The sequence below is a fragment of the Equus caballus genome, chromosome 8, assembly GCF_041296265.1.
Source record: "Equus caballus isolate H_3958 breed thoroughbred chromosome 8, TB-T2T, whole genome shotgun sequence".
In the NCBI taxonomy this organism is placed as follows: domain Eukaryota; kingdom Metazoa; phylum Chordata; class Mammalia; order Perissodactyla; family Equidae; genus Equus; species Equus caballus.
This window is the reverse complement of record NC_091691.1, coordinates 91625405-91769583: the sequence shown is the minus strand read 5'-3', so window position 1 is coordinate 91769583 and position 144179 is coordinate 91625405. Positions and strand designations below refer to the sequence as shown.

At 37.6% G+C, this 144179-nt stretch overlaps 1 protein-coding gene and 1 long non-coding RNA gene across 5 annotated transcripts; one reads left to right on the top strand and one right to left on the bottom strand.

Moving 5' to 3' along the window:
* Window positions 1-46265: 46265 nt before the first annotated feature.
* On the top strand, window positions 46266-69314 carry DSEL (dermatan sulfate epimerase like). Of its 4 annotated transcripts, none has more exons than XM_070275823.1 (3): window positions 46266-46623; window positions 47449-52001; window positions 69093-69314. In XM_070275823.1, the coding sequence occupies exon 2, from the start codon at window positions 48354-48356 to the stop codon at window positions 51990-51992; it is 3639 nt and encodes a 1212-aa protein (XP_070131924.1). In that variant the 5' UTR covers window positions 46266-46623; window positions 47449-48353; the 3' UTR covers window positions 51993-52001; window positions 69093-69314. The 4 variants fall into 4 exon arrangements, with proteins under 4 accessions (XP_070131924.1, XP_023503732.1, XP_070131925.1 ...); XM_023647964.2 differs by lacking the exon at window positions 69093-69314 and adding an exon at window positions 60205-63559; XM_070275824.1 differs by lacking the exon at window positions 69093-69314 and adding an exon at window positions 46780-46913 and having other exon boundaries at window positions 46488-46623; window positions 47449-55796.
* Window positions 69315-94545: 25231 nt separating this feature from the next.
* LOC138925434 (uncharacterized) lies at window positions 94546-104043 on the bottom strand. Its single transcript, XR_011441599.1, has 2 exons — window positions 103941-104043; window positions 94546-96654 (listed from the first exon to the last, which is right to left on the bottom strand). It is a non-coding gene; the product is annotated as an uncharacterized lncRNA (long non-coding RNA).
* Window positions 104044-144179: the final 40136 nt, after the last annotated feature.

Sequence of the window (144179 nt, the reverse complement as noted above, 5' to 3'; positions counted from 1 at the left end):
ATAAAATAAAATAAAAGGACTCCTGGACAAAGATACTATCCAGTTTTATTAGTTTTGTTTTTTCACGTTTGGGTCTGTCAATTCAGTTGCTTAATAGTAGGTGAAGATTCAGTCTGGGTAAAAGTGAGCATTAACCTTTGGCAAATGTGCAGAATGATTGCACTCCCCTTGTTTACTCACATATTGGCTATCTCTTTTCTCCCACTGATAGGGGTCCAACCGCCACAAATACCACGTGCTCTCATGCAGTCTTCTGACTACCAGGGTCCCTTCTCTACAAGGCTCTCCTAGGGACTGTATTCCCTTGGAAGGACGTAAAACTCTGGGCTTTGCCTAAGTACAGGTCTCCCTCTGCATGTGTCTACAGTTCTCCGAGACGCCCAGGGCCTGGCTTCCTGCGCTATGAGAGCTGGTTACAAAGAAAGCCAATCAACTCTGACTACTCACTGATTTTAAAAAAAGAGATTGAAAGAATATATCCCAAAGTGTTGAGTCTAGTTATTGCTGAGGGTGAGGGAGGAGGGTGTGGAATATATGGTGTGTGGGCGTGGGTGTGTGCACGCGTGCTCTCATGTGTGTGCACATGTGTTGTGGGGGCTACAGAAAAATTCAAAGGCATAAAACTTCAAAAATAAAATAAGCCAGTTTAAGAAAATACAGAAGAAGCGGAAGGGGATGCAGACAGTACTGGCATGGCACGAGGGTTAACTTCACTTCAGGGTCAACAGCCTGGGCACCCTGTTCTAATCCTTACTGACTATAGGAAGCATGTGGCAAGTTACGTAAACTCAGTAGTTCTGTTAGTTTATCTACAAAATAGGTAAGATAGTAGTATTAATGCACACTCATTTGGGAGGGGGATTAAATTAGATAATACACCTTCCTCTCAAAGACACTGGCTGGCACATCTTATGCAATTAATAGTCATTCATTCTCATCTTTCTCGTGGTAGATTGCTTTCGTTTTCTTTTTTCTTTCTCTCCTTCCTCCTCTTTCTTCTCTTCTTCATGTTATGTGAAGGATTGCTTTTGAGTTGTTTCCCTTCACAAATCCTCCCCTGTGCCTAATGGCGATGAGATAGTCAAGACTGTCCCAGTCTTGGGGTAGAATTTTCCAGCACAGAACACAGGAAAGTTAATTGGCCCCTAAGGGATGTATTTTCCACAAAGTATTATTATACTTATTTTTTCTTTAGAAAATAATTCACTCATTATACATGTTCATTTGATATAAGCAAGATATAAGAATACATTTTATACAATTTATATTTTAAAATCAAATTAGGTTACACTTATCCTTGTCACCACCCACTACTTTCCTGTGGGCATATTCAATACACAGACATTTATAATATTGTGGATAGAGCTTTCCATTCTATAGTTAACCTAAATACTATGCCACATATACTTTCCCTTTTTTTTTTTTTTTTTGAGGATGATTAGCCCTGAGCTAACTGCTGCTAATCCTCCTCTTTTTCCTGAGGAAGACTGGCCCTCAGCTAAAATCGTGCCCATCTTCCTCTGCTTTATATGTGGGACGGCTACCACAGCATGGCATGCCAAGCAGTGCCATGTCCACACCTGGGATCCGCACCAGCGAACCCCAGGCCGCCAAAGCGGAAGGTGCGAACTTAACCAGTGCGCCACCGGCGGCCCCTCCCTTTTTTTGTACGTTAGATGCTGTGGGAACTACAGGAAAACTCAAAGTCGGAACTTCCTTCTCTTCTTCTGTCCGACCACCACCTGCCTATTTATAGCTGCCCTGTTTCCCACCAAACCTCTAATCAATTTCAAACACCTGTTCTTTAGGGCCTTCCTCATATTCCCCAGCACATGCGCAAATACATAAAAAAATGTGCTGGCTGTGGAGAAGGTTATCTTTTGTGACTGTTTTGTAGCTGTGAGGGTATACTGCATGTGCACTTTGCTGCCTCCCATTTTCTCGCTTTATGGAAGTTCACATTATGGAAGGCCCCCATCCACCAGGTCAGCTGGAATCGTTCTAACGCATTGTTTGTAATGCCTGATTAATCTTCCATTGCCTGAATGGGCCAATTTATTCAACAGATTTATTAATGGACTGTTATCATTTTTAATTTTTTGACTCTATGAATAATGCTGTGATAAACACTCTTATAGGTATTATCCACATGTCCTGGAGTTTGTTTCTATGGAAGTATTTCTCTGAGAGGGAATCTAGATAAAATAATATGACTGCTCCAGGAAAATGTATTTAAATAAAAAAAGAGATTTATGGAAAAATATGTTGGCTGATCTGGTCGATGTACAGGGCAAAGGAGGAGGCATTTGTAAGGTAAGCAGTGCTCAGTTTCAGGAGGAGATGTGAAACAAGGCTGAGAGAGCAGCCTACCCTTCGGCTCTTCTAGCTTGGTTAGAAAGGTGACGAGATACTCAACTTGAAGATAAAGGAAAAGTCCAGGCGGTGGAAGTAGAATGAGGAAAGGCAGGGAGCCCTTGTATATTTGGGGTATGACTAGTAGCTCAAAATAGCTGAAATAGAGTGAAAGACACAAATGAAGAGATTTGTTGGGTCTATAGCATGGATTGTTTTGAACAGAATAATGAGTTTGGACTTTCCACTGCAGCAAGGGGAAGTGAAACATTTGTTATGACTTTTTTTCCCAAAGATTAGTCCATTATATAAAAAGATATTTACTGGGCAGGTCCAGTGGTGTAGTGGTTGGGCCATGGAGACCTGGTGTGGTCTCCACTTCGGCAGCCCAGTGTTCACAGGTTCGGATCCTGGGTGTGTCCTGGGTGTGGACTTACAAACCACTCATCAAACCATGCTGTGGCCATGTCCCACGTTAAAAACAATAGAGGAGGATTGGCACAGATATTAGCTCAGCGACAATCTCCCTCAAGCACAAAGAGGAAGCCTGGCAAGAGATGTTAGTTCAGGGCCAATCTTCCTCACCAAACAAACAATCAAAAAAAGATATTTACCAAACTCAGTGTTCTTATCAGTCGTTGAAAAATGCAGAGTACACTAATAAATAGAGTCTTTTTTTCATAATACTTTGTAAAGGTATAGCAAAATAATGGATTTTACACTGTTGGAAAATAAACCGCTATCTTTCTGGAATGCAAATTAGCAATTTACACTGATTGTGTGAAAATTGAGAAACTTTTTGAGCCAGCAATATCCCTTCTAGGAATGTGCCTTGATTAAATAATTACAGCTATATCTAAAGATTTAGCTCTAAGTTTTCTCATCATAACATTTTTTCACAATAAGAAACAGGAGCAAACAAAACGTTTAAAAATGGTGAAGTAGTAAAGTAAATTATGGTATATTCAAATAATGGAATATTAGACAATCATTTAAATAGTGTTACACAAGATTTAACTGTATGAAATAAATGTTTGTGATACATTATAAAGTGGACCGTGAGTTCACCAAAATTTCAGTATTAACACTTAAAATGTCAACATTTCAAATAAATAAATATATTTAGAGACACAGATATATCTGTATTCTGGGGTTTAAGGCACGGATATCTTTGGGGACCATTATTTAGCCTACCACAGAGCCCAACAGACAGCTCTAAGAATGAGACTGGAAAGAGAGAGAGGATTCCAAGGGAAAGCTATTAGCTGATACAGATAAAAACAACATGTAGCTCCATAAAGTACTGGAAAAAGTTAAGTTTCCAGGCTATAGAAGAAAATACAAAAGAAGCCATGGCCTGCTTGCCATTAAGTATACATATATATTATACACAAATCCCACATAGATCACTTACTAGTTGTGCCATCTTTAGGAAATCACTGTTATGCATACCAGACTCCAAAGCTAGAGTTCTTAACTCTTCTAATCATCTCTCTGACATAGTTGATAAGTATTCTTGAACTGTGAATAACTGCAAAGCATCTTGCAGCACTTAGGAACACTACCCTAATCTTCGTGTTTACAAAAGTAAAATCTTTAATAAAATTAGATTTAAATAATCACCAAATGGATGGGCACTCATTTTCTGAAGAAGCACAGAGGAGTACTAATTTTGTACTAGTTAGCACTAGTCTTCCTCCCCATGCCCTCTTGTAATGAACGGCACTCATTAACGGGGGAACTGGGGAGTACTCTTCACATCCCTCGTTTGGTTGCTTCTGATATCTAATCTAACGCCAAGTACTGTAAAATTTACTTCCTGATTATTCCTAGAATTTATTTGCCTACATCCATGTAAACTGCCACTATTAGAGTCATCATTATTTCCCACCTAGACAGTGGGAAACACTTGCCACCATTCTAGCTCAGTCAAGCTGACCTTCTGCAAGTTCAAGTCTTATCAAGTGCCTCCCTATGCAATCGCTTCCGTTACTCTCAAAGACCAAAATATTGAGCATGTCCTACCAGGCCCTCAGGGATCTGGCCCCGGACTGCATTAGTGGCATCATGATGTGCAAAATTGTCCTTCTTCTCTGTGCTCCAACCATACAAGGCATTTTCAAGCCCCTGATCTTTTGGCTTCCACTCCCTCTTCCTGCAATGACTTTTCCTCTTCTTTCTCTGGTTAAGTCCTCTTCTTCCTTTAGCATTTAGCTCAATTATCACTCCTCAGGGATGTCACTCCCCTAGTCTTTGACCTCCCCAGAATGGTTTACATAGCCTCAAAGTATTGTTCATCTCCTATTCATAGAATTATTGGTAATTACACTTAATTAGGCTGTAAGCTCCATGCCTGCAAAAGCTATCTTTATTTTACTTCAGAATTTTTTCTCCAGTACCTCAGATATATGTGATGATTAGGAAATATTCTTTGAAAGACTGAATAGCTCAAAGAATAATTAAAACTTTTTTTTTTTTTTTTTTTTGCTGTGGAAGTTTGCCCTGAGCTAACATCTCTGCCAATCTTCCTCCATTTTGTATGAAGGTCGCCACCACAGCATGGCTGACAAATGATGTAAGTCCACATCCAGGATCCAAACTCATGAACCACTATGCCATGAGGCTGGCCACCTAACAATTTTCTATGTCATATAAGAGATAGGTAAGTAAAACACTTCTAGTCATAGTAAGAATTATCATTTGAAGCTGAAGTGTAAAGAGTCAAATAAATCTAATTAAAAATAACTAAAGGAGAAATGTTGCTCACAGACAGAGATAGCACATAATGGGAAAAATGTAGTCTGAAGAGTATGGTGGAAGCAAAGGTCACTGAGCGTAGATTTTACTCAGGATTGTTAATGTATAAATGTATGACTTTGAGCAATCCAGCTTAGAAAATTACCTAAAGATTCTCTGTTCCAGAGGTTTCTTTATTTATCCAATAATTTATTAGCACAGCTGATTCTAGTGGAATCCAAAAGGATGCAAAAAATAAAAAAATTAAATTTCTTGCACAATCTTTCATTTAAGGTAAGGGAATTGAGAATCAAAAAGTAAAAAGACACGATTTGATGAGGGAAAGTGGCCATGTAGTGGCAGAGGTGGGATCAGACACGGCTTAAATGCAGTGTTAACACCTCTTTAAAATCTTTGAGCGTCTTGTAAGACTTGATTGCAACATAAAATTAATGGTTTATAAACCTATTATTGAATTAAGTGAAACATGTACTAACACATCTAAAGCAGTTATTTCCTGATCTCTTCCGAGCCCATTCACCAAAGGAATCATTGAATGCATTTCTAATCAACTACAAATTCAAATGTGAAATGATCATTTGGTCTATTTAAAAAATAAAACCTAGTGGGATTTCGAAATGTACTATTATTATTAAAGTCCAGTGAGGAAAATACTAGCAAGACCTGCTGTTAGGTTTCCTTTGCCTCTATTTTTAATGGTTATACTTAAAGGTATAAAATCAAATATGTTTAAATATATCAAAGAGTTCTACCTTTGAAAAAAAATAACAGTTTCTCTAAATCTTAGCAGGCTGGATTGATGGGAAAATTAAAGACAAATTTCATTTTTTCTAAATTACTTTTCTAGCATATTTCCAGAAGCATAATTTGGAGGGTGTATTGAAAAGTAAGTCAGTTGTTATACCCATTCTGAAATGTATGTAGAGAAGTGTTTAAGAACACTTGGAATAAAGACGTTTCTAAGAATGCTACTTGCTTGCTGCATTGAGAACAGTGTTATTTCAGTGAACAAAAGTTACACCTTCTGTGACGCATATAGAGAAGTGTATAAGAACACTTGTAATAAAGATGTTTCTAAGGATGAAAAATAAAAAATCAAATGTCAATGATTATTTTTGAGGCTGCCTACTATTACCTATTTCTTCTCATTGAAAAAGAGAAAAGAAAGAAAGATAATATCTACCAAACTTTAAAGCTATAATTAGCATAAATTATGAAGTATTAAAAGTATCAAAAGGAAGATAAAATAGAATAATAATGTTCCTGTATTAAAATTTATAGCCTTAGGATAAAAGCAGTAATTTTATAATTTGAACTCTAATATCAAATTGTGATTTTATGATGATAATTATAATAATCACTATTCCCTTTCATCATTTTTATACAAAAATATTAACCTAAATGATTTTATAGTGAATAAATTATGGTATTTTTAATATTTATGTTTCTCAGATAATGACTATAGAAATCAAATGTAAAAATTAAAATTAAAAATAATTTAATAAACATTTTAAATTAGTAAAAATGAAGAAAATCATTTTGTATACCTACATTAAGTTTGCATAAAGAGCCAAAAGTTGGCTAGCTAGCATGTGAAGTTGCCATTTCTTGCATAAATTCACATATGTATCATGCATATTATAAATAGAACCTACACATATCATTGCAACTTAGGTTCAAAACCAGCATATTTTGATGTCAGAAAATAAAAATCCATATTGATAATGCTTTGTTAAGAGACAAGTAGCTATCACTAGGTGTTGAAACTTCCTATAGCATAAGATCTTCTATTTATGCCTGGTATAGTGTACAATATTTTTGTAATTTTACTTTGTTTACCTCTCTCACTACTCTGTGGGTCCTTTATGAGCAGTAACTGTCCCCCTCCCAGAGCTCAGTACAAAGCCTGGAGGATGTTAGATTCTTTAAAATGTGTTTTAAATTGAATTGAATTAAATTAAATTAGTTTGAGTTGAATTAGAAGTACTGGTAACTTTAAGATGTTATCCTAACAGAAAAACTTCATAACAGTCTAGGTCTCTGGACAAGCAATGGATATACAAAGCAGTTGGGTATCCGAACTGGCATGCAAGGTGGGACAGTGCGTGGGCTTGTTCTGGGTTAGGGAGGGCTCATATTAGGAACGTGGAAGATGCAAAGATGAAGTGGAAATTGAACTAAGACTTGACACAGAGATGAGTTTTCTCAGTCTTAAAGTGGACTTCATCCAATCCCCAAACCCGGGACAAAATCAACACCAAATTCTGTAGGTCCCTTTGAGCCTGAGATAAAATTTGTATGGCTCTGTCTTGATAAGGGGCACAAAGTGGGATAGGAAATCAGATAAGACATATAAGGAAATATGTCATTTCTAGCTTAGCCCTTTGCTCTCACTTCTGGCAGATGCAACATGTTCAGGATATAAACAAGAAAAGATAACTACTCTAAATTTTCAAGCAGAAGGATTTCAATATTAAGGTATTGCTTACATATGTCATGGAAGAGCTAAAACTCCAAGTTAGGGACAAGGAGGTGATCCAGAGATTAACAAAAGCAAGGAGCTGCTGGTGTCCCTGGGCTGGAAAGACAAAGCTATTACTGGAACTAAGGGAGTGGTTCCAGTGCTCTTAGAAACAAGAAGAAGTTGAAATGAGGGCCCTTCTGTCCATCAAGACCCAGAGCACGGAGAAGATGTAACTGTTGCCAGAGGTGCTGCCCAGGATCGAGTGAGAGCTGGTCCCTTTCTCCCATCTCATGGTCTTCTGTTGTTACCTTTGACTATATGTAGCCATGGGAGCCTGGGAAGCACGTTGCTAAGGCCCAGTTCTGCTGCAATACAAAATGAAACAGGGGAGAGGAAAGGATTGGACCCTGAAACAAAGACTGTGCACAGCCTGCCATCTATTCTACCTAGCTTATATTTTTAGTATTCTCTGCATATAAACTCCAATATAGAGCCTCATACTTCCACTTATCGTGATGCAATTGCCAATTCAATAGGAAATGTGAACAGTCTTTTGATAAATGGTGCTGAGATAATGGGATATCCACAAGCAAAAGAATTACTGTATGTGTACATGCAAATAACTCAAAATGAATCATTGACTTAAACATAAGGGCTAAAATTATACAATTCTTAAAAGAAAACATAGGAGTAAATATTTGTGGCCTTGAGTCAGACAATGGTTTTTTAGAAACCATACCAAAAGGCAGAAGCAATAGGAGAAAAAAGTGGATAGTTTGGTTTCATCAAAATTAAAAATTTTTTGCTTCAAAAAATACCATTAAGTACAAAAACAGCATACAGAACGAGAGAAAATATTTGCAATCATATATTTGATAAGGGACATGTTTCTAGAATATATAAAGAACTCTTACAATCCAGCAATAGAAAGCCAAATAATCCAATTAGAAAATAGCCAAAGCTTTTGAAGAGACGGTTGTCCAAAGAAGTTATACAAATAAGCACAAAATACAACGTACAAGCATGATATACAATAAGCACATGGAAAGATGGTCAACGTCATTAGTCATTAGGAAAATGAGAATTAAAACTACGAGATACCACTTCATCCCTACTAAGATGGTTAAATGGAAAAGACAGTCAATAACAAGTGTTAGCAAGGATAAGGAGAAATTGGAACTCTCATACACTACTAGTGAGAATATAAAATGGTGCAGAAGCTTTTGAAAAAAATTTGGCATTTCCTTAGTTTTTAAATTACAGTTACCATAAGATCCAGAAGTTCTACTCCAAGCTATATACCCAAGAGAATTGAAAGCTTATGTCCACACAAAGGCTTGACACTAATGTTCATAGTAGTACGAGACATAATAGCTCAAATTGTCCATCAACTAAGGAATAGGTAAGCAAAACTTGATTTATCCATACAATGGAGCATTATTAGGACATAAAAATAAATGAAGCATTGAGACATGCTACCACATGGATGAACCTTGAAAATATTATGCTAAGTGCAAGGAGCTAGCCAAAAAAGAACATATATTGGGGGCCAGCCCTGAGGCGGAGTGGTTAAACTTCCACGCGCTCTGCTTTGGCAGCCTGGGGTTTGCAGATCCGGATCCTGGGTGTGGACCTACTCCACTCACCAGCCACGCTACGGAGGCATCCCACGTATAAAGTAGAGGGAGATTGGCAACAGATGTTAGCTCAGCGACAATCTTCCTCAAAACAAAAAGGAACACATATTGTATGATTCCATTTATATGCAGTATATGAAAGAGGTAAATTTAGAGAGACAGAAAGTATATGATTGTTCGCCTAAAGCTGGGAGGAGAGAAGTGTTGAACGGACACGGGGCATGAGGAGGGACCACTAACGGGTAGAAACTTTCTCTGTGGGTGTGGAAATGATTGACAGTAGTGACGGTTGCATGACAATATGAATATAAAACCACTGAATCGGATACTTTAAAGGTTGAATTTTACGATATTTGAATTATATCTCAATAAAGCTGTTAAAAGAGAGCATTTGGCTTTTCCAGATAAATAAAACAAGATCTTTGAGTCTCCTCCATTTGAAAGGCATTGTTCATGCTTCAGTAACCTAAAATAGCTAAGATCATATTTTGAAAACTGTGCCGAAAGCAGATTAAAACAAAATATTTGATTTTCACAAGTACACATTGCATATGAAGATAGACACGTTCAGGACAGGTTTCTTTAAATCCTCACCTATGATGTTGCTATAAAAATCAGCCAAATTTATGGGGGGAGAAAACGAATGTTTGCTTGTGTCTCACTCAACATATTGCTATGCACCATCACTTAATCAGATGCCTATCTCCATTTATTTTTATAACCCCTCTCTTCATTTTCTTCCTGGTTAAATGGCGTGATATGTGTTGTTCTGCTTCAGAAAGAACCATCTGTTGTGTAATTATCACCAGGGACTAACCATTATCTCAAGGTGCAGAAATTCAGCATTATAGGTAATATGAATGCATAATTTATTATGCCTATGAACTTAATTGAAAACTCAAATGTATCCAGTTAGAACTACATTTGATCAAGAATTCTGTGCTTTAAGTAATTGCATTTTCCCCTCAAACTTGTGAACAAAGTAACTTTTAGACTGCAAAATTTACTGAGCAAAATTTTTAAATGGGAGATTTCTTGGCTTTGAAACACTTGCATTCAACTCAAGAGAAATTAAAGGCAGGAAAAGTCTATGAAAAAATAGGAAAAATTATATTCATTGGTGTGTAGTCATATGTGACTTTGAAGCTTTATTACTGTTTAGGAGCATAGAAAGGGCAATTACAATAATAGGCGACAATGCCAATCAGAGCATAGGCAGAGATACTCATAATTTTTTTTTCTTTCTGAACAACTGCATAAGCTAGAGGGGAGAAGAATAATAATAATAAGGATAATAGTTAACTACTGAGGATATTTTCTCTTATATCATATTCTCACTTTAGTCCCTAGACACAGATTTCTGAGTCTATTAGGCAAATTGTGTCTCAATAGAAATGTTTCATTTTCATTAGGGAATCTCAGATAGATATATGAGCTTTTATTTACAAAATGTAAAATGAAAATAGAGCATATTCATTTCCATCTGGTACACTGTCTTTAAATATTTCTGCTCCCCCAATAACATGGTTTCCAAAATTCATAAGATCTATAAAATTAACACTTGCATGCTGGCTCCAATTTCTTTTCTTATGAGTTACTAAAACCTACACTAAATAAAATTATCTCAGTTTTATTCTGTGACATACAATGTACCCAAGAGAAATACATATCTGGTCTGCTCTTGCTATGCTCCTGAATTCTGAGAGCTACTGTCAGGACGCACACATCTGGCACAGATACATACCTTTAGCCTTCCTTGAAGGAGCTCTCTAACCCCGGAATTCACATAGATAATAATAGGTTTAATTGAAAAATAATACACGCTCCACATCGTATGTTGTCAAGGAAATGCAAATTAAAACAACAATGAGATACCTCTAGCACACCAATTAGAATGGCCAAAATCTAGAACTCTGACACCACCAAATGCTGGTGAGGATGTGGAGCAATAGGAACGCTCATTCATTGCTGGTGGGAATGCAAAACGATGCAGCCACTTTGGAAGACAGTTTGGCAGGTTCTTACAAAACTGAACTACTCTTACCACAAAATCCAGCAATCATGTTCCTTGGTATTTACTCAAAGGACTTGAAAACGCATATCCACACAAAAACCTGCGCATGGATATTTACTGCAGCTTTATTCATAATTGCCAGAACTTGGAAGCAACTAAAACGTCCTTCGGTAGGTGAATAGGATAAATAACATGTGGTATGTTCAGATAGTGGAATATTACTCAGCACTAAAAAGAAATGAGCTATCAAACCGTGAAATGATATAGAGGAACCTTAACTGCATATTAGTAAGTGAAAGAAGTCAATCCGAAAAGGCTATCTACTGTATGATTCCTTATGACATTCTGGAAAAGGCAAAACTATGGAGACAGTAAAAACATTAATGGTTGTTTGGATGGGGTTGGGAGGAGTGAAGAACACAGGATTTTTAAGGCAGTGAAACTACTCTCTGTGATTCTATAATGATGGGTACATGTCATTATACATTTGTCCAAACCCATAGAATGTACAAGAGTGTACACCAAGAGTGAACCCTAAGAGAGACTATGGACTTCAGGTGATAATATATCAATGCAGTTCTACCAATTGTAATAAATGTGCCACAATCAAACAAAAAAGGTGAGAGATGTTGATAATGGGGGAGGCTATGCATGTGTGGGGGCAGTAGGTAGACAGGAGATCTCTGTACCTTCTCAATTTTGCTGCGAGCCTAAAACTGCTCTAAAAACTTTGTCTTTAGAAAAATATAGCAGGGAACCCATGAGAACTCTATTTTCTGCTGTTTTTCTATAAACCTAAAACTGCTGTAAAATGAAAGCCTATTAGAAACAAAAAGGCATAATGATCAGAAGGAAAAAAATACACTGTTTTAAGTATATTTATTTAAAATACAGAAAATTACTAATAATTTATATTGTGCTTTTGCTCCTGACTTTCAATTCAACATTAAGACTGAATTTGTGAAAACACTGACCAGCTGTTACTAAAGGAAATATTGATGGTCTAGGAGTCCAGTTGTTCTCAGTGTGGTCCTGGGATTATCACTATCAAGATTGTCTGGGAGCTTGTTAGAAGTGTAGACTCTCCCGTTCCACCCCAGACCGGAATCTGGATCTATGGGCTGGGGTTGAGTAATCCGTGTTTCAACAAGCCGGCCAGGTGATTTCCATGGACACTAAAGTCTCAGGACCAGTAGTCTAGTTTATCTTGACTTCTCCCATCATTCCTATCTAGTCTGCCTTCCGTCCACTTGGTGGCCCTTTATGGACCCCTGTCACAAGAATGGTCATATCCCTGTGTCAGGAATTAGGTGACCACCTGTTATGCCTGATGGTCCAACATTTTTTGAACCTCCCCTCAATATTTTGATAGTTTCGTACATTGTGCATGCACTCTCCCAAAGTCAATATCCAAATACTAAATTTCCACACTTCCTTGTTGGTAGACAGAGAGCATGTTATTTGGGTTTTACCAACTAGGTGCACTCAAATGAGAATTGGATGTGGAAGGGGGCAGCATGAAGTGACGGCCACGAGTAGGCAGACTGCTCCCTGGGCAAGCACAGTGGTGCGATATTTAGTTCTTCAGGAGCTGTGGCAGAGCTTCTGATAATTCAGTCCGTAGCCTTGTCAGCGCCAAGTGGTAGTGATGGTGTTTTTACTAGAAGAGTGTCACTTTGGGGTTGGGCATAGTTCCTGGCTCCAATTTTCCACTAAGTAGCACCAAGCCTGCCTCTTTGCCCCTCCTGAAAATTCTGTGAATTCCTCAATTTCCTTTTAAAAAAAACTCTTTTTTTTCAATCTTGCTAGAGTAGCTTCTGTTGTTTGCAACTATCAAATGAAAACAATATTTGTTATTAATTACTGAAAATTCTCAGTGTTTTTGGCTGTAATTGGCAGATACCCTTTATAGTTGGCATCAGCTGTATTTTTAACTTCTAAGTGCTTCTCTCCTTTAAGATACAGTATGAGCAGAATCCCCGCACGGTCGGTGACTGCTGCCAGTCACTCATGACCCAGGAATAGCTTCTTTGTATTTGTAGCGTGTTTCAAATTTCTACTCTGCATCTTCCTCAGCAGCCTGTCATCTCCCTGAAAACCTCCATTTGTTTCTTCGCATTGTTTATTGTCCTCGCTTCAGTTCCTTCAGTATTGTCCTTGAATGGTATTTTGTTGATGGGATGAGTGTATGCTTCCTGGCTTCTTGTCAAGAACAGCTTCCAAAATGGGCCCGACCTTGACTCTGCACGGAGCAGAAGGCCCTGTGCTCTGGATCACCCCCTGCACATCCAAATGGCTCATTCCCCCTCCATCCTTGCCTGAAGTTACTGGGAATTCATTATTTAATCATTTTGTATCTATTTTGTGGTAGTGTGCAATTCCAAGATTGGACCTTCTTTACTGAAGAATTGAAAAGATACGGCCTTTGGTAGGATACATTGTGAATTAAAGTTTAGAAATGTTGAATTTTTGTTAGAAAATAATTGATTAGTCTCCTCTTTGACTCTGATTTTGAGAACATGAGGAAGAAAATAAACCAACATCAAGGAATCAAAAAGTAATAGGAGGATAGACAGGACAAGATCAGGGAGATGTGGCATCATATTAACAAAGAAAGTCAGGAGAATTTAAATGACTTAATTTAATACAACAGAGCCATTTTACTAAAGTGTTGGAAGATAAAGTTGTATTTCAAAGGCTTAACGCACAGGTGGGGGAAAATAGAGGCAGTGAATATAGAACATTAATTTTAGGAATTTTTTTGAACCAATAAATAGAAATAAAATGATGATTCTGATGACATTTAAAAAAAATGCAAAGCATGAAAAACTAAATATCCATCTGACATTGAAGCAGCCACTAATGTTACAAAAGATACAGAATTTTCTCTTCAAAATAAATTAAATTAGGGGCTGACCCCATGGCTGAATGGTTCAGTTCACGCGATCCCCTTTGGCAGCCCAGGGTTTCGCTGGTTCGGATCCTGGGCTCGGACATGGCACCACTCATCAGGCCATGCTAAGGCAGCAGCACAACCAGAAGGATCTACAACTAGAATACACAACTATGTACTGGGGGCTTACTGGTGAGAAGCAGAAGACGTAAAAAAAGAAGATTGACAACAGATATTAGCTCAGATACCAATCTTTAAAAAAAGAAAATTTCACAAAATTACATTATTTTAAAAAAATTAAAATTATTCTTTACAGCAGAACTAATAGGATCATAATTTATTAATCTGTTCATTAATCTCCTCTGGTGAACGCTAGCCAGTTTTTGGCTTCACCACAATATGCTATGGAGAAAAGTCACAAAAGAAGCATATTTTATTCCTAAATAAATGATCTGTTTATTAAATAAATAAACATTATGAGATGCAGAAAAATTAAAATAAACTAAACATCCCTAATTCTAGGGCAAATTGCATTAAAATGTTTGGAAATGATCTGTCCACCTAGTGAAGAGTGCTATCAGACCATCCATGTTTGCCTCCTGGCTCAGTAAATAAACACGTAAGATGGAATGATCCCCAGCATTTGAATCTCTCGTCATGTTTCCTTTTTCAAAATTATCAAGTAATAGGGGCTGGCCCAGTGGTGGTAGTGTAGTGGTTACATTCACGTGTTCTGCTTGGCGCCCGGGGTTTGCAGGTTCGGATCTCAGGCATGGACCTAGCACCGCTCTTCAATCTATGCTGTGGCAGCATCCCACATACAAAAGAGAGGAAGACTGGCACAGATGTTAGCTCAGGGCCAATCTTCCTCATACACAAAAATAAATTATCAAGTAATAGAAGGTCATCAAACATTGTAATTCATTAAAAAATGTTAACATTGTAGATATATATGGTCATATCTTCATTTTCTTAAGACTTCTGTCTTTTACCAAATTATATATTTCTTTAGGATAACACTGCACTTCTATTCCAAAGCAGGTATGAGAGTCTTGGCACTGAATAGCTGAGGGATAATAAAAGCGTGAATTATGGCAGTGACATAGAGAGGAGGGGGTGAGTTTTAGAAACAGTTTTGGGGTAAAATCAGTAGGACTTTGTGATAGATTGGGTGAAGCCAGCAAATATAAACTCTTAATAAGCTTAGTAAAGAATAAAAGGAGCAATTTACGGCAGTATCCAGATAAAAAACAGAAGGCAAAGGGATATAATTTTTATGGTGGAAGAGACTCTATGCTTACGTGTTAGGTTACAGGTCTGGTAGAGAGGGAGAGGTCAAAGATAAAATGATGGCCAATATGTATTGAAAGCCTTTTACTAAGCACTTTACAATTATCTCATTTAATGCCTCCTCAGAGAGGCTATATTATTATCATATTCTACAGCTGAGGAAACAGAGGCTCAAAGTTCTAAATAAATAATAGTTCACACCACTAATAGTGGTGGAGGCTGAATTTGAATCTGGATTCTTAACAGACTCACTACTCTGCTCCAGTAGAGAGTGAGGAGATGACGAATGAACCCCCAGAGGAGATGTGATTGAGAAAGAGCGTAGATCATGGTTTATCCAAAGATTCTCTGGGCCCAGAGGCAACGACATATGGAAAATGGCAGATGCAGACAGCGCTTTGAGAGAGGTTAAACAAGAAGTCTGCTAGCTTTCTTCTACTTGATGGAGAAAGCAAGGCTGCCCCCAAATCTAAAGCAAGGTGGATACTGGGGAGTTACTCTTCAAACACTTGCTGAAGGAATCACTGCTTGAATGCACGAGGAAAGAAAAGTAACTTTCATCATATTTCTAACGATTTCACTGTGTAAGAAACCTGCAAAAAACCATTACAAAATAGCCATATGGTGATATTACTCCATGTAAGTAGTAGGAAAAATGAAGACTCTTTTATTCTAACTTCAGGCTAGCTCAGAATAACACAGAATAGATGGATTACCTACTTCTGAGCTACACTACGTAAATTTGATTTTTAAAATCTCATAAAACAGAAATCAGGTTTTAAAGAATACAAAACAAATATAAGAATTAAATTATACCTTCATATTCTGAGAAGTAAATCCAAGTAACTATAGAGAAATTTTTTATTATTAATTAATATAATTCCATAAAGCTAAAGGGGACTTTGGGACGAGATGACCCAAATGCTTCACTTCTCAGAAGAGAAAACTCAGGGCCTGTGAAGTATGTGACTAGCCAAAAGTGATACAGTACATTGATAGGAAAACCAGGATTTTAGTATACCGAAGTCTCTTCCCCTTTTTTGTATGGTCAGAAGAAATGTCATAGCTCATGTTCTTTTTAAAAATTTACATACTTTTTTCTTTTTTGAGGAAGATTAGCCCTGAGCTAACATCTGCTGCCAATCCTCCTCTGTTTGCTGAGGAAGACTGGCCCTGAGCTAACATCCGTGCCCATCTTCCTCTACTTTTATGTGTGTGATGCATGTGTCGGTGTGGCTTGACAAGTGGTGTGTAGGTCCACACCCAGGATCCGAACCGGCGAAACCCAGGCGTCTGGAGCAAAATGTGCAAACATAACTGCTGTGCCATGGGGCTAACCCCAATTTACATACTGTTTGTTGTCCAATCATTTATGTCAATTAATCTACTGTAACAGATGTTTAGACTATTAATTGACCCTAAGGGGTAAGAAAAGGGAATTAACATTTACAGAATGTGCAGTCTTTGCCAAGATCATTGCTAAGCACCTCTATTTGGGCTTTACCTTACATAATTACCCTAAGTATTTATTGATGGCTCCATTTATTGTCACAGCTGAGAAAACCGTGGCTGACGGAGGTTAGAGAACACGCACAAGGTCATATATGACCATTTTCTTCCCACTGCACTGTGAGATATCATGATGTTTGTGTCTTTTAAATATCTGTTTTATTTTTTCCCTGAAAGACTTTAGATATTTTTTCACTTTTAAACAATATCACCATGGTTGTGGAAAGCTTACTCTTTGATTTGGATGGGCTGGACTGCACAGAGTAGTTAGAATGTAACTGTGAAAAGAAATTAAGCTCAACTGTTTTTACCCTTGAGCACTTCTGTCTGGAAAGGACAAGGAAAGCAGAATCTACAGGAAGGAAGTACATGATGGAATGTGTGCTGTCACCGTCACCACAGGAGCTTGCTGCCCCTGAAACCACTCACACCAGAAGGATGCCTCACATCCTATTTCCTCATATGTTTGCTAGCAAATCTAAGTTTCCTAAGAGAATGTTAGTTTGCTATAACCTAAGTCACATGTGTAAACTCTACTGGCAGGAGAAATTGGGAAACGTAGTCTCTTAGATTCTCTGCAGGAAATCTATGGAAATCTCAAAATACAAAGAAAGATTTCAACATACTTTAGGCAGCTCAAACTTAAAAATGTTTGCTACAATCCATCCATAAATTTTCCAACAGTCCCCTTCTATGCTCCAACAATGAAAATAATAATAATGCCTTGACAAATGGCTTGGAGCAGTACACACAAATGGCGACATAATGCTTTTCCAAGATTCAGTGTGACCCACCAATCTTCATGCACCATTGTAAGTGGTAAGGATTAGAAGGATTTGCATCTTGTCTTTAACTTTGGAGGGTAGCTACAAACGGGTTCCTGAAACCTCGGGTTTCATGAACTCCATATCAAGATGATATACTGTGTGGATCTGTATCGGATTCTGTAGGATGCTGAGAAAACCAAAGTCCCCGCAGACTCAGTTACGACATAGCCAGAAAGTCACAGACATCTACAGGAGCAAAACTGCTACCAATTTGACACAAGGAACACGTTATTTCCTTACTCAAGGAATCAGTGTAGCAACAAATATGTTGAAATTGATAGTCAATTTTAGCTCCTCAGTTTTTATATTCTCAAAACGATTCTTCGTTTTTTGTCCAGATAAGAGTGTGGCGGGTCAAAAAAGTTGTGAAAAACATATTTTCTATTACATCAATGCCTTCAATCTTATTGGGATATGTAAGATTAATTTCTTTAATCTCTATCTTCTATGTAAATACTATGAAGTATTAATCATGTTTAAGCAGTGTACACTCCTCTTAATTTTGATATTCATAATTAACAATTATGATTTTAAAGTGAATTTTCTGTCACTATAAACTACAGTTAATTGAATACTTTTTATATAAAATAAAAGTATATGTTTTAAATATAAAAGTGATTTTTCAAAATAGTTCTGATATTAAATTCGTTATGTAATTCATAATTGTCCATGTTTTCTTATTCATTTAATTCTTATTTAAAAATTGCCAAATCAATATAAAAGTTAGCCATTTGGCAATATTGAAACATCAGAAAACAATCCATAATGCAATATTCAGATTGGGTAGTAGTTATAATGGGCGATTCAATAACAAATGTTATATATGATCTGATTTACGTTGTTTGGCATGCATGAGTGAATGATTAGGACTACTTAATCTAAAATCTGTTCCATTCAACAGTGAAAAAATATTCACTCAGATTGTTAGTTTAAATTAATGAATCAATTTAGTCAAAGTTAGTGAGGCTCATTTAGAATAAAATGAGAATATTCAGTTTCCATGAAATTCTATGGCTGTTTTTATCACGTGATTCAGCACTTGAAGCTGGACAACTTCAAAATGGGTCATTTTATACTTCAACATTACGCACACCTGGTAGATGTTTAATAGATATTGATCTAAATGATGACTAATATATCTACCGCTTACTTCAATATTCTATAGAGAAAAGAAATTTCACAGAGTATCCAATAACATTTGGCTATATTTTTTATGCGCATAGATAGTAAGTATCTTACAAAACTATTATAAGACTTTTAAACAGACATAAGACTGATTCTTTAGAAAAACATGTACTTCTCTAATATATGCATTATCATTTACTCTTAGACATCATTAACGACAATGAATCTCAAAGGTCTATATGCAAGCAAAAACAACTGACTTATTTTAAAGATATAAATTGAGAATAAAAATTAAGTTTTCTGCGTTTCTTTTCTATTTTAAATTTCTGTGGCAATTACATGCAGAAAAACACTCTGCCGGGAGGACTGAAATTGTAACCTATAACACAGTTTAACATAAAGAGAGACGGAGCAGTAATTTCCTCTAGGGAGAGCAGCCAGCTGCATTGTGGTCCTGAGTCTTGTTCTCAGCCCTGCAGATCAAGGGAACTAATGCACCAGAAGACAGAATTCAGGGAAAATGAATCACAATCTTTTAGGAATCCTTCTGGTAAGACACACACACACACATTTGGAATGGCCTCCACCACATGTACTCCATTTATTCAAGAATACGTATGCAAATTTAATTTTTAAAGGCTAGATGTTTAAGGTTTGAAAAAAAAGACATTTATTAGCATTTTGATAAACAATAACATTAAGTATTTTTTTAAAGCCTTCAGAATCTGTAACTTCTTATCTTTCCCTAGCACAATATGGGGGAGAGGGAGGAAGAGAGTAAATTAAACATTTGTATTTAATCTCATACCTTTATCTGCTATTCCCAAGATATTTTCAGCACACAACCTGACCTCATTGTAAACATGCCCATGGACACTTTAGATTTCAACTTTTTCTAAAAATCCGTACACTCACCAATATCAACGCCTTCTCTTTCATTATTCTCATTGATAAAACTGAGTCTTTGTATATGGCCTTTTGCTAGATTTCCTTTTTTATCACATTTATATTATTTAACTTTCTAGATTCTGTATCAGAGGATAAAAACTGCCAGCCCACTGGTCAAATATTGCCTGTCCAGTCTGGCCAGCAAAGGACTTGAAAAATAATATAATTTTATGGAGTGTGTGCTCTTATCACTTAGAAAATTTAATTATTTGTCTGATCCCTGAAAATATATGAGGTTCTAAAGTGCTTTATCAACATTAAATGAATGAAAAATGAGTGAGTAAATGAGTGAACAAGTCATGCTTATTCAATTTCTTTCGGTCTCCAAATAACAAGTTTTGAACATTTTTTTTCCCCTTAATCTAAACATTTCTTTGGCTGATCCATACTCTATCCTTAAGAATGATTTTCAGTTTGGGGCTGTGTTTTATAAATTTCGCTGGCAGCAATTATAGATTTTCTTGATGAATTTCTCATTTGGTAGACTATATTACTGTGCTTATAAAATGCTGAAAAACTACTATTAATTTCAGTGTTTGTAATTACTGCCTTTGTGTCCTTCTTCCTCATGTTTAACACCTATATTTAATGCCCCAAACACAACAGTCACCTCAGCACTTCGGGTCCAGCTTGGTAACATAACATTATTACCATATATTGTAATTATTTATTTATATTTCTCTTTCTTGAATAAACTGTGTCATTTTCAAGATAGCAACCATGCTTACTCATTTTCAGAATCTCTACTCTAACTCTACCAATAACAAATCTACTACATTCTCCGGAACATCTCAGCCGTGCAATAAGTATTTGTTAAATCAACTCACTCACGTGCTCTTTCGCCACCACATCAGACATCTGCATGGACTATAGTTTTGTTTGAACTGATCTGACTAGAATATGTATTGTCACATAGACAGTTTCTCCAGACTACAAAAACATCCAGTCAATTTAGTGGAAAAAGAAAACCCCACAAGTTGACATTGTTGATGCAAAATTGCCAATTTGTTCCTCACTTCTCATTTCAAATGAATGTTCTGGCACTATTTAAAGAAAAAAAAAAAGGAAAGAAAGAAATATTGCTACATAAATAGGATGGCAATTAATCTTTTTTCCCATTCCTTCTTTAATCTCACTCAGCAAATTGATTTGCCTTGCTCAGAAATGGATCTGCTATAAAAAACATTACCAACTTCACAATGATTCTAGAATCTCATAAGTTGTAATAATTAGCATGACCTCCCTTTAGAATTCGATTAGCTCCAAAAGAACAATTTCCTATAATACATCCACCTCTAATAGCATTAACTGGGTCAGGCTATAGATGGCATCAGAGCGAGTCTGGAGCTGTGTCCAGAAGCACATTTGCCTGGAGCTGAACCTGAGGGTCTCCGAGGGTCTCAGTCCTGTCTTCCTTTGCTGCTGCTCTCACCCCAGTGTCTAATGTGGTGTTTAGGTCATATATGCACGGATTCTCCTTAATCCCTAACAATCGCTTAGTTAAAAGTCTACCACTGCTATTATTCCTGAACTTCTCTATTTTTCATAATCTCTTTTTCATTCTTTATATTGCAAGGGCAGCCTTTGGAATAATAACAGTTTAGAGTTTTTGAATTCTGCAAAGACGTAGGATCAACAAGTGGAACAGTGATCATTTCCCCAAAACAAAATAAAGGGTTGGCTTCTATTATCACCAAGGTTCCTTCCTGCTGTAAAATTTTAGGATCAAGAATCAGCAAAAGGGCTAGGGCTACTGTATACCACAAGTCATGCACGAATTTTGCTTATCCAGGCCCTTTCCAAGGGGGACCTCAAACAAGTCATCATGGTTTTGATCACAGAACTCTGCCCACTTGGTCACATTTGACAGGTCAGCATAGTTAGAATAGGACTCTCATGAGAACATTGGCCACAGGGGTTCCTATATGTAATGGCTCAGTGAAATCCAGTGGTTGGGAGTTTATCTAGTATGAGCCAATAAAGAGGGACTGACTTAGTCGCTAGTGCCAAGAGCCATAGAAGCAGACTCATAGAATAACAATGGCAGAAAAACAGTAAATGGAGGTCAGGATTGTCAATATGTCCAAGTCCAAGTTCCAGATCTTCATGGTATCTTGAACAAAATTCCAGTTCCCTATGGTGTTCATAAAATATTTTCTGTACTCCTGTATTTTTACATATATCATAAAACTAAGGTCTTAGCATTTGGGGTAACATGAGTAAGTCAACTTTTTTTGTAAAGTAAAAGATTCTAAATAATTGTGATATAAAACTGTTTATTGAAAAGTATCCTTGTATTATTTAACAATGGATAGATTACAAAATATTTATAGGAGCTTAATTGAATTAATTAATTAACTTTTTTGGTGAGGAAGATTGACCCAGAGCTAACATCTGTGCCCATCTTCCTCTATTTTTTCGTGTGTGGGATGCCACCACAGCATGGCTTGATGAGCTGTGCGTAGGTCCACTCCTGAGATCCAAACCTGTAAACCCCAGGCCATCAAAGCAGAGTGCTTGAACTTAACCACTACACTACCAGGCCAGCCCTTAATTTTATTTTTTTATTTATTTTTATTTTTATTTATTTACTTTTTTAAAGATTGGCACCTGAGCTAACAACTGTTGCCACACTTTAATTGCTTTTTCTCCCTAAATCCCCCCAGTACATAGTTGTATATTTCAGTTATGGGTCCTTCTAGTTGTGGCATGTGGGATGCCACCTCAACATGGCCTGATGAGTGGTGCCATGTCAGCATCCAGGATCCGAACCGGCAAAACCCTGGGCTGCCAAAGCGGAGCTTGCAAACTTAACCACTCGGCCATGGGGCTGGCCCCATAATTTTATTTTTGATTAAGTAAAATGTAACATTTGCATGAGTCATATTTTGTAAATTTTAATTTTAGACTATTTTCCTTTCAAGCCATTATCTGTTCAAAGTTTGAAAGCAATAGTTATACAATACCAGCTACATAGTAGAATTCTACACAGCACTTTTAAAAAATGAAATATATTTACATAAAGCTCTTTCCTTTAGCTTCCAAATAATCTATACGGTTGCAGAATAACATGATAGTCTTAAAAGGAAAGCGTTTTGTTTAATTTGAAACAGAAAATATGTATGGGTATAGTTTTCTTCAAGGGCCTTTGAAGAATTATTTGATTTCTTTCTAACTCACTTGACTTTTAAAAATCTATTTAATTCCACTAATATCCGAAACTCTTAGATCCTGACAAGGGCAAGTGATTTAATTAAATCAACAATATAAAGGTCATGTAATTCAGTTATATTACAGATTAAAAGTCTTTTTTAAAAAAAGAAAGAATATATGTGTAGAAAAGGAGGAAATTATTTTTTCCCTTTGTCTTTTGATTGTATAATACAAAAGGTTTTAAAATTTAAACAGCAATTACAAAAAACTGGAATGAAATATTTAAAGCTATTGGATTTCATGCTTTAAAAAATAATACATACTTAAGAAGCAAAAATGAGTCCAAATTAAATGCACATTGAATGATAATATTCATAGTACAAGCATGAAAGGCAAAGATAATGGCATCTGGAAAGAGTAATAGAAATTAAGTTAACTAAATGTATGGGAAAAAAGTGACCATTTGGACCCATTTTTAAATCCCCTAAGACCTTCTTTCTAAACTATATATTTAAAAGTTTTTAATTCCTGATTTTAAATTGCTTTATAACACAGAAGACCAGTCAGAAGGAAGAAGGATAAGAACGTATCTTCAGTTCAAGAAGCGCACTGTTTTTCATGTAGCATAGGAACTCTGTAACTAACAGCATAGCTCAAAAGAAATGGTTCCCTGTGAGTGTAAAGTTCTTGCTATGGTAACTGTTCTTTACTCTTCCGTGAAAGATAAGAGAAGTTTTGTAAGTTGCCAAAAGGAGAATATAAACAAGAAATATATGAAAAATAATTTCAAAATTTAGGATTCACACATGACCTTTTGTTCCGTCCTGTCGACCTCACCATGGAGAGACTCTCATTAGCCGGAACTCTAAGTCAGGATCCAGATTGCCTCTCATAACACAGGGGACTAGGTTTTGGCAACTGCTCTACTGATAACTTACTGCAGGGTAAGTCAACTTGCTTTCCATAAAGTTAAGAAAACATTGGTGGTCTTCATCTCTTTCTGTTATATTGGTGTTCCTGTCCCTTTAAATGGTGTACTAGTTGACAACAGGAGAGCAATATTAAATCTACGAGCAAATAACATAAATGCTGACTTTAAATGACATTAAGGATAGTATTAAAACTGATTTCAAGGGAAACAATAAAAGCTAATCTACATGAGGTTGAACTTCACTTTTTAAAAGTAGCATTAATTACAGAGCAAAAGTAGTTATTAAACCTAAATGGTTATCTCTCCTTTAGAGAAAACAGATTTGAGTTAGTTTCTTGATGCTCTGAGTCTAATATTTTTCTCATATTCGCAACATCCTCTAAGGAAGATTCTTTTACATGAGGATTCTTTTTCCCTTTCTAAAGGAAAAAAAAAATACTCGTAATATTTAATTTAATTTAAATGTACTAATTCCTGTAAAAAATTAGTAAATGTACTTCATAAAGTAGTTACATAACAGGAATTATTTTTAACCACTGGTTTAGCACTTAGCATCTCAATGATCCCAACTCTCTTCCTCTTTCTAGCAGGGAGACGTGTTCATCATGTTTCAATGTCATTCATCATTTAAGTGTCTCCTCTTTTTGTTTACTTCTGAAATACTATTACTGAGTATGCGCCTGATCTCTTGATGCAACCTCAGGTAAGATCTATAATTGACTCCAGGCTTATAGCTCATACTCTCGAAAAACGCCTTTCCCTATGAAATCACGCTGTTCAGTTCTTATCAGATTCTGCCCCTCCTCATCCTCATCATCGAGGACCTCACTGTGATTCCTCCTCATCTGTGGAATATCCTATCCCAATTCCTGCCAACAACCATATGGATAAAACTTCCATGACCTCTCAGCTCCTGAGCACCACATGCCAATGAACTTATTCTCTGGTCTCCACTTGTGTTCACGTTTGGGATCTTTTCATCACAGAAAATTACTAATTTCTACACCCTGCTCCAGTTTTCCTGAAATCACTCTTGTTTCACCATAGCCTATTCTCCAAATGGTTGTCAGAGAAATTCTTTTGAAACACAGTTCAGACCTTTCCAGTCCCCTGCTCAAAATATTCTCATAGTTTCCCACCTCACCAAGAATACAATCTGATATCCTTATGAGGGGCCGCAGGCCATGCACTGTTTGGTACTCAGTTACTTCTTCAAATCTCCATGCCCCACATCCCCCAGATGAACTCTAGGTGCACTGGCTTCCATGCTATTCCTCACTGTCACTCAGCACTCCCTGTCCCCACTAGCTGATCCACTGGCCTGAAATTCTCTTGCCTTGTTCTATTACTTCTTTTTTTTTTTTTTTTTTTTTTTTTTATTAATGTTATGATAGATTACAACCTTGTGAGATTTCAGTTGTACATTTTTGTTAGTCATGTTGTGGGTACACCACTTCCCCCTCCGTACCCTCCCCCCACCCCCCCTTTTCCCTGGTAACCACCAATCAGATCTCCTTCTCAATATACTAATTTCCACCTATGAGTGGAGTCATATAGAGTTCGTCTTTCTCTGACTGACTTATTTCGCTTAACATAATACCCTCGAGGTCCATCCACATTGTTGTGAATGGGCCAATTTCGTCTTTTTTTATGGCTGAGTAGTATTCCATTGTGTATATATACCACATCTTCTTTATCCAATCATTAGTTTCTGGGCATGTAGGCTGGTTCCACGTCTTGGCTATTGTAAATAATGCTGCAATGAACATAGGGGTGCAACGGACTCTTGAGATATCTGATATCAGGTTCTTAGGATAGATACCCAGTAATGGGATGGCTGGGTCATAGGGTATTTCTATTTTTAACTTTTTGAGAAATCTCCATACTGTTTTCCATAGTGGCTGTACCAGTTTGCATTCCCACCAACAGTGTATGAGGGTTCCTCTTTCTCCACAACCTCTCCAACATTTGTCGTTCTTGGTTTTGGATGTTTTTGCCAATCTAACGGGGGTAAGGTGATATCTTAGTGTAGTTTTGATTTGCATTTCCCTGATGATTAGCGATGATGAACATCTTTTCATGTGTCTATTGGCCATATTCATATCTTCTTTTGAGAAATGTCTGTTCATGTCCTCTGCCCATTTTTTGATCGGGTTGTTTGTTTTTTTGTTGTTAAGTAGTGTGAGTTCTTTGTATATTATGGAGATTAACCCTTTGTCGGATAAGTGGCTTGTAAATATTTTTTCCCAATTAGTGAGCTGTTTTTTTGTTTCAATCCTGTTTTCCCTTGCCTTGAAGAAGCTCTTTAGTCTGATGAAGTCCCATTTGTTTATTCTTTCTATTGTTTCCCTCAACTGAGGAGTTACAGTGTCCGAAAAGATTCTTTTGAAACTGATGTCAAAGAGTGTACTGCCTATATTCTCTTCCAAAAGACTTATTGTCTCAGGCCTAATCTTTAGGTCTTTGATCCATTTTGAGTTTATTTTGGTGTGTGGTGAAAAAGAATGGTCAATTTTCAATCTTTTGCATGTGGCTGTCCAGTTTTCCCAGCACCATTTGTTGAAGAGACTTTCTTTTCTCCATTGTAGGCCCTCTGCTCCTTTGTCGAAGATTAGCTGTCCATAGATGTGTGGTTTTATCTCTGGGCTTTCAATTCTGTTCCATTGATCTGTGGACCTGTTTTTGTACCAGTACCATGCTGTTTTGATCACTGTAGCTTTGTAGTATGTTTTGAAATCGGGGATTGTGATTCCGCCGGCTTTGTTTTTCTTGCTCAGGATTGCTTTAGCAATTCGCGGTCTTTTGTTGCCCCATATGAATTTTAGGATTGTTTGTTCAATTTCTGTGAAGAATGTACTTGGGATTCTGATTGGGATAGCATTGAATCTGTATATTGCTTTAGGTAGTATGGACATTTTAACTATGTTTATTCTTCCAATCCATGTGCAAGGGATGTCTTTCCATCTCTTTATGTCATCGCCTATTTCTTTCAAGAGAGTCTTGTAGTTTTCATTGTATAGATCCTTCACTTCCTTGGTTAAGTTTATCCCAAGGTATTTTATTCTTTTCGTTGCGATTGTGAATGGGATAGAGTGCTTGAGTTCTTTTTCTGTTAGTTTATTGTTAGTGTATAGAAATGCTACTGATTTATGCACGTTAATTTTATACCCTGCTACTTTGCTGTAGTTGTTGATTATTTCTAATAGTTTTTCTGTGGATTCTTTGGGGTTTTCTATGTATAAGATCATGTCGTCTGCAAACAACGAGAGTTTTACTTCTTCGTTACCTATTTGGATTCCTTTTATTTCTTTTTCCTGCCGAATTGCTCTGGCCAGCACCTCCAGAACTATGTTGAATAGGAGTGGTGAAAGTGGGCACCCTTGTCTTGTTCCTGTCCTCAGAGGGATGGCTTTCAGCGTTTGTCCATTGAGTATGATGTTGGCTGTGGGTCTATCATATATGGCCTTTATTATGTTGAGGTACTTTCCATCTATACCCATTTTACTGAGGGTTTTTATCATAAATGGGTGTTGGATCTTGTCGAATGCTTTCTCTGCATCTATTGAGATGATCATGTGGTTTTTGGTTTTCATTTTGTTAATATAGTGTATCACGTTGATTGACTTGCGGATGTTGAACCATCCCTGTGTCCCTGGTATAAATCCCACTTGATCATGGTGTATAATCTTTTTGATGTATTGCTGTAATCAGTTTGCCAAAATTTTGTTGAGGATTTTTGCATCTATGTTCATCAGTGATATCGGCCTGTAGTTCTCCTTCTTTGTGTTGTCCTTGTCATGTTTGGGGATCAGAGTGATGTTGGCTTCATAGAACGTGTTAGGGAGTTCTCCATCTTTCTCAATTTTCTGGAACAGTTTGAGGAGAATAGGTATTAAGTCTTCTTTGAATGTTTGGTAGAATTCTCCAGAGAAGCCGTCTGGTCCTGGACTCTTGTTTTTGGGGAGGTTTTTGATTACCGTTTCTATTTCCTTACTTGTGATTGGTCTATTCAGATTCTCCATTTCTTCCTGATTCAGTTTGGGGAGATTGTAGGAGTCTAGGAATTTGTCCATTTCTTCCAGGTTGTTCAATTTGTTGGCATATAGTTTTTCATAGTATTCTCTTATGATGTCTTGTATTTCATTGGTATCTGTTGTGATTTCTCCTCTGTCATTCCTGATTTTATTAATTTGCGATTTCTCTCTTCTTTTCTTGGTGAGTCTGGCTAGGGGTTTGTCAATTTTGTTAATTCTTTCGAAGAACCAACTCTTTGTTTCATTGATCCTTTCTATTGTCTTTTTTGTTTCAATATCGTTTATTTCTGCTCTTATTTTTATTATTTCCCTCCTTCTACTGACTCTGGGCCTTGTTTGTTCTTCTTTTTCTAGTTCTGTTAGGTGTCGTTTGAGGTTGCTTACGTGAGCTTTTACTTGTTTAGTGAGGTGAGCCTGTATTGCGATGAATTTCCCTCTTAGGACTGCTTTTGCTGCATCCCAAATGATTTGGTATGTCGTGTTCTCATTTTCATTTGTCTCCAGATAATATTTGATTTCTTCTTTAATTTCTTCAATGATCCATTGTTTGTTGAGAAGCGTGTTGTTTAGTCTCCACATTTTTGCAACTTTCTCTGCTTTTTTCTTGTAGTTGATTTCTAGTTTAATAGCGTTATGATCGGAAAAGATGCTTGATATTATTTCAACTCTCTTGTATTTATTGATGTTTGCTTTGGTTCCCAAAATATGGTCAATCCTTGAGAATGTTCCATGTGCACTTGAGAAGAATGTGTAACCTGCTGTTTTTGGATGAAGTGTTCTATATATATCTATTAAGTCCATCTGGTCTAATTTTTCATTTAATTCTATTATTTCCTTGTTGATTTTCTGTCTGGATGTTCTGTCCATTGGTGTTAATGGTGTGTTGAGGTCCCCTACTATTATTGTATTGTTGTTGATGTCTTCTTTTAGTTCTATTAAGAGTTGCTTTACAAATTTTGGTGCTCCTGTGTTGGGTGCGTATATATTTATAAGTGTTATGTCTTCTTGGTGGAGAGTCCCTTTTATCATTATATACTGTCCCTCTTTGTCTTTCTTTATCTGTTTTGCTTTGAAATCTACCTTGTCTGATATTAGTATAGCGACACCTGCTTTCTTTTGTTCATTATTAGCTTGGAGTATTGTTCTCCATCCCTTCACTCTGAGTCTGTGTTTGTCTTTGGGGCTGAGGTGTCTTTCCTGGAGGCAGCATATTGTTGGATCTTGTTCTTTGATCCATCCTGCCACTCTGTGTCTTTTGATTGGGGAGTTCAATCCGTTTACATTTAGAGTGATTATTGAGACGTGGGGGCCTACCACTACCATTTTGTGTCTTGTTTTCCGGTTTTCTTCAGTTTCCTTTGTTTCTCGTCCCATGGTTTAATCTGTTCTGATGTAGAGCTGCTACTCTCTGTTGTTGTCCTTCTACTTATCTCCTCTGCTCTTGGTTTTGTAGCCCCTTTCCTTTTTTGGATTTTTCAGGAATGAGGGTTTTCCTGAGGATTTCCTGAAGAGGAGGTTTTGTGGCAATGAACTCCCTTAATTTTTGTTTATCTGGGAAAGTTTTTATTTCTCCATCGTATTTGAAGGATATTTTCGCTGGGTAGAGAATTCTCGGCTGTAGGTTTTTGTCCTTCAGATTTTTGAATATATCATTCCACTCTCTTCTAGCCTGTAAAGTTTCTGCTGAGAAATCTGCTGATAGCCTGATGGGGGTTCCTTTGTAGGTTAGTTTCTTTTGCCTGGCTGTCCTTAATATTTTCTCCTTGTCGTTGACTTTTGCTAGCTTCACTACTATATGCCGTGGAGTTGGTCTTCTTGCATTGATAAAGTTTGGAGATCTATTGGCTTCTGTCACCTGAAGATCCATCTCCCTCACCAGATTTGGGAAGTTCTCAGCCATTATTTCTTTGAATAGGTTTTCTGCCCCTTTCTCCTTCTCTTCTCCCTCTGGTATACCTATAATCCTTACGTTGCATCTCCTAATTGTGTCTGATAATTCTCGGAGAGTTTCTTCATTTCTTTTAAGTCTTGCTTCTCTCTCCTCCTCTGCCTGCAACAATTCTATATTGCCATCTTCCAAATTGCTAATTCTTTCCTCCATATTATCGGCCCTACTGTTCAGAGCATCTAGATTTTTCTTAATCTCCTCTATTGTGTTCTTCATTTCCAGTATTTCTGTTTGGTTCTTCTTTATCGTATCAAACTCTTTTGTGACATAGCTCCTGAACTCGTTGAGTTGTCGGTCAGAATTCTCTCTTAACTCAGTGAGTATTTTAATGATGGCTGTTTTGAAGTCATCATCATTTAGGTTATATATCTCATTTTCTTTGGGATTGTTTTCTGTGTATTTGTTACTTTCTTTCTGTTCTGGAGATTTAATGTATTTTTTCATATTGCTTGATGATGTTGATTTGTGCCTCCGCATGGAGATAGAGTTTAGTTGCTCCTTTCACTTGTTTCAGCTGCTGCGGTGGGGGGAGCAGCTGTTTATACTTCACCAACCAGGAACCCTGTCCGTAGTTGCTAACTGGGCCTGGGCCCCTCTTTGTAGCCACAGTGGCCCTTTGGATTCCCTCCTCTGCCGTGGGGGCCGTCACGGGGGGCTTCAGGCTGCAGGTGCCTACTGTTGTTGCCCACCTAGATGCGCTCTCTCCTTGGGGTCTGCAACGGTGTTATGGGCTTTTCCAGCGGCCAGGGGTGGGATCACTTTTATTTGTCGCTCGGTTGCTGTCGGCACCCACCAAATCTCACTTGTCCTCTATGGGTCGCAGGAGAGCTATTGGCATCTTCTACAGTCTGTGGTTACTACACCTAGCTATGCTGCTTTTGCCCTGGGGTCTTCCAGCCTTGTGGCTGGCGGCTGGGTGCCTTCTACTGGTGCTGTGCAGAGGCTTTCCCTAAGGCTTCTGTGAGCCTGTAGGGTTTCCCCCTAGGCTACTAAGCTGGGTCTCTGGAACTCTCTCCAGCCCCAGTCCTCTCCGAGATCTCCGGCAATCCCTAGCCTCACCGGGTGGGCAACGGCAGCTGGGGGTCGCCCCGCCCTCTGGGCTTCTCTCCGGGCCTCTGCCGGGAGCTCTGAATGCTCAGCGTGGCCCCTCTGCTACCGGCAGACAGAGAGTTTTGTCTGCTGCCTGGCGGAGCTCCGGCGCTTCCCCTCCGGGTCGCCGGACCCGCCTTTGAAAGTTCCCCCGCCCCGGTCCTCTCCGAGATCTCCGGCAATCCCTAGTCCCACGGGGCGGGCAACGGCAGCTGGGGGACGCCCCGCCCGCTGGGCTTCTGTCCGAGCCTCTGCCGGGAGCCCTGAATGCTGGGCGTGGCCCCTCTGCTAATGGCAGACAGAGAGTTTTGTCTGCTGCCCGGGCGGAGCTCCGGCGCTTCTCCACCGGGTCGCCGGACCCGCCTTTGAAAGTTCCCCCGCCCCGGTCCTCTCCGAGATCTCCGGCAATCCCTAGTCCCACGGGGCGGGCAACGGCAGCTGGGGGTCGCCCCGCCCTCTGGGCTTCTGTCCGGGCCTCTGCCGGGAGCCCTGAGTGCTCAGCGTGGCCCCTCTGCTACCGGCAGACAGAGAGTTTTGTCTGCTGCCTGGCGGAGCTCCGGCACTTCCCCTCCGGGTCGCCGATCCGGCCTTTGAAAGTTCCCCCGCCCCGGTCCTCTCCGAGATCTCCGGCAATCCCTAGTCCCCCGGGGCGGGCAACGGCAGCTGGGGGTCGCCCCGCCCTCTGGGCTTCTCTCCGGGCCTCTGCCGGGAGCCCTGAGTGCTCAGCGTGGCCCCTCTGCTACCGGCAGACAGAGAGTTTTGTCTGCTGCCTGGCGGAGCTCCGGCGCTTCCCCTCCGGGTCGCCGGACCCGCCTTTGAAAGTTCCCCCGCCCCGGTCCTCTCCGAGATCTCCGGCAATCCCTAGTCCCACGGGGCGGGCAACTGCAGCTGGGAGACCTCCGTGCCCTCCGTGTCTCTCTCTGGGACCCTCCGGGCGCCCCGAGCACCAGGCCGGGTCTCCCCGCCAATGGCGGGGAGAGACTCTCCCCGCGGGCTCAGGTGTGCAACTCCAAAGTTTCCCTCTGCGTTTAGGAGTAATTGCGGGGGGTTTAAGTAGGGTTCTGGTCACCTGTTTCCACCGTCGCTCCTCTGTTGTGTTCTCGCTCCTGCCCTAGATGTGTGTGGATCCTCTGGGGGCGTCCGTTGGAAGAAAGCCGCTTGCGGGTACTAGGCTGCCCGTCGGGGTCGGAGAGTTTTCACCTATTTCCACATCCTCCCGGAGGAAAGTCCGTCCGCCTTCCGATGTATAGTCGCGTGGGTGTCTCAGACGTCCTGAGATGCTGTCTGGATATCCTTTGTCAAGCGATAAGTGTCCAAATAATTGTAGACTCGAAGGGCGAGAGACAAAGAGGACTACTCACGGCGCCATCTTGGAATCCATCCTCTGTTCTATTACTTCTTTTGGTCTCTGCTCAAATACCATGCCTCAGAAAGGTCACTATATTAGCATTCCAATGTATCTGTTGCTTTATCTGCTTTATTTTCTTCTTAGCATTTAGTATTACATAACAATATATGTTTATCTGTATATGTGTTGTATCACTTGAAGGTACAATAAGACTCCATGGGGGCAGGGACTTTATTTGTTTGGTTCACTGGTTTACCTTTAGCTCTGAATCTAGCCAGAATGAATAAGAATGTGAATGCCAAAAAAAAAAAAAAAAAAGGAAAAGCAAAGAGAAGAATCTTGCTTCCTGAAAACATCTCCCTTCTTCCCCTCCACTTGTACAGCTATCTCTCTAAGGCCATTTGTCAGCCACATCAGAAAATCAATACATAAGTTTGCCATATTCAGAGTTCCAGCTGTAGGCAGCTAGATTAATGGTACATCACTTCAGTAGCACTGCTGTAAATACCACAGTCTCCTTGTACTGTCACAAAGCAAAATCTAATGTTGAATTGACTTTATAATCTGCTCTCTCCATGATTGTACCCACACAATTCCTTGCTACTGTAGAGAATAAGAAAATAGAGCAAATGTCATTAGTTTAAGCACTATTCAGAGTAGGATTCACAGAACTTGGGGAAAGACAAAGTATGAGAGATGAAGGCATGAAAATGACTAGCATTCTTACACATGTCACTAGATGTATGTGACAGTCCATAAAACACAGTGATGGAAGATGATCAGTTTTAGGGTAGGAGGAAATCACAAATTTGAGCTTAGCTATATGAATTTTTGGTTCACTTTTCAGACATTCAATTGGCACCATTATGAAAGCATTTGAATATCTTCACCTGGATATATATAGATGTAGAAAATTAACAATCTATAGATGGTAGGTAAAGATATGAACATGTAAAAGATGGTATAGGTGGGAAGACAGAATAAGAAGAGCAGATGGTCCAGGAGCTTCAAAGACCTCAACATGTCACAGCTGCTAAAGAGGTAGAGGGGAAAATGAGGAAAGTTACCAGTGTTAGTAGTGTTTCAAGAAGAGAGAGTGAGCAACATCATGTGCCGCTGAGAGGTGAAGTAAGATGAGACCTGGAAAAGATCTATTGAATCTAGTGACATAGGTTTCATTGGTGTCCTCAGAGAACACTCTTTCAGGAAATGGTGAGGGAAAAAAACCAGAACAGATTGGGTTAAAAAGTGAGAAGTGAGAAAACGGAAACATTAAGTGCTGTGCAGAGGAGAGGAGACAATTTCCGGATCCAAATCAGAAGTGGATTTATTGGCTTTAGGTAAAAGGAGTGATACCTCCTACATTGTAATCTGAGAAGAAGAAAGGTTTGCAGATCTTATAGCTGGACAATGAGGGAGTTCCAATCATTGGTTTTAGTTTCTAAGAAAAGGGAACAATTTCTTCTGCTGAGAGTAAGAATAAAGATGTCTGAAATTGGGAGTGGAGTCCTAGTTTAGAAGGGAATGAAAAAGGCTTCTACTAGTCATGGAAGGAGAAAACATCAGTTGAACAGAGAAACACAGAAGGAGTACAATGCAGAGTTGACAGCCATTTACTGAATCAGGCCACCTTGTCCATTTCACTGCCCCCAATCTAGCCCAAGCTACCATATTTTGCAGAACTATAGCAACAGACGGTCCCTCTGTACACTCTATGACCCCTTGCCAATTTGTTCTACTCAGTTTAGCCAGATAGACACCTGCAAAACACATATCTGATATTCACGTTATCCTATGTTCAAAACCCTTAATGGCTTCCTGTTGTTATTAAGATAAAGACCAAAATCTTTAACACAGATAGTGTGATCATAAAATGTATCATCCAACCCAAGACCAATTTTTCGAGATTGATAGGGCATACTATTAATAATTATGTTGAGAAAGCTAATATAAACCAGGGCTGCCCTGGGCAAGATGGATTGAGTATTAGCCTGTGTATCAGATCTTACTTGGTTTACTTGCTTCACACATCTCCAGTCTTCTTTCACATCCCATTATGCTGAGCTTCCTCCTCTCCAGATAAACAATTCTTTCCGTTTTTCTTGTATGCCCATCTCACTCCCACTACAGGCATTTTCACTTGCTATTCCATCCACAAGAAACCTCTCGCCCTCCCCACTCACTGCTGTAAAAACACACCATAGGTGCAGTGTTTTTTTTAAAAAAAGACATTGTCATGTACAACAGTTGAAGTGCAAGGAAGTTACAGGCGAATGTTCACCAGCCAGGGACCAGACCCCCACACCTAAGTACCCTAACCCATAAATATGATGGGTTTCCATGAACATGTAATTATAACCAAGATTCCGCATATTTTTCTTGTGGCCAGCAGTGAAGGAAGCACCCCATGACACTCAGGAAGCAAAAGTGAGAAATTCTGATAACATATATTGAAAGAGGCCATGATATTTATCCAGTAAAATCCTTAGATTTATAAAAATGTTATAAATGGGACAGGGAAGTAAAATATTGAAGCTCTTTAAAAGAGTAATATCATTTGTCTCAGGTAGTAAACCATCGAGGACCTCTTTGTTAGTTGAGATTATTTAACTTCTGGAATATAGGATGTAAAGTTCAAGTGATTATGGAGAGTCTGATTTCCTCATCCCCTTCACAGCTCATTGTTCAGATTCCAGCTCAAGGCTTAACTGTCACTTTCTCCGGGAAAACTTCTCTAACCACTATTCTACGTTCTTTGTCCACTTTCATAGTACCATGCAAATTTTTCATTGTAATTCAGTTTTTAATTATTGTCATTATTTTTTTTAAAGATTGGCACCTAAGGTAACATCTGTTACCAATCTTTCTTTCTTCTTCTTCTTCTTCTCCTCCCCAAAGCTCCCCCGTACATAGTTCTATATTGTAGTTGTGGTCCTTCTGGTTGTGCTCAGTTTTTAATTATATACACGTTAGTTCAAATATTTCTGTGGAACTTTCTCCCCTGCACTAGATCATAAACTCAATGAGAACTGGGACCACATATCTCTCTTTACTACTGTATAGTCAATGCTTACCACAGAGCTTGGCACATAATAGAAACTCTATTAATAATTTTTGAATAAACGAATGAATAAACATGAAATGTTTTTGAGCATATGTAACTGATTTTACATATTGTTCTTTCAAGTGACTATTTTGATATAATGACAATCCATGGTGTTATTCTAGAGTTTTCTTTATGTCCACACATGAAAATTATGAAAAGAAATGATCTTTGTTTTCTGGAACCATGACTTTTTACACCAAAAATAATGAAATCGTAATACTGACCAAAATACATACAAAATAAATTGAACGTTTATTCTTCCCTCCAGTCAGCATTGCCTTAACAGGAATCTAAGAGAAAATATTCTGTCACTTCTTTCTCAAGAGGATTTTGTCAATCAAGCTGTGTTGGTTTAAAATGTGTATACTGGATTAAATGTCTTGCTTCTAATGATAGAGTAAGTGGGAAACAACAGGATGTAACCTCTTAGTCTAGGTCATAAAAAGAATGTACCCTCCTCCTTGCTCCTCTCATTCTCGAATAGCTGAGTCGAGGATGTCAGCTGCCATGTTGTGAAGATAATCAAGCACCTTGCGGAGATGCCCATGGAATGACTGAGCCCTCCTTGCCAACAGCCCTCAGGAGACTGCAGCCCTAGCCAACTATAACATCGTTTTTTAAAAGCTGTCTTGACTCAGTTTTAGATCCTGGCTAGAGGCCAGTAGTCCCCTTCTTGGGTAGTCACTTAAGTCCACATTCCAACTGTGTCTCTTATAGGGCTCTCATACTTCTGGCCACCATATACCCACCTTAATCAGCCCGGGGTAGGTACTAGACAACCAGGGACAGCCCCTATGCCCAGAACCCACTAAATTTATTTAAGCTAGCCAAACTTAAGCCTGTTAACCCTGCCTCACCTATTTCTTCCCTCAGAAATCACAAAGACGTTGCTTGCCCACAGTTCTTTCTCCCTCTGCCCTGTGACCCATCCTGGTGCTACCCGTGAATATCCTCATGTGGAGTGCTGTGTTCTTCCCAGGGAGCTGGGAATAACAGAAATGTGAGACTCTTTCTGGTTTCTCTCTCTTGATCTGTGTCTGGCCTCACCATGCCTCACCCAAGGTAGTGTGGTTCAAACATAGACATCTTGACTACAGCCTCCTGAGAGATCTTGCCAGAACCACCCTGTTAATGTTTCCCCTTTTGTTAATCCTCATTGTTTGAGAAAATAAATGTTTACTTGTTTCCAGCTGCCAAGTTTAGGGATAATTTGTTATGCAGTAATAGATAACTAACATCCAAGCTAATATTCTTCAAAATTGGCATGATATTTGGTCTTTTTTCCCTCCCCATCAAAGCAGATTCCATTTGTCTGAAGGCTAATTTTCTTCTTCCTCTCTCTCTTTCTCTCTCTCTCTATATTCTCCAGACGGATAAATATATCTGGCAAGAGAATTATGCTTCTAATTCAGATTAAATTTTGTAAATGATATCTTTGGAAATGGTTCATCCATACACGTGCTTCACAGATTTTTACATAATCAAAACATTTTACCATAATTTGATTTCACCACAGTTCAATTCACTAAGAGTTAACTGAGTAAAAAGTGTCTGCCTAAAATTCTGGCCGGAACTGATGGGAATACAAAGAAGGAAAATACACAATCTATGGTCTCAAGGACATAATAGTTTAATTAGCTAGTTCTCAAACTTTAATTGATAGACTTGATAAAAATGTAAATTCTCATGCCCTATCAAGTTTCTGATTAAAAAGGATCTCTGGTGAACATAGAGATCTATGTTTTCAAAAGATTTCTTAAAGAATTTTGGTATAAATGCACACCAGATAAGTCCTTGAAAAATTGCTCTATTTTAAGAAGCACATAGAATAGTTATTTAGGAGGGTTTTTTTTAACATCAGAAGATGCAGTCTAAAGTATACATCATTAGATTTGCTTAGAGATAAATCACATCATTAACAATGCAGTGGCGAGGCTGCAGATCGGCATTAAAAAACCTGAGTTCTGGTGCCAGTTGTTGGTCTGTCTCTCACACACTGAACAAATTAGTTTACTTCACTGGGACTCAGATTCTTCACCAGCAAAATAAAGGAAATGGATTAGACGTTTTCTTAAAATATTCTCAGTCTTTAAAATTAGACAAATTCACAAAGCAAGATGCTAGACATCAGGGTACTATTTTTGTCACACTCTCCTAAGATATACTTTCTATCCTGAATTTCTTTTCCTCAGTTTTTTGGTATACAAAATTGAGTTAATCGCATGATTGTTAAAAGGATTAAATAAGACAAACTATGTAAAATTTCTTTTTAACTGTGAAGAGCACTCATCAAGCAATCCCCAGAGCTCTGTCCTAAGGACTTTATCTGCCTCTTCTCATTTGAACTTCCCAGTTACCCTGTGCAGTTAGTGACATTGCAAGTCTATGCTCCCAGATGAGGACATCTGTTTTCAGAAAAGTTATGTAACTGGCCCAATGTCTCACAGCAACTTAAAATGCCTCAGAGCTTCCATTTAAACTCAACAATATCAGTCCAAAGTCTAGGCATGTAACCATCAGCCTATAAAAGCTGACACACCACAGGTGACTGGGGGTGATACTGTTACAGGGACAGAATCACCCTTTATCCCTCTACTCCGGTAATTTCCTAAACTTCTCTGGTGAAACAATCACTTGACTTGCCCCATAAGACCACCAACTTCCTGATTTCATCCCAGCCCCTGAATCTGCATCTCCAGCATGGAATTATTAAGGGCCCTTGGTGGTTCTTATCATCAAGGACTTTTGGAAAATATTGTTCCGTCCATCTCTTTTCTATTTATTATGTCTAAAATGATTAACAATAAGAGAGATGATTTTCATCTTGCTTTTTGGGTTTGACTGAATCCTATGCTACAAAGCTCTGGCCCATGATGAGGCGTACGCCAGCAGCACAGCCCTGTTTTTTCATACTGAGCCTTCTCAATAGCCTGCTTTGCAGCCAGCTGTGAGGAAAATGGATCAGTCTCATCCCCAACAGTCCCTAGACAAATAGCTGAACTATCACATTTGTTGTTTATGAATTCCCTCATTCTCTATAGGAAGTCTCTGGCTAGCCGTACTGGAAAGGCTGGAAACAGGTCAGCAAGAGAAGTTCCAGGATTCCTTTCTGTGTAGTCAGCCAGCTTGCTCTGTGCCTGGCTGGACTCCAGGTATTATAACAGAAGGGGAGCAGCTCTGAAAAAATGCAAACATCCCTGAGATTTCTTATAACATTTAGGTTTTTATCCATTTCCTAGTTCTTGAGTCATTACTAATCTCCTGTCCTCATCAATTTAAATGTGCTTTTGAAAATAATGGCCAGCAAGATACAGAGGATCCTTCAAAGACATTTAAATCTCCTGAAGTAATGATTAAAATACAGACAACAACTGAAGTAATAATTCATCCCTGTTAAGCCTTTTCTGCCCACAAGATTATAAGCTCCATTTGGCTAGGAATGTTTTTTCCCCCTAGAGATTTCCCAAACAGTGCCTGGCATAGCACTTAGTGAATGTTTACTGAATACATGAAGGAAATAAAGTTTAGTACACTTCTGCAGAGATAAATATGATTATTTGAATACGTCATCAGTCTTTGTTCCAGACTGGGATGGGTTGTAGTAGTAGATCACTTGAAAGAAAGAATGGACCTTTTCTCCCCAGAATTAAAATGGGAAGTTGACTTACTGACGCAGAGTTGGGCTAACATGGGGAAAAATCAGGAAATTAATTTTCGGTGCATCCAGCTTCTAAACCAAAAGTGAAAACCTTGCAGTTTATGATCTGAATCTATCTCACAGACATAGTTTATGTGGTCTTCACACTGTTTGCAAAAAAAAATTAAGCTATTTTTTAAAAATCAGGTAATTTCACATAAAGGTCCAGATTTCTGGCTTTCCTTGCAAAATCACACTATCTGGCTAAATGGGGCTCTAAATTCCACATGACAACAATCAACTGGCTGATTTCATCCATATACTTTACTTACTGAGACAGTATGACCATGGTTAGTGGTTAGGCTGTTTGGAGGATCACGAGAGAAAGTCTTTTGCACATAATAGATGCTTAGTAAGTATCATTATTATCAACATTAGTACATCAACATCATCATCAAAGTTACGACAATTATCTACCACCTCTGCATAGGCCTGTGACCAGGGTCCCCTGAAACAAATATTATAACATCTTTCTCTCTCCTTGGCTCCTTCCTCTATAATATTGTCCAACAGAACTTTCTACAAGAAAGGAAGTACTCTATATCTGTGTTATGCAATACTACAGCTACTAATCTCAAGTGGCTATTGAACATTGGAAATGTGGATAGTGCAATTAAGGAATCGAATTTTTAATTTTATTTACTTTACATCAGTTTTCATTAAACTAGCCACATGACTACCATATTGGACAGCACAGCTCCACAGCTTCACTCAGGCACACCTTTTCTCCTCTCTTCCCTCCCCGTCAAACTCTGCTTTCTGGATCTGAAACTAATTTACATTCTATTTCAAGTAGCTGGCCATATTTTAAAAAGGTTACATTTCTAAGGGTAATGTGCCAATTTTGCATGATCAAAATGACATTTAAAAATATGAATTCCTTCCTACCCTCTTAAGTCTAGGGTAGAGCCTCAGATCTCATATTGTATATTTTTGACAAGTGTTTCTAGATGATTCTTACGATCAGGTAAATTTAATAAATTCTACCAAAGGAACAATTTTCAAAGAGGGATAAGAAAAAGGAGTCAGTGTGCACTGTACAACTTGTGGGTATTTTTGAACAACATATTCCAATCTCTCACCTTACCTCCTACTATGCAACCCCCACCTCAATCTCTACCACCTCAACTACCCAAATCAAATCCAGTGCTTCCCATATGACTCTCAGGGGGAGCCCAGCTCTCTGTTGTGTCATTTGTTTGTCATAATTTTTAGGTATGAGCCAGCTCTGTTCTCTTACGATGATTAACACTCTAAACCCACAAGTGTCATTTCCTGTAGCAATGTTTGAACTGCTTGACCTTGAACTGCTTTCCATCACTGTGTGAGTCATGATGGACCCCAGACCATGATGCATAATCGTGGTTTCTCTCCTGAGACTTTGAATTTTGAGTTCAAAAAGGATAACTTATTTCTGCCTGAAGGTACACTCAAGGTGATATAAACTTGTGCTGAGGGGTAGTCAGGTTTAGTCATATCACCATGAAGGATCCGGTAAAGCTGACCTTCAGAAAAAGAGACAAATGAAGTGAATGCTCAGAAACAGAGAGAGAAGTTTCCTGGCCTCAGATGGATGGAGAGAGGAACCTAACCCTCTAGTGGCTTTCCAGTGAGGATGTCTACTGAGGAATACGGTGTGGGCTGGATCTTACTGAGGGGACAGCACTAAGGGACGGTTACTGGCTGACATTACACAAAGACAGCCTCTCACATTCGCTTCACAGCTAAACTCTTGCTGTTCTGGGGAATCCATAAAGAACAGCAAGTTAACTCCTCAAGGACCCAGGACAAACTTTTCTGCTGCCTTCCACTGAATCAATTTGCCCCAAAAATGTGCAGTACAAGGTTCACTGCTGCCAGATTATTTTAACTTTTCTCTCCTCTTTGTGTTATTTTTCTCTCACTCTCTCATGTGTAAATAAACAATTAGCATGTAAAATAATTAAACTAGCTGCAAAACAGCTTCCCACATATCTCTGGGTTATTCTGCAACATCAACTCCTCTCCTTGGTTAGTCTCTGTGCTCCTGCCAGCCTGAGGATGATTTTGTCACACAGCCAAATGAACCCTAGGAGACATACCCACAGGTGTGTGGTGAAGAAAAGAAGGAGAATCCTTGTCCTAAAACAGTGATTCTCGAAATTTGGTGCTCACCTCAGGAGCATTTTTAAGGTACAGATGAGTGAGTCACACGCCCAGGGATTCTTAATCCATAAGGCTGGGATGGATTTAAGAAAATGGCATTTTTAATAAAACCCTGGTCTTGCTGATACTGGTAGTCCAAGAATTTTAATTTGAAAAACACTGTCCTAAAGTAAACAATTCAGATAATAGTAAAGGTGTGTGTGTGCATATGTGTGTGTGTGTCTATAGGTGTGTGAAGTGGTATGATTTTTTAACATCAGAAGGGCATTTCTGATAACTCTAAAATCACATCTTTCCCTTACTGTTTTGCAGTAACTGATTTACTGCCAGTTGTGCCTGGAAGCCTGGCCCAGGCTTTATATGAGGTGAGATAGCTGGGTTTAGGAGTGTCTGGACAAGGGAAGAGAAACGGACCCAGTACCTGGTAAACAACAGAAAGCTATGCATGAACAAATTAGCTAAGAGCTGGCTCTGGAACCACTGCAAGGAGATGATTGAAAGCCCAGGGGATAATGCAGGACTTGATCTGAACAACTACCAATGATTTGCACATAATCAATTTTTAGAGTCATGGGCAAGGGCAGGGTTTCTCAAGCTCATTAGTATTGACATTGTGGGCTGGATAATTCTTTGTTTGGGGTTAGGGGTGGGGCTGTCCTGGGCATTATAGGATGTTGAGTAGCTTCCCAGACCTCTTCCTACTACATGCCAGCAGTCCTCCATTCCCCAGTTGCGACAATCAAAACATTTCTCCAGGCATTGCCAAATATCCCACGAGGGGCAAAACTGCCCCAGGTTGAGAACCACTGGTGGAAGACGGGGGAAGGGAGTGAAGACTCCATCTTATGCTCCCCTTGTGAGCATCACTTTGTCTAAAATTCTCTTTCACAGTAAAAGCAAAACTGTATGTAAGCAGATGTGCTAGCAATAAAGCTTCCCATTTATGAACACAAGGTTTTAGTGGACTTACGGGGAAACTTCTTTCCTCAGAATCTGGCTTTGGTATTTTTAAATTTTTATAAATCCAGTTACTGTCATACAGACTCTCGTACAGCTGGATAAACAAACTCAAGGAAACTCTCAGCCACATCTTCATTAGCAACTCTGCAGGCAAAATCCTTGTCATTTTGAGATGTTTTGTATTCAAAGCAATTGCAGAAAAAGTATTTCCAGATTCTACTGCCTGCTTTAAATCTGTGGTTTGTCTTTATTATTGGCATGGCCTATCACTGCTGGCCAATTGTGCAATAAAATTTGCAGCTTAAGTTTGGTGTCTGCTTCTGTACGATCACAGCTGCTATATCCCCTAACTCTGGGACAAATACTAGTTCTAACAGTGCATGTGGATCAATATAATATACATCTGGCCTTCGTAAGTGGTTCGAGAAATCTGCTTCTGAGCTCCCACAGTCAAAACCATACCAAGGAAGGGCTATGCTAAGAGGAGAACAACAAAGGCCTCCACAGATTCAAATACCTGCACTGTGCGCAAGCCTAGGCTTTGGAAATCCGTGCCTGCTCAGCGTTGATTGCACAGCAATTAGTTCTTAGATATCTTTGCTGCAATTATTAAGAGTCAACTGGAACAATAGATTGTGGGCAAATAAGATTTCAGTCGAGAGACTTTATGTAGTGTCTAAGCTTGCTTTACTACTGGCACTTTATCTTTTTGTAAGGCCACGTAGTATTTACCTTATGTTCTAAGGCTCAGAGCTTGAATTTACCCATCTTAAGGCATAAAATTCTTGCAGAAATCCTCCTTAAATGTTGGCCGACTTCCCAGCCTTAGGTGTCACTTGAATTAAGTCACCCCAAGACATCACTCCAACTACCCATTGTGCAGTAACAAACTTCTCAGCATGGTTGGGCAAAAAAGAGCTTCTAATTCTGCCCAGAATTCAGCCACTCACTTTAGATGTTTATGACTTTTTCTTTTCTGCTATAGAATGAGGGTGATAATTCACATTCAACATTCAACACACACTCAGCACAAAGTGCCAGGCTCTGGGCTAAGTGTAGAAGAATTTATAACAAGAGAAAGAAAGAGAGAGAGAGAGGGAGAAAGGGAGAGAGAAAGGAAGGGAGGAAGACAGAAAGGACGGAAAGAAAACAAAGAAAGGAAGAAATCTTGAAAGAAAGAGAAGGAGGGAGGAAGGGAGGAAGAGAGGAAGGGAGGAAGGACAGCGGGCTCCTGCCTTAGGACATCTAGCCTAGAAAGCACTACCTCTGTTGTAAGTAGGGTGGCTGGGAGTAGGACTGAAAGATATGCAAATAAAGAAAACAGATTTTCATAAATGCTCTGAAATCACAAGTAAAATCTCATGTAGATTTAAGATCTTTTTATATAGCGAGAAATCCCTAGAGTGATAGACTGCACTGTTCTTCACTTATATTAAAATAAAATATTGCTCCAGGATTCTGTACTTAGCAGCTGTTGGTACATGCGTCTCTTGCCACACTCATAAAGGTTTTTAATTTACAATAACATAACATATAGCTCATCCCTTCTATGGGTTGATGCATTATTTATAATTAACTTTGTACCATCTTCATGTGTGGAAGGAGCAATAATTGGAGCTATCCATTTTTAGTTCACAGGAAACAAGACTCTCTTCATTTTTCATAGTGTCATTTACTTACCACTCTTTCTGCCAAAGGTCTGAATTGTTCAGCTGTAGCTCCTGTGTTATTTCAATGCACTCACAACTGTGAGAAGACGCTTGCTCAAAATGAATTAGCCTGAAAGCTCATCTGAAAGGCTAAGAGGTTAGCTGCATCCCACAGTGTCAGTGCGGACACATGGGGCAAAACCGGAGGGCTCAACGTCTGCACCTGAATTCATTCGCCTGGAAAGTGAAAATGATCACATTGATGTTAACAAATCTGAAAAAAGAGATTAGATGGAAGTTAAAATATTCGTCTGGCAGATGTTGTGCTCATAATAATTCTCCATGATTCTCCTTGCCCTAGTGCCATGAGGCACTTCAGATCCACAGAATGAAATAACCCCATCCACCGTTTTGTTCTGAGAGATGGTCTGCATATTTACTCACTGTGTTTACTAACACTAAGTCCTCAGCAGTTTCCGAAACCCCTCTTGGGAGAAAATTATAGGAATCTCTATAATTGGGCTCCTCTTTCCTCCAACACTACTCTCTCCCATAAACGAGGCAGAAGCCAAGGGTCATCTTCCTCCATGGTGGACCACATAGGGGGACAATCCAGACGTTGGATAATCCTGAAGTTCTGTCTCTGGAGTTCAGAGGAGGACCCTGTTTCAGAACGAACCTCAGTGAAGGAGATGACGCTCTATGCAAGCCCAACTGTGAAAGAGTCAGTTCATTTCAAACACAGATACAGCACTAACAAAGGGGACTGCGTGACTGCTCATGATTCGAAAGAGCTCTGAAGACAGCACAGGAGTCAGCCAGGTGAAACATTAAGCATAATCTAAGTGCTGGATATAGGTACAAATCAGAGTGCCAGGGTAATTTTTTCTAGCTAGGGAAAGCGAGGAGCTATTTACAGACAAATTTAAGCATCTGAGCCGAGACAAGGATGGTAAGAGAACTCCAATAGGCAGAAAAATTTCAACTAGTAAGTGGGGGCAGTTGGGCAGAGGACATTGTGCGAGAAGGAATAAGATAAGCATAGTTATGGAAGTGCCATGGCAAAAGCAAGTTTGGCCATTTGGACTGGGGTAGGGCTCCCAAAGGGACACAATAGAAGAGTGATGAGGAGGTAGAGGTCACATTTCACCTCCAAGGTAAATGGTTTGAAATTTTTTCTGCTAGCCATGGTCTACTGTTTGGCTTTACAGGGAAGCGATCTAAGAAAGACACTCATTATTTAATGGCTACATCTGTCCATTTTACCAAAGTGGGATGGAGTAGGAGGAAACTGAACACTTCACCAATCCCCAAATGGGGATGGGCTTGTTCATTTGCCACACATAACATTTTACTATATTCTTATTATTACTAAGTTATTTGTAATAGTTGAGGTCAGACCCTGGGTTGGCTCACGCCATGCAGAAGTGTAATCGCAGATCTGTGAGTTCAGTATGTCGAATACAACAGGATTCACAGCTGGTCTGCGATTTCCAAATCCTGGAACTGCACACACGTGTCAGAGTAACAGGCACATTCTTCTGCCTGTGGGTCTTTACTGAATTCCAGTTTCCAACTCTTTAATAAGAAAGAGGTTCCTTCCATCTATTTGTCCCATACCTTCTCATATTTAAACTGCTGGAGAAACTATTCCAATCAATAAAGCCGATTAGTCTTCTGTGTTTTCCCCCGATCTTTAGCATCTGCGCTCCTGAAGTCATTCTCATATTAACCTGGTATATTGATTTTGCTTTTCTAAATGACAGCAACTTCAGCCAGGCTGCCTCTCATTCCCTCCCTCCTCAGCCCTTGCTCTTCCTAAAGGGTGATTCCCGACACCCCACAGCGTCATCCCGCCCGCCCCCGCTTCTCCCATCATTTGTAATCATGCCCAGAACCTTCTCTGTCTTCCTCCCACCCCCTGGCCCTGTGACAGCAGAGCTCTCCCCATAACCAAAGGGTGAATATCAGGAGGACTCCGCCCTCCGGGCTAGGTCTTCAGACACTCGCGCTCCCAAATTCCTTCTCCTCGGGCTCCGCTGGTCCCGGAGCGCGCGGCCACCACTGCAGCCGGGAACACCCGCTAGGGCACTCGCGTTAGGATCCGGCGGGTGCTGGATCCCGCTCCCGCCACGACCCCTACCCCGAAGCCCAGGCTGCCACCTCCCTGTCCCCTTCTCTCCCCTCCCGCCCCGCTACCCCGAGGCCCCGCCTCCTACCCGAGGTCCTGCCCCAACCACGCCCCCTGGTTCTCGCCCCTCCCACCGCACGCGTCTCCGTCCTTCGCCCTCCCAGGCCCCGAGGCCCCGCCCCGGCCCCGCCCCCGGCTCGTTCCCGCCCCGCCCCCGGCCCGCGTCGCCGTCTCTCGCCCTCCCCGTGCCGCGCGGCCGGAGCTGGCAGGGAGGAGCGGCGGCCGCGGCGGCATCGCGGCCTGGGGACGCCGGCGCTCCGCTAGACGCGACGCCCCCGAGAGCGCCCGCCGCGCGCGGGTCGGCCTCCGGCGGTCCCGGGCTGCCGGGGAGCGTCCGGCGTTCCCCGAGGGCGGGCGTGTCTGCGCAGCGCGGGGCGGGCGCCGAGCGCGGGGCCGCAGCCTGTTGGAGCGCGGGGACCGCCGGGCTGGGGGCGCGGGCAGCCCTGCGGGGGACCGCGCGGGCCCGGCTTCCAGTGCACAGCAGTTTTCTCGAACTCTCCATCTCCGCTTCATTGGGGCCCAACGCTGCCGGAGACCCCGTCCGGATCTGCCGAAGGTAAGCGGACTTGGCCATTTAGGGGTCTCTTGTCCCCAAACCACAGCCAGAGGTCGGGGGTGGGAAGCGGAGGATGGGGGCCGCATGTTCGTAGGAATAAAAAAATGCAACAGGCGGGGCGGATCAGGAAACTCCTAGCGTTAATGTTTCCTACAGAGAGGAGACTTGTCCAAGACTGAAACTTGGTTAGGTTCTTCAAAACCGGAGACGGGAAAAGGCGAGGCTGCGCCTTAAGTCTGGGTCTGAGCTCCCTCTGGTGGCTTCTGTCAGGATGGAAAAGGAGGCTACAGGTGAGAGATCGGAGCGGGAACTGCTCTCCCTTGCTCCCACACATTGTCTTGATTTCTCCTTTGCGAAGAGCGTCTGGTCTCAGCCGTTCCCTTTACAAAGACACCTTCTGATCCCGTGAAAGCTAAACCCTCAACCGGCGTCAAAAAGAATCCTTTCAACTTTTGCTTTTTAGTCCCGGAGCCCTTTGTGACCGAAACAAGCATGATAGCAGGACTCACCTTTGTGTTAACTGCGTTTGAACAAAACATGTTTAAATAACTAACGCAAGCCCTCGGCAGAATATAAATACTGTCTGTCGAGAAAGTTGTGTCTTGTAGCTGCTTGTCGTCTGCCAACATTCATTGTTATCCTAATATGTGCATTTAAAAGTATGGTAAGAAAAACAGTCGCTTGCGCTGAGAGTGTACTTAACAGATTTTATGATGATTCTAAAATTTTTATCAAGAGATTGTAGAACATTGAAATCATCAGTGTATCTCCACTCTCAGCATACCTGTAGCCTCAGAGAATTTCTTTGTTTTATTTTTCCCCCAGAAAGGAGTGTCATGAAAAAGGAACAGAAAAAGAGACGTCTCTGTTGGTGAAAGGGGAGTTTTCTCACCCAGTCGGTGGTTGCTTCATGATTGGAAGAGAAGTACCTGGGTGGCTGAAGAGATTAAATTTTTATAGTTGGACAGACGAAGCTGATAAATGAAGACATGGAAATGCTTTCTCTGGGTCGTAATAGGCTGATGATTAAGCAAGCCTGAAAAAGACAGATTTGAAATGAGGACAGGAATTTTGAGTTTTTTAAAACCAAGTAGGACTTTGAACACTTTTTGAGGATGTTTTTCTTTCAAAAAATGGAGGAAGAAAAACTTCTCAAAGCAACAAGTGTAAAAAGTTGAGAGGAATAACAACTGAGTTCACACCAAGAGTTTGAGTACTTCATCAACTTCTCTGGGCAGACACGCAAAGGTGTCGTACGCGTATGGTGATTTTGTCATCGGGGATGGCCTCCTATGCTAGGAATGACTTAATTTGGATTTTGGAGTGCTTTTTCTTTTTCTTTTCTTTTTTATTTTTTTAACAAATGTGTGTTTTGACACTTCATGTTAGATAGATTTATGTAAAAGAAGGAAATCCTGAATTCATAGTATGTTTAACTTTATACCACTGTTTACTGCCTGATACAGAAAAATTAGAGGTTTTAACATTCCTTGAAGTTTTATGGGAAGCAAAACTGTGTCAGGGACACAGATACACAGTATAAGTTTTCTCTTTTTGGCAACTGTACTTGGTTTGAATGAGCCGAATGTCAGCTGGATTGCACAGCATATACGATTTACAATCTTGGTTTTATCAAGGCCTTAAATGTATGTTTTCTACTAACAGATGGGAAACACATTGAGCACTGTGTTTGACATGTATGCCTAAGGAAAGGAACTCCCTGATGGATCATGGCGTTAATGTTTACAGGACATTTCTTATTTTTAGTATTAGCGATGTTTGCTTTCTCTACTTTTGAGGAATCTGTGAGCAATTACTCTGATTGGGCAGTTTTCACAGATGATATAGATCAGTTTAAGACACAGAAAGTGCAAGATTTCAGACCCAACCAAAAGCTGAAGAAAAGTCTGCTTCGTCCAAGTTTATATTTTGATGCAGGAGAAATCCAAGCAATGAGACAAAAGTCTCGCACAAGCCATTTGCACCTTTTCAGAGCTATCAGAAACGCAGTGACAGTTATGCTGTCCAACCCAACATACTACCTACCTCCACCCAAGCATGCTGATTTTGCTGCCAAGTGGAATGAAATTTATGGTAACAATCTGCCTCCTTTAGCACTGTACTGTTTGTTATGCCCGGAAGACAAAGTTGCCTTTGAATTTGTCTTGGAATATATGGACAGGATGGTTGGCTACAAAGACTGGCTAGTTGAGAATGCACCCGGGGATGAGGTTCCAGTTGGCCATTCCTTAACAGGTTTTGCCACTGCCTTTGACTTTTTATATAACTTATTAGATGGTCATCGAAGACAGAAATACCTGGAAAAAATATGGATTATTACTGAGGAAATGTATGAGTATTCCAAGGTCCGCTCATGGGGCAAACAACTTCTCCATAACCACCAAGCTACTAATATGATAGCATTACTCACTGGGGCCTTGGTGACTGGGGTCGATAAAGGGTCTAAAGTAAATCTGTGGAAACAGGTTGTAGTAGATGTGATGGAAAAGACGATGTTTCTATTGAATCATATTGTGGATGGTTCTTTGGATGAAGGTGTGGCCTATGGAAGCTACACAGCAAAATCAGTCACACAGTATGTTTTTCTGGCCCAGCGCCATTTTAATATCAACAACTTGGATAATAACTGGTTAAAAATGCACTTTTGGTTCTATTATGCCACCCTGTTACCAGGCTTCCAAAGAACTGTGGGTATAGCAGATTCTAATTATAATTGGTTTTATGGTCCAGAGAGCCAGTTAGTTTTTTTGGATAAGTTCATCTTAAAGAATGGGGCTGGAAACTGGTTAGCCCAGCAAATTAGAAGGCACCGACCTAAAGATGGACCTATGGTCCCCTCCACTGCACAGAGGTGGAGTACTCTTCACACTGAATACATCTGGTATGATCCCCAGCTCACCCCACAGCCTCCTGCTGAATACGGTACTGCAAAAATGCACATATTCCCTAACTGGGGTGTCGTCACTTATGGGGCTGGGTTGCCAAATACACAGACCAATACCTTTGTGTCTTTTAAATCTGGGAAGTTAGGGGGGCGAGCTGTGTATGACATAGTTCACTTTCAGCCGTACTCCTGGATTGATGGGTGGAGGAGCTTTAACCCAGGACATGAACATCCAGATCAGAACTCGTTTACTTTTGCCCCCAATGGGCAGGTATTTGTTTCTGAAGCTCTCTATGGACCCAAGTTGAGCCACCTTAACAATGTGCTGGTGTTTGCTCCGTCACCTACAAGCCAGTGTAATAATCCCTGGGAAGGTCAGCTGGGAGAATGTGCACAGTGGCTTAAGTGGACCGGTGAGGAGGTTGGTGACGCAGCTGGGGAAATCATCACTGCCTCTCAACATGGAGAAATGATATTTGTGAGTGGGGAAGCAGTGTCTGCGTATTCTTCAGCAATGAAGCTGAAAAGTGTATATCGTGCTTTACTTCTCTTAAATTCTCAAACTTTGCTAGTTGTTGATCACATTGAGAAGCAAGAAGATTCCCCGATAGAATCTGTCAGTGCCTTCTTTCATAATTTGGATATTGATTTTAAGTACATCCCGTATAGGTTTATGAGCAGGTATAATGGCGCCATGATGGATGTGTGGGATGCACACTATAAAATGTTTTGGTTTGATCATCATGGCAATAGCCCCATTGCTAGTATCCAGGAAGCAGAGCAAGCAGCTGAATTTAAAAAAAGGTGGACTCAGTTTGTTAATGTTACATTTCAGATGGAATCCAGAATCACAAGAATTGCTTATGTCTTTTATGGGCCATATGTCAATGTTTCCAGCTGCAGATTTATTGATAATTCTGATTCTGGACTTCAGATTTCTCTCAATGTCAATAATACTGAACAGGTGGTTTCCATTGTAACTGACTACCATAACCTGAAGACAAGATTTGATTATCTGGGATTTGGTGGCTTTGCCAATGTGGCTGATCAGGGCCAAATAACCAGATTTGGTTTGGGCACTCAAGCAATAGTAAAGCCCAGAAGACATGATAGAGTTATTTTCCCCTTTGGATTTAAATTTAACATAGCAGTTGGGTTGATTTTGTGCATTAGCTTGGTGATTTTAACTTTTCAGTGGCGGTTTTACCTTTCTTTTAGAAAGCTAATGCGGTGGATCCTAATACTTGTTATTGCCTTGTGGTTTATTGAGCTGCTGGATGTGTGGAGCACTTGCACTCAGCCCATCTGTGCAAAATGGGCAAGGACAGAGGCCGAGGCAAGCGCGAAGTCTTCATCTTCCGAAGGGCACCACATTGATCTTCCCGATGTTGTCATTACCTCACTTCCTGGTTCAGGAGCTGAAATTCTCAAACAGCTTTTTTTCAACAGTAGCGATTTTCTCTACATCAGGGTTCCTACAGCCTACATTGATATCCCTGAAACTGAATTTGAAATCGACTCATTTGTGGATGCCTGTGAATGGAAGGCATCGGATATCCGCACCATGCATTTCCGTTTACTCCGAGGCTGGTTGCAGTCCTTAGTCCAAGACACAAAATTACATTTGCAGAACATCCATCTGCATGAACCTAGTAGGGCTAAACTGGCCCAATATTTTACAATGAATAAGGACAAAAAAAGAAAACTGAAAAGGAGAGAGTCTTTGCCAGAACAAAGAAGTAGAATGAAAGGCGCCTTTGATAGAGATGCTGAATACATTAGGGCTTTGAGGAGACACCTGGTCTATTACCCAAGTGCACGGCCTGTGCTCAGTTTAAGCAGCGGGAGCTGGACCTTAAAGCTTCATTTTTTTCAGGAAGTTTTAGGAGCTTCCATGAGGGCATTGTACATAGTGAGGGACCCTCGGGCATGGATTTATTCAATGCTGTACAGTAGTAAACCAAGTCTTTACTCTTTGAAGAATGTACCAGGGCACTTAGCTAAATTGTTTAAAATAGAGGGAGGTAAAGGCAAATGTAACTTAAATTCGGGCTATGCTTTGGAGTATGAATCATTGAGGAAAGAATTATCAAAATCCACGTCAAGTGCAGTCTCCCTGTTGGCTCATTTGTGGCTTGCAAACACAGCAGCGGCCCTAAGAATAAATACGGATTTGCTGCCTGCCAGCTACCAGCTGATCAAGTTTGAAGATATTGTGCATTTTCCTCAGAAAACCACTGAAAGGATTTTTGCCTTTCTTGGAATTCCTTTGTCTCCTGCTAGTTTAAACCAAATATTGTTTGCCACCTCCACGAACCTTTTCTATCTTCCCTATGAAGGGGAAATATCACCAACTAATATTAATGTTTGGAAACAAAACTTGCCTAGAGATGAAGTTAAACTCATTGAAAGCATCTGCTGGACACTGATGGATCATCTAGGATATCCAAAGTTTGTGGACTAGATGCTGCAGGTCAGCAGAAATTTGCACTAATACTTTCTGACCCAACTTGTGGATATGAATTAGAAGAGTTTGTTTATTCTTGTACTCTGTGTGTGTGTATGTGTGGGTGGGTAGGGGGGTCTGTATGTTTTCTGTCTGCTACTTGCACAGAGAGATTGTTTTAAAAGTGGGTACCATAGTTGTCTAGCAAGATTTATTTTTATGTCACCACTTCTCTTGCCTTCGTTTCTCAAATTTTTTCTGCTAAAATGTGTCTGCTACAGAGTTGTAGATGAAGTTATATCACAGGGAGTCGGGGAGATGGGAAGGTTTTAAAGGTTTTTGTCTAACTCTCCTCCATCTGTAACCGTGCTGATGTATCTTGGAACCTCAACCACTGCTAAAGGCCTTGATTGTTGCTTTACTCAAGCATCTTTTGCTTTCAAGATGGACTACAAAAGTTCCTTATCTTTTTTAAAAGGTCTTCTAACACATTTATCTTCACACCAAAAAAAGAATTTATTTTCCTGTAGGTAATGTTGGTGATATCGCTGGGAAATGGTGAAAGCTCCTATCAGAATATAGGATTTCTTCTGGAAAAACAGCTGGAAATACAGAATGAATATGTTTTTTTGAGTCAGAAACAGTAACCTGAAAAGCCTTCTTAAAGTTTTTGTTTAGAACTAATAAGGAATCAGTCTTTGAACGAGCTGGGTGCCAAGGGCCGGTAGAATACTTTAGACCTGCTTGTCTGTTTAAAACTCTCCCTTCTCTTTTTTGCCTCCTTGAAGCTACAGCTGTTCACAATCACAGCACTCCCACCCTGTCCTTTCTGTCACTGTCATGCAAAACAATCAGTAGCTGCTAATTGCTAAACTCCCAATATTTGTGGGGATTTTTTTTCCTGGATGATTAATTTTGCAGTAAAGCCTGACACAGACTTAGAATCAAATTTCTTTTTGAGGAATTGTCACTGTATGACTCAAAGAAAGCAGTGCCACTGCTGCCAGTGTTTCTGTGGACTGGAAACAGAGTTGGAAAACTGCCTGACTTATCTTGCATCCCTTTGAATGAGTTTACAGACTGCCAGTGTCTGCAAAAGTTGAAGGCAAATGGGAGATGATGTCAGAGGCATCTGTTTCCTTTACCATCTGCATCTTATTATAAATGGAGTCATAAAATGTGGTTCATTTTATTTTGGTAGGCTCTGAAATCCAAATGCTATGCCATTATAAGCCAGTGGAGTAATTACAATGTATTGGATGAAAACTATCAGGCAGTGCTGAGACTTGATGAAAATCCCCGTACAGATTGCAGTCTTCTTTCTGATGCTTCAGAGTGTGGTTCCCCCACACTCTCTGACACTTGGGAGTCTGTCATGCTGACCTAGATAAAAGTGGTTCTTTCTCAGCAGTTTGTTATTATGTCAAAATGTGCCTCCAAAGTGATAAAGCTGTGGATATGTTACATTGCAGCTGCACCTCACTTGGTTGTCATTTTTCTCCCATCAGAGTGTGAATGCAGGCTGCTCCTCTGCCCCCCAATATCTGCTTCCTTCCCAAAGTTCTCACTGCTTCCTCCCTGTGATGTCAGAATTAATGAAAATCATATTCTGTTAATATAGATTGAGAGGGCAACTGAAGACCTGAATCTACACTATTCTTCTCAAGGAAGATTGTTCTTTCTATCTCAGGGTTATCAACAAGCATGTAAGATCGCTTCATGGATGATTATACTATTTCCATTATTGGGCAGAGTCTCAGTGTTGGCTTTCAATTCCCAGGATGTGTGGTCTTGAATTAGATCAAATAAAAAGGCTTAGGGTTGGCAGTAGCATTAGGTCTGATCGAGGTAAGAATTACAGATGTGTGCAGGAAACAAGAAAGAGTAGGAACTACCACTGCCTTTCTTTTAATGTTGTACAGAAACACCCGCAGGCAGAAGGGAGCCAGGTTGAGTATATGGAGGAATCGGGGGAGAGATGGGGAAAATGAGAGAGATAGGAATTCTGTGAATGAATATCGGAACAATATGGGACCATGTTTTGGATAGCTAAATAACGGGACACGCAAACAAAATCATCTTCACGGTATATCCTAACTTTCACCACTACGTAGCAATGCCAAGGTGCGTTTCCATCTCTACTCCCCGACTCTCAACCCCAGGGAAAGGTTCCTGGAGGGGGAAGACTTCTATTTGCAGATTCCCCTGTGAGAATGATATGTATGGGTGAAGGATGACTCATCCATTGGATATGCATGCATATCTTCATGCTCCGGACCTCCTACCTTATAATCTCAATACCTAACCCGACTGACTCCCACAACATCCAGGTCCTGCATTCTTAGGGTGTTAGCTTAGGAAAACTTCAAATAGCCTCTACACTTAGTTTTATTCTTATCATCTTGAAAATGAAAGAACGATTATCACTATGTGACACTTCTAAAAGAAACACTTATAAAACATCCTCTCTGTAAAATCAATCTCTATCTTCATTAACTTACCCAAACTTAGGCTTAATTGGGATAAAAGCTGTTATTAAAGTAATAGCATATAAATCCCGAAATTTTGAAAGAATATGTTAATTTTGCTGACAAAAGTAACATAAATAAATGTAGTGGTAATAGTTAATCTGGTTTTCAAAAGTTTGAAATAAAGCGAATTACTCATTTAGGATGAATTAGTCTATAACCAGAGACTTGAAATTACTGTAATGAAAATTTCAGGATAGGAAATGGGAGAATCTGTTCAGGAAAAAGAAGGTAAATCTATGAATATGCTTCAGTTTAATTTATAGAAACCCAAAGAGGCACAAATTTTAAGGATCTGACACAAGAATTCGCACATGTTAGGCCTAGACCCCAAATATTAGACATTTGGTTGGCTGTCTTTTTAGACAAACAGAAGAATTAGTGAATACCTGGCAAGAATGTCAAATTCCCAGATGTGGCAGAGGACCTGCCATACCATCCTCAGCAACCGCATTCAAAACAACCTCCCCCCCACACACTAGCATGTCTTAAAAATTCCTCTTCTGTAGAAATGCCACCCCTCCTCTCTGTCACTTACTTTGGATTAGCATCATTTATCTGCAGAGTTTTGGGTACATCATCAAGGATCCTAGCCATTCTTGATATATAAAGTATATCACATTCAGTTATCTATAAGTGAATAAACATGAACAATGGTTTTGAAATTGCTATGTTTGATTAGCTTGATTAGCTCGTATCATAATTAGAAAAATATTCACTGATAATTTAGGAAAAAATTGCAATAGAAGGCAATATGTTATAACACCACTTCCAGAGGTAAGGGCACCTGACAGTCTAAGATCTATCAAGGAATTTAACATGTGAGCTATTTTACTGCTCATTCAAATCTTCACCAAAGTATGTCTATAATATATCTAAAAATAGCTGCTACGTTAATTTTTCCAGCACTCAACTGGTTTCATTATTTCCCTTAATGTTGGCAGAAAAATCCAAATAATATTTTAAGAACAAAATGACTGAAATTTTGCGCAAAGGATGATAGAAACTTCAAACAATAGGTTCTTATATTCTCTGATTGATTTGTAGATGCTTGAGCTATAATTTATATGAACTTATGTTTTATTTAGTCCAAGTAACACATACATGTTTAATTGATGGTAATTCCAAAGATTGGTTCAGCTAAGGCTTCCAACCATGGGATTTTTTTGTTTTGTTTTCTTTCACCCCTATCTAGTTATGCAGCAAAGAAAACAGACTGAAAATCATAAGCTAGTTTATTGGAACTCCATGTGTAACAGAAGTCTTTAATAAATAAATAAGAAGCAAAATGCAACTTGTCTATGGTTGGGATAATTTTTAATAGCCCTCTTTAGGTCTTCGAGTAACTGTGGGGATTTTGTGTGGAGCTGGAAAGGCAGAAGTTGGGAAATGCAGGATAAGTTGAATATTGATACACAGTCCCACAATTTCAGCCACTAGTCTTGCACCCTTTGGTGATGGGCAAGCCTTGCCTCTGCTTCCCTAACTTAATTCCAAGTCCTGTCTGTGACTTGGACTCAGTCCATTTTACTCTTCTACATGCATCATCCCAGCCTATTAAATGGTAAGAACGTCCCTGTCCTATGCATCAGTGCTCTACAGCTGCCCCTCCTGCCGCTGGTAAGATCTTCATTCAAGCATGATATCACTAAAAAGAAGGTTCTTGCAGGTTACTTAAGGCATTCTAAGTAGATTATGCACAGGGCTGGGAGTGAAAACTTTTGTTAAAGAAGGTTAAGGATCTATCATGAATTAGTCATTTAATATGTGCTAAACATTGAACCATAAGGTTTTCGTGTATTCATTACAATCCTCACTACAGCACTACATGACACTTATTTTACAGATAAATTTGAAGTCCATATTACCTCTATAGGGAATATGTTTTTGTGAAGGAATTTTGAGTGGACTTACAGTTCATGTGTCAATTCACTTATTCACCATACTTTTTGAGTATCTGCTGTCAAGGTATTGATTAGCATGAAGGAAGGACACAAAAGCTAGTTGACTTGGAGAGACTCTGGAGACCCTACTGGAGACCCTAAAAGCTCTCCAGACTTTAAAACTAGCCAGGAATTCATGAAGAAGAGAAGGAGAGGAGGGGCATTCCAGGTAGCGATAACCGGGAAAGGCACTGAGAACTGTTATCTGTTCTGCGGTAGATGTGGTTTCTTTCTGAAATGGTGGTTATGAGGAAAGGAAGTAGTTTATCAAGTTAGAGGGAGTTATTGGAAAATTTGGATAGAGATCACCACCTGTGTTTTCCTTAATTAGTCTTTGACTCACTAGTTGTCATAGGACATCCGTTAATAAGTAGCCTTTCCAAAAGGCAAGTGCAAATAGAACAGAACAAAACAAAAGTACATGCTTGCTCTCTCCCCATTTCCAGTCACTCAACTACCCCAGCACATTTATAACAAAGAAGTTTGCTCTGTAGTTGAATATCCAGGGATGCCTGAAGAGGAAAGAATGTGTGACTGCGGTCTGGTGTGCATGCTGGTCATTGCTAGGAATAACAGTAAGGAGGATAACTCGATATGTTTCTTGTGGACTCCACCTGGCCAAGGACATCTTCTTTTCCTCTCCCTCCCCCATCTAAGTACCTCCATCCACATTACCAGGCACTGCTATCAATTCTGGGAATGTACTGGTGAATAAAACACACTTGAGCCCTGCCTCCATGGAACTAACGGTCTAGCGGGGACTATAAAGAGACATACTCTGCATTTCACCATGTTCCTAGCACAAAGGAGCCTGCACCAAGTGGGAAGTGAATATTCTTGTCAAATCTGTGACTAGCAGTCAAATATATTCAAATAGAATCATTTTAGGAATAAAACAATCTGTTTTTCTTTTCTCTACCGTGTAAATAATACCGGAAGGAAGGAAGGGAAGGTAGCAAAGAGGGAAGGAAGGAAGGATGGATGGATGGATGGAAGGAAGGAAGGAAGGTACTCTGAACCTAAAGCTGAACACAGAAACTAAGGTGCACAAGGAAAATCATTCCTCTGACAATTGTGTTAATTATTGTATGGGCTATTTAAGAATCTCTTTGAAGTCTGATGTAGTTAAAACTTTAGGGAAAAAAAGGATAAATTATAATCTGAGCAAATCTTTTTCATAGTACATTGCAATTGCTCTTTCCATTTTATTTCTTTAAACTATTTCTGTATTACTCTTACTCTCTTGAGATGAAATGTAATTTTTATTTGAAGCATATTAACACTGGTATTGAATTTCACCTACGTGTCTCAAATTTTCAAATGTCCTAGATATGTGGTGTTTTCCCATATGTTGTCTTTCTCTCTATTTCCAAACTTAGGATATATAGATTTTTAATGACTTAAGAAAGCAAATGTTCTTGCTCATTTGACATCCGTGAAGTTCTCCATTCCTCTTTTTGGAAGTCAGCTCAGCTCCCATCACTGTCACTTTCCTCATTTAGTAAATGAGCAATGTATTCTAATCCCTGCATTAAAATCTGGCACCTTTCAAGCCTGCCCTACTGGCCTAGTGGTTAAAGTTTGGTGCTCTCCCTGCTTCCATGGCCCAGGTTTGCTCCCCAGTTGCAGAACTACACCATCCACCTGTCAGTTGCCATGCTGTGGCAGTGGCTCACATAGAAGAACTAAAAGGACTTACAATTAAGATATACAACCATGTACTGGGGCTCTGGGGAGAAGGAAAAAAAAAGAATAAGATTGGCAATAGATATTAGCTTGGTACATCCTTCCCTACAAAAAAAAACATGGCACCTATCTCTGAAAAATGCATAAGACACTTATCTTATTCCTTGTGTAATGCAAATAATGTTCTAAAACCATGTTGTGCTGCAATGAGAGGTTACATCCCAATTTTATTGGTATTTATTTATTTATTGTTTTAATTATGTATTCATTTATTCCTTTATCTTGTTCCAAAAGATTAATTTTGTTGTAGATTTGTTTAAAGTTGTTGGAATTTTAAAATATGGCTGTTATAACTTATCAAGCCATTTTAATTTGATGCCTTAATGCAATATTTCACAAAACTTTGAAGGAGGATTTATTTATCTGTATGAGAACATATAATACAGCCAAGAAGTGGTGCAATTGCTTTCCTAAGATACCCATGAAAAGATAAATGCATATAAAGAATGCAGTTAATAAAAATTAAGGCCACACAAGCAAAATAGGTGGTTTTTGCTTCTCATTTTCAAACACTAACCTGAGCGCCCTGGCTAATTCAATGCTAACCAAAACATGGCACAGTTAACAGTTGGTTTATGTGTGCTGATGAACAGGTGGTTATTTCTGTAGATTTACCAAAATAAACTGAAATTATACACAGTCAGTTATCTTTTATCCAACATTCATTATAAGACTATCTAAAATACCGCATTTGTGGAACACGAGCAGAAAGGTACATGCTTGTATACACACATAAAAACTTCGCAGAATCCCATTACCATAAGAGCATAAGGTTTTCTCTAACCAACAGACTGCACTGGTGGGTTTTTCACAAGTCTTGTTTGTACCCCCCAGTTCCTGGCTTAATTCAAAAGAGGAGATTTCTATTAAAAATGTTATATTTACAACATTTTTGTATATGATATGAGCTTTGAAATTAGATAGAATAATAAAAATCCCTAGGTCAGTAGATACTGACCTGCTGTGAGGTCTTAAGCAAGTTTCTTCATTTTAAATCTCCATTTTCCCATCTGTGAAATTCAAAGTTGATGCAAGGATTAAATAAAACCACGTGTGAAAATGAATAGAACAGTACTTGTTTCCTCTTTGTGTTCACCTCCAATTCTCTAGTCTTATTGGATATATATACCCAGAGAGAGAGAGGGAGTGCAGAGATATGCTAACTTTGATCCTTTTATTGTATGTGCCCCAAGGAAAGGCAAACCCATGTATAATGTGATGCACCATTTTCTCAATGACAAGATATTAAAAATATTTTCAGATAACTTGAGCATACATAGTTAAGACATATAGACCAGACGTCTATTCTATTATTTAATATGTTGAGTTGCACAAACACGTAAAATCACAATTATACAATTAATATATTGGGAAATGCTTTTGTATGTTCATATTTCAAGAAAAATTTTATTCAAACTTGCACTTACTTCAGTTTCAGTCTTCATCATTTCTAGAGCCATGTTTTGAGTTTTTCCAGAGTATATCATATTGACTTCTGACTTTTATTGCGATATAAAACTTTTTCAATTCAAGTATGATGCTATTACTCGAAATTTCATTCCATGTTACAAATGCCATTTTTATAAGAGTAAGCATAACTTTGTGTTCATACCATCATTCAGTAGATATGTCATTGTGATCTTCTACATTGTAACTATTGTGTTTTACCTATTTTAATGTTTTCCACTTATTTATCATGAAATATGCATAAAAGTTGGGGGTCTCTAAGACTATGTGTGAACACTGCATTTACTTCACTGGCTGGGATGGAATAAGTGGAAATCAATCAGAAGTAGCATGTCTAAATTACACTTATATGTGTATATATAATAATTATTCACCTTGACACCACACATAACAAAGGATTATATTAATATAAAATTACCTAGTCTACATAGAATAACTTTTGCTTTTATTTCACTTGTCATTCACACATATTCTTTGCGTTGGGGTACATTATCCTCTGGTTGGTGCTTTGTAAGTTTGGATGCTTTCTCTCTTTCACAACTATAGATTGGGACCTAGGAGCAAATTCCAGAGCCTCCAGCCAGAAACTCAGCCTTCCAGCAAGGAGTGCAAGAGAACATGCACCTCTGCGTTGGGACCAAGTGCCATAGACCTATGATAGTAGGGTTCATGCTCTTGATAGAGAGGAATTCCTTTTCTGTGATTAGTTTTCCCTTGCATGTTGCTGTCCACTCCTTTGCTATGGTTCACTGTATGTGAATTAGAAAACACTATTGTGTTGATCTTCGAATATGCCAGCTCTACTGCCCCCACTTATCAGACTCTAGGTGCAGTGGATATGCAAAATAAGTTACAGCAATATGTTGACACTGAAGAGATGTGTTGACCCAACTGGGAAATCAGAAGCCCTCCTCTATGATACTGATAAGTTTCTGTGGCTAGAGCTGGGACTTCAAATTCATATACTCACAAAGTCTACAATATGGTACAAAGCATGTATGATATAAAATATATTAATAACATGAACATGAGTATACCTACCATCCACTCTAAGAAATGCACAATTAATACTAGTAGTTAAGCCTCCCATCTGACCTTCCATTGTCACATCCTCCTCTCCCACCAGCCATCCCAGAGGAAACGTCCTTCCTGAATTTTGTGTTTTATTCTCTTACTTTTCTTTATAGCTCCTCCACATATGTCTCTCTCCTTATCAACATATTGTGTATTTTTGCATGTTTTCCAACTTTGTGTAAGCCTTAACATACTGCATATATTCTGTGCAGCTTGCTTTTCTTTTGTCTGTCTACTGCGTGTTGATATTTGTAGGTGAAGATCACTTATTTTCAACTTGTTGTGTTCCGCTATATGAATAGGCCGTTATCTGAACATACCATTATCTATCTGTTATCCTGTCAATGGATTTCGGGAATATTTCTAATTTTTGCAAATTCAAGCGTTGTATATAAAAATTCTTATATATGTTCTGTAATGCACATATACAAGAATTTTGTTACTGTGTTTTGTTTGTACCCAGAACCTTCCCACCCATCCCCAACGACCCTCCTTCCTTGTATGTATATCTAGGGCAGAAAGCACATCCTCAACTATTTTAGACAATGCCAAATTACTATTTTTCTAGATTGCCTCTACAAATTGACATTCTAACCATTATAGAAAAGTTTCTGTTGCTCCAGATTTTCTCCTGCACTTGACATTTTCAGACTTTTTAATATTTTCCTGTCTGGTAGGGTAGAAGAGTGTCACATTTTTGTTTTCATTTGCAGTTCTCTGATTATTAATGACACATAGCATATACACAACTGTGTGCGCACACACACACGTATATAGTAGTCCGTATTTTTTCCATTTGTGTTTCTTTTGTGAAATGAAATCTATGTTCATGTTTTTTTATCCATTTTTCTCGGGTTCATTTTTTAATTGATTCATTGAAGTTTACCATATAGTAATAATACTAACCATTTTTTGGTTATGTGTATTGTGAATAGTTTTTGGCTTATATTTACATGGTCTTTGTACTATGACTTTTGTGGTATATTTTGACACACAGATGTTCTTAATTTGAATGTAAGTGAATATGTCAGTGTTTTCCTTTTATTTATGGGGTTTTTTTTGCAACTTATTAAAGAATCTTTCCCAAAGTCCTGGCACTAAAAATGTTCTCCTCTATTCTCTTCTAAGCATTTTAATTTTTGTATTTGTTATTTATTGCTGCATAACAGTATTACCACAAACTTAATGACTTAACACACATTTGTTATCTCAGAGTTTCTGTGGGTTGGGAATCCAGGCAGGGCTTACCTGGGTCCTCTGGTCAGGGTCTTTCATAAGCATAGCTACAATCAGTTGCTGGCTAGGACTGGGATCTCACCTGAGACTCACCTGGAGAAGCATCCTCTTCCAAGTTCTGTGGTTGTTGGCAAGATTTGGTTCCTTGTGGGTTGTTGAACTAAAAGCCTCAGTTCTTTTCTGGTTGGTGGCTGAGGATCACCCTCAGTCACTTGCCATGTGGGCTTCTTTATGTGGCAGTTTATTTCCAGAAAGCCGGGATGAGAGAGAATCAATCGATAGAGACACTGCTAACAACGTAGCATATCATGGAAGTGACACCCGATCAACTGTGGTTAGAAGCAGGTCACAGGTCCCACCCACCCAAGGGGAAGGGATTACACAAGGGAATGAATACCAGCAGATGTAAGAATTGGGAGTCAGTTTAGAGTCTGTCTGCCACACATTTTGTCTTTTATATTTAAATATTTAATCTGCCTTATATTAATTGTATTTATTCTGAGATAGTTGTTTCTTCTGTGTGGATAACCTGTTGTCCGAGACTGAAAAGATTGAATAACCTTTTCTTTCCCACTAACCTGCAATGCCGTCTCTACCGCCTATCAGGTCCTTATATTTTGTGTGAGTCTCTTTCTGAGCTCTCTATTCTGGCAAATTTGTTTACGCCAATGACAATACCACATTGTCATAAATACTGTAGTCTTTTTGTGATAGTCTTTTTGTGATATAGTCTTTTTTGAAATCTGGCCAGGCAAATCTCTTTTCTTCTGTTTTACCTCATTTTGTCTTAGACCTTCTTAAGCCTTTGTTCTTCCATATGCATTTTAGAATTAGTTTGCACAGTTCCTCAAAGCAAACAAAGAACAGTACATGCTAACTGTAAGTGCATTACATCAATTTTGGGAGAATTGACTTCTTTACATTAATTAGTCTCTATTCATGAGCATGATATGTCTCTCTTTTTATATAATTCTTGTTAATCCTTTGATAGATTTAAGTCTGAGCACTTTGTATATTGTTATTACAGCAGATAATATTTATTTTTAATTATATGTTCTGTTACTAGTCTATAGAAAATATGATTGACTTTTGTATATTTATATTGTATCAGGGACCTTATTAAATCCTCTTAATAATTTAATAATTTGCCTGTAAATTCTTTCAAAATACGTAGGTGGTTTTGTAATCTGTAACTAATGAGAATTATATTTCCTTCCTTCTAATCTTACAACTGTTTAATATTCTTACTGCATTTGTTAGGGCCTCCTTGTAAAGTACTGAATGGATTTGGTAATCGTGAGTGTTGTACTGTTCCTAATGTGAATGGATTGCTTCTTCATTTCACCACTGAGCAGATGGATGCTGTATCATAGATTGACCTTATCAGGATGTGGTATTCCCTCTATTCCTATTTGGAATATTTGATAAGTAACTTTTTATCATCAGTGCATGCTGAGATTTATTCAATGCTGTTCCTGCATTTATTGTAATAGTCCTATATTTCTTTACCTTATCTGTTAATGTGGTGTATTATGTAAAAGTATTTTTTTTTCTTTTGAGATTAAACCAAACTTGATTTGCTATGATAAAACCAGCCTGGCAATGATTCATTATATTTGTATATGTTGCTGGATTGAGTTTGTTAATAATTAACTTAAGATATTTATATCAGCATTTGTAATTGTGATTTTTTCATACTAGTCTAATTTTAAAGTCGGTATACTTGTCACATAAAATAAGTTAAGGATGTTCTATTTTTATACTCTCTAGAAGAGTTTGCGTAAGATTGAATGTTTATTAGAACTCATCTGTAAAATAACTGGCCATTGTGTTTCATTTGTGATAACGTTTTAACTTCATGTACAATTTATTTGATGGTTATATGCTTGTTTTATTTAGCTCATGTATTTATTTTGAAGTCTATTTTGGCAAGTTATATTTTTAAATGATTTGCCTTTTTCTTTTAATTTCTCACATTTATTGACCTAAACTTGCTCATAATGCGTTCTGCTTTACACCTTACGCCTTTTTTTCATCGTTAATATTGAGTTTGTGAGCCTTATTTCTGTTCATTCCTGGTGGTTTTTGGCTGGTAGACATTGACAAAAAATAATGGGCCATAAATTAAATCGCCTTTTATAGAAGTCTTTCAAAGACTAACTTTCAGCTTTTTTTGTCCCTGCCTACTATTTTATGCTTATTTGCTATTGTATAACTTTGGCTCCTGATCTTATATATTTCCTTCATTCTATTTTATTTTCTCTAATTTGCTGTTGTTGTGTTTTGTATCTTTAATTATATACCCCATTATTTTTTTGTCAATGTCCGCCAGCCAAAAACTACCAGGAACAAACTGGATTTATTGGCTATTACAGTAAGAGGAATTTAAATAGTACAACTTTGCTCTGAATTAGCTGCTATCAGGAAGTGGGGGTAATTCTATGATTGGATATCTGAATAAGTCTTATCTAGAAGGAGGGAAGAGTAGAGAGAGGCTGAAGCTGTAATTGGTAAAGAAGTAGCCATCACTTCTCTTAGCTGGGAGAGAGCGATGTGTAGTATTCTATGGTTTGGAAGGTGTTTATGTATTTTTTTGTGAAAGACATGATTACAGAGTGGTCTTGTTTTTGTCTTGATCCATTATAATCACAGGGTTGCTTTGTCTTTTGAAATTACTTATGTTCAACAGGAGGACACCAGGCCTGGCTAATGATGACAGGCCAGCTCCTGGATGTCAAGAGCTACTTTGTTTTGTTTTTCATTCTCATTTAAAAATATTATTATTTTTACCGTGTTAATTTAAGGTAATTGATTTACCTCTGAAACCATATTGCTTGTGTCCAGACATTTTAATAAGTAGTTTTTCCATTATCCCTTATAAGTATTTTCTGACTTCCAGTGTGATCTCATATACAACCATGAGTATTAATTCTTGTCTTCAGAGGATTTCTCTAAGTGATCTCTTGTCACTTTTTATCTTCAGTACATTGCAGTCAGAAACTATGGACTGTGTGGCACCCATTTTGTGAAATGCACGTCTCTCTGCCTGGATATGGACTGGTATCTGGTAAATTTTCGTAAATGCTGCATGTGTCATGTAAAATAATGGATACTCTTCACTGTTTGCGTATGATGTTCTAAAAATGCCTGCAGTATCTAGCTTGACAATTTTCATATTCAAAACGTGTATCCATATGAGTTTTTTCTACTCTTTCAATTACTATAAAAGGTATATGTCATTAGATGCATATGCACATTATTAGGTGCATATAATCTAGTGTTTGTTCTAAATTTTATGAATTGAGCCTTTATGTAGTAAAGGCTCTTTATTTCTGGCATTGCTTTTGGCTTACAGAATTTTTTTATGATACTCGATAACATAAATGTTTCTTTTGTTTAATACTAGCCTGGCATGTAATTTTTCATCTTGATATTTTCAAACATTTTGCAGCCTTATTTTTTCGAATACTTCTTATAAGTAGAATATAGTGAATTTTTATTCATAGCCTAAGAATCATTGTCTTTTATTATCTGAAGTCTTTAATCTATATTCATTGTGATTATTGAAGTGTTCAGATTTGTTTATAATAATTAGTATGTACTTTATATCTCTATTATATTTCTTTTAAATTTTCTCCCTTCTTGATTTATTTTTAATTGATTGTTCCTCCCTCTCTTTTACTGATTTAGAAGCAATGCATCCTGTTTCTCTTATTTTGAGACAGTATGGAAAAATTAAAACTGAAGATTACTGTTTTCTACACCCAATTTTTCTTTATATTTATGCATATGTTTACTTTTTTTTGGTCCTTTCTAGCCCATCAAGCTGTTCAAGCCTTTCTTCTGTGTCTGTCTGTTTTTTTTTTTTTTCCCTATTTTCGGTATATCTTAATGTTTTCTCAATTTTTGTTTGCCTGAAATATGTCTTTTTTGACGTTCATTCTTGCAAAATAAGTTTGCTGTACATGCAGTCCTGGGTTAACAGCACTTTGAATATATTATTCTACTGATTCTTTGGCTGCTTCTGCCTTCTTTGTGAAATAGGTAGCAAGGTTAACAGCTGAGAATAAATATGGGTGAAGAGGGTGTTGGAAGTTAGAGGAGAGAAAAGAGGGTATGAGATTTTCATCTAGGAGAATGAGGGCAGAAAGGGGTAGAAGGAGAAATTGTAGAAAGAGCCTACAGGGTCCCCTTGATCGTCATGACTCTGCATTTAAAGTAAGAGACTCGGTTTCTCCCGGCTTGGTTCAGCTGCACACAACGAAGTATGGAAAAATGGAAAGCTGGATTGACCAGATTGTGGTTGTTGCATTGTGAGATGACAGGGGAAGAGAATATGAGATGAGGTTGTATGCGGGGGACTGATTCCAGAGTAAAGAGGCTTATGAGGAAATGAGACTTAGGAGACGTAGTTACAAAGGATTTTAGATTCTGATGGCGTGAGAGACTGTTGGAGTGGAGCTCTAGCTGGTAAGATCGAACCCAATGCTCTAAGAGTGGGATCCTTGAAACTGAGGTTATCGAGGCATTGACATTATTGCTAATAACAAAATCTAGGGCAGTGGTTCTAAAACTTTTTTTGCTTGAAAACGCTTTGCACTCTTAAAAATTATTGAGTGCTCACAAAACTCTGTTTTATATAAATATTTAACATACTCAAAATTAGAACTGAGGATTTTTTTAATATTCATTTATAGGTTTATTTAAAAATAACAGCAGTAAACCCATGATAGCATGATATATGATATCATAATTCTTTGATAAAAATTACTATATTTTCCAAAAGAAAAAAAATAGTGAGAAGAATGTCATTGTTTTATGTTTTTACAAATCTCTTGAATGTTTGGCTTATTAGAAGACAGCTGGATTTGCGTATCTGCTTCTGGATCACATGATGTGATTAGCTCTGGAAAACTCCACTGTAGACTTGTGAAAAACTGAGAGTTAAAAAGAGAAATAATTTCTTTATATTATTATAAAAATGAGTTTTCCCTCACCCTCTGAAAGTGTCTCAGGGACCCCAGGGATCCACGGAGCACAGACTGAGAGTCACTGGTCTCGAGTACGACAGAAGGAGTGAAGGAATAAAGACATCTGATTATTTGAGATGAGAACATCCAGGAACTAAGAGCCCAGAGATTTGGAAGGAACATCCATGTGTAAGGTGATCAAAAAATATGTCACCAACCTGGTATAATTATGAGATTAAAAGAACATTGAAAATAATTTCTTAAACTATATGTTAATTCTGGAATTGTTGCAAGCAGACTAGGACATTTGATGGATATTGAAATTACAAATAATAATAACAGGAGAAGTGTTGAGAGGGTAACAGTGAGCCGGGAGATGAAAACTTTATGGAATGGGGTGGAGTTGGAGAAGGACTATGCCAGGCAGGATAATGAATGAGTGGCATAGTCTAATGACCAGAGAGTCGGCACTGGGTGCTTTTTGGGAGGAGGAATAATAATTATCTAGAAGGTGAAAAAGAAGCCAAAGGACACCTGCTCCACCTTCAGAACCAGGCGGGAGGAGAGTAGAAGAGAGCACAGCCAGTGCTTGAATGAAGCTCAAAGGAAGAACTGTCCTCTGGTGTGAGCCAACTCACAGCAGGAACAAGCGAGGAAAAGGAATGTGCAGAGAAGAGATTGAGGCCGTAAGGGATTTTGCTGGCTGACGTCCCAGGTGCACAGTGCAAGGGTTTCGGGAGTCAGAGAAGGGTCAGAAATAGCTTGGAACAGTGTCATTTGGTTTTAGAGTGTGGACAACAGAATAATGTCATAGTCTTGGGATTCTTGGGGTGACTAGCAGTAAACAGGTATTAAGGGCATAATGAAATTAGTTATAATGGTCTCAAGGCAGGTAACGGTTAGGAGGCTGTGAGGATTAGAGGTGGAAGGTTGAGGATTTACTTTGGCTACAGGTAACAGGCAACAGTGGCTTACTGCATAACGATTTCTCTACCTCCCATATGAGAGAGGTACAGAGATACATAATACGAGGACTTGTCAATGTAGCTCCCCCGTGATAAGGGACATGGCTCCTTCCGCCCTTAGCATGTTTCTCCATCATTCTCAGCATGTGCTTGCCATTTCTAAGATTGCCTCATGAGCCAAGACAGCTAGGAGGGCTCATCCACCATTACTGCATCCCAGGAAGCAGGAAAAAGGAAAGACAAGCATCCCAGCTGATGTACTCATTTTAAAAGGTCTTTCCAAAAAGAGCCTCCCATCCAACAGCTTCCACGTTTCTGAGCTATAATTTTGGTAGAAAAGAAAAATTTCTGGAATTACCTCAAGAGATTTAAAAACAGCAGTGCAGAGGCATTAGCTTCCCCAGGTTCCTTTCTCCTTGGCCTGGGGTGGACCGAGGTATCTGCATTTTTGAAAATGCTCTCTCTCCAGGGGATTCTGTTGTGTGGCCAGGGTTGAGATCTGCTGCATTAGGCAGATAACATTCCAATCACTTACAGTTGTTTCTTGTTTTTTGTGGTAGTCACGGTCTATGTAATTGCTGCAAACACTGAACTAGTGAGTGCTGCACCATTGCTCCTAGGGAAAGTGTACGGCTGGGTCCCTTCATGCTTCTGTTCCCTGCATTTTTGTCAACTGATCAGTGCCTAACCTTTTTTATGTATATTTCTGTTTAAAGACATCTTATTTAATTTATATTGATGATTCATTTCAACATTGAACTCATGGCCGACAACTCATTTCCTCTGTAAGTACATCACAGCCTTCTTATGCCTAGGAACACGAGGCAGCACTTGATCATTATGCTTCAGGATTTCGAACAGGGAAATCACCAAGAAAAGCCCCCAGAATGTGAAAAGTAAGGCACTCGATCGACCCTGAAAAGCACACTTGCTTACAGTAGGAGAGCTGAGACAAGAAGGCACAGCCTCATCTTGCCCAACCTCAGCTGGGTATGTGAGTGCTGGGGGCCTCTGATTTTGTGCCACTCTGTGCATATCTGCAAATAACCGTGTGCCATGATTGTTGATTTGGGGAGAACAAATAAATTTTAGTGAGTAGGCAAATTCAAAAATAGAGGATCTGCGAATAATGAGGATCAACTGTATCTGGAGTTCTTTTTCCTTCTAATCTCGCTCTTTGATCTTTCAGGTATTTCCGCCGTGAAAAACAGCTTCCGCATCTACTCCCCCATCTGTACCTGAGCACTCTCTGCCTTACTTTAACAACCAGAATTATTTTGTCTGCCTCTGTCTTTCAATTATTGCAGAAGTTTTTGTCCTTATTCTTTCCTTCATTTTCAATACTTTTTAAGAGTGATATTGTATATTCTCAATAAAGTATTGTGAGGGAAAGGGGATTTCTGATTTTAAACTTATGTGTATTATTTGAAGAAAGTTTTGAAAACAGAAAAAATATGAAGAGCACTCAAAAATCCACCCATGAGAAATACCTATTAGCATTTTACTGCGCGTCCTTTCACTTTCAGGTTTATAAAGATGATGAATAGATAAAGTGATCTGAACTGGGATCAAACTGTAACCAAGTCTCAATTAAGAAGGTACATATAGACTCAGGAATATTAGTTCTAACTACAAATACTGACCTAATTGCTAATTTCTTTAGATGTAGTTCAACTGTATCCTTCAGTAGGTAAGCATGACTTTCTGAAGTGGCTATTTTTAGAATCTCAAATTCATTAATTAGAGGGTGAGACATACATGATAAGAACCAAGCTTATTTTTTCCTTAATACCATAAAATAGGTTTCAAATGGATCAATGATATAAATCAGACAGTTCAAATTACAGTGAGGAAATGATTGCTCTTATAATATTGAGGGTAAAGAAGGCGGGACTAAGTAATCATTATAGCAAAGCCAGAAACCGGATAAGAAAAGATTGAGAGATTTGCATGCGTATTTTATACTCTTCTCGATGTCAAAACAAAACAACAAACCCCACAATAACAGCATTTAAAAAGAGCACCAAATTAGAAAACACGATTTCACTATAAACAACTAAAGATTTAATATCTGTAATGTAGAAAACATTTTATGTCTATAAGTAAAAAAATGAATATTACAACTTCAAAAGAGAGAAGTTAAAAGTGATAAACATGCATAAAACATAATGTCTCACCAATTCAAACTACAAATACTGTTGCTTTCCTTTTATTTTACAATTCATATCTTAAACTCCAAGTTATTTCTCTTTAAGGGCTGTCCTCCTACTACTAAATGGGAAAAAAAGAAATACAGCAAAAAAAGTTATAAAATCCTTGGGATTTAATCAAAAGGTTTCAGGACTACTTGCAGACATAAAACGAAGAAAGAGCTATAATCCCATGTGACCAGAACTTTCACTGCTTCTCACCAGGATAAAGTGTCACTATAGATGTCTGGTTCTGCCCAGCTCAACAAATGGCACTTGTCTACAGGGGCTAGAATCTCAGGCTTATACTGTTGCTGCGCAGTTCACATTGGTGACTCATGCACAAAAGGCCAGTTCATTTTAGTTTGTCTTTTTTTTTTTTTTTTTTTGCTTAATTTCATTCTCAAAAGCACAACCTACTGGAACATTGTTACTAGGTCTAGAAAAGCTGTCTACATTAGGTACATATTATGTAGCAATAACCCATCCCCTGCCCAACCCCCCGTCCAAAAACCAAGCACTTGTGTTGTCCTTTCCTGCACACGTAATTGTTTTTGACGTCATGCTGAACCAACTTTCAAAGCCTCTCTACTTTCAAGTTTTGAAAAAGAGGGATTGATTACAGGTCACTTCACTTGCACAAATGTCCTGGGCACCTTCCATAAACAAATCAACAGTTATCACAGTGACCAGCTTGGTGTCCCAAGCCATAGGTGAAGGAGTTAACTTTTCTCAATCCAAAAAAGATTCCTTTTCTCAAGCCATTAGGCACCAACTTGTGTTAACACTGAGGTTATGTTAAAATTATGTTTCTTTTGTATATTTCATGGTTTATGCAGTATGGGAGTACAAAGCAGCTTCTACGTGCATAAAGAGGAATTCAGAAAGTCAAAACATACAGTTGGTCAAGAAATAGAAACACCATCAATCTCATTATTAATTACATACATTCAAATCAAGAAGAAATCAGTATTGGTAAATGCCAAGAAAAAGAAAATCGATTTTGGTGGCTATAGCGAAAAGTAAATTATTGGCTATTGCTTTGGGAATATAAGTGTATATTCTTCATTAAAATAAATTTTCTATTTGCCAGATATTTGAAAGATCCCCTCTTCCCATACTAAAGCTTGCCTTCTGGCCCAGAATTTCCATTTCAAGCATCTTATCTCATAGGAAAACAAAAAAGAAAAAATGTGGAAAGATGTATATATAATGTGTCCTCCAAGACGGGAAACAAACCAAGATGGAAGGAGTGGGTCAGACATGACTGCAGTCACCTTGGGACTTGGGAGCTGAAATGACTGGGTATCCAGGAAGCCTGAATCCCAGTGTAATACCACGACTCTAGAAAGATCTGCTCTCGATGTAAAAATGAATAAAACTCGGGGGAAAAGAGCATCATTTATAATATCAAGACATGAAAACTTGCTGAAGGTGCCAAAAAATCATTGAAGATGTGTAGTAGCTTATTAAAAAAATCCTTGTGACAATTTTTTAATTAATTGATTACAAAACAATTGTTAAATTACCTCATTTTGATATTGGTTAAAAGTTATATCTACCTCTTAGGCTGAAGTGTGTCAAATGGCTGTTTTAATAGGCTGACAACAATCAAATATCAGTAGTTTCAAATGGTTCAGTCTTATGTTTATATTTGTGAATTATCTATTTATACTCATATTTCGTACATACACACAGAGTTCTGGATTATTTTGGGTCAAATGTTAACAGTGGTTATCACTGTGTATTGAAATTTCAGATGAGTGCTTTTTTTCTTTTCCTTATGCTTATCTGTGATATTCATTATTAGAATAATTGTTTTAAAATAATAGAAGAAACAAATTGAAAAGTCAAAGAAAAACATATCAGTAAAGTATTCTCACAGGATTTAATATAAAATTTAGAAACTGAGTTAAAATGACTATTAAGCAAATGAAAAACTAATCTCAAAATTATGAAAATAAGTTGAAATGGATTTTTTGCCAAAAAATAGCATATTTTCTATTTTAAAAATAGGTGCTTTGAAACACTGCTGCTATTCACAGAACTTTCATGAATGATAAATGGCAATAAATATTAAAAGCTTAAAAAATGTGAACAGTCTTTCATTCAGTACTTCCAGTTCAAATTAAGTTCCAAGTAAGTCTATTTCATTAATTTAAAACATGTATGTCAGAGGAAGTAATTTAGAGCTTAGATAATTGACTTACTTTGTGAAGTTTTCTTTTTATAAATTACAGAAATAGAAACACATTTCTTTTCTTCCTTCTTTTTTCCCCTTTCGTTTTTTTCTCCCTTCCTTCAGTGACCATTTATGAAATGACAGTTTTGGCTAGATAAAGTGAAAGATTAATAAGGAAATTGATCCTGATTATTTCAGGAAACAGTTAGAGAAAGAAAATGGCCAGAGAAGAACCCAACCTAATTCTGAGCTCATCCAATGGCCAAAGTAAGCAAAGTAAGCACTCAGCACCAAACTTAGAAAATGAACTGAGTGGCGGTGGTTTTTTAAGATATTGTGGAGGAAAAAGGAAGTAGTATGTCAAGAATATAGTTGTCAACCATTGTCATTCCTATTGTCAGTTACTGTTTCATATTCTGTTCTTAGCAGAGGATTCTGCTACTGTCCTAGCTTCCCAGTTAGATTGGATGGTGATGAATGCATCTGATGGTGATGAATTCACTCCATGGATAGCTCGTTTACTTCTGAGTGCTCTGTCAGTTGCATTTAAGAGAGATGTACACAGCACCAGACCCACACATGGCTAAGACTAAGTGCTCTCAGGCTTTTAGATTTTTTTTTTATTCTTTCCTTATTATTCATTCTGTGACCGTGAGAATTTTAGAAGTGTATGTTTAGTTTTCAAATATTTAGAATTTTCCTTTCTTTTTTTTGTTTTATTATTATTTTTTTTCATTTGTGGTTAGAGATGCTTTGTTTGATTTCAGTCCTTTTATATTTAATGAAAAGTCTTTTATGCCTAAAATATTGTTGATCTTGATAAATGTACTCTACACACTTGGAAAGAATGAATATGCTGATTCTGTTAGGTGAAATATTTTATAATTGTCAATTAGGCCAAGTTAGCTCATAATATGTATATCATTGCTAATTTCCCTTCAGCCTGAAGGACTTCCTTAAAATTTCTTCTAGTACAAATCTACTGATAAAGCATTTTCTCTCTCTCGCACTCACTCACCCTCTCATTGGAAAATATATTCATTTTGCTTTAATGTTTGAAGAATATTTTCACTGAAAACAAAAATCTAGGATGAAAATATTCTAGGCTTTTGAAATGTTCTTATGCTGTCTTCTGGCTTCCATTGTTTTTTTTGAGGAAGAGTCAGTAGACATTCCTATCATTGCTCCCATGTGCTTTTAAAGTCTTTTTCTCTCTCTACTTTGAAGATTTTCTCTTTAAGCTTGATTGTGAACAGTTGATTATGATGCGCCTACTTGCTGTTTACTTTGTATTTATTCTCCCTGAGATTGATGAATTTTTTAAATCTATAAATGTATGCCTTTCACCAATAGAGGACATTTTTGTCCATTAATTCTCCACATAGATTTTCTTTCCTGTTGTTGTAGGATTAAAATTACAGGGATGTTTAACCTTTTGTTATAAAAAGTTAACTTGGCTAAACTCAAACCACAAACTCTGCTTCTTGTTGTCAACAGCGGCTGACATGTGTCTTCAGTCCTTTTAGCCTTATCTGGATTGCCTGGAGTCTGTTACCTGCCATCCTAGTTCTGTCTCTGTCAGAAATCTGACTGGAATTTATACACGGAATTTGGCCCTGCCCTTCTATGGTTTCCTTTTCTGTGCTTCCCCCATCTCTGAGGTTCTAACTTCAGTGGTAGCCCTGCTGTGTGTCTTCTCTTTCTTCAGGAGAGTAAGTATGCAGGTGTATGTCTAAGTTTTAGCCGCTAACTGTAATGCTAACTTGCTTAGAGGCACATGGGGTTTCCAGAAATAAAATAATATTTACTTTCTTGATCTGCATGGTGACAACATGTGTGTTCACTGTTTCATTTATATTCTTTTGTGTATGTTTATTAATTAGTATATCTTAAGGCTGCTTTATCTGGTTAGGAGTTTTCAATTTCCTAGACAACAGTTATAATGGACAGTCTTTAAGTAGAAAGAAAGAATTTTAGAGTTGGAAGGACTCTTTATGATCTCATAGTCTGGCTGTGCAGAAAATAATGCCTAGGTAACATAAGTGATCTCTCCAACTGGCATATTGTTAAGGACAAGATTGGTACATGAAGACATCCTGGAAGTTACCCCTATTGAATAAAATCACATGAGTATCCTAAATGGTCTTGAATGTATTTTATTTTGTATGATTTTATTTTGGGCGACAAATGTGTGTACTAAAGACTAAATATCTCTTGAACATGAGAGCTTATTACTGCAAAATGATAGATATTCATTGTGAATTGGAAGGTTACAAATCTACAACTTATGGTTAAGCTTGGATAAAAGTGTTGGTTGTCTGTCAAAATATATTTTTATTCTCACTGGCAACAAACTAGATTTAAACTTATTTTTTTTTTTTTTTTATCATCGCTTCTCAAGTTTCTTTAAACCATAGGGTTATCTTGCGAGCAGTGCCCTCTGGATGTTATTTATCAGTTTTCCATTTGACTGCACTTCTGTGTTACTTCAATAACCTTGAAATAAACTTGGATCCCAGGATACACTCCTTACCAGCCTTTTCCAGAAAAAACCTGAAGATAAAAGAAAAAAAAACTTCCAAACATTTTGGAAGGTTTTTGATATGCTAATGATAACTATTCACAGCTTTTAGGGACCATCCAGCATGGAGATTCATACCTGTTCAAAGAGACTCCAGTGAAACAAGCATCCTTGCGGTACTCCCTCACTTTCAGTAAAGAACTGGGACACTTAATGCAAAAGAGAATGAATCCCAGGTCTCATCGTTACCTTCGCCACTTTTGTTCCCTAGTTCTTTTTATCACTCATAGCACTGTAAAAGTAACTCCCAAATGGAGTAATTTAGAGACTTCATGATGTATGCATCCCTTCCTGAGCACAGATTATTACTGATCAAATAATATTTTGCCCAAATAAACATGAATAAAGATGAACCTAGGTTACTTGCTATTGGTAATTATGATATCTCTTACAGTCACTGAAATATTATATTTATAAGGCATTGTAGTATGTAACTTTTTAGATATTAACATGAAACTGTTAAAACCAGATTGAATTTTTGCAACTACCAGCAGAAATATTCATGTTTTTTCTTAATTGAATGAAATTGGTTTCGTACTAAAGGTTAATGAGAGAATATGGTGGCCTGTGGTGGCAGCTGCAACGCCAGAACCAGGCTTTCTGGCTCTGACTCCAGCTTTGGCTCTGCCGACAGAGCTGCCACCAGCCTCTGCATCACGGAATTCAGCTGGGCAACTTGCGCCTGCAAGGCAGCAGGCCACTTAGGACAGGAAGCCTGTCCCCCAGATTTGTGTCCCAAGCCTCAACTACAGTGCATTACAAGTCAGTCCTCAAAACAAATGGTGACATAGGTCATTGCCAACTTCAATCCCTCTCACAAGAAGAACAACTAGCAATGATCCGTAGATAAGATACCATTGTGAAAATCCCAGAGCCTGGGGGTGAGGCTGACACACCCGCCTGGGCACCAGAGACTGAGAAGGACAGCATTAGAAGAGTAAGAGAAGAGAGGAAACTCATTCTCGTTGCCTGTCTCCAATGCTGGAACATTGCCTCACCAAGAGGGCACCCTGAGCCTACAGGTTATCCAGTGGGAAAAGAGAGCCCAGAGAGCCCAGGGTGGATATTCAGCTCACGGGTATAGCTAGAAGAACTTGTGGGGCTCAAAACTGGGGACCAAATAGAGATAGAGAAGAGGGGTGCGGCTTACAGCAACCGGCACTGAGATCTTGGAAGACTGCATTCCTGTTTGCAGTAGTACCTGAGTGGAGATTCCAGCCTGCGGCTCTGCCCATCTGCAGAGCTGAACTAGTAACAGGAGGAAAGCTGGAAAATTCACAAACACATGAAAATTAAACAACACACCCCTGAAATACCAATTGATCAAATAAGAAATCAGAAGTGATATCAAGAGCCAGTCCTGATGGCCCACTGGTTAAAGCTTTGCATGCTCTGCTTTGGCGCCCTGGGTTCAGTTCCCAGGGGTGGAATCACACCACCTGTCTGTCAGTAGCCATCTGTGGTGGCAGCTCACAGAGAAGAACTAGAGGGACCTACAATTAGAATATACAACTACTTACTGGGGCTTTGAGGAGGACAAAAAAAAAGAGAGAGGAAGATTGGTAACAGATGTTAGCTCAAGGTGAATCTTTCCCAGCCAAAAAGAAAAGGATATCAAAAAAATCTTGAGACAAATGGAAATGGAACACAACATACAAAACTTATGGGATGCAGTTCTAGGAGGAAAGATTATGGTTATATAAATACTTACATTAAGAAAAAAGAAAGATCTCAAATAAACAACTTAACATTACATCTCAAGGAACTAGAAAAAGAAGAACAAATTAAGCCCAAATTTAGCAGAAGGAAGCAAATAATAAAGATTAGTACAGAAATCAATGAAATAGAGAATAGGAAAACAACAGAAAAAATTAACAAAACTAAGAGTTCATTCTCAGAAAAGATAAACAAAATTGACAAACCTAGCTAGACTTACCAAGAAAAAAAGAGAAAAGACTCAAATAAATAAAAGCAGAAATGAAAGAGGAGAAATGACAACTGATAACAAAAATACAAAGGATTATAAGAAATTACTATGAACAATTACATGCCAATAAATTGGAAGAAGTAGATACATTTCTGGAAACATAAAAAATACTAAGCCTGAATCATGAAAAAAATATAAATCTAAACAGACCACTAATGAGTAAAAAGATTAAATCAGTAATCCAAAACCTCTCAACAAAGAAAAGCCCAGGACCAAATAGTTTCACCAGTGAATTCTACCAAACATCTAAGAAGAATTAACACCAATCCTCAAACTCTTTTGAAAAATAGAAGAGGAGGGAAAACTCCCAAATTCATTTTCTAAGGCCAGCATTACCAAAGCCAGAGAAGGACATTACAAGAAAGGAAAACTACAGGCCAATATCCCTGATGAATATAGATGCAAAAATTCTCAACAAAATGCTGGCAAACCAAATTCAGCAGCCCGTTACAAGAATCGTACACCATGGTCAACTGGGATTCATCCTGAGAAGCAAGGCTCATTTAACATATGAAAGTCAATAAATGTGATATACCACCTTAATAAAATGAGGGATAAAAATATGATAACCTCAATAGATGCAGAAAAGCAAGTGACAAAATTCAATTCCTTTCTTGATAAAACTCTAAACAAACTGGGTATAGAAGGAATGTACATCAACATAAGACAGTCTATATATGACAAGCCCACAGCTAACATCATACTCAATGTGGAAAAATTGAAAGCTTTTCTTCTAAGATCAGGAATAAGACAGGGGTGCCCACTCTCATTACTCCTATTCATCATAGTATTAATTAGAAGCAATCAGCCATTAAAAATAAATAAAAGGTGGGGCTGGCTCAGTGGTGTAGTGTTAAGTTTGTGTACTCCACTCTGGTGGCCACTCCTTGGGCCTGGATCCTGGGTGTGGACCTACACACTGCTCATCAAGCCATCTATGGTGGCATGCCACATACAAAATAGAGGAAGATTGGCACAGATTGTTAGCTCTGTGATAATCTTCCTCAAGCAAAAAGAGGAAGATTGGCAACAGATGTTAGCTCAGGGCCATTCTTCCTCACCAAAAAAAAAAAAAAAAAAAGACAAAAGAAATAAAAGGCATCCCAATTAGAAAATAAGAAATAAAATTATCTCTGTTTGCAGATGACATGATCTTTTACATAGAAAATCATAAAGACTCTAGCAAAAAAAACTGTTGGAAATAACAAATTCAGTAAAGTTGCAGGATTCAAAATCAACATATAGAAGTCAGTTGCATTTCTATACATTAAGAATAAAATATCTGAAAAAGAATTAAAGAAAACAACCCCTCACCATAGCATCTAAAACAATAAAATACTTAGGGATAAATTTAACTAAGGAGGTAAAAGATCTGAACGCTGAAAACTATAATGCTTATGAAAGAAATTGAAGAAGACTCAAATGGTAGGATTTATCATGTTCATAGATTGGAAGAATTAATATTGTTAAAATATCCATTATACCCAAAGCCATTTATGGATTCCGTGCAATCCCCTTCAGAATCCCAATGGCATCTTTCACAGAAATAGAAAAAAAATCCTAAAATTCATATACAACCACAAAAGACCCTGAATAGTCAAAGCAATCTTGAGAAAGAAAAACAAAGCTGGAGGCCTGACACTTCCATATTTCAAACTATATTACAAATCTGTAGTAATGAAAACAATATTACTGGCGTAAAAACAGATACATAGACAATGGAACAGAATTGAGAGCCGGGAAGTAAACCCGTGAATATAAGGGCAACTATTATTTGACAAGGGAGTCAAGGATACTCAATGGGGGAAGATGGTCTCTTTAATAAATGGTGCTGGGAAAACTAGATGTTCACATGCCAAAGAATGAAACAAGACTCTTTTCTTACAGCACTCCCCAAACTTAACTTGAAATGGATGAGAGACTTAAATGTAATACCTGAAACTATAAAACTCCTCAAAGAAGAACATAAAATGTAGAGAAAAATCTTGACATTGATCTTGAATGTGATATTTTGAATATGACGCTGAAAGCACAAGCAACAAAAGAAAAAAAAATAAGTGGGACTACATCGAAGTAAAAAGCTTCTGCACAGCAAAAGAAACAATCAGCAAAATGAAAAGGCAACCTACAGAATGGGAGAAGTTATTTACAAATTATATATTTGATAAAGGGTTAGTATCCAAAATATGTAAGAAACTCATACAACTCAGTAGCGAAAAATAAATAATCTGATTTTAAAATGGGCAAAGGACCTGAATAGATATTTTTCCAAAGAAGACATGCAGATGGCCAAGAGGTACGTGAGAAGGTGGTCAACGTCACTAAGCATCAGGGAAATGCACATCAAAACCACAGTGAGATATCACCTCACGCTTGTTAGAATGGGTATCATCAAAAAGACAAGACATAAAAAGTGCTGGCGAAGATGTGGAGAAAAGAGAACTCTTGTACACTGTTGGCGGGAATGTAAATTGGTGTAGCTGCTATGGAAACAATATAGAGGTTCCTCAAAAAATAAAAAGTAGAACTATCATAATATCCAGTATTTCCACTTCTGGATATACAAGCAAAGAAAAACGAAATCACTATCTTGAAGAGATTGCTTCACCTCCAGGTTCATCACAGTTATTTACAATAGCCAGCACATGGAGCCAACATAACGTTCAACAGATGAATAGATAAAGAAAATGTCATGTCGTGTGTGTGTGCATATGTATATATATGTTCTATTATAGATATATAGATTCAACATTCTATTATACATATATATACACATATATACATATACATATATACATATATATATGTATGATAGAATGTTGTTCAGCCATGAGGAAGAAGGAGATCCTGACATTTGTGACAACGTGGATGAAACGTGAGGTTATTATTCTAAGAGAAATAAGTCAGAGACACTTAAATACTGTATGATCTCACTTATATGTGGAATCTACAAAATTGAACTCAGAGAGAGTAGATTGGTGGTTGCCAATGGCGGGGGGTGGAAGGAATGGGCTAAGGTGGTCAAAGCGTACAAACTTCCAGTTATAAGATCAGTAAGTCCTGGGAATCTAACATACAGTATGGTGACTACAGTTAACAATACTATATTTAAAGTTGCTAAGAGAGTAGATCTTAAAAGTTCTCACCCTAAGAAAAAAAGTTAACTATGAGAGGTGATGGATGTATTAACTAAGCTTATTGTGGTACTCATTTTTCAGTATATACATATATCAAATCTTCATCTCATCCACCTTACACAATGGTATATGTCAATTGTATCTCAATAAACCTGCGGAAAAAAAGTAAAAGCACGGATTGTAAATTCTAAAAAAGTGTTTTTAAAAAGGTAGTGAGAATTTGGAGAAAATGAATAGTGGAGAAAGCATTAGGATAAATCTCTTCTAGGTAGAATTATCTGATTACTTTGGAATCTTGTCTTCAGCCTGGGTACAGGAAAAGGCTTTCTATGACTCAGTGTTTACATGCTTGTTTCGCTTCTGGTGGGGAGAGCAGGTGAGCTCTGACTGAGTCAACCCACTCACAGATAGCAGCTGTTAGCTCTGAAGAGAAAATACAAAAATGAATAATAAATGAACAAACACACACACAACTACTGGGAGGCACTGGAGAATAATCCCAAGGTAGCAGAAACTTGAAAGAAGTTCACCCTTGGAGGAAGGGAATGGCACTAGGGATTCTCTCATCTTCACGACTTCTCACCTGAGGGCAGATCCGCACCACACAGGGTACCAAAAATGTCAATAGAAAACCTCACTGCAAAGTGGAAGAGGAAACTGGAAAAGGGGAGGGCCAGATTGGGGTACAGGTTGGGAACGGATTGGGGCACAGATTCTATGCGTTAACTCTGCCTAAAAATGTAGCCTATCCCTGAACCACAAATGCTAAGGGCAGAGTTTTGGCGGTCTACATACGGATAAAATAACTGAACTAAGATTGGACCTGCTACTCCAAAGACAGTTTTCAGTTTGAGAACAGCTAAATTATTTGCCTAGTAAAAACTAAACAAAATGTCTCTTTAGGGTAAAATAACAGCATCTAGATTATCCAGAACATAATTTCCACCATGTACAGGATACAATCTAAAATTATACAATAGATAAAGAAAAAGGGGAATGTGATGAATCTCGATATTAAAGATAACTGTCTGAGACTGACTGTGAGAACATCTAGATTTTGCAATTAGCAAGTGAGGATTGTAAAATCCCAGCTGTTATAACCATGCTTCAAGACATAAGGGAACATTACTTTGCAATAACTAAAAATTAGAAAATTTCAGTCAAGAAATAAAAACTAAAAATAAATGAATAAAACAACAAACAAAAAAATGTGAATTCCAGAGCTGAAAAATGCAACATTTGAAATTTAAAAAGACAAATAAAAAATGCTTGATGTTGTCACAGCAGAATGGAGACTGCAAAAGACTGTGAACTTACGTGAACATAGACTATAGAAATAGTTGAAAAACTAAACAATATTAGTAATATTTAGGGCAATAACATACTCATATCTGGAGTCCCAAAGCAAAGGAGAGAAAGAATGAGACAGAAAAAAATATGAGAAGAATAACTGGTTTCCTCAAATTTATTAAAAAATATAAATTTATATTCAATGACCTGCAGGAAACTTCAAAGCAGGTTAAATATGAAAAAAACTTTGCCTACGCACACCCTAGTCGAAATATTGTAAATCAAAGATAAAGAGAACATCTAAAAACAGTGAGAGGAAAATGGCACCATCTATATATATGGAAGAATATTTCAAATGACTCATGACTTCAAAAATAATACAGTTTAGGGGATATTGGACCAACATTTTTATAGTGCTGAAGGAAAAAAAGAAAGGTCAACCCAGAATTCTATATAATCAGTAGATGTCTCAGGAAAAAAGAATCAAAGACACTGTGTTATGAACAAAACCTCAGAAAATGTGCGATCAACCCATTGGAGCCATAGGAAATGCTGAAGGATGTTTTTTAGGTTGAAAAGAAATGAAACAGATGAAAGCTTGTATATTCAAGAAGGAATGGAAACCTTTAAAAATGCTATTGCATCTGCCTTCTTGATCCACTGGGAGAAAAAATTCAGATGCAATAAAAGAAAATTTGATACATTTGACTGCATAAAACTAAAAAAACAAAAAAAAAAATGCATAGCAAAAACACCAAAACAAGATTTAAAACAATGGAAAATGGAAAGAATGTATTTCACTATATCACTGACAAACGAGTAATACCCCAATAAGGAAATCAAAAATGACAGAAAAAGAGACAAAATGCTCATAATAATGAACAAAAAACAATTTACCATAAGCACATTCAAAGCTAATTTGAACATAAGGAAATATGTTGAAAATTCCTCATAATCAAAACATACATACAAAAATCATCGTATCTATCAGAATGGCAAAAATTGGGAGCTATAATAATACACTCTGCCAGCAAGAGTATAAAGAAATGTGAAGTGCTACATATCCAGGAGAAACGCAAATTAGCAAAATCCTTAGTGAGGGGAATTTGGAAATTCCTAACAAAACTATCTTTTTAAACCTTTTGATCCAGCAATCCAAATTCTAGGAATTTACCCTGAAGATACATCTCATTTCATACAGTTATATTATCAGAATTTCATAACTATTCTGTTTTGTATTTTCATCTTAAAAGTAAAACTAAATACCTGCCATGAATTTGAAAAGAGCCCTGAATGAAGGAAAATAGCCCTTAAAAACAAACTTCTAGCCGTGAAATTGTCTTCTCTGCAACAAGCCTACAGTTGTTTTTTCAGCAGAGAGATCACACTGTAAATTATTTCCAATAGAGAAATTTCTTTTTCTAAAACGTCATTTACACATGCCTGTTTCTACATATTTCTCCTCGTTTTCATACAGTTCTTTGTAGGTGATGTGGGGTTTAGGTCTCTGGTAAAAAGCACGCGTGAGGGTTTCGCTGGCCTTCCTGGCAGAGATGTTCTGGCAGATACTCCGTGGCTGTTTCAGGGCCTTGGGCCTCTCCGTTCTGCATGGTGTCATGACGAAGCTCTCTGCTGGAGTTGCTGCTTTGCGTTTTTCATCATCCTGGGACAAGGTTAATCCTGGGTCACTTCAGGTTGTAGAAACGCCTTCCTCATTCTCTTGGGCCGTAATGTGGCTTTGGAGATGTCCGAACACTCCCTAAGCAGAAAGGAGGAGTCGTGTCGCTTAAGGTCAGGTGGCTCTAAGGGAGCTCGGAGACTTCGAGGCTGGCTTCGCTTCCGTTTCCCACAGGCGTTCGCTACAGTCTTGTTAAAATTCCATCCAGGCGTCCGTCATGCACTGGGGACCAAGGGGGCCTGCCCGTGTTCCAGATGTAGTAGCCGTGTGCTCTACCAGAGGAGGACGTGGGCCTCACGCCGCGGTGTCCCTACCGCAGAGGCGATGCCCCCGGGTGGTCGGCAGCAGACATAGCACCAGCAGGAAGAACTGGGGGATGAGTAATGAGCACAGATGAAGCCACCGTCTGAGGCTCTCCAAATTTACTGGGACTCACTTTGAGGTAGAGATTAATTTAGGGCCCTCGGACAGCTCCATCCAAATTAAGCCAATTGTCTGGAGATAAAAAGGGAATGTGCTACAATCATTATCCTCATTTGAGAAATGTGGAAATGGAGACATGGAAGAGGCCATTACTTGGAGTTGCTTGCTGCACACTCCACATTTCTTCAAAGCCCCGTTCAGAAAGGAAGTAAATGTCACGTACTGTTACATAATATAGACGGATGTTTTAATAGTGAAATTATTATTAATATTAACATAATCATGAAACCTTTTTTCTTTAAAAATTTTCGTTTAAAATTGAGAAGCCGAGATACGGAGCATTCTGTTGCGAGGGTTTACACGCTGCCCCTCCCATCAAACGTTCCCCCCCACTGCTGTATACCTCTGTGGAATGTGCTTCGTGTTGTTTTTGTTTTGTTTTCTAACGGAAAGGGGAAGGAAAAGAGAATGGGGGAGAAGCCAAGAGAAAAGAATGGAGGGACTGAGCTCCTTGGTGGGTAAAGGCAAACTTTCAATCACACCACTAGGGAAAGATGGGGAAGCCAATCTGGCAATAAGCCGTCTTCTCGCTCTCCTGCTGGAGAGCAGCTGAGCCGCAGAGCCAGCCTCGCAGCGGTTGAGCATCATGTTTGCAGAGACACACTCTCGTCCGTGCCAAGAACTTGCCGCCAGGCTCTGCCTCGCACCTGGAATCCCATGGCCCTTCCTGATTGGACAATGCACCACTGAAGGTCTGGGACACACCTAAGGCCTTGGACAAACAGAACTGACCCTGACGGGAAGAAATAGCCTCTACATGTGACGAAGGCAGAAATAAAAATATAGTTTGAAATTGCCCTTTGAGCCAGGAGAGTGGTAGAATATAACAATCTGTGTTAACTTTCTATTTTGCAAACCAGGTGTCTTTCTGTGTTAGAATTTTTAGGGAACTCATCCTCCTAATCACAATGTGTATATATATCCAATTAAAGTCTCCAAGGTTTTTTAAAGGAACTACTACAAAAGAAGCTTCCTGTTTTCTGAAATTATACCACTGCGTTTTGAAAGGTACCAGACTTCTGTTCAATTTCTGTAAATTTTTGTCTAGGTTTCTACAAGGCATACCAGATGGTCACAACCATTTTTTAATCTTGATTTTGTTTCTATTGCTTTAGTTATCACTCCCAGCTTGCTGCCATCTACAAATCTTAAAGCCATGCCCTTTGTCTGTCTTCCTCCGGGTTATAAATTAAATTTTTAACAAGACAAGGCTAAGAGCCACCACACTATGTGACTTTGCTAAGGACTACTCCACTTTGTACTTTGATATTTATTAACATTCTTTGGGCATCTAGCTACCGTACACCTTGATTTTTCTGTGAAAAACTATTAATCTTCTTTTGGCTTCTTTTCCTTATCTTTAACATAGGGCAAATGTTATAGCAGTGTTTCTCAAACCATCTGTGGTTAGGGACAGTTTTGCTTTTTAATTTCCAGTTGTCAGTGATCTATGCTTTTGTAAAATACAATAAAAAATGAAACGTAAAAAATAAAATTGCTAGAAAAATGAATACAAAAGATAAAACAGGAATCATTTTATGATTAGACTCAACAGACATAAAATCACTTTTCAATAATCAGATCAAATAGACAATAGGAAAAAAGGACTGCAAAGACTATATACATTTTTCATTGAAATTGTGCCCATAGGTATTTAATATAGGAAATATTATTACAGTTGTAACTTTTTGTTGCTCTCCAACTTTAACCAAATGTTACAAGTGAGGTAGTAATCCCCATACGAAACTCCTGTATGCACGTTTGAATCAATTCTGTGTATGTGGATCGCGTTTTTAATGTGACAGATGAGCTTGCATTTTGTTTGTTGATTTATGTAAGTTAGATCAGGTAGATGACACTAACCCTCATAGAGGTCAACGTCTATCCAACCTCAGTCTGTTGATTTCCTAGCACTTATAGCGGAGAGGCCAGTGTCAAGGAGAGGTGGGCTGACTGGACTGGAAGACGGAATTTGAAGTAAATTCAGTAAGCTCATGGAATTCACTGTTATTTAACATCAAGTGATTTTTTTATTTTTAAAATTTACTTTCAGTCCTTGATGGTAGTGAATTCCAACCATTACTCTTGGAAATTTAATTAAAGTTACATGTTGATAAAAGAAATGGATTTTGTCTTTTTCTAGTGTAGCTCCTTGATGGGAAAATAAAATTCAAAATGTTCTGTTTGTGTTTGGTGATAATTTTTCACAAATGTGTAAAATCAAGATTCATTGAATGAAGTGTGTGTGTTTCCTTCTAGGCATGGAAGTATATAGATGATGTAAACAATTCAAACATTGTGGTACGGGGCAAAACTGGACTTGGTGCCCTGATCAGTTGGCAGTGCTGAACAGGAGATTTGAAAGTACAATTTGCTCTCCTAACTATATTACCTTACCAAATTTGAAAATGTGACTATCGGCGAGGAAATATTATTCCAGTATTTTATATGCAGACATTTAGGTTGACTCTCACACAAACACATCATTAACTTCCTCAGTCTGTCTCTGCACTTTACAGAGATAATCCCCAGGGCACAGTCACTAATGTATTTTGACTTCACGCTAGGAGAAACTGCTTTGCATCTGGTATTAAAAAGTGTTCATGTTTCTTGCTTCTTTTGACAGTTCTTGGCAGAGTTTGCTAAATCATAATGTTTATTTAAACATTTTTTTAAGATATGCCCAAATTGCTTTTATTTTCATGTAGTTTACATATAAAGTCATCTCATGTAGAAAACCAGAGGATACATGAGTGACACAAATTACCCATCTATAAATTGTTACCACTTGAATTTAAATCTTTTAATATATAATGAGAAATGAGGCTTATAATTGTGGAAATCTGAATAAAATCATACCTTAAAATGATAGAAAATTTCTGCTCATGAATGTCTTTTGATTCTGGCCAATATTCATTAAGCATCCAAGCAGAGCTAGGTATTTCCTTTTCTGTGTTTCATAGAATTTTGACCAAACACATGTGTATAAGGCTATTATTGCGGCGGTAACAAGTCATCGTAAACTTGGTGACTTAAAGCCACACAAATGTATCATCTGTCAGTTACAGAGGTCAGAAGACTGAAATGGTCGCACAGAGCTAAAATAAGGGTGTTTCTAGGTCTTCGTTTCTTCCTAGAGTCTCTAGGGGAAAGTCTTTTTCTTTGCCTTTTCAAGCTTCTGGAGGCCACCCATATTCTTTGGCTCATGGCCCCATTTCTTCATCTTCAAAGATGGTGGCCACGTCATTCTCACACTGCCGTCTCTCTAATTCTCCCTCCTCTGTCAGCCTCTTCCACTTTTAAGGATCCTGATGATTACATTGGGCCCACCCACATAATCCAGAATAATCTCCCCATCTCAAAGTCAGCTGATAAGCAGCATTAATTCTGTCTGATACCATAGTTCTCCTTGGCTGTGTAGCCTAACATATTCACAGGTTCTGGAGTTAGTACACGGACATCTTAGGTGGGCATTCATCATATATTTCATCATACACTTCGTCTTGTAGGTAATCCTGTCTATCATCACACATTTCATCTTGTATGTAATACCATTACATAAATATTGTCATTGCTGATGAATTATTAGATTCTTGATAATAGGGACTCTTTTCATCATTTTGTTCTGATAGGTAGCCGAATTTGTAGTTTTGTAAATGTTTTAGACAGTTTGTTGGTATTCCACATCACAACTTCATATTTTACACATGTACATATATGTATATGACATATGTATAGATGTCCATACATAAGTATACTGAAAACTTTGAAGTTTAATCTCCACGGAGGCAGCATTATTGACTAGACTGGTAAGTTTTGAAGAGGGGAATACATTGCACTTCTACTTGTCTGGTTAAATTCTGATTCTATTGAGAGAACAGAGAAATAGGCAGCTAGAGATTGAAATGGAAGCTTTATTACTGAGCACAATTAGGTTGGAGGACGGTGGCAAAAATGGGCTCTCTAATACTTATGGCCAGATATAGGCAAAGTTTCCCATCTAATCCCAGCTGGTGCTGGAAACCGACATGAGAATCTGCCCTTAAAGTACTCTGGGCTTGGACGAATAGATTAGAGCATTTACCCTTGGGGCCAACAGAGTGTGGGCTCTATGCCAGTTCTCCGCTCAGATCACCATCAGGTAACTTCACCCCTGGAGAAGTAAGAGTAGAGCAAGTGCCCAGTGCACAGTGAAAGCCCTTCCCGCTAGAAACCACCAGAGTAGGTTGGAAGCATTCCCCTCTGCCGCCTAACAGACTGGGCATTTCCTTAGAAATACAAACCAGCCAATTCACTCAAAACATCAAAACCAGTTGTGGTAAAGACAAACCAGAATTTATGTTTGAATATAAATACAAATTCTTAGAAATCTATTAAAGTCAGTTATAAAATTTGGTAACATTATATAGTATTTTAACTATCTCAAAATATGTTAGGAAATAGACAGGGCATATACCAGGAAATTGAACTGTAAGAAGTAATTTTCCAAATAATGTGCTCCACCACTTGTTCAAATAGCTTTTAGTTCCAAACTATTTATTTTGATTAAAGCTGCTTTACATATTTTTTCGAATAAATAAACAGAATGTTGCTCTAAACTATGTAAAATGATGAGAGGAGCCATTAAAACATAATTATTTGAAAATTTATAAATATGTTAATAATACCTGTTTTCCTTGACACCAGAATCCATAAATTACAAAGTATATTCCCAATAAAACATGTCATCTGTGTATAAGGTGTGTGTCAGAAGACCTTTCTCCTCTGGAATGACATGCTTTTTGAGATCAGGATAGAATCATGCTAACCTTTGTAAAATATATCATTCATGTCTCAGGAACTCAGCAAAGGTTTGAGGTAAAGAATAAATGAATCTTCACAACAAGGTGAGCAGGGAGTAATTTCCATGTGGTCGGAGCCAAACTTCCTGAGTTCAAATCCAGTCTCTACAATGCGTGACTTCAGGCCAGTTACTTAATATCTCTGTACCCGAGTTTCCTGAAACCATAAAGGGTTGTAATGATGGAACTTACCATGAGGTTATTGTAAAGGTCAGTTGAGTTGAATATGTAACGCTCTTAGAACAGCAGCTGACATGTTGTCAGCTATTATGATAAATGTTCATAGTAAAAGAAGCAGAGGCTCAGAGATTTGTCCCAGGTCACATAATTAGAAAAATCCAGGACTTGAGCTCAGTATTATGATTCTTATCTCCATCTCTAGGTCTAATATGCCAGCACTATCTTCAAGATGGATATTCCTAGGATTTAAATATTCCACTTTTAAAGCTGGATGTTTGGGCTTGCGTGAGGATGTTCCTATAATGAAATGTTCTTAAGATATCCAGCTCTCTGGGGTTACTAATTTTTTAAGGCACAAATATGTAATTTGACTTCTGATGCCATATAATGTCTATGATCTCAGTGACCTCTCAGAATTTCTGATGGTTTTCTCAGGATTTTCCCAGGATCCCATTGGGATATCTGCATGTCTGCAGCCTTATATTTTCTCTCTGCTTTATTTGAAAAATAGAATTTTCTCTCAGTTTTCTAGTTCACTATTAATAAAAGATCGTGATGTGATATAATATTGTCCTAAGTTTTTGGGTGTATTTCAGGGGAATTTTAGCATGGTGCAGGTAAGTTAAAATTGAATATGAGATTATTCCCTTGGCCCCCAGCCTGCGGTCTCCTTACAGAAAACTTCATCCTGTCTCGACTCTCCCTGGCATGGCAGCAAGCTTAACATTCCAATCTCTTTTGCATGCCATACAGAAGGCAAAATCAGCTAACTTCAGAACTACACTTCACATCATGGTCAGTAGAGAAAAGAATTTTTAATGTCAGTTTATATTAATTAATTTAATTATATATTGAAGCTGTAAACCTAATCTTGATAGACACAGTCTCTGTGTAGGAAACTAATTTTAAAATTTATGTTATTTTTACTGTTCATGAATTTTTGTAGTTATTGATCATTTATCCATCTAGTTACTAAATAATATGAAACAATTTTAATATGAAACAGTCAAAGCTTGATAGTGTGATAGGACCTAGAGATGGAAAGAAACTAATATTTATCAAATGCGTCTTTTCAGCAATGTGATTTTTTTCTAAAAGAAACTTTTATATACATAAAACGACTGTCTGCAGTTATTTGGGAGATAAATTACCATTGTTTTATTAAAGTGACACATCATGAAAAATCCTTTAGCCCAGGTTTAAATTCAGCTCAAAATCTCATTCTATTCATTTCATTTATAACAGTAATTATAGTCCTTCAGTTACTTTAAATTGTGTTTTCAGATATATATTCAATTTTGTTTTTAAATATTTCAAATATTGACACTAAAAGCAAAACTTTTTCAAAATTTAAACGAATCTTTATACATCTAATAAATAAAATAATTTAGGTGTAGGGAGTTGGGAGTTCTTTTTAACCATGCGAGTATTCTTTAAAACATTGTCAAGATACTGTGAGACCATTTAACTTGCACTAACAACTTCGGGTCGTTTACTTAACTAGACATTTTAAAATTGGAATCCCAAGACCAGTCTTACAGAATATTTAGAATGACAATTGTTATTAAACATTACAGGCATTGCAATGCCAAATATATGCATGTTGTTCCAATGATTAAAATCATATCCCTAATTTTATCATTAGTTAATTTATTCCATGAGTTTATTTACTTTTATCTTCCTTATATTTAATTATTAATCTTTCCAGGATTGAAAGACATGTCCAGGAAATTGTTTTATCATCTCTAGCAAGCTGAAGATAGTTATCTGTCTGAAACTTGAGGCCAAAATGTTGAACTGAGAGCAACTTATGTCCAGGGCAATTTGACTTACAACATAGATAAACTGAGGTCTCTAAATAAGTATGTGTGAACAGGAGAATGTAACTTATACCTATATATTTATAAAATATATGAAATACACTATAATTCCCATAAATGTTTCCGCCATAAACCACCTTATCTTTTCCCAATTCTTTTTATTTGTATGGGTTGGAGAAATTCTACACCCAGTGTGGAGTCACTGCACCACAGGCACACTTACACACACACGCAGACGTTGCAACTAAATTGCTTCCTTAAACTCTTTTACGATTGCATTGAGTTGCGTGTTAATATAATATTTTTGGGGTCTAGCCAGATAAAAGTTCTCGTAGATACTTTCATGCAGTCTAAACACTCCTGCATACCTCAGTTCTTTTCTGGATATGTGGGTCACAGCAGTAAAGTCGTGCTCATGTACATTTGTGTGCATGGTGTTTTGCATACATTAGATGGTTTAAGCTTCATAGGTTTAGTGAGATATATGTTGTTATCCTGTTTTCAGAAATTAGGAAAGTGCCTCAGAAAATCTAAACAGCTCAGACCATGTCGTAAAGCCAATAAATGGTTGGCAGGGCTAGAAGCCCAAGTGGATCTGGTACGAAGTCAAGACCTATTCACTACAACATGGGGCTTCACCCTTTCAATAGCCATCATTGAATTATTTATTGAGACATTATATACTAGGCACCAACTTTTAAGAAGAAACAAAGAATTCATAGATTGGTGGGAGGCTATGGGGATAAAGTGGGAGTTATAATAATGTAACGGCTCCAAGTATAGAAAGAAAGGCTGTGGTCAACACAGAGGAGTGATGCAATTCATGTCAGTGTGGGTCAGATTTGCTCAGCACTGTGTAAAGAGCCAGGTCTGAGGAATCAGCATTCCTAACTTTTAATGCTTGGTTTGTTTACTTGTACTATGACTTGGGGCGGGTAACCTAACCATTCTCAGCCATAGTTTCCTCATCTGTAAAGTGAGAATACCACTACCATGCAGTTTTATTCTAAAGATGACTGATACAAAAGACAGGTTAAAGAGTGTATATGTTTCCATGTGTTTGAACATGTGTATCTCTACAGTTTATTTTAATGAAGTCCACAAATAAATTATTTATGCTTTTCAGCATATGCATTTACTTTTTCTGTGCAGTTCAATAAAGCAATTGCTATTACACCTAATTTGTTTTGTTGAGGAAGATTAGCCCTGTGCTAACATCTGCTGCCAATCCTCCTCTTTTTCTTTTGCTGAGGAAGACTGGCCCTGAACTAACATCTGTGCCAATCTTCCTCTATTTTATATGTAGAATGCTCACCACTGCATGGCTTGATGAGCGGTGCATAGGTCCGCACTATAATCTGAACCAGCAAACCCTAGGCCGCCGAAGCAGAAATGTGCAATCCTAACCGCTGCACCATGGAGCTAGCCCCTAATTTTTTAAAACATAATTTGCCAATACTAGTCCTCTTAGAAAAATGACATGTTCCCTGTGCTTTATTTGGGGAAATAGTGAAGCAAGGCCAATCTAAGTCAGAAAGTAAAAATATAAAATATGTTAAATTAAGCTTAGTATTATCAATTTCAAGTACAAAGTACTTATGGCTTTTCAAAACTTAGTTTTTATTCGACGACAAAGTCACTTTCTAACATCCAACATACTCGTTCTCTCCCTCTCTTCTATAAGTATTCTTCTTATTGATCTTCCCCATTTCTAAATGTCTAAAAATTTAGTGTAGGTAGTATTCTAGTTCTTAATCAAATACACATTTAGGTCCCATAGTATATTTACATTTTTTTTTTTTTTATGTGTGGTGACTTTTTTTTTTCTCTTCAAGACAAGTCTTCAAAAGCATGGTAACTTTCCTCCAGGATAACGATGGTCATGAGCGGGACAGTTTTGAACGACACACGGAAAGTAACTTCGTTCACGCCGATTGTACTAATGTAAAAGTCCTTTAGAGCAGCCTGCGGTTCACTTTTCCTTCCTTAATCCACTCATCTGTGGTGATTTCCTTGCGTCCTCCAAATTCCCTTCATCAACAAAGGAGCACCATCTGGTACCAGACAACCTTAGAACCAAACCGCACAGAGCACACGCGGGGAAGCGCTCCTCCCGCCTCCCCCTCCCCCCTCCCATTCAACATCTGCTTTCCTCTGCTGTTTGGAGGGACGTTTTGAAGGGAAAAGTAGGAGTGATGGTAGTTAAGTTAAACAATTTTGATGTTTGATGAAGACATCTGTAATGAGGATTTCAAATCACAAGTATAATCAGTGTTTGCTTATGTTAAAATTCTAAGCCTTAGGGGTTGATTTTACATAGTTCTTAAAAAATCATTTTTTCACAGTTTTCACTAGCTCAATACGTGCTCTTATTTACTCATGGCAATAAGTTAAATTTTCCTGGTTAGGTTTGTATTGTATTACATATTCTGAAGAAGTTAAGTCTGAGCTAATAAAATTTGTTTATGATTAATAATACTCTATGGCCTGAGTAGTCGCATACATCATCCAATATCCAGTAGATAACCACAATTTGTACAATGAAATAACTACATTGCAATTCTTTTTGTTTAACTTATATCAAGTAGCTCCTGAAATGATAATTGTATTTCTCTTGAAATGGCAACTATTTTTTATCTAGGTTAATTCTTAATTTTTCCACATTTGTGGTTAAGCAAATGAAATGAAATCAAACATAGTAGTAACAATTTATTAAGGATGAAAGGTTAAATTTTTGGTAAATGTATACTCTTGAGAATCTAAGACAATTAAATTTCTGGAATTGAATAAATGCATGTCTGTACATCTGCATCTACTCTGGAGATTTTCAGCTAGGTAGTAATAGTTTGGAGCCAGTTTGTGTGTATGAAGAGGTAATGAAGGAGAGAGAGAGGCAAAGGTAGAAAGAAGAGAGAAAGAGAGAGAGAAGGATGGAGAGAGAGAGAGAAGGAAAAAGAGAATATGACTGGTAAAGCAGAGATCTGAGCCAGAAAGCCAGATATGGGGCCTTCCACTCAGCTATATCATCTTGATATAATCACCTAACTTTTATGAATTTAAGTAGTATTATCCTAAAATGGAGATAATGAATTTTGCAATATTGAGATTCTAAAAGTTGAATAGATACAATGGTTCTCCACACTAGATCAGAACTAAGAATTAGGTATACCACTGGCAGAATTCAGTGACATCTCCTCTATACCGGACCAGAACAAGGAATATGGACCCCAGCTAGGTCATGAGAAACATGTTAGTTGCTCTCCACAGTTAGGGTAGCAACATGACAGAAATACTTGAAAGCCTGAGGGGCAAGGTTGCCATGGAGAAGAGACAAATTTGCTGATGGAAGTCATATCGCAAGAAAAGACAATGGGGCCCAAAGAAAAGAATCAACATGGTCACAGCGTGTCAGATACAGCAGGGAGGGAGAAATAGTAGTTATGGGTATAATTTAACCTGTAATAAAGTTTACTTTTTCTGAGTTATCTGAGACAAAAGGGCCCTGAACAACTACATCCTTAAGGCCCAACATTGTGGTCTGAGTTTCTCTCCATAGAAGAGTTGAGTGTGGGGAGGGAAAAATGTTTCCTATTAACTTTTAAAGGAAGTAAGCACCTGGAGTCTAGAGGCTGGAAGGTTTGAGAGAAATAACCAACGTCAATTAGAGACAACATGGTGACACAAGCAAATTCACCAATGGGCATTAACAATCCCAGGAGGACCAAGTGACATGGTACGACTGGCCTCAGCAGAGTGGTTTTGGCTTATTTACTGATGGCTATGGGGTTATAAACCGATGAGAAAAATGGCAGCAGGTAGTCGCCAAGGGGAGCAGGGAGAGCAGCACGTGGACCCGAGGAGGTGGGGGCTTAGGATGCAGCAGAAAGTATCCCTGCGTCACCTGCCCTTTTTGGGGGACCCCCAGTGGCACCTCAGAAGGGAGGAACAACAGATGTCCTGACAGTTGTTTTCAGAAGTTAGTCAATTAAGACAATTTAGAGATAAACATACAATTAGTTTACCTAAGATCCAAACCAATGGGCACTTGGAAGTTTTTAAGTTTCACATGCAAAGCAGCATTGAATAGGAGAAAACCCGATACATGCACTATTTTTCAGAAACATTTTCATCACAAATGAATTAAATTTTAATCGTTTCATGATTTGTAACTTAAATGTTTAATACTCCAGAATTCAGGCCATTTAAACAGTATCCAAAACCACAACGTTATGTGCATGCATTTGTGTAGGAAGAGAGAAACAGGAAAATCAAAAGAAGATACCTCTCTATTTTATTTAAAAATTTTCCTTTAACACCATGCCACTTCTCTCACAGCTTCCCAGGATCAGGCCTCAAGTCCATGTCATCTCTTCTTTTCATAACCGATGGGAGAACCAAGGCGTGCTTGAGGGACTAGAGCTCTGCATTCTCAGCTAAGCATGAGCTTTCCAGTGACTAGCAATGCTGCGAGCTTCAAATAATAAAATTCCAAGCAATGGCTATAACAAACATAGACTTATTTTTTCCAAGACAATAAAAAGTCTTGAGGGAGGCAGGTGCTAGTATTGATTCAGTGGTTCAGTGAGGTTAGGGGTGGCAGCTCTGACGTTCTCATGGTAATAAAACGGCTGCCAGTGTAAAGACATTACATCCACATTCAGGACAGAAAGAAGAGAGGAAATGATGGCAACAGATGCTTCAAACTATTTAACAAACAAACAAAATCTTCCCCAGAAAATTCTAGTAGAATTTTCATTATGTCTCATTGAACAGAACTGTAATCTGTGACCATTCTTAGCTATGAGAGAGTGTTGGATATAGGAGAATTTATCATTTTTATCTCTTTAGGGAGGTAGGCAAGGGGAAAAAGTATTAGGAAAAGACATTAGATTAGCCAGCCAACAACGTTTGCCCTACCACCCACTCCCCACCTTAAGACACATCCACATTTTTTTTATAAGTGTGTTTGTTGGGTAAACATACCGTGAACACAAAAGCTCTGGCACCTGTTTCCATCCAAATTGCATATTCTAAGCCCTAAGCCCTTCCAATATAAATTTAGGAGTCATTAATGCTCCTATTCCATTCCCTGCACTGTCAAAATCACTCTATCATTCTGTGTGTGTGTGTGTGTGTGTAGGAGAGAGAGAGATTATTCCTTTTTATCCTTTATGCAGGTGTGGTGGAGATTGGCTAGATGCTCACCAATTCTATTTCCTTTCCCAGATCAGACCACATCTCCCAATATCCCCAACATTCTTAAGAATAATGTGCGAGCAAAGTGACCGGGTTATGGACCATAAAATATGGAAAGAAATAATGGCCCGGCCCCTAAAATGGCCTGCCCGAACCCCATGTTCTCTCTTTCTCTCTCTCATCTTTGTGACCGGAAGTGAGGGACTTCAAGGTGGCAGAGCCACAGTTGAAACCCACTGAATCCCCATCACTGGCGGAGAGCCACTGACTCGCATTCGTCCGTGACATGAGCTAGAAAAGCCACTGATCTGGGGGTGTTTGTTCCAGCAGCTGGTGTTATTTATGCTGTTTAATACAAGAGAGATGCTCTTACATTTCGTTTCTCCTGAATGTGTGGATAACTTGGTGATTTCTTGTTCAGGGATTATTATCAGCAAAATGACAGGGGAAGAAGTATCTGCAGATGTGATGAAAATTGAATACAGCTTTTATGGTATAATTAATGACTTTATAAGGACTCCTCAGGAGATTGCAATTTAACAAGTAGGCAGGCAAACCTCTTAAATAACTTGAGAACAGTCAAGATTAGACAGATTTTTTTTTCAATTATAGAGGGAGGTAAAAAAATCTCTCTTTACCCACAATAGACACAATATAGTAGAGTGTCAGGTAATTGCAAATAGATTTAACAACACAGTCCTGACATAATCAAGAAGTAAATATTATTTAAAGGCTGATAATCAGATAAAAACTTAGCCTATCATTAGAGGTGGTCCAATCCTGACAGAGGCTGAGTTCTTCCATGGCAACTGATTCCTTCAGGGGTAGTTCAGTCCCAGTAAAGGATGAATGCTTCCATGGCAAATGTTTTCTACCTTTATGCCATACTTGGACCTTCCAGGTTGCTTGCTTGTTTGCTTTTTCTTCTTGAATTTTGCTAAAAGGACGAGTGTTCTTTCCCCTCTTTTACCACCTGGAGATTTCTAATTATTCTCTAAATCCCAGAGTAACTGCAACCATCTGTGTGAAGTAGTTCTGATTCCTGATTTTCTTTAAGCAGTGCTGTCTGCTCCCTCCATTGTGCTGTTAAAATAAATTGTATGTGCCTTCTCAGCACTTAATACTTACTTATATGATTTATGCCTGCCTTTCAGCCAGACAAAGATGTCTCCATGTATCCCTGGAACCTGGAATACAGAATGAAGTAAATTTATTTGTTGAACCTATTTGCAGCCCATATAAGAGTTTGGATCTTTCGCAGTCCCATGGTGGCACAGGATCACATTGAAACAAAGTGTAGAAAGAAAAGCAATTAAATACATACATATAAACCAACATTCATATTCTCCCCACCTAAAGTTTAAAAATTAAACTTTGTTTGTTATCCCTTTCTGATTTTTTTAAGATATAAAATTTTACAAATGAATGTCTTTCTTAAACATTACACCACTCTCATTGTTCAACTCCTATGCATCTTTCCAGAGGTAATTACTACTATGAATTGATATATAAATTTTTATTTCTTCTTCTTTTTTTAGTCAATACTGTATTTCTGATATTATTTATGTTCTGGACCCAATTTCCAATGTATATGTGGGAGATTTCCCCCAAAATACCAAGCAACTTGCTTCAACTCAATTCGGACATCATCTGCCAGAGATAGCCTCAGATTCCACTGAGAAGGGCTCAGCCCCACCAGATTGCCCTCCACTTCAGAGGCCAATTGCAAACCCAGGTTGTTACCTCTGCTTTTGACTGACTGGCTGTAAATCAGAGGCTCCTATGACCCTCTCTTTAAGTTCCATTAATTTGCTAAAGGTGTTCATAGAACTCCGGATATCTATTTATTCACTAGGTTATGGTTTGTTACATAGGATATTAAAGGATACAAATCAACAGCCAGATAAAGAGATACCGAGGGCAAGGTCTCAAGTAAAGGAGCTTCTGTCCTAGTGAAGTTTGGGCCCAGCACAGTGGTACATAGGTGGGTTCTGGTTCTCCAGTCTGGAAGCTCTGCAAACCCTCTCCTTTTGGGTTTTTATGGAGGCTTCATTACGTGAGCATGATTGATTAAATCATTGGCCATTGATGATTGATTCAATCTCCAGCCCCTCTTTGCCCCCTGGAAATTGGAGGGTGGGACTGAAACTTCCAATCCTCTATTCATGGTTGGTTCCCCTGGCAACCAGCCTCCAACCTTAGGTGCTTTCCAAAAGTTGCCTCATTAACATCAGCTCAATTGTGACTGAAACGGGCTTTTTATGAATAACATCCATTTCACCTTTATGGCTCTGAAGTGATTTCGGTAACTGAGGACAAGAGAGCAAATATTATAAAAACAGATGCTCCCATTGCTCTATGGCTGAGGAAATTCCAAGCGTTTTGGGAACGGTGAGCCAGGAACTCTGGGTGAAGCCTAAATATATGAGAAATATATTTTGGTGCCTGAATGACCAAATACATATTTCTTATGAATCACAATATTACAGATATTTATCTCTATTAATACCTGAAGATCTAGTTCCTTACCGGAGCTCTGTGTATCTATCCATTTTTAACAACTGTAAGGTTTCACCTGTTCATACCATGATTGACCTAATACATGTTGTTAAGCATGTTAAATATATCCAAGTTTTTTGTTTGCTTGTTCGTTTGTTTTCTGGGGAAATGTTGCGATAATGATGCCACAAAGAGCCTTGTATTCATTTCTGCATGTTTTTTAGGGTATATACCCAGAAGTGAAAGTGCTGGTTAATGGAAAATGCTTTTTTTTAATGTGGTATATATTCTATGTGGACATATGTATAAAATAAATATATATATTAAGTCACAAAATAGTAAAAGTAGCCACTGCCTAGAATAAAAGAATTTTCCGGTATGTTAGAAGTTCCATTACACCACCATTCCAAAATACACACATCGACCATTAAAGATATGACCATTATCTTGGTTTGTGTTAAATTTTCCCTTTATTTTATGTTATTTTATTTTTTTGCATTTTGCCACCTATGTATGTGGCTTATTAAGAATGGGAAATATATAATTTCCTATTTCATAAGATTATTTTGAGGACTAAATGACTTTTATGATGCACTTAAATAGCTCCTGTATATATAAATACTGTACAAGTGTTATTTGTGGTTTTGTTGTTGTTGATGTTATTATTATGATTATTTAACCTGTCTCCCTATGCACCGTGTCATTTCTCTAGGGCGTTTATATAGGCATGCAATATCTGGACTGTAGGACATTCAAGCGTATTCAACTATACCAGCTAATATGAAACTGTTGGCCCAAAATGCGTGCAGCAATTTGCATTCTCACCACCAATAGACAAGAGTATGCCTCGTCCCATTTCCTCACAGTACTCGATGTTGCTGCGTTTTCATATTTGCAGACTGACGGTATTAAAGGATATTTCACGGGTGTTTAATTTGCGGTTTCCTGATGAGATGTGTAACTCTCTTTTCTTTCATATGTTCATTGGTTGTTTGGATTTACTCCTTTTGTCAAAAACCTCTAAGTTCTTGGACAATTTTGTTGTTTGTCTTATTATTGAAGCATGAAAGTTTTTGTATATTTTGGATATGAATCTTTTGTCAGTTTAAGGGTTTCAAATAACCTATCTGAGTTTTTGTCTGGTGTTTTCATACTGTTTAAGGTGACATTTCCTGAATGTTAGATCTTTAATTTCAGTGCAGTTGAATTTATCATTCTTTTTCGCCCTTTTTGTGTTTTGTGTAAAAAGTACCTCACTAACCTATTCTCTGATATTGTCTGTAAAATGTTGGATAGTTTTGTTTTCATATTTGGATCCATCACTGGTGGACTTTTGTGTGTGCTGTAAGGTAGGAATTCAATTTCATAGCCCCTACTTCAAAGGGTAGTGCTGGGGATTAAATGTGTTAATACATCAAAGTCCTTGTAATAGAACTTTGTTCAATGTAATACTCAATATTTTTTAACTATTGTAATCACTATTGATTTCTATCTTACCTTCCTGGGGCCTTCTGTGTTCTGAATGGGTGGAATATTGACCTTTTATCTTCTTTCCCATTTCCATCAGTTTTCACCAGATTTTAAGGCTTTCCTCCATAGTTGTGCTGCATATCTAGGAGCCAAGGTCTACTCTGTGCCTGGAGCCAGACAGCATGACACGAAAATAAATCTGAAGCCTCCCTTAGGAAATTTGAGAGTGAAATTGTTTTAAGATGTGATGTCATGAGAAGTATCAAGTGAAATAGTGAATCCGTAATTGGTTTTAACTAAATTTTCTTTCCTATATGATGTAATATATTTTTAAGGCCATAAAAGTTTAATGTAAACTTTTGATTTATTTTTTATTGGGTTTTCTTATAGGATCATAGTAATTGCCAGACTTAGATACATTGCTCTAGCATATTTTCATCCTAATATTTCAAAGCTAAGAAATAGGAAATCTGCCCAGGAAGTAAGAGTTGAGAGAAGTTTTGCGGAAAATGAAAATGTGCATTTTTATAAAGCAATTTTTGTTCGGCCTTCCAGTAGTTTTTCTAATGCATCTTATTTCATGGACAGTTTAAGTCAATGAAACCTGGTTGACTAATTAAAAATAAAATCAACTTACAATAGACATTTATTTCTTCAACAACCTGTATATCAAGACATAACTGTTGTGCTTTCTCTCTTTTGAGAATTTTGGGAATTAACTTTTACCTGGAGTTTTACAAATTCCTCAGTGTTAAGAGATTTGGCCCTTTTCTCATTTTCTCTTTGGATTTTCAGCCAAGGCTAGATGGTTAAAATGACAAAATACTACAAAGAAAACATCTTGTAATTTTCTGGCAGTTGCCCAGAGCATAATATAAGAAGTAAGACCCAAAAGTATGTTCTAAGTGGAGTTACTGAAGTGATAATTTTTCAGATGTTACCCTAGTGGCTTGAAAGACATAATGCAGGTTCAAAAAAAAGGAAAAAAGAAAAGCATTCATGAGCAGCCATGGAGTAGCTTACCAACTAAGGTATCAGTTTTGGAATACAGCAGCAAAAAATTGATTCACTTTTAGAACTCTAAAGTTGCTAGAGGTCACTTAATACAAGTATTTCCTGTTAGTCTTTTCTTATAAGAGTTCAAGAATGCATTTTGTTAACACATATATCCTCATATATTACAGACATAATTCATATTACATAAAATTTAATATTCAGATTTCTATACTATTTTACATGTTAACCTATATGATAGAAGTCAGTTTATTTCCTACAAATTCTGATTTTGTGTCAATGCCTTCTTCAAATTTTAAACAGTTTAGGATTTATATATTTCTTTTGTTTCACTTATCACTGAGTTTCACTATAAATCTGATTATATTAAGACATTTCTTTCTACTTAGAGGAAATGACTAACTTTGTGCCACTTAATGATTTTTGCCTTGAATTTTATTTGCATTTGCCTTATATTATTTGCCTATAATGTTACCTCTGCTATTTAGCATCACTCTGTTAAAGCGGGTCTCTTGGTGGTTGCATGATCTAGGATTTTCTGTTTGATCCCATCAGAGTCAGAGTTTTTTATTCGTTTGTTGTTTGATTAGGAGGTTTTATTTTATTTACAACTATTGTTATAACTTGACTATCGGGCTCAGTTCTGTCACTTACAATTTATTTCTCTGTTTCCTTTTTTTTGTCTTTTGATGTTGTAGAGGAGCAGAATTTGCCACCTCAGGATGTGTTCCTTTGGCATGAGGACTATTTTTGGCTGGTTATTTTTATTTTTATTTATTTACTTTTTGCTGAGGAAGATTAGCTCTGAGCTAACATCTGTGCCAATCTTCCTCTATTTTTTGTATGTGGGATACCTCACAGCATGGCTGGTAAGTGGAGCAGGTCCATGCCCAGGATCCCAACCCACTAACCCTGGCCGCCAAAGCAGAGCGTGCAGAACTTTAACCACTTGGTCACAGGGCCTGGTCCTTGGCTGATTATTTTTTAAAACAACTGCAGAAATGGGAAAAGTTTTGAAAACCAAGTAGAAGTGACCCGTTGTAAGAGACATTTACATTTATAAGGGAACTCTCCATTTCTAAAGATGTCTCCCTCTTTGTACCAGGAAGAGGGGGATGACCTTATCTCCAGAAACTCTATCAATGCAGAAGGCAAGGACTTAAATCTGCATAATAACCTTATTCTTGTTTAGTGTGCTTCTTCTGGTGATCTACCATAACTGACTCCCCCCACCCCCAACCTACTCCTTTGTCTTTAGCTGCAGATAGTATTTAAGGTGGTGGCTTTGGCCATTCTGGAAAATTGCTCAGTTTTCCTGGGCTTCTCCCATGTATATATATTATAAAACTTTGGTTTTCTCCTGTTAATTCGTCTCATGTCAGTTCAATTTGTAGACCAACCAGAAGGACCTTGAGGATAGAGGAATTCTCTTCCTCCCCTATGATGTATACACTTTGTTTCCATTACTTTTTTTTTCCTCCAATGTCTTGGAGGGTGTGTATTTTGTTTTAAATTCTATTTGTGGTTATCTTTTCCTTTTTCAAGGTGATTCTTTTTTATTATTCCTTAGTTATCATATTCAGGAGTGAGAGTCAAACTCTAAGCCATTTGTCATAAGCAATATAGCAAATAAATTCTGTAAAATTCTTCAAAAATGACCTTCGTCTCATTTCTCCCTTTTATTATAATTCCAAACTTGAAATCTTGATTATGGTTTTGAAATATTATTTGAACAATAGTATGCTTTTTTCAGAAAAATTTTGATATTTTAATCAGTTTAGAAATCCTATTTTCCTTATTTTCAATTATACATATTTTAACTGATTTCAAAGCCCACAGTATGTCCATTTGATAAGACTATGCTTTTAAATATTTTTTAAAGCATGAACAAACACATTGATGGTGGATTTTCTGATCCCTTTTATATCTACCTCCTTGAAATCATAAAACCTGTCATTCAGCTTCATGTAAGAATTATTTATTGGCTGTTTAAAATTTTTCTTATGTCATATTTTTCATACAAATCTGATAATTTGTTTCATTTTTGTATTACCAACTGGTTTTTTATTTGCTGACTTCCTACCAATATCTATTGACTTCTTTTTCCACAATTTTATTAGAGACAGTTTTGAAATCCAAATTATTTATTTTTCCCATATGTTAGTCTCAGTTTCAATAGGAAACAAGTAGCACACACGAAAGGAATAATCAAAGAAATGAAGGAACTGTTTACAGAGGTGTAGGCTGGGGTAAGAGAAACCAATGAAAGAAACCATGGGGTCAAGAGGGGAGAGTGACTGCCACATATCCTTGTGGGAGCTGGCACTGCAGCAGAGAGCCACCTGACATGAGCTGTGGCCTCTGCAGGCAGAATTCATCACTGCCAGACTGTGGCCCACCTGAGAGAGTCTGGGAAATAAGTATTCCAAAATCTTTCAGTCTCCTGCTGGTACTTGCCCTTGCTGCATCCAACAGATGCCAAGAGACAAGGGAGCCAGCTGATGTTGTCAGTGGCCGTAGTTGTCAGCAATCAGTGGCCATGTGACATAGTTCTAAGAAATGAGACCTAAGGGGAAAATCTGAGAAAACATTTGTATAATTATTTTCCTTTCCTGACAAATAGTACCAATGCTCCTTGTTCCAACTCTTTCCCCTTCTGTCTTATTTCTGTCCGGAAAGCAGATGTGAACCAAAATCCCTGGCAGGAACATTGAGCACTTCACCAGCCTTGGGTTGCCTACTTTGAATATCTTTTTATATGAGAAAAAACAAACTGGAACTTTGTGTTTAATATTCCTTGCTATTCTTTATCTCCCATGTATGATGATTCTCCTAATCCCATGTTTTCAATCTTTGAAACAGCTCTTCTCATTTCCACTCCTGTATGACTTTTTATTCTAATCCTGGATAATGATAATAGGTTATTAACTGACCTTTTCCTTTATACTCTCCAAACTCTAAACTATCCTGGCTATGGATTAAATTAATCCTCCCAAGACACCACATCCACCATAGGATTCCCCTGACAAAATCCCAGTAATTAATCTTATCCCATCCATTTAATTATAATGCACTCCAAGGACATATACTATTTGGCTCTGACCTACCTGTTGGATCTTATCTTTTAGTACTTCCTAGGGGTATATGATATTTTGACACAGCCATTTTAACACCAAGCCCATTTTAACATATTCACTTTGATATTGCTATTTTGAGGAGAAAATTTGGTTTTGCTGGAAAATAAACCACTATATTTATATGCCTTTCTCTCCTTTTAAGTTACCAGTTAATGAGCAAAAGAGACATTGTCCTCCCATTGTTGAATCATCCCTGAGCCTTATACACTAGCCTACTCCCTTTCCTTTAGAGAAATAATTTACGAACAGAGTTGTTACCCATTGACATAGCTCTTTCATGCTGAAATAAATCCACCCATATGCTTAAATACAATCATATCAACCTATAGTAAGCAGAAAAATTAATGACATACGTTCTCATGTGAACACTGTAGCTTAAGGTAACAGATGTGGATATCACAGAGATCATGACAAAGGTCCTTCTGTCATAGCTACATCAGAGTACGTGTTCTGTTCTACATCACAAGAGTGTTTGTGGTGTCGCCATGCACAGTATCATTTTGGTGTTTGTTCTCTAGCAACACTGCTTTAGGAGAATCATCAGTATATTACTATTCGTAAAACAGTTTGTTGCTCCCACTTCTAAGTTGTTGGAATTGTAATTTTTTTCTGACAAAATGTTGTGATTCTTGTGTGAATACAATTTATGCATTCTTGTGAATTTATAAATTCAAGAATTCTATTAAAATATTAAAAACTAAAACAGAATTAAAAACAGTAAAGCTTGTGTAAGATTATTAGCATTGCTTTAAAGTATCATAAAAATAAATCTTTTGAATCAATGGAAGAACAGAAGCTGCGTATATTTTTCTTGAACTCCTGTGGCAAGAATAAACAATAACCGAAATAATATATGAAACTGTATTATTGGTGCTTAAGAGAAATGTTTCAATAAGAACTTTTCATATGAAAACATTATTAGATTTTTATAGATTGTGCTGATGAAATGACAGAAGAGAGTTTATAGTTTTAACCAACATTTCATAAAAAAATGAATCTTTTAATTTGGCACTAGCTCCCACACCATGTTCAATGAACTAGGCTCATTCAATAAGAGATGTAAAACAATAAAATTACATAAGTCCTGTCTTGATAAATTATACATTTTCTATAACACCTTAAGTAAATGCCAGAGGTTATTAAATAATAAATCTAAAGAGCTGAGAATTAAAATAATGAAAGTAGAAAACTATTTGTACCTCAAAGGGAATTATGTAATCAAGGGATACAAAACTGGTTTGAAAATAATTTTTTTACCTTGTATTTTAATAGAAAATGTGAAATCAGAGTAATAAACTTTGGGGAAACAATATATATAATATATAATTGTATATATTATATATGTAAGAAAGCTTAATTTCTAAAGTTATATGTATTTTAGAAATTAAGCTTTAACAACTGTCATTCAAAAAAAGTCACTTTATTTTGCTTTACAAAACATAATGTTTCAGTTATTCAAAATCAATTTGATCCAGTCAGTGGCTGAATATGTATACAACTAATTAGAGAAAACTATAAGCAAATTGGAAGATATGAAAGTGGAAAAATACAATATGCTTGCAAAAAGCCAAAACAATTCTGAAAAAAAAGCTGTTAGATTGACTAATATTATGTGAATATGCATGCATTCATTGCCTAATGAGAAACATATACATTATAACAAATGCTTAGCTTCTTTCATTTTACTTAGTCCTGAAACTAACAAAATGATGCATATAAATAGGAAAGTAAATTATTAAAATTAAGACAATTATTTATAAATGGCTCTCACAGATGTGATTTTTGTAACTTGGTAAATAGTGATAATAAATACTCAAGTATATTTATACACTGTATACACAATGTTTTGTGTATCAGTGCTGTTATTTCAGCAGAATCTAAGAGAGGCTTCAACATAATAAAAAATAGAATTTCATAGATGATGAGGGAACTGTCCTCTGCATTAAGACTTCATGTTTTCTGATCATTATCAATGTAATGGGAAAGTCTTTGGAAAAATTTAATGTGTTTACCTACACCGACCCCACACCTCAGATAGTGACAGCCATCACACAAAAGATTACCTTAAAAATCTTTTTAAAATCATTAAATGACTTAAAAGTTAATGATAGGCAATTTGTATTACAACTTACCATCTAGTAAGAGGCTTAGTAATGTGCAGTATATCTTAAAAATCTCTTTGTAAAAAATATATATATTAATTTGTAAACTTATACTAGTAATATGTTGAATACTATCCCTGGGTATGAGCTAGGAAGGGGTCACCTATGGGGTGAGGATGTTGGAGTGAGAAGTATTATGAGGTTTGGCAATATCTGTCAGGTAAAACAGATCATAACTTCCCTGCTTACCATAACTGATTATCTGAAAAAGAAATGCTCGTTCTCTGCGCATATGAATGTTTTCGATAACCCATATTTTCTGATTTTTTTTGTTGCAATTCATTATGTTAATGCTCTTTTAATTAATAATACATTTGGTAGATTAGTAATGGAATTTAGGTGCAAGAGAAATGATAAACTTAGTAACTGGGTCTTTTGTAATTATAAAAGTAACATCTTCATAAAAGCAAAAAAAAATAAGAATTTTGTGTGAAGCAAGAGTCTCCTGTGGTGGGATGAGTTAGTGTGGAATGAGGATCAAAATGTCTTTTTCATACGTTATTGTTCATAAAATCCCCAAGTGATTTCATTTCGGCCGGGTCTTTTCGACCCAGCTGTGTCCAAATAGCAGCATAAACGTACCTGGGATAAAATGTCCTGGTTCTCCCTACGTAACACACCGGCCCAGTCTAACTCACACCACGCGGTCCCTTTGTGCTGCTCTCACTGCCTCTCCATTTGTTGCCCAATATCTGTATCCAATTCAATTTGTACATTCTCCGTATCATCCTTCCTTAATTGCTTAAACAACTTCTATGAAAATAATACCATTTATAATCTGTACCATTCATTTTTGCATTTAATTCCCTAGTATCTTTTATTTTTAAACTCACCTATATGTATATGTTAAAGGTAAACTGAGGCACATTAGAATTTTGAAGTGTTTTTGAGCAACCGTGGAATCAGGCAGCACCAAACTGAAAGTGGATGGGGCGCTCCACCAACTGGAGCTGGTGGAGAGGTTTTTACAGAGCAGATGCTGGAGCAAAGCCAGGAGATGATGTGATTGGCTGTGGGTTAAGCCGTTGCCTTATTTGGGAAAGGCTGGCTGGCTGTTTCCGATTGATTGCTCTTCATCGTCACTTTCTCGGATTTGTGTGCATTGATTCCAGCTTCGGTTTCAGTTTGCCTCCTTAAGCTGTCAAGACGTCAGAGCGACGTCAGTCTAAAAGCCTCCTTGCTTAATTACAGTAACGTATATATTGTATCTTCCCCAATCAATTCCAAAATCCTTGAGGCTCTCTAACTTTTTCATAGCTCTGAACAATTCAGGTCATTCCAACTTCTAGTTTAGTATTCTTGCTCTCACTGAATTGAATAAACTTTGAGGAACTGTTTAATCATTGAGCAGATTTTTACAAAACAATACACATCCATAGAGATAATCAGAAATAATTAACAATGTTTGATATATATATTATATATATATAAAGTGTAATGGATTCTGTACTTGTAATTAGCATATACACAATGGATTTGTATTTGTACTTATTGCATATTATAGAATGTTGACCCCACTAAAAGGGGGTAATCGTATATCTTGCTGTGGATATATCAGTGTGCTTGATTACAGGGAGCTACCTTAGACTTAGCTGAAGTTGTGACGAAACAGCAATATATGCACTGGATTACTTTCCTAATGAGTAAAACGTTTGCACTTCTGAAATAAATCTGGCTCCAAAGAATTTGGACAAGGAAGGGTTGTGAGCCTGTATCCATTTCTCACTCCAAGGATAGTACCGCTGTTCTCATTGTGTAGCTCTTGGTGTTGCTCTTAAAAGAAATCTTCCCCCACCCTTCTTCTCTCTCTCCTTTCCTCTGTTCCTTCCCTCCTCTCTGTCTCTCCAAGGATTCTGTCTTGCAAAATAGAAAGTAATACATGCTCAGATATTGCATTGCAGAGCAAATTCGGTTATAAAAATTTGACATCCAAGCATGGTTTACAAGATTAGAGAAACAGAATAAGGAATATAGTAGTCAAAAACACTTAAATTTATAAATAATTAAATAAAAATAATTTTAAAAAATTAAAAAAAAATAAATTGCTACCTGATATTTATTTGAACAGGTGTTAATGAAGGATGAGTAATGAAAGGCTGGAAGAATTTACTCCTTAAAATATAGTTGAGAACATTATTTCTTTCATGGAGAAAAATCCAAAGGAATTATTTTATTAAAATATTAGGTTTTGATAAAATGGAAATATATATAGTTTCTAAATGAAATCCATTCACTCATTTTATAAATATATAGGGAGCACGTACTACGTGTGAGAAGTTATTAAGTGCTTGGAATATCTATATTAGAAATCAGACAAAGATTTCTGCCTTCATTCTAAAAGGGTGGGAAATAAACAATAGACCAACTAATAAATTACATTGTATGTTAGAAGGTGATGAAAAATAAGGTAAGAGTGTTTGAAAGTAAGGGTATGGAATTTGCCTATGGCTTGAATAAGAGTGCTGTACCAATGTCACTCAGTGGCAGCACCAATTAATAGTTTTCAACATACATTAATAATTGTCATTAAGGAATGATGAAGAAAAAAGTACACATTTTACTCTCCATTTCACTCAATATTCATGAATCAAGAAAATTAATTTTAAGTTTAAATATCTCTAAGCCTAGCTGAGTACTACATGGTGTTACTTCAGGAATGAATTCTGTCTTAAGATTCAAGTTAGGAAGAGCCTTAAAAGATATCATCGTTTCTCAGTGAACCTAGTAAATACCAGACTGACATTTGGGGAAGGTTTTCTTTAAAGTCCTTTCACTAATATTTTCAGGTTAGCTGGTCACACAGGCAAAATAATCCCTTCCATGAGGTGTAGAAATTTAGAAGTGATAAGAGTTAGATTACCTTAGCTGAAAGAGATCTTTAAAATGACCAATCCCCAGGCCCAGAAGATTAAATGGCTTGTCAGCTATCACTCCTTCTCAGGCTCACACTCTAATAAACACTTGCTGAGAGGGAAATGGGAGCGTGGAGAAAAGAGATGCTCCTCTCTCTGCCTTCTTGTATTTGCTCTGTCTGTCCTGTTCTATCTTTCTGACGCTCTCTCATTTCTTCTTCTTCATCTGCCCATCTCACTCTCATCCTTTTCTCCTAAATGTTCTCTCTTATGATACTTTTTCAAATTTAGCATTGTATTTTTGTCCCCTCTTCTCTTTAAATAATCCTCAAAAATTGGAGTAAAAAGAATGGGAGAAGGTAGGAAACCAAACGTAATTTAACGTTAATGTTCCAATGCTGGGTAAGGTAGTGGGTTTCAGATGTTCATTGTGTTAAATTCTAAGAATGAGAGAAAAAGGGAGAGAGAGAAAGAAAAAGAAAGGGGAAAGAGGCCATGCATGAACTAATAATGACAGTGTCATGAAACTAGAATTATTGTTAATAATATGCCTCCAAGCGTATTTTAGAAGAAGAAGAAAGATGCAGATGAGGAGGAGGAGGAGACCAGTGTGCTGAAATAAAGAGTGATGTTGTCTTAAGGAAAAGGCAGCAACATTGTTGTTGATGTTGAGTGATCACTAAAAATTTTATATTAAATATATATTTAATCCTATATTTATATAGACTATATGATATATATTTTTATATTACATATATTTATAAACATATATACATACATATATACATTATATATATTTTTATATTTATATACATTATATTTAATGTAATATATAGCTTATTAAAAAGTTTGATAGGAAATTCAGCAGTGTTAGAGCTAAAGTCTGAATGATTTGACTTAAAATTTGTTACTGTTTTCTCATGTTGGTATGCAAATCTAGTCAGCAATTACAGGAAGTAGCTATGGAGTTTCAAAACGCAGTTGAATAAATTTGAAAAGCTTTCAAAATCTCTTTGCCAACTGAATGAAAGAGCTTTAATCATTTTCTTAACTGCAATATGGAACAAATCATTCCTTCCAGAGAAATGATTCTCATACTGTTTCTTCTTAATTGTGGCATAAACCCAGTAGACTAAACTTGCTAAAGTCTTGATTTTTTTATTATTACTAAAAAAGTTAGTATTTTCATTAATCATCTATGAATTTAATATACCATTAAATTTACTGCAGATTATCCAAATATTTTGTCTTCACAATCATTTTCAGAATCTACATCAGGCAATCAAGTTCACTGTAATTAACAAAAGATACAATTTCTCTCAGTTTATTTTTCACCATTAATCATCAGCAGTTTAATGCAGAATCTTAGTGATTACAGATTATATACCTCATTGTTTTCATTGTCTAATTTCACAACAAAAATATTTTAATACGCCTCAGGCTTTGGAGTTTAGACTCAGTTTCTTATCTAAAGTATTTTGATCATCTTCAGAATTCTCTTTGCTTTCCTCTTATCGTGTCAACGAGAACTAACACACATCAAGTTTATCAGTTTCACACTGGCTTCAAGAAAGTTCAAGTGGTTACACTTAACAACCTGATGAAAGGCAGAAATGTACACTTACAATTTTATAGAGAAACTACTATATGTTTTCTACCTTTATTTTCATTGAAATACATTTTACTGTTTTAATATCAGAAGGAAATTTATCAAGTCAATAAAAGCATTATGAATCCAAAAGTTCTATTAATTAAAAAAATAGGTGGTGAAAAGCCATGCTGTGGAAGGTATCCCACGTGTAAAGTAGAGGAAGATGGGCATGGATGTTAGCTCAAGGCCAGTCTTCCTCAGCAAAAAGGGCTAATCTTCCTCAAAAAAATAAATAAATAAATAGGTGGTAAAACTTATAGATAACCTGACCATTTGAGCCAAGGAGAGTAAAGGACAAATGGTTGTGTCTTGAAAGTCCCACAGTAAAGGAGGAAGCCCACTACTTGAAGGCTTCTTCGAGTTCTGGAGACAGCATGTTTCACACTTAGAAGTGTGCCCCGACCTATGTGGTGGCTGACATGAAAGGCTGCCGGTTTTCAGTGGAGCAGAGACCCAGGTGTACTGCACAGCAGGTCTGGACAGCTGCTTGCACCGTATGGCTGACTCCATGTTATTAATGCTATCAATGATGGGAAAGGATGCCCTATGTAGTAAGACCTAATGGGATAATCACCACGTTGACCGCGAGAGTTTTTTGATCTAGAACGTGTCATCTGTATTAGAGAATTGTATACCTCTTGAAAAAATAGTTGTTGGCATGCTACCGGACTCTGGAAGGGTCAGGGATTTTTGACCATGAGACATACTCCAAATTTTGAAATATATTATTGACTTTCATTCAAGGACAAAATAACTTACAAACCATATCAAAAGTCTTTAAAGGCATTTTCCATAAAAGAAAAAGAGACAATTTCTTTTACATTTCTTTAACTTCTATTTTATAGGTAATCATGATGCAGTCGATTGTTTCCAAGCCCTATATCTAAGCTGCTCGTATTCCCATGAAGCCCTACGGTGAATGTCACAATTCAACTTTTAATATGCACTAACCGCCATGAATGGATAATTGTTACCATTGAAATGGTGACCGTTCTGTTCCTCCAGATCTCTTTCCTGTTATAAAACATGTAGAAGGATATTATTATAGTTTATTAGCAATCATTTTCCACTTTAAAAGTTTAACACCGTCTAGAGAAAACTTCACATGAAACTAGTAACAGTAAAATCCTTCCACAAAGATAACTAAATTTTCTTTCATTATAATTGCTGTTTTTCACACAGGAAAATAATGATCAGTAGGAGAAACTATACCAGGAGAGAACTTTAGCATACTTTAAAATAGAATCTGCTATGTAAGTATTTAAACTATGAAATTTAATAGGAAGTAATTAAACAATTTTCTTTTCCCAGTGACATTCTGACTGTCTGTAAAAGTTAAACTTGTGGGTTCTCATTTGTGACTTCATTTTTTTTTCACAAACGCAAATGTTAAAAGTCTAGTGCGAGGCAAGAGGCAAGATTTTATTTGGTAAATCGGGAGCCCACCTGGATAACTGTTACCAAACGGAGTAAGAAATTTGTTTTAGGGGAAATAATTGACTTCTTTGAAGATTCTCCTGTCAATCAGGTAGTCTCCAGAACACAGCCGTTTGCTCTGATGGGTAAAAAGATTGGGTAGGTAATTAGAAGTCAGGGGATCTCTGTTTACTACAGACACAAGATCTGAGCTATGATGCAGCATTTCTACAACCTAACCCACAGCATCAGAGCAGGTCCACGGAGCACGCTGTCTATGAGTCTTACTACACTAACAATTTTTAGAAAAACAAGTTCTTGCTCATCCTCTGAGGTAGTTCTGGACACTAAGAAGATCTCGATTTTCCTACTCATTTGTATATCCCCTTTTCCTTTTAAATGCTTGAGGTCCCATGGTCATTAGTATGGATGAAATTGGTATACTTAGAAATCTGTTCCACCAGTTATTGTTTATTTCACCCCAGATTTGTTATCCCTTTGGATTCCTTGTGAGGGTGCTGGAGTGATCTAACTACTAGCTCCACAAAACAATTATTTTAATGCCAAGTTGGTATTGAAGAGCCTTATCTTCCACACAGATAATCCAGAAGCTGCAAAAGAGATGCAATTACCTTTGTTGAAGCTGTAATGTATTGTTTCTCGGTGTCATCATGACAGTCATTGTTGCAGCCATAAATCAGTGTATTCTCCTTACATAGAGAATTTATTTGTGTGTTAAGTCAAAAATATTATTATTGGTAAAGTTACTGAAGCGTAACTTTATACTATTTTTAATATTGGTGACTAGCAATAGCTCAGGAAAGTTAAATTAGGGTAGTGATTTTTTCTAGTAAAGCTTAAACCTAAGGAAGATATTATTATTGATAATGTGAGAAAAAGGCAAAGCCAGAAGCATATACTCTTAAAACAGTAAAGAGGACATGTATGACCAAAGGAATAATTTTTAAAAATTTTTTTGAGGAAGATTAGCCCTGAGCTAACATCTGCTGCCAACCCCCCTCTTTTTGCTGAGGAGGACTGGCCCAGAGCTAACATCCGTGCCCATATTCCTCTACTTTTATATGTGGGATGCCTGCCACAGTATGGCTTGACAAGTGGTGCATAGGTCTGCACCCGGGATCTGAACCCGCGAACCCTGGGCCGCAGAAGTGGAACAAGGGAACTTAATCACTGCGCCACCGGGCCTGCCCCGAGTAATTTTTTTAAAGCATAGTAAATGAGAGGGTGACACACAAAAGAATATTTTTCCATGGTCTAGGGTGGAGCTCTACATGGTGCTTGTCTGTGTTTTTCAAATGTCTTGTGTTGGGAGTTCACTTCTCCCCACAAATTGTTCCTGAAAGTTCTCTAAAGAACAACACTTTAAGATGTTTAATGTGTGTGATTTCCAATTCTTGTTGAATGTGTGGTCATTTTAGTTGAGAAATATGTATCCAAGGGTTAATCCCTTGTCACTTAACTTCTGCATTGGAGATAAGAGTCCTTGATAAGGTCTTGTTTCCAGCAGGTTTGAGGGTAATCCTTCTCTGATGTCTCCTGCAGGACACTAGTTCACCTGTTTTTAGGTCCTGTGAGGGCCAGTTAGTGGTTTTAGAAGAAAGGCAATCTATAACTGTTAATTGTAGGACTGATTAAATTTGATTATCCCTCTACAATGATTAGATAAATTGTTGGAATTCAGTATGAGTGGCAGTATTTCTAGTTGCAGGGCCCTGCTTGTGACAGATTCATAAAGAGACAAGCTAGGAATATCTGAGAGGCAAGACGACAGAGCTGTATGAGCTAAGGGTAGTATTTTAAGCTGTGGGAATTCAATGGCATCTGATCAGTGAGCTAATTTTAGTTTAAATGTTTATTTTTTCCCACTTTCCCAGAGTATTGGGGGCGATAAGGACAATAAAGTTTTGGAGTAAGTGACAAGTCTTTGCATAGTTCATAAACAACTGTCCCAGTAAAATACGTTCCTCTATCCCTGGGTAGATAAATTTGAATGTCCCAGCCAAGAAACACAGAATCGACTTTTGTTTTCGCCTTCGTGAGGGTTGTGGTTCAACAGGAAAACAGTCCAGCCAGTCTAGGTAATAAACCTTTATTAAGATATTGCCAAAACCATGGAGGAAAGAAATTATGTAACATCCGTTTGAAGAAGCTGAAAGGATCTTTTAGGACACGGTTCCAGTTCAGTCTCACCTTTAGTTTTTCCTGAATTATGTGAGTTACAGAAAAGTCATGAATTCCCCGTGAGCAATGATCTCACAGTGTTTACTCAGGGTGCACAATTAGTCTCTACTGTGTTGCTCCCGGGGGGGTTTTGGCAAGGGTTCATTTGAGGTTTTATCTGGCCCAATCAGATGACTACTGTAAACTTTCCAGATCACATCCCCACGACTTTTACAACCCGATCATTTCCAGTGTTCATTTTTTGAATTTCGGGTCTCCATTTTACATATCGATGACGGATTTCTTGATTATTATTTGTTTATGTTCTACACAAGTTTCTTGCATAAAGATTTAGCCAGAGCAGCCTATTTAGCATGAAAATCTGCTAAAAATATTTCCTCTAGACTCTATAACATCTTTTTTATTATTGACTTTATGTTAATGACAAAAGGTCTCACATGATTATTACTCCAAATATGTTTACTTTCAGAGTATGTACTTAGCCTTTTATTTATGGCAAGTCGACATATCCTAGAAAGGGCCAACGTTTGACCATTTGAATAAATTTTGTTCCTGGTTAGGAATGGAATTCTACAAAAAAGTAACTATGCTGACCAGGCTGGTATTAATTCTTTTTATTTTTAACATAATTGCCATGAAGAAAAACATTAAGACTGATTTCGGTATGGGAAGGAACAAAAATCTTTCCTGGGCATGAATACTTCCCGAACTATGAAATTATAATCCTGAGATTCTTCTTCATTGTGTAAGGATTATAGAGTGGCTTGATTAAGGGTATTGCAAAAAAGAATGGTAATGCAAGAAGAAAAAAGTAATAATCATTTATACTTAATTAACAAAAACAAATGTTGTGTGTTTTTCATTAGCCACAGGGATTCATTAAGTATAGTAGCGCTGGATTTAAAGATGCTCGTAGTACAAGACATGAAGATGCTTTGACTAATTTAGTTGAGGACCTTAACTGCTCTGAGGCAAGAAGGGTAAGTTTTGGCTACTGGACATGGGATCAGTCTTCATAGACAATGGATCTTTGATGTGGGCCCTGAGTTAATGTCCTGAGAATGTATTCTAAAGCTCTTCATATTCATACAAAAATAAAGATTCACATTAATGTAAGAGGAATCAATCTGGATTCTTACAGATTTTGCTCCAATTGTTCTATCTATGCCCCATTAGTCTTTTCCCCATAGGGATTCTGGGACCTTGGAGAGTTCCTTGTTCATTTCTTGTCTCATACATAATGTAAGTATTCTAATTTCTAGATCAGCTATAATCTGATTATGTGCAGATAAATTAAAGGAAGTTCAAATATATTTTATCTGGCAGTTCTATTAGCAGAGTAAATCCTGCTTATTAAATTTTTACAGGTTATATCAAAAAGAGGAAAGGAATACTCTTTTGATAATAGTCCTCAAATTGAAGATCCATGTTAGAAATTGAAAAGAATTTAGGATTGTGAGAAAATTCCATTACTTGAGTGGTTCTAGTAAAACAGGGAAAATAAAGGTGATTTCCCTTCAAGTTTTCTGCGGCTGACCACACACAAAATTTTGTCATTTTCTGTTTTATTATATTTTCTGATACAACCAGATGTTTTACTTTAAAATAAAATTACTCTCTTCTCTCCTTTTATAATTATTACAATTCGTCTTTATTCTTAGTTTTTTCAAACAATCTTAACATTTTCTCTAAGGAATACACCGTTCTACAAAGCTTGATTTACCCGTGTATAGAGTGGCTCTAAATTTGTGAGTGTATGTCATTTATCTATATTTGTAGACAATGCCACTTGGCAGTTAAGGAAAATGACAAGGAGTTTTTGGCGTACTAATTTTTTCCTCAAAGGGACATAATGAACAGTTTTTGATGGTTGTTCTTATGTTTCCTAACACGATGGTAAACTAAACCTTCCAACAGCCCTTTGCTTGCAATAAGTTTATATGTGTCCTCATCTATTGGCTCTTAATTCTTAGAGAACAAAGGAAATTTGTTCTTATATTTCTTTCATGAGTTGGTTGTTTTCTCCAGAGTTAAAAGTTGTTTAATTTTTTATAAGGATATCTAAAATTTTCCAATTTCTAAATTTCATATGTCAATTTATATTTTTCTGACTAAATTTCTTTTTTCACACTTGAATCCATTTGTGAAAAGAGAGTACATGACTGCTTCTTTTTAAGCTGTTGGGTCTACCTGAACTTTGAGTCTGCCTAAAGCCTATTTCTCATTTTTATTTAGTTTATATTTTTGAATCATTGGTTGGTCTTTGCAAAAAAAGAAAAGCTTCTTAAATTACGTTATGTAGTGATTTTTTTTTTTGCCCTTTCAATGGAAAAAATAATTTTACATAATTAGATTATTTAAATCTTATTTCTACCATGCTGCTTTTTAACATTTTTTTCTGAGTCTCATTAACTAGACTAGTTACTACATACCTGTGATACAAGATAATACATAACTTATAAAATCCTGAATTCTGCAACAAAATTCTGTATTTCTTCCTGTAGCTTAGGAAAATTTGTAATTATAGTCCTTAATTTGATTTGATGCCCTGAGTTCCAGCAGCCATTTTATAGCATGAGGTAACCTTTGGCTTTTGAGCCACATACTAAAGATACCAGGGAAGAAAAATAGAAAAATCCGAAGTTAATGACCTCACAGAGTTACCTGCAATGACAGCCTTTGACCAGCTTCCTTTGGATTTCCTTTGCATGAAAGAATAAACCTGATTTCTGAAGTCACTATAATTGGGTCCCATTCACTAGCAGTTGAATCTGAATTCCAACTAATACAAAAGTTTAAAGTAAATATAAGTAAACATAAAGTGAATGTAAGCAAGAATGGCCGGTTAATAGGTTGAAAGCAAAAGAAAACAGCAACAGCCACAAAACAGAAATACTTTAGGTAGCAGACATAAGAAAGAAAAGGAGAAATCTTTCAGTTTGCTTCATATGTAGTGGTGGAATTGCCTGAGAGAGTGAGAAAAAAATGCATCCTAACAAAATACACAAAAGAGTCTGCATTTGGGAATATTTCAGTTACGCTTCTTTTTCTGTGGATGAGAACATTGTTGTGAAATGCAAATAAAAGCAAAGAAATGCAATCTCTGCTTTCCTTAGTGAAATGAGGGCCTCTTTTCTAAAGGAAGTGGTTTTTTTGAAGACTATGAATGAAATATGTCTGAATATTTTTTGAAATCTTAATTCAGTGTTCTGGTGTAGTTGAAAAATTAAGAGAACTTAACAAATCTTGCTCTGTTATGTATAGCATGTAACGTCCACAAAGGAAAACCACAATTTTCCCTCCTTTTCTTCCTCCTTTTTTACTCATTCTTATTACTAATATCTTTATTTTAATTATGTGATTTTGTCCTTTTAGGCCTGTAACTGTTTCTTAATTATAAATTAAAGATTTGGACCAGTTGATCTTCGTGTATACTTCTAGTTCTGACATTTTATTATTTTATGCTCCATATCTAAAATTGTGAGAAAATATGTTAATATTATCATAAGCAATAATTAGGAAAAATATTTCTCTAAGATATTTAGGCTATAATGGAAATTATTACTCCTCCTCCTCTGCGTTACTAATTTATTATTTATTTATTTATTTATTTATTTATTTATTTACTTTGAGGAAGATCAACCCAGAGCTAACATCTGCTGCCAATCCTCCTCTTTTTTTGCTGAGGAAGACTGACCCTGAGCTAACATCCATGCCCATCTTCCTCTACTTTATATGTGGGATGCCTACCACAACATGGCTTGACGAGCAGTGCAATGTCCGCCCCCGGGATCCGAACCAGCAAACGTTGGGCTGCCAAAGTGGAACGTGCACATTTAACCGCTGTGCCACTGGGCTGGCCCCTCTGCATTACTAATTTATAATGAGCATATTAATATAGTTTTTCAGACAAGGCAGTTCCTTCCAGACATAAATCTAATTTAAATAGATTTGATTTAAAGAAAGTCAACTTGACATGCTTTTTAAATACCACATACATGCTATACAGTATATGTTGTATATATACCAATAACATATGTGCTATAGACTATATATAATTTAGACTTACAGTAATCACTTATTCATTAATTAACAAATATAAATTAAACCCTTCTTGTGCACTAGACACTGTTATAGGCATATTAGTTACTTCTGTGAAAAGAAATACTTTATGACCTCTAGGTAATTTTGTAATAGTTTTTGAAGAGCTTTCTGGACTTTTCTGTAGTTGGAAAGAGATTGAAAGCCTCTAGTCTATGTTCTTCCTTCCTTCCCAGGAACAGGACAGCTCCCTGGAGAGTTCACTGCCCTTCTGTTTGCCAAAGTGCATCTCTGTGACCTCTTTTCCACCTTCTGACACAATTCCTATCCCCCTAGCCAAGTGAAGAGCACATCTTATCTTCTATATGGTAAAGAAAGAATGTCGGTCTGTTGAGGATAATCCCAAATGGTCCCACCCACGTCCTTTGATTGGCTTGGGTGAGAGAGCTGCTGTTCACTCAGTTACTTCTGTTTTAGTTGCCATGAGCACATCATTAGCATATAGCCCTTTGATTAAATCAATTTTATACTATGAAAGAAAGAGCAAACCATTGACATATCCTTGCTTACATATTTATTATTTTTAAGGAAATGTATTTTTCTGAACATTAAAGTAAATCTTTTCTCTATTTAAATTTGTTCTTGAAATTGTTCTGTTCTCAGTCCTATTCCCTAGTCAAAATGCACAGATGGAAAAGGAGTGAGTGTCTGGGTTGATGGATGTGCCTGTGCTTTTGTATGAAAGTTGCTGTGTTCTTGTTTGGTTTACATTCTTCCACAAACAGAGTTTTTCAGTCTCCTTAGATATACACACTTTTTCAGGGAGTTTCTATGATTCTTGACTTTTGAGATCTTAGAAAAAAAGAAGAAAGAAAAACATGCATTAAAAGTGGTTTATTTCTTGAGGCCAGCCCCATGGCCTACTGGTTAAGTTCGACATGCTGCACTTCAGTGGCCCAGGTTTGGGGGTTCAGGTCCCAGGCACAGACCCACACCACTCATCAGCCATGCTGTGGTGGTATGCCACACATGAAGTAGGGGAAGATTGGCACAGATGTTAGCTCAGGGCTAATCTTGCTCAAGCGAAAAAGTGGGAGATTGGCAATGAATGTTAGCTCAGAGAGAATCTCCCTCAGAAAAAAAAAGGTGGTTTATTTTTTTTATTAGAGAACTTTTTGATGCCTATTTAAATCCTATGATCATCTTAGCTTTTTGGCTAAGTTATAAAGTTTCATAATTTATTCTTTTCAAAGTTCTAGTATTTAAGTAGTATTTTTATCAAAATATGAAGGATTATTAGAGCACAGTTCCATTAACAGTGAGTCTTTAGTAACAGGACTCTTTCTAGAAGATCCCCATCTATCATTTGCCTACATTCCTACATAACTTCCTAATCAATTTTGTTTTGTATTTTCAAAATAATAGTTCAATCTAAACTACGAAAATTTACTAAATCTTACACATCAAAGTAATACAGATTAAACTTTGGAGAATTCCACATTCATGCCGCGGTAATGCCTTTTTATTTTAGCAAGGCAATCTTAAGATATTAATTCCTGAGGGGAAATCATGAAGGTTTGGATGGAACTTGTGGTTTTTTGCACTATTAGAAATATGTCTTCATAGAAACTCACGCTTTACTAGTCTCCAGGAACTAATGCAATCCAATTAAAATTAATAAACAGATTGCATTGGATAGCCGCCATTTTCAAGGTTCTCCACACTAGCACCGCCAGGAATCCAATATGAGCTTTAGAACCGGAGTGGGCTAGTCCCCACAGCTGCCAGTCTGCTGTTTAATTCCCCACACCAGGCTAATCTTTGATTCCCCAGTTCTGAGCAAAAAATATAAAATGCAGGTTCAGATTCCTGCTGATTCTTATACCTCCCAAGACTTTCGATGCTGAGATTGACCGGAGACACGGTAAATTGAGGAGGAGAATCATTCTCCTTCTGTGTCTCCTTGTTGAAAGGGTGCACGGTGTCTGTCACTCAACATAGTGAGGCAGTTCTTTCAGACTTGCGTTCATCTATTCTTCCCTCTGGGGTGGCAGTGTTGGAAAGGGTCCAAAAAGCGGTGGCCAGGTTGTCAAAATACCAGGCTGTCCTGTGCTCCACAGTTTTATTGCTGAATCTTGCTCCATTGTAGCCAATTTCTTGCTTTATAATAAAATCTGTCTTGAAATCTGGCTTCTGTCACTCTGCTCCTCCATTTTCACAAGTGTGTCCCAATTACAGCTCTGGCCTTACATTGCTAATTTTGTTTACCTATCTGTTCCTCTGGGGGGCTGTGAGTCTGTTGGCTTATCAAATTTTTTACAGGACCATAAGAATTGAGGTCAACTTTTTTCATGAATTACCTCTTTTGTGTATGTCTGTCTGTTTTTAAGTATTTATTTATACGCTATCTTAAAAGTATGTATGTGTGTGAGAGAAAGACAATAAGATGATTTTAGGTGCTAGTTTGCACACGTGTGTGTGTTTGTATGTGTTCTGTTTTTCTACATTGGGAAAACATATATTTCTCTAAATGAAACCAACAATAATTAAATACAGCAGCTTCACTAATTAGTTGCCTGTAGTATTGTTTTATTAAAACATCTATTATTTTTGATTTGCTTATGTTCAGATTGTATTTCAAGAGAAACTTAGAGTTCTGCATAAGATATTTATAGTTTTTTACGTCCTAGTTTTTAATTATTGCCCCAAAAAGTATAAGCATTTTCCATACTTTGGAAAAATCTCATTATCATTTTCGTGAAAATTAGGCACAAGTTTTGTTTTTCTTCAATCTCTTCCAGCAGCAGAGTCTCCAAAAAATGTTAGGCATATTGTGTGTATTCTAATTTAAAGCCACAGATACCAAAATAAGCAAAAGGAAATAAAGAATTTTTCTTACTATTTCTTTGTATTTTTCTTATTCTTTCTTATTACTACATAGAACCAGTATTTCCAGTAAAAGCATTTATTTCTACCACCAGGTCCTCATTAGATTCTGAGTCTCTCTGTAAGATTAGCCAGCAACCACTTGGAGCGCAAAACTTAATAAAAGTTTTGGGTCTAGTTTGATTCCTTCTGGTGAATCACAAGGCTAGAGATCTTCAACTTATCCCTAACACTGGCACTCTGGAGTGGCCAAGGAGCCTCATGCCAAAGCAAAGGTGCTCCCAATCCATCTGGCAGATCTGAGAGCTGCTCATCAGAGGTCGTTCGCAGCTCTGAGAGCACATGGAGCTCAGGTCCTGACACCAGTTCCGAGCCTCCCTCGGGGTGAAGTGTCCCGGAATGCAATCTTGCTTCCAGCACAGACTTGAGCCGGCACATTTTGAAGGTGAAAGAAACTTTCTTCATAGACCTGGTTTTATTTCAATGCGTTTTGAATACTGAAATCTCTCTATATCTATCCCTAGGAAACATACAACATTTAGATTTAAAACGCAACATCATATTCCCTGAATGATTAAAAAAACTTATGAGGAGTGGGGAAATAACATAAATATACACCTTCTTTGCTACTCTGCTTTAAAAAAAATTGTATAACTTGGCAGTTATTATCTAGAATCTCTAAACTTAGGCATTCATGCAAACCAAATGAGATAATGCATGTTTTTTCCAGCTTTATTGAAATGTAGTTGATGTATAACATTGTGTAAGTTTAAGATGTACAACCTGTTGATTTGATACACTTATATACTGCAATGTGATTCCCACAGGAGAGTTAGCTAACACCCCCAGCACGTCACATAATTACTGTTTCTTTTGTGTGGTAAGAACATTGAAGATTTACCCTCTTATCAACTTTTGATTATATAGAACAGTGCAGTTATCTATAATTATGATGCTGTGCATTAGATCTCTAGAATGTTTTCATCTTTTAACTAGAAGTTTGTACTCTTTGACTAACATCTCCCCATTTCCCCCACCTCCCAGCCCCCCGCAACCACTTTTCTACTCTCTGTTTCTATGAGTTAGAATTTTCTTTTTAAAGATTCCACATATAAGTGATAACATACAAGTATTTGTCTTTTGTGACAATTTACTTAGCAAAGTGCCCTGCTCCATCCATGTTGTCGCAAATGGCAGGATTTTGTTCTTTCTCATGGCTGAATGCTATTCCATTGTGTGAGTATGTATGTCTATATGCATATATATACACGTACATGCATATACATATATGTACATATGTATATATATATGTATATATATATACACACACATACCACATCTTTATCCATTCAGCTATTGATAGACACTTAGGTTGTTTCTATACCTTGGCTATAATGCATATTTTTAAATGTCATATTGTTTGACTAACTGCTACTACTAATTTAAATAAGGATTTATGGCTCAAGAAGTAGAGATGTTGCATACACCTTTCTTGGTAAATTGTGGGATTCAATATAATCATGAGAAAGGTATGGACTTTTGGAGTCTCATAAAGAAGGTGGTTTAGACTAATCTTGAACCAACAATTTAATCATCTTCACTTTATATCTATATTAAAATAGTGACAATTACACACTCGTGAGAATGTTGTTAGGTTTAAGGGATATAGTCAATGAAAAGTTTCTAGCTCACACTGGGCATATTTTAGATGCCTAAAAAGTACCTGTGCTTTTCTTCTGTTTATGAGAATTTACTGGATATTCTCTTTTGTGTGGCCATAGGTTCATCTCATGATGAACATGACATATATCTCTTCCTGGATATACATGCTCAATACCATTAATGACAGTGGCATTGGATAACACTGAAATCAATGTGTTATCCTTGAAAATTCCTAATCGCCAAATCCACATACCATTTGTACTACTATTCATATTTTTATTTAAATTGATTTACTTTTTAACTTATATTGAAAAATTTTTAAATGGTAATGGAAAACCAGCATCCCTTAACAAAAACTACTATTACATAATAGTTTTTATAAATAACATATATTGCATACTTTTTGGGTGAGCGGGCACAGTGTACATTTTATGTTTTAACTGATTTAATTAACTCCATCAATATCATATACCTGCTTTTATAGATGAGGAGAGTTGGCCCAGAGAAGGAAGATAATTTGCTGAGCAGCTAAAGCTTAAGGATTAGGTTATCATTTCTTCCACTGAATGTAAAAGGTAACGACATAGCAACTGCGGATCGATTTCCTGGTTACTAAGGTAGTTTTTCTAGCTGTGTAGCACTGTAGTGTGTCACTCTGAAGAAGCGTCCAGTCTGCCACAGGTGTATCCGCAGGTCCCGGCAAATGCACTGCAGCTTTAGATTTCAACGTGTAATTGACCACTGAGTTAAGAGAGCACAGTCTCCACTCAAAACTCACCACTTAACACCAAGTGGCAGACGATAACGCTTCTCTGCCCACTTGGTTAGCCTTGAGGTTAGAATCTAATTCACAGCTATAGTTGGGAGCAGGCTGGTAAGAAGTGCCACTGGTCTGTATTCAATTTTATATTAAATAGTATAAGTGCTAACCTAGATATAGACATGCTTATGATTGAATTAACTGCCAAATCTGACCACTACAAGGTGGGGTAAGTGCTATTTAATGATTCAATGGCTGTCATGTTCATCTTCCTTTTAATATGTCTATTCCATATTTTCCCTCTGATAAAGGGCTTTAGCAGAAGGAATATTTAACTTTTTTTTGTTGCTTTAAACTCCTAGGATAGTACTTTTCACGTAATAGAACTGACACATGTTGTTCATTTATTTTTACGTCTCACTCTCTCCAGCTTTCTCAGTCTCAGATTTTTTGCTAATGCCTGCTGATAGGAAAAGTCAATAGGTGTAGACCAAAGAATACAACCTTATACCTCAGAATTTTGGCTCATTATTTACTCAGTACTAGAATCAGACACCTCCCCCAAATAAGCGGGTGAGAATAACTCACAAAAGAACTTAAAATAGTAAAAATTCAAGTCTGAAACTTGAAAGTAACTTTTAATGTATTATTAGTTTTAGCTACTTGAAATAATTATAATGTACTTATAGTTCTCTCCATCAGCCTAGTGTTATTTTTCTGTTTAATATGTGGAATTTCATTCAAGAGAGTTGGGGGGGCAGTATTCTCTAGTTCAAAAATCGTTCCATTTCATAACTGTCTTTCTTGTTTAGTAAGGCAGAATCCCAGAGAAAAACATTAAACAAATCTGACAGAGTGGAAGGGACTTCCTAATTAATTGAAATATTTTGAAATTTCCTGAGCTGTGAATATGAAAGAGGTAGATAGTCCATTTGCATAATAAACTTTATGTATGTTAATCTATTATTTAAAAAGGTCAAATATACATAAAAATACTGTTTGATGTTGAAAAGCAGTCAAACTTAAGGTTGGGAAAGATGAAGCCAGTTATGACTGATTTTGTCCTCACCTTTTTCTGCACTGGGTTAAATACTGAGGCTCATGTGAAAAATTGATAACATGTTTTTTTCTTCTCTGTTGTCAAACTTCTTTGCTGTCAAACATTAAACTTCCCTACTCAATAAACAATGACATTGTAGATTTGAATAAATTAAAATTCTTTTTGAAATATGAAGCATTATTAAAATATGAAGCATATTGTATCAAATACTAGAAATCCCAGCCAGGAGATCCCAGTTGTTTCTAACATCTTTATGATGATCGTTAGCTTATATGGACTCACCTTTCCCTGAAGACACTCCCAGCCACTGCAGACTACTGCAGCCTGCTCAGAATGTTTTTGTTTCTACATTTATTGGTCTCATTCTAGTGCATCTCTTCCGTGTGTTTTGCTGAGATAAATACGCAGAGTCAATTATGGCACATAAAATTAAAGGAAATTAAAAGGAGCAAAAAACTTTGGTTATGGCTTACACCATTAAATTTCCCTTCTTCCATCAAAACCATAGATTATCTTAATCTAAAAAGATTCCCACTTTAGGGCCAGCCCCCACGGCCTAGTGGTTAAGTTCAGCATGTTCCACTTTGGCAGCCTGGGTTCAGTTCTTGGGTAAGGACCTACACTACTCAGCGGCCATGTTGTGGCAGTGGCCCACATACAAAATAGAGGAAAATTGGCAGCAGATGTTATCTCAGGGCAAATCTTCCTCAGCAAAAAAAAGAAAATAAGAGAAAAAAGATGTGCACTTTAAGACCCCACTTTTCTAGATTCTGCACTTCTTTACTGTGACATTGGTGCTGGAACTCTGCAAAGGCCAGCCAGACTCCCTGTTAGGATCTGCCAATAGGGGTTGCTAAAGGGAGACAGGAAGGCAGGAGGATGGAGAAGGGACTTGTCCCTTACTTTTTTTTGTGCTATTTCTCTGCATAATTCTCCTAGCAGCTCCATCCCCGAACCCCATTCTCAGGAGCAACCGTTGTTTAGTAACAAGTAGTTCCAGTTTCCAGGTTTTCATTTGCACTAACAGAATTGTCCTCACATTTTCCTCTCAGAGGCACTAGCGCCAGATGAGTAGTTCCCTCTCCTTAGAGGTGTGAGTCTCAGCTCTATTTGTTATCTCTTCAGAACCTCTGAGATCCTGGAAGTCTTGGCTGCATCTCCACTTAGAGGTCTGAGTTCTAATACTTTGAGGCCCCTCATCCTCAAAGCTTCTAGACAGTAATAGTTTTAGCCTCTCCTCTGGTTTCCTTATTCCTAAATGTTGTAGCTTCCTACAGTTACTGTCTCTTTTATTTTCAATATTCCCTTTTTCCTTTTTCAGTCCTTCAATATCTGTTTAGAAATTCCATATATTAAATTTATTCTGATTAAATAACTGTTGTAGATTCTGTTTTCCTGACTTGATGCCAACTGATGCAGTACTTATTACCAAGAATTGCCCAAGAAATTCAATCCTAAAAGATGGGATTCTGGGATTGATTAGGTTTTGCCTTTGGACAAGAACATGAGGATCCTTGCTAATTGGCAATGGGCTGCTGGTAATTTGTGGAATGCAGTGGCATCGTGGTTAACAAGCATCAAGTTAATTTGGACGAAGTACTTACTGAATCAAATGCCTTGGCAAATAAAGTGGCTGTTGCCCTGACTGTGTGACAGTAGTGATAATTATAATGACTCTAGGTGGGACGAAAGCTTCCAACTGTATTGGAGCGTTTACAGAGAGAATTTAACAAGGCCAAGGCTTTAATCCCTCAACTCAAGGAATGAGAATGATATTCCATCAACTGGTCATTTTCAATATTTGTATTTTATTTCTTATCATTAAGCTGCTGGTAATCTCAATAGATAACTGAACTGTGAAAAAATGACACATATTTGTACCCGAACAAAAAGCAAGCCTATCTTATGCAATGACTGTCAATATTCAGTATTAGATTTTCTAAAGCTTGACACATTAGTAAGAAGAACTGGCAGACACCATTCAAATCGCTTGTACTCTAACACGAAGGCAAAGGGAAAACGAAGTCTACCCTCATACCTGGCTCTGAGGCACAACACAGCATCAAAACACCTGAATATTGGTTCTCTCTGAACACTAGCAGGGAAGAGCCTAGAGGAATGATGAGGCACATTTAGCTGAATATGCTTTGACAGATAGTCCTTGGAGAGTAGAGAGGAGAGTGGCAGGAGTTACTCAATCTGAGGAGACTAGGTTAAAGAGAAGGACATGTCTAATGGACCATGAGGACACACTGTGAAAGTCTCTGGAAGAGCCACGCCATCAGTGTTGGATAAGTCCAGACCTGGAGCGCTCGATACTAATCCAAGGATGAGTATGTCTATGGGGACCAGGATTCTCCTGCACTTGTGTCCTTTGACTCCTCAGGAAATTTTGTCATAAATTAAGACTTAAACTTGGTTAGGAGCCATTTGAACAATATGATTGTTCTTTTAAAATAGCTCAGATCTCACTCTCCATAGCTCTTCCTGAAGATGGACCAAATCGGGCACCAGAATACACACAATGAACAAAATATCATTTTTAGGGTGTGGAGGGTTGTTTTTATGCTGCTTGTTTTTTCTTTAAGAGAAAATGGAAAAGTGAAGCCTCTTCCCTAGTTCTCTCCAATCAGAGATATACGTATACACGCGATGGTCCTGTGACGAGGATGAGTATATAATGAGCAAGTCAGGGATGTCGTCTCTAACCACTTATGTACATTAGCATGGGTGTGTTTAAAATGGGCTCTCTTCCATTTTCTGTACTGTACATTAGAGGATACAGTTTTATGAGGATCATTCTTTAAATTATTATGCCCAATTTTAATACATTCCAACAGCAAATGACACTTGAAAATAACTACCCTCCCTAACCCCAGCCCAAAGTCATTGATCTACCTTTGACCATAATGGGAGTGGCATTCTAAAAAGTGTCACTGATAAAGAAATAAAGAACTTCATGGAATGGATATGTTTAACCATAGAAAATTAAATTAATCGATCTGCAAAACTGGGCCAATATACTGATGGTAATGTTTGCTTATAAACAGATGGCTTAGCTTGCTCTTATGCAATGGAGTATATGTTGAAAACTCTTGGATTTGGCAGTAAATTGGCTACCACTAACAAAGTCTTATAGGGTAGAAACTGTCTAGGGTTACTTGCCTTGTTATTTCTGCTGAGGTATTAAAAAATAAAAGGAAGGAAAAACATAAATGATGTTCCTGACCTTCATCAAATCATTCAGTATTTTTTATTTAATAAATTTTGCAGGAATGTCCCATTTTGTACTTTACTTGTATTGTATTATGATACCCTTGTGGGGCATTTCAAAGCACGTATTCATTTTTAAGACTTTGTCTTTTTTATTCAGTAACTTTAAAAGACTATTATTATGAAACTATGTTATGAAACTCATCCAAGACTTGAAAGATGCTTAAAGCAGACACCTCTATGCGTGCATTGGATGCTGCTTTGAAGTTGAATTTTGCCTTTGAAGACTTTCACATCTTTGAACACAGCCCTTGCTAATATATTTGTAATCAAAACAGATTGAAAGTACTGGTTGCCTTTCATCGCTGGAGACTTTCTACTAAAAATTACTTTTATTGAGACTATACACAATTCATAGTTTAAATTTCTTATCAATAACCTGGATTTCTTTTTAAAAAATTATTGATTTCCTCCCCTGTGGAGAATGCAAGTTTAGTCATTGTGGGTTTTTTTCTGCCAGTTATTAATCCATCACTCATTTTTAATTAACTTATTCAAAATATTTATCAGGGCCACTTGCTGTCAGGGTTTTTACTGAAAATGAGGAAGACAGATATAGGTGGTAGTTGAAGGTAACAAAGCCAAATAAACAGAAAATTGTCACACAGCATATAAGGTTTACTTGACTGGGATATTCACAGGATGCTGTATGAAGAGAGAGGAGGAGAACACTTTCAAGATTGGAGACGTTTGGGAGAATGGATGTTGGAACCCATTCTCTATGGGTGTCTTAAATTTTTGCACATCTTGGAAACACAGGCATTGACTGCCTTTGCTCTGGACTGCCCTTTCAAGGATATTTGTACAACAAATAACCTTGGAAATTAGAGATAATGTCTCCCTCTGGAGTAAAGGGCAGGCTGTTGATGTCCAGCATCATAAAAATATTGTTTCTCTCCAGGGTGAAGGTTGGGCATGCTTATGGCTGATTATAAAAGATCTGGGGTCTCTAAGCTCAGGGTTATTGTCCTGTAACACAGCTCAGCGCATGTGCAGGAATCATCTGGCCCTATTTGTTTCACTTTCTCAGAATTGAAACTCAGGGCAATAGTGCAAATGCTGATAATCTCGCTATTGTTATTGCTGTTAGCATTATACTATCCCTCATCTCTGACCCTGGTATCACGTGTCTTCTGTCAGCATCCGTGGACCCGTGGCAGTCTAACTTGTTAGATTGAGAGTAGGGAAACACCTCAGACCCTTCACAGCTTTTGACAATGTGGCATAGATTCTTAAATCCTGATATTCTTGAATTTGGATGTCAATAATGCCTGTTGAATCCCGTCTACTATTATTAGTATTCTGTTATACGAGTCTTAAAAAGAAACAAATTGAGTATGCATAAATTGCTTTCTTTTTTCCCCACCTTAAATTTAAAATATTTACAAAAAGGACATGATTAAACATGACTTAAACAAAGTTTAGTTCTTAAAGTTTAGGATACAACTATCACATTGGGATGCATGTAACAAAGATTTAAGGCATTGACTCTGGCTAAGAGCAGACAGTTATGTTGATTTTTCATTAGCATCTTGGCTAACAGCTGGGTTTGTCTTCATGATGCCTTTCTTTTTTCTTCACATTGCTTTTAATTTTGGTAGAAATGTTCATCAGATTATCTTTCTGGAATTTATATCATCAGCTCACTGATTCAAGAACGAAAACCAATTCATTTGGATGATGCCCTCTTGAAGGAATTAATTACCTATTGTTCCTTAGAAATTGTTCCTGATGCCAAATGTAAATCTAGAATAATTTCTTCATTCCTGGCCTTTCTGTGACTTGCCTGATTGTCTTTCTTTTTTCAGTAAGGTAACTCTATTATTATTCCAGTAAATACCAGCTGTCCCTTTCCTCACGCTTTTTTTCTTTAATTTGACCACAGTGATTTTAAACTGCTTTTAACCAAAAATTCATAAATGACACATTAGGGATTTCTTCAAGTTCTGTTTGTGTTATCTTCGTCTAATAAACAATGTAAGAAGTAAAAATTAGAATCTGAGCATGAATTTCAACGATAATAGAAAAGGAATAGTTACAGCCCAGTCCAAATCATTTAGAAGCTAATCACAAATTGTTTTGTTCTCAATGTTATTAAACTTCATCTCCCTAGGGTAGATAACGCTGTTGAGTCTAATTAGTGTCGTGTTTCTAAAATGAGAATTTTAGGAGTAAATAAGTTAATGAGAACTTGTACGCCTGTTTCTGTTGTAAAACTACTTGGAGATGTAACAATGAGGTTTGGCAGGTGGCTCTGAAAATAAGACTGGTGTGGGGAGGGGATGGGTGATGACATGGAGTGACATTTGCTGCTGGTTTGTATGAGACTGATAACAAACTATTCATCTTTTCCATTTTTGATAACCGTCAAAGCCTTGGTCCTGGAGACGTTACTAGCGTTTTATCAGTTCTTAAAGTACAACACTGAAACCGGAACCAAAGGTAGAAAATTAAAAGTTTGGGTGGTTGGTGTCACTAGTTCCTTCTTTGGTCTTTCTTAAATAAGGGGACGATTTTTCTTTATAAAATGTTGGTAAAAACATTCAATTCAATCAATACATAGATTTGTTAAGGAAAAAATACCCACACACACATATGTATGTGTATAATGTGTGTGTGTGTATACAGAGTATGTGTGTATATAGAGAGAGTATATATATATATATACACACACATTTTTTGTTCCTCTCTTATAATAATGTCTCTAGCCAACTGAAGGACAAATGGCACACATAAGACACTATACCTGTATCTTCAGATGCCCTGTGGGATAGCTCTTAAACCTAATTATGTTAGTCCCACTTTGATCTCTCCAGTGGCCCAGGGGACTGTGTGGTGGCATGAAAAATGCTGATATTTTAACTCATGTGGATGTTAATACCATGGAAACATATCTGCTCACAGGTAACAAGGCAATGAACTAGTGATACAAGTTACACAGCTTTTTTGCAATCTGTACGCTGCTGACTGTAAAGCTTTGATCTCATGAATTAACATATACTTTCATTTACTTGTCCTTTTTTTTTTCTTAATTTTATTCCTGATTAAATTTTCTTATTTTGGTATTGTCATCTGGAAGTAAAATAGTTTCTAAAATTTTATTTTTAACCCAAAATGGAGCATTTAGCAGTTGCTGCTTTTTAGTACTTTATTAATAAAACACGACATTCTCCAATCCAGTTATCAAGCGTTGTTAGACTGCTGCAATGCAAAACAAACAGAGGAGTTTCCATGTTGAGATGCCTTAGCTCCAGTTCTGGAGAAATGCCTTCTCCTCATTGTGCAGGACAGTCAACAGATTCTCAAGTAGGAAAGGGAAACAGTCCACTCAGAGAGAAGCTTGTGGATGGGAACTGCCGTAGTTTGTACGTAATGTGTCTGGTTGAGCAAGAGGCTAGCAGTGACGTATAAATACGACTCTTTAAAATGATGAAGTGGCTCGTCATACTCTGTGGGCTCTGAAATGACTGGTGACAGATAGCCCTTTGCTTAGGGCACAGGCTAATTATACATTTCCAGGAGGCAAAGGCAACCAGAAACATCACACCCAATGCTGGATAAATCATTTCATACCCTTTTTGAAACTGCTTTTTCTCACCTTTGTAAAGAAACTCTCTGAAGGCTAAGATTAGTTGGGGGTAGTCTCATAATGGAAAATGATGAGATTTGTGCAAAGCAAGCAGCTCTCTGAATAAATAGTAAGTGATTTTTGGGTACACGCCTGTTGCTTCCTGTTCCATGAGACATTCCTTGTGGGATGCTCTCCATCACCAATTTCTGGTTGTCTCTTTCTCTTCGTTCAGGTCTCAGATTAAACATCACCCTCTGAGTTGAGAGCCTCCCACTCCTATGCTCTATTGGAGTACTCTGCTTATTTCCTTTGCTGTATTACTTACGATTACTAATTATTTTAATAATCATAAATTAATGCACCCCCCCCCCCCACACACACACACACTCTGAAATGTAAGCCCCAGGAGAATAGGAACTGTCTCTGTCTTGCTCTTCATTCTCCCCAGGCCTTAGGATGGTGCTGGAAAACCCATTAGGGGTTCAACACATACTTGTTGAATAACTAAATGAATGAAATACTTTCAGAATATTTTTCTATTTTAACATCAATTACTTTGTAGAGCAGTTTAGCAGTTTGTTTCTCAAATTTGTTAATCTAGCTATTCCCGTTATTAACTACTATTTCCAACACAAGCATTCAGTTTTTGTCAGCATTTCTGACTCTACTGCTGGCTGGTGGTTATACAATGAATTGCAGGCGAAAGTTCTTGGTGGGGGCTTGGGCCATAATAATCTCTCTCTAGAAAATTTCCCATCTCTGCTTTAATGAATTAACAAGAAATCACATCACATCTAAATCAAATTATGCATTTTGTTAATTGGATAGAACATGTGAGCATTTATAGAGACTAAGTCATTGCTGTTGATATTAGCAAAGATTTGATCAAACATGATTAAGTTAAAGCTTGCAAATTAAATGCCTGAAAAAAGACATCCTGTATTTTGTCCTACAAACTTATAGACAGAAATAAGCTCCCACATAAAAATGAGCACGTTTGGGGGAAGAAATTCTTATTCTTTTACCATGAACAACAATATAGTTAATATTTTCAAAACAATGGGGTCCATTGAAATCCTTCAGAACAGACATTTGTGTCATTGATTTTTGTAACCAACCCATGACTCACATATTACATGTCACATAGTAGGCACCTAACAAAAAAATCGCTAAATAATTGTTGAAGGCCAGTCAAGAGGGCTGATCTCCTTCTTCGTTTATACACATTGTATTAGGCAGACGATCGCTCCGTTTGCCCAATTCAGTAAGTTTAAAGTATTGTGTTTAAACAGAGGTAAAATAAAAACCAGCTGTGAAGCAAGTCAAGTGTTTTTTTTTTCTTTTAGTCATCACATAGGAAAGATTTAGAACAGTAAAAGCAGTAGAAATCAGTTTTTCAATCCACAGCATGGTAATTCAGTGAACAACAAAATTGAAATCTGACGTTGTTGACTTTTAAGATTACTGGTAGTCAGCTAGAGAGGAAAAAACAATGTGTAACATGTTTCCCTACCTGACTCATGTTTCTAGTTCCTGTGAAATGTCAAATTGAAGGTGACAAGGAACACGCTCCGTACTTCAAAATGTAACAAGAAAAGACTCAGCCATGTGGCTGACAAACGCTTGCAAAGCATCGTTTTCACTGACAGCAAAACTGATATTTTTTTAATAGAGGCAAATCCAAAAGAACATATTGAATTTTTATTACATTTATTTTCAAAAAGTCAAGCCTACCGTTAATATCTTTTTGGAACACAGCTGGAATTCTATATTAACATATATATGAGATATTTGCCTAGATATAGGAACCCACCAAATACGGAGTTAACAGACTGTAAGGGAACAGTAGTTCAACTACTTTGGCAAATGATTTTTTTCAAGGTGGTTTAGAATACGTTCTTCCTAACATATTTGTTTACTTACGTATTCCTCCAGAAGAAAAGAAAGGAGTCATTTGCTATGTGTTAAGGTTTGTACGACTTTGTGGCAAAGTATAATATAATATGATAAAGTCCCTACCTTTAAGAAGCTGTTTGTTTAAGGAGAAATGTCGTCACGAGGCAGAATAATAAATTTTTAAACAGGAGCAGATGTGAGCACTGAGGGAGGGCACTAACCTCACTGTGTGGAAGGGAAAGCTTCCCAAAGTAAATGATGCCGGATTTACAGAGATCATGAGCTCTGCCAGCATAACAGCCACCTAAATAAACTATCTCCCATAGCCTAGACCTCCTTTTGATTATTTTGTAGTTATTGAATGTCTATTGATTGGTCAGCCATACGCTGACAAACTGTTTGTCTCTAGTATGAACTAACAGAAAATCTGAAGACCCTTGTTGTACAATAGATTTGAGGAACTGACTTTTGGGGTGTTTTTTGAAAAAGATAAATTTAGCTGTTGAGCAAAAAAGGCCAGCCATCTAGTTAACAAGACACTTTAAGCTAATATGACCTTCATTTGTTCAACTTTCGTATTGAAACATTTTTTATTAGGTTAGAGAGCATATATATTTTCAAATAAACCAGACTTTTTTATTGAGTTGGACAATACATATACAAACAAACTATATATATAGTTTGTGGATATATATATATTCCTCTTTCATATAAACTAGACCTTTCCCAAAGAATGGCTTGTATAATAGAATGATTTATAGATCATAAAATCTAGTCTTACCTCTAACTTATGGGATCAGGAAGCACGGCACATAATGCATCAATGCCTACTATGGATTTAGATGTAGAAGCAACGACTATCACTCTGGATTCCCCTCCCCACTGTGAAACCTGCCAAACCTTCCAAAGCGGAACGTGAGTGACCTCACCTCTAACAGGACCAGGTAGATGAAGACTCATACACCTGTTCCAACAAAACCATAACAGTTTCAGTTCTTCTCTCCTAAGTATCCCAGCTTAGGGGATGGAAGTGTATGGCCTTCAATCCCTTGTGGACACAGAGAGACCTTGGACTCTGTAGGGGAGGAGGACATTTCCTCTCCCCAAATGTGGGTTCGTCTGGCCGGAGAACAAATTAAATTCACATGAGACAGAATAGCAAGAGAAAATTAAACAAAGCTTTATGAGGAACCATGACTCGGGGCCCTTTCTTCCAGAAGGAAGAAAGGGCACCGAAGAAGTGGGGTGCAAATAGTGGTTATATACCCCCAAACAAGGTGTTCACATGTGATTGAAATGTCCCTCCCACAATAGTCACAAGATTGCCCTGTCGGCACAGTGCTTGATGGACACAGCAGGTAGTGGTCTGCTATCTCGGTGGGCGTAGCAGGAGGCTAGTCGATTGTCTGGAGCTGGGCGGTCACAGGTGAGCGCAGCAATCAGTTCCTAGCCTAAGGAAAGATGCTTAATCCTTAAAGAAATGCCAACGTTGGGAGGGGGAGGGAAGTCAGTTACAGGAGGTTACCAGACTAGCACAATAAAATGCAGATTTTAAGTCCTTGCTTTTGGTATTGATTAAGAGTTTCTAGAGAGAATGTCATCCCCTTTCTTCTTCCTGGTACAGAGAGGGAGGCACCTTTTACAGATAGAGATTTACCTTACAAATGTAAAGGTGTCCTAACAAAGGGCAAGTTCCATTCCTCAGAGCCTCCTTCCCTGTCCCAGTTTATCAAAAGCAATCAGCCTCAAATAATCCTGATGCCAAAGAGAAATATCATGTGGTGGCCAATTCTAAGTCCCCACAACTCATTTCAATCACCTTTCCCCTTAAAGTAGCTGCGGTAGGAGTGTGGGGGGAGGAAGGTGTCACTGGGCACAGACTAAGAGAATGGCTCTGTGCAGGAGGCAACGTGGATTTACTTCCACTTGTTAGCAGCATGGTGGTGGCTTGCAGCTCAGCCCACAACATTCTAATGCTTTTGTTGTTTCCAAGTCCATATAAAGGGTAGGTGGGTGGTAATGTCATCACTCTGGACATCATGTATTTTGCCTTTAGGAGCCCCTTGACTCACCAGCCACAGCCAAAGACAGAGCACTTTCCCTCAGGACCATAGGATTTTCTCCCTCTTTCCAGCCTGAGAGGATATTAGCACATGAATATGAGGCATCTGCAGTCTCATTAGCATGTTAACATCTCTCAAACTTCTGCCTGGCTTCAATTTAATGGCTAGAGGAATTTCCCAGAGTGGTCAGGTTGGCTGCAAGAATTTATCTAGGTTTTTTGAGGTTTTTTCTCATTTGCCAGTGGGTCGCCTTTATCAGCATTGTAAACACAACCCAGAGCACTAAAAGCCTGAGTATTACTCAATGCTTCATGGCTGGTTTTACATGGGAAATGTGTGTTTTTGAGAAATCTTTCTGAAAGAATCAAAGTCTTACAGCCCCAGGACTCACTTCAAAAAAGAAAAAAATCTGAGACAGTTTACTGTAATGGAGAATAGATCTAGGTTGGCATGGTAGATTGTGGGAGGAACTTAGCCATAAGTCATTCTTCCTGTTGTCATTATTCCATAATGAGCCCCTCACTCTCTCATCTCCCAACTGAACCAGCCAAAGTTCCAATAATGCCCCTGTTTGCTGCCCATAGTGGCTACACGTTTCCATCCTGTCTCACTCGGTGTATAAGCTCATCTGTTTAACTTTTTTTGGGGGAAGGAATTGGAAGCTCTCTGCCCCCAAGAATGAATCTTAACACTGTTGTTAAAAGAGTTAGACTTGAGGCTGCCTGAAAGATTGGCAAGGAAGTACCCTCACCTGAAAGGGAGCTGGCAGCAAGCAGGGCAATATTCAGGCAATTGTCCTTGAAACAACTTCTTAGTAGGTATCATTAATGGGAGGGCAATTTATTACCTGGTTGACTATGCAATTTGGTCAACATGTTTATTCCCAATTCTTATGGACTTTGCTGAAATCATGTTATCAACCCCTGAGGTCCTCATCCTTCCTCTTCCAGAAATCCATGTTCCTCTCAGCATCCCATCCTCATTCCCAAAGCTGTTAAGGGTCTGAGATTCTACTCTACTGGCAAGCTAATGCATTAGGCTGCTGCAGTTTCATGCATGTTGGCAGAAGACAAGAGACTCCTGGGTCAGAGACGAAGGACTTTATTACTCACATGAACAGCCATATTCAAAGTATTAGCATTTTACTGTGTCAGTTCTCAGAGCTCCAGTTCCCTGGGTGTCATGAAGAGGACCAGGTTACTCCTCCACACACAGGGGGAAGGGATGTTACAGAAAAGAAACTCTGAATATTTTGTAATGGGCATTAAGCTTGACTGTCCTTTGCTCCAGAAGGAGACATTATGTTTATTATCAGGTCAGTAGGTATGCCTACCTTTGCTCCAGAAGAAGACACTAGCTCTACCTCTATCTTCTACGATTGTCTCATTCCTATCAATTCAGTATGGTCCTGAGCAAAGCCCTTTTCTCCTCAATAATGGTATCATGTATCCTCATATTCCTCATTTAAGGTAAATCGTCATACCTCGAAATATCTATAAAGGTTGGAATTTTAGTTGGCCATATTCTTTACCATTGGCCCTCATCTCTTGAAACAACAAATTGTAAGGTGATCTAGTTTCAATATATCTGCCTAAAAGATGGTAATTATTAGCAGATGCAATTAGATCCTCTTCCTCTCAAAAAAAAGTAAAATAAGAAATATGGAGAAAGTGTGAATCAATTGGTAGCAGAAAAAGAAGGAGAAAGTACAAAAGAATATGCATACACTGATCAAATTTATCAGTACTATTTGTGCGTGTATATGTGTTACAGAAAAGGGGAGAGAGAGAAAGAAAGGGAGGGAGGGAGGGAGGGGGAAGGCAAGAAAGGAGAGAGGAGAGGCAGAGAGAGAAAATCTGCTGAAAGGAAAGAGAAATTCTAGAAACATGTTGAGCTTTTTTGGTCCTGATTTTCATATATGTTAGACTGTGAAGTTAGGTGTTGAGTGTTAGCTCAGAGTCCCTAAAATTTTGGTCTTCTTTATTATTTTTTGAATGACTTTCTATTATATGAGATTAATAATTAAATCACTATTTCAAAGAGCCTAATATTGATGGATATCCTGGAATTACCTTGCTTTGCCTGATATTCTAACTAAAATTATTTTAGGAAAGTAGACTTTACAAGGGGGCCTTGAAGGGGAGTTGGGTGAGTTTGTTTACACCATACACTTAATAAAGCATCGCTGTTGTTAGTGCTGAGGAGTTGATTCTGACCCCTAGTGATCCTGTGGACAGCAGAGTGGAACCCTGCCCTGGCTTTTTACTCTAGCCTCTCACCTTCCAGCACTGTATCAGACAAAGCTCCGCTGCTATTCACAGAGTTTTCATGGCCAGTTTTTTTGGAAGTGGGTGACCAAGTCCTTCTTCCTAGTCTGTTTTAGTCTGGAAACTCGGCTGAAACCTGTCCGCCATGGGGAACCCTGTGGTATTGGAAGTACTGGTGGCATAGCTTTCAGCATCACAGCAACGTGCCACTGCAGTCTGACAACTGATGGATGGTGTGGTTCCCTGATTAAGAAATGAACATGGGCCATGGTGGTTAGAGTTGAATCTTAACCACTAGACCACTAGGGCTGGCCTTGATATAGCATACATGTAAAAAATCCCCAATTAAACATTATTTTTTCCAGCCCCTTGTGTTTGCACACACCAAGGAATATTTTTCTCTTTCTGTTTTCTTCCCAATATGTAGCCTTTCTTGTATATTCTTAGCTCTGTCTTGAACTTCCACTTAAATACTTCACATTCTTCTCTTCTATATTTAGGGTGATTCAGTTCTTACTCAGTTTCTAACCCCAACACTTGTTTAGTGAAATTTATCCTTGTACTCAGTCAGACAAAGGCATTTCTAGATTCTTCTTGGAAAGCAGTTGAGAGGCCATCAGTATTATATCAGTCGTGTGGTATTATACACAACCAAAGCATTTTATTACAATATTTCTTCCAAAACCTTGCAGTTTTATCTCAAACAGCAGTTTCAAATTATAAAATTTTCTCTATTGCATTTTTCAAAAATATCCATTTAGTTTTGAACTTTTAGTGAAACCATATCATATAGTTTATATTTTAATATAAAATAAAATTGAAACTTTAGCAGAGAGTATTTCAAAAGGAGTAAACTCAAAGTACAGAGTAGAAGGAGAAAAATACTTCCTCATTTATAATAAGGTAAAAATGAATGACAGAATAGCAGACCTTGGGAAATATATTGATACTGAGACTATTTCACAAAGATATATTTGAACTATGGGAAGAAACTACAATCTGGTGAAATTTCTCCCCTGGGAGAAATGTGTGTTACCACTGTTACAAAATAGTTTATGGGAAAAATTGAATAATAAACAAATCTATATTTTAATTATTATATAATATAAAATATATAATATTGCCTAGGTTACTTATATGTTTCACTTGTCTTAACAATTTAATACCAGACGTCAAAAAGATAACAAAGTGTCCCTTTGATTTGAGTGTGTAGACAGAAAAGAAAAGAAAGAAATAGTATTATTGTCTTGCCCCTAATCTCCCCCGCTGCAATCTACTGTAGAACAATCTTACCATCTATGCAGGCATTCTCTTCAACAAAGCCTGTCTGTTTTGCGGTTTAACATTTTTTTATTACTTGACTAATTCTAGTGAAGAATATAAGTTACATTAAAAAGAAAAACACACTGGCCCTGCAGATTATTTATAGCAGCTGCCAACTTCTTGACTCAAGGACAACCTCTGTGTTATTTTCCGTCTTCTTAGAAGTGGATGCTAAGGTGGGAATAGATATACAAGAGATTCATTGGGGGAATGCTGTGAAAGCTGAAGGGTAGTGGGTGGAAAGTCAAGGAAATCCTCAGCCCACCTTTCCTGGAAAAGAAAGAGGGAAGGAAGAGCTGGTTAGAAAGCTTCAGACCACAGCATAATTCCTAGAAAGTTTTTGCCAGGTCGCTGGGGAGTACTTGAGCAAAGATTGCCCGTTGGAAGAATCCCCTATTGAGGAGCAGCGGGTCGGCACTGGTATTCCTACCATGTTCTGTCACTAGCTGGAAAGAGCCCAGCCTTCAGCTTTTAGCCAGAGGCCATCAGTTAGTTATGTTCCCGAAAGCAGCTTCTCTTTAAAGAAGTATGAGTGGAGCACCAAGATGGCCACCACAACCTACATCAAGAGCTCTCTGTACCCCATCCTGTTTATTACATTAGAACTAAGCCTCCATTGTGTGATGTTCTCGCCTCTACTTGTTGATTTCTGGGGATGTTCTTTCCTTGTCTCCGTCTACAGTGAAACGATATGAATGTCAGCCCTTAACTTGAATATCACGGGCACAAACCAAGCATGTGGGGGTTTTACAGACTTTACACAAAGCATTTTTAATGGTTTTGAAGAAGGTTCATTTCCTGCAGCAATGTCTATGGGACCACACCCTGCCTGCCATGACTACTGCCTACCTCCCTAGTTTTAATCACCTGCTCCAGGTGGGGGCTCTACATTCTCCTACCTCTATTATCTAGAAAACAGTCTCCTCTCATTGGCACAAACCACACAGGGACAGAGTAGTGCTCAAAGCCACTATTAAATTGTATTTCCAGCAAACACACTTTTTCCCTAAGAGGACCTCTGTCACTCTGCTAATATGATACACTATCATTCTTAACCAGAGACTTGGAACTTAAGAATTTTAATCATACTGATAATTTTCACTCTGTAAATTTTGTTCAACAGTGTGGCTAATTCAAATTCTTATACAGAGTTTAGACAGTTTCGGGTTCGAGATGCATATGAAAGCAGAGATAAGTGCACCTTTTGTTGCTCCTTTCAGCCTTGAAATAATTATTTTACTAATTAAATTTTTATTTCCAACCATGAGACCTGTTACACTATTCCAAATAGGGTACATCCTACTCCCTAACGTGGAATCTCTGCTGCTGCTGTTGCTGCCTCAAACAAATAGCACAAAAATAATAAGAACAGAATTTACCAGTTCTGTCAGTGGGTCATGGAGGAGAGCAGTGGTCCGCTCCAGTCATGGGAGATTTGTAAAGACTAAGTGTCCTTGATGGTTCTCTGTTGCTTGGCAACTGATATTGAAATACTGCAGGTGTACATGTTTCAGTCATTCATAGATACAGAAAATCTCTTTCCTGGATGAAGCTTTAGAAATCCATAGCTTTTTAATCTAAGTGAATTACGAAAGAAAGTCATGAAGAAAAATAAAGCATCGCACCTTTTCCTGTTCTTCTTAAGAGAGTGAGGACTGCGAGGCTCGTCACCCTGGAGAGTCAAAATGAGCAGAGTTAGCGATGGTGATGGGAGTGTCATCTGCACCACCATTGACGTGGCTTCTTGTTCTGTCGTACAATACTGATTGTCAGGATGAGACTGTGCCAGGCAGAGGAAGAGACAGTCACATGTTCCTTAGCTGCTCACTGATCCTAGAACCAAAGGTTCTTATTTTTAAGAGGGGAAGGGGGAGAGGTACTTGGTGGTGGAAGAGACTTCTTCTGCCCAGAAAGAAGTAAGAACGCACTACACTCTACTCTTACTATGTCAAAGATGATAAAATAGGGAAGACAGAAGATCTTGTAACATTTTATTTAATAACATATTTAAACAATTAAAGTTCACCATTAGGAATATTTAGAAAACCTGTAGTATCTTCTAAAATGGTATTACACAGCTATCAATTTCTATATTAATGTTGATTACTTACTCAAAATTCTCTGTTCTTATAACAGCAATTTTTCCTCGTTTGGTGTCATTATTACCTTCTCATGTAAGCAAAATTACCATTCACTTGAAAGAAAGTTAAGTACAGTGAACAATTCTCTTACAATTGAGGCCTAACTCAGAAGCACAGACTAGCTCATATAGTGGATGTACATCAGTGCCTTCATTATTCACTACAGATTCACAGTTTTAAATGGGGAATTGTTTTAAAAACTTACTAAGAATGATTATTACAAGTAAATCTCAGGCATCTTGTTATTTTCTACTTTGGATAATAAAAGATCTGGTGCCACCATGGTTAAACACGATTTGGACATTTAGCAGATATTTGAATGCCTTCAAGCTGCTCTGAAGTCATCTTTTTCCAGATAAATTCCCTTACTGGCCATGGGGTGAGTGCCAGAAAGGCCATAGCCTGAAGATTGCTTATCTCTCGGAGATGAGGATTTTTTTTCAGGATTTTGACTCGATAGAGTGAAATTTATAAATGTCTACTTCACAGACTGTTATCTAATTTAGTAAATAAGAGAGAAAATCTTAGTAAAGTATCCACTTACCGTAATAAAATTACATATTCTAGAATATGAGCTCTCATTGGTAATTACATTTAAAGCACCCTAAATCAGAGTGGAAATGTTCATTCAGGGCCTGGAGTAGTGGGATTGCGATAGGGACTATATTTCATGCCACAAAGGAGGCATGAACTGGTGAGGAATGAGCAATGCTCAGGGCTCCATGTGCTGTTTGGGTGAGAATAAGTATGTCTGGACCACAATTTCAGACAAGAAGCAACCTTCGCTATCACGTGGTTCAGTCATCCGCTTTGGAGGCGAGGAAATTGAGACAGTCTAGAATTAAATAATGAGCCCAAGGCCATTATAATTAGTTATTGACCAAAAGGAATATAACCAGATTCTTTGACTCCCACTGTAAAACAGAAATCTGAGGACCAGGATCTTTGTGCATGTGGAAAAATCATCTACAATCTATTTTTCAGTACAGTTATGGTAAAAAATATGATTCAATTCTTATCAATTCAACAGTACTTATTGAATGCCAAAATGGCAAAATGTATTATTTAGATTTCAGGAAGGGTGAACATTCCCAACATTCAGGAACTTAAAATTGGTTTTAGAGTCACCAGGTTTGGGTGGGGGTGGCAGATTAAGGACACAAGAGGAAGTGAAGTTTGCTATAAAGGCAACAAATTAGATGATAGGAAAGGAGAAGGAACAACATACATTCCAGACACACTGAATAGCAATTCAGTGGAACTTAGGATAGATACCAAGATGAGAGAGGAAAAGCAACCACAGGGACTTGATGGAATAAATTGCAAAAGACTTAAACTTGAGTCTTTTTGCCAGATTATGTTATAGAATTTTTAAAAATTAATATTGGAAGCAATTACATACTGTTTTAAAGAAAACTACTATATAATACTTAGCTGTAAAATGATAAAGACATTATTTCCACTATTAGTCAACATCATTCTGGAAATGTAGACAATGCAATAAATCAGAAAAATTAATGCTGGAATACAGAAGATAATTAATCATTATTATCAGATATAATTGTTTACTGGAAGATCAATGAGAAATACTGTGAAACTATTAGAACTAGAGAGGCTCTAGTAGTCAGTGATAAATAAGCAAAAATTTCCCCCCAATTCAGTAGGAAATAAAACAGAACAAAACGTTCCATTCTTAATCAAAACAAATATGAAAATACCTAAAATAAAGCTTGAATAAATGGCGAAAAATATATTATTGGATTTATAACATTTAATATAAATATGTTGGTTAATCTCAAAAAGATATGTAAAAGTAATGCAACTATAACAAAATCTCAAAAAACATTTTTAAATAAAAAATGCTACCACTCCACACCTATTTCCATAGCCAAAATCTAAAACTCTGACACCACCACATCAGAAGTTGGTGAGCATGAGGAGCAACAGGAGCTCTCATTCATTGGTTGTGGGAATGCAAAATGGTACAGCCACGTTGGAAGACACTTTGGCAATTTCTTACAAAACTAAACATACTCTTACCATATGATCTGGCAATCACATTCCTTGGTGTTTACCCAAAAGAGTTGAAAACTCATGTCTGCACAAAAATCTGCACACAGATGTTTATAGCAGCTTTATTGACAACTCCCAAAACTTGGGGGCAACCAAGATGTCCTTTGGTAGGTGAATGGATAAATACACTGTGGTACATCAAGACAATGCAATATTATTCAGTGCTAGAAATAAATGAGCTATTAAGCCATGAAGACACATGAAGGAAACTTAAATATATATTAATAGGTGAAAGTAGCCTATAGCTACAATACAACGATAAAGGGAATATTATTCATTAATTATGATTTTTATTCTGTATTATTTTTATGAGGCGTTAGAAAAAGAGTCAGGTTACCAACAATATGTAAATTACTATCCTTTTTTGTAAAGCAGGTTATGCCAAAATAGTAAACACTGTTTTCTTTGGGTTTGGAGATTATACATTTGGAGTTTTCTATTGTTCTGTGTTTTTCTAATATACTTTAAAAAATTTAAGTAATTTATTGAGGTCATATGGGCTTATAACATTGTACAATTCCAGATGTACATTATCATATATCAATTTCTGTATAGGCTGCATCATGTTTGCCACCAATAGTCTAGCTTTTCTCCATCACCTTACATATGTGCCCCTATACCCCTTTTGCCCTCCCCTCCCCACTTCCTCTCTGGTAACAACTAATCTGTTCTCCTTATTTGTGTGTTTGTTTATCCTCCATATATGAGGGAAATCATATAGTGTTTGTCTTTGTCTGGCTTATTTCACATAGCATAATACCCTCAAGGTCCATCCATGATGTCGCAAATGGCAAGATTTTGTCTTTTTTAAAGTCCAGGACCACATAACTTCCCTGGAGAATTCTATCAAGCATTCAAAGAAGATTTAGTATCTATCCTTCTCAAACTACTGCCCAAATTGAAGAAGGTGAGATGCTTCCTAACACATTCTATGAGGCCAACATTACCCTGATACCAAAATCAGACAAGGGCAAGACAAAAAAGGAAAATTACAAACCAATATCACTTTATGAACATAAATGCAAAAATTTTCAACAAAGTATTAGCAAGTCTAATACAGCAATATGTTAAAAGGATCATACACCATGATCTAACGGGATTTATTCCAGAGATGCAGTGATGGTTTGACATTTGGAAATCAATCAATGTGATACACCACATTAACAAAATGAGAAGTAAAACCCACAAGATCATCTCACTACATGCAGAGAAAGCATTTGACAAGATCCAACATCCATTTATCATAAAAACTCTCAATAAATTGGGTATAGAAGGAAAGTACCTCGACATAAT

Excerpts from the sequence above, each read along its gene's own strand:
- DSEL (XM_070275823.1), top strand. The coding sequence starts at position 48,354 with ATGGCGTTAATGTTTACAGGACATTTCTTATTTTTAGTATTAGCGATG.